We start from the raw sequence: 135,453 nt of genomic DNA, 5'->3' as shown, positions 1-135,453 counted from the left end.
GCTCTATTTTCAACTTTTTGAGGAGCCTCCATGCTTTTTTCCAGAGTGGTTGTACCAGCTTGCATTCCCACCAACAGTGTAGGAGGGTTCCCCTTTCTCCGCATCCTCACCAGCATCTGTCATTTCTTGACTTGTTAATTTTAGCCATTCTGACTGGCGTGAGGTGGTATCTCATTGTGGTTTTGATTTTTATTTCCCTGATGCCGAGGGATGTGGAGCATTTTTTCATGTGTCTGTTGGCCATCTGGATGTCTTCTTTGCAGAAATGTCTGTTCATGTCCTCTGCCCATTTCTTGATTAGATTATTTGTTCTTCGGGGGTTGAGTTTGCTAAGCTCTTTATAGATTTTGGATACTAGCCCTTTATCTGATATGTCCTTTGCAAATATCTTCTCCCATTCTGTCAGTTGTCTTTTGGTTTTGTTAACTGTTTCCTTTGCTGTGCAAAAGCTTTTGATCTTGATGAAGTCCCAATAGTTCATTTTTGCCCTTGCTTCCCTAGCCTTTGGCATTGTTCCTAGGAAGAAGTTGATGCAGCTGAGGTCGAATAGGTTGCTGCCTGTGTTCTCCTCAAGGATTTTGATGGACTCCTTCTCACATTGAGGTCCTTCATCCATTTTGAGTCTATTTTCGTGTATGGTGTAAGGAAATGGTCCAGTTTCATTCTTCTGCATGTGGCTGTCCAATTTTCCCAGCACCATTTGTTGAAGAAACTGTCTTTTTTCCATTGGACATTCCTTCCTGCTTTGTCGAAGATTAGTTGACCATAGAGTTGAGGGTCTATTTCTGGGCTCTCTATTCTGCTCCATTGATCTATGTGTCTGGTTTGGTATGGTATCTGCCAGTACCATACTGTCTTGATGATGACAGCTTTGTAATAGAGCTTGAAGTCTGGAATTGTGATGACACCCACTTTGATTTCTTTTTCAATATTCCTCTGGCTATTCAAGGTCTTTTCTGGTTCCATACAAATTTTAGGATTATTTGTTCCATTTCTTTGAAAAAAAATGGATGGGCTTTTGATAGGGATTGCATTAAATGTGTACATTGCTTTAGGTAGCATAGACATTTTCACAATATTTATTCTTCCAACCCATGAGCATGGGACATTTTTCCATTTCTTTATGTCTCCCTCAATTTCTTTCATGAGTACATTATAGTTTTCTGAGTATAGATTCTTTGCCTCTTCGGTTAGGTTTATTCCTAGGTACCTTATGGTTTTGGGTTCAATTGTAAATGGAATTGGCTCCTTAATTTCTCTTTCTTCTGTCTTCTTGTTGGTGTAAAGAAATGCAACAGATTTCTGTGCATTGATTTTATATCCTGACACTTTACTGAATTCTCGTACAAGTTCTAGCAGATTTGGAGTGGAGTCTTTTGGGTTTTCCACATATAGTATCATTTCATCTGTGAAGAGTGATAGTTTGACTTCTTCTTTGCCAATTTGGATGCCTTTAATTTCTTTTTGTTGTCTGATTGTTGAGGCTAGGACTTCTAGTACTATGTTGAATAGCAGTGGTGATAATGGACATCCCTGCCGTGTTCCTGACCTTAGCAGAAAAGCTTTCAGTTTTTCTCCATTGAGAATGACATTTGCGGTGGGTTTTTCATACATGGCTTTGATAATATTGTGGTATGTGCCCTCTATCCCTACACTTTGAAAAGTTTTGATCAGGAAGGGATGTTGTACTTTTTCAAATGCTTTTTCAGCATCTACTGAGAGTATTATATGGTTCTTGTTCTTTCTCTTAATAATGTATTGTGTCACACTGATTGATTTGCAGATGTTGAAGCAACCTTGCAGCCCTGGAATAAATCCCACTTGGTCATGGTGAATAATCCTTTTAATGTACTGTAGGATCCTATTGGCTAGTATTTTGGTGAGAATTTTCGCATCTGTGTTCATCAAGGATATTGGTCTGTAATTCTCTTGTTTGATGGGATCCTTGTCTGGTTTGGGGATCAAGGTGATGCTGGCCTCATAAAATGAGTTTGGAAGTTTTCCTTCCATTCCTATTTTTTGGAACAGTTTCAGGAGAATAGGAATTAATTCTTCCTTAAATGTTTGGTAGAATTCCCCTGGGAAGCCATCTGGCCCTGGGCTTTTGTTTGTTTGGAGATTTTTGATGACTGTTTCAATCTCCTTACTGGTTATGGGTCTGTTCAGGTTTTTTATTTCTCCCTGGTTCAGTTGTGGTAGTTTAAATGTCTCTAGGAATGCATCCATTTCAACCAGATTGTAAAATTTGCTGGCGTAGAGTTGCTCATAGTATGTTCTTATAATTGTTTGTATTTCTTCAGTGTTGGTTGTGATGTCTCCTCTCTCATTCATGAGTTTATTAATTTGGATCCTTTCTCTTTTCTTTTTGATAAGTATGGCCAGGGGTTTATCAATCTTATTAATTCTTTCAAAGAACCATCTCCTAGTTTCATTAATTTGTTCTATTGTTTTTTTGGTTTGTATTTCATTGATTTTCTGCTCTGATCTTTATGATTTCTCTTCTCCTGCTGGGTTTAGGCTTTCTTTGCTGTTCTTTCTCCAGCTCCTTTAGGGGTAGGGTTAGGTTGTATATTTGAGACCTTTCTTGTTTCTTGAGAAAGGCTTGTATCGCTATATATTTTCCTTTCAGGACTGCTTTTGCTGTGTCCCGCAGATTTTGAACCATTGTGTTTTCATTATCATTTGTTTCCATGAATTTTTTCAATTCTTCTTTAATTTCCCAGTTGACCCATTCATTCTTAGGAGGGATGCTGTTCAGTCTCCATGTATTTGGGTTCTTTCCAAATTTCCTCTTGGGATTGAGTTCTAGCTTCAGAGCATTGTGCTCTGAAAATATGCAGGGAATGATCCCAATCTTTTAATACCAGTTGAGACCTGATTTATGACCCAGGATGTGGTCTATTCTGGAGAATGTTCCATGTGCACTAGAGAGGAATGTGTATTCTGTTGCTTTGGGATGGACTGTTCTGAATATATCTGTGATGTCCATCTGGTCCAGTGTGTCATTTAAGGCCTTTATTTCCTTGTTGCTCTTTTGCTTGGATGATTGTCCATTTCAGTGAGGGGAGTGTTAAAGTCTCCTACTATTATTGTATTATTGTCAATGTGTTTCTACGATTTTGTTATTAATTGGTTTATAGTTGGCTGCTCCCATGTTAGGGGCATAGATATTTAAAATTGTTAGATCTCCTTGTTGGAAAGACACTTTCACTATGATATAGTGTCCTTCCTCATCTCTTTTTATAGTCTTTAGCTTAAAATCTAGTTGATCTGATATAAGAATTGCCACCCCAGCTTTCTTTTGTTGTCGATTAGCATGGTAAATTGTTTTCCACCCCCTCACTTTAAATCTGGAGGTGTCTTTGGGTCTAAAATGAGTTTTTGTAGACAGCACATTGATTTTTTTTATATCCATTCTGATACCCTGTGTCTTTTGATTGGGGCATTTAGCCCATTAACATTCAGGGTAACTATTGAGAGATATGAATTTATTGCCATTGTATTGCCTGTAAGGTGACTATTACTGTATATTGTCTCTGTTCCTTTCTGATCTACTACTTTTAGGCTCTCCCTTTGCTTAGAGGACCCCTTTCAATATTTCCTGTAGAGTTGGTTTGGTGTTGTTAGGGTCCGTGATCAAAGGAGTGAGACTGATACAAAGCGAAGGTCAAGCAAAGCTTTATTTCGCGCCAAGCATCGAGAATCAAACTGACAGGAGGGGCCGTCTCTTATGAAGAGACGAAGACGACAACGCCAACAAGGCTGCTCCCAAGTAGGCTGCTCCAGAAAAGGCCGCTCTGGACGAGGCCACTCTCTGACCAGGCCACTCACCAGACGAGGCCATTCCCGGGAAGGAGCCTGCTCCAGCGAGGCTGCTCCCTGGGCAGGGCCACTCCCTGGAAGGAGACTGCTCTGGTAAGGCCGCTCCCCAGACGGGGCCACTGCTCTGGTGATGCCGCTCCCCGGACGGGGCTGCTGCTCTGGCGAGGCCTCCCCAACAAGGCCCCTGGTGTTGGGGCGGTGGAGCCGCTGGCGTCGGGGCCCCAGCTCGGGCCAGTGGGGCAGCTGGCGTAGGGCCAGCGGCTCTGGGCAGCGGGGCCGCTGGCGTCAGGGCAACAACTCTGGGTGGTTGGGCCGCTGGCAGCAGGGCCGCGGCTCGGTAGTGGGGCTCGGTAGTGGCGAGGCCGCTCGCGGCAGTGAGGCTGCTGGCGGTGAGGCCGTTCATCACGGCGTCGCTACCGACGACTATGACGAACAGGACGACGACCATGACCCTCCCGCCAACCATGACGACACTCCAAGGATTACCCTATGATGGCTATCCTAACGACTCTCCCTGACTAACTCCTCCTACTACTCCCTCTACTCCCCTCGCAAACTAACCTTTATAGAGGCACTTTTAGCTGGGCTATACACAGGTAGCCAATGAGATTGCAATACACAGAGAAAACTGCACAGTCATGCTAGATCTGCCACACACACACACACAAAATGCTAGGTTACACACTGGCGGCCAATTGAATTTAAATATACCCTAGTAGATATGTGTGTGCCCCACTGATTGGATGTCTTCACCTAGCCTGACCCTCCCTTGTATCTAGGCTTTGCAAGTAAGTTCCTCTAAGGAACTAAGCAGGGTCAATCTAAGTTTACTGCAACAAAATGGCTCCCTCTGATTAAGTAGGCCCTTACATTCCCCCCCTTTCTTTGGAGAATAGTCAAATCCTTGACTTTTCAGCCAGTTCTATGTTATATTGAGCGTGTAAGACTAACATTTTATTGCTCTAATTTTCTCTTATACGAATGACATTAGTGCATAGTCAGCTGATGAGTTAGCCATTTACCACTTTGTATAACCTTTTTCATTTTTCCTAATTCCGCTCGTCTAATTTCCCACTTATACTCTACATAAACAGGTAACAGTAGGAGCAACAAAAAACTCACAGTTTTTTTAGTCTTAGCTTTAGTCCATGGTCAGCGGGGTCTGTCGGCAGCAGCTTCCATCTCTGGGAGGTGCCCTTACTCTCGGCTCATTTGACGTGACCCAAGTGAACCCAGGCCCTAATGCCTTCAACTTTTACTGCCATGGGGGTGATCAGGATAACAGTAAATGGTCCCTTTCAACGAGGCTCCAAGTTCCCCACTTGATAGTGACATATCCAAACCAAGTCCCCGGGTTGGTAAGGATGTGGTTCCACCTCCACAAACTGCGATATCCACAGCCTACAGTATCCCACCGTCCCAAGAAACTCCTTCACTTTTCGGGACGTGGTGGGGTGGGGGTATCGGGTGATCACCTGTTTCCTGGACTCAGACAGTGACTCAGACAGTGAACGCACTCCCTCATGGAGATCAAAGCCTAGATAAGTGGCATGGCTCTGACAGAGCTGTGCTTTCTTTGCTGACACCCGATGCTCTTTTTCCTGCAGAGTCTGTAAGAGAGGTCTCGTCCCCCCGCAACATGACTCATAGTCCTCAGCGGCTACTAGCAAGTCATCAACATACTATAACAGAGTGACTCCCAGGTTGGAGGTTCTGTACTCAAGCAAATCCTCGTGTAGGGCCCCATCGAAAATGCTGGATGAATTATTGAAACTTGGGGAAGTCTTGTCCAGGTGAGCTGGCCTTGAAACCCTTTCTGTGGGTCTGACCACTCAAAAGCAAAAAGGGGCTCAGATTCCTTTGCTAAAGATATGCAGAAAAATGCATCCTTGAGATCTAAGATGGTAAACACAGTTCTTTTGGGGCCCAGGAGGGAGAGTATGGTATAGGGGTTAGGCACCGTCGGGTGGATATCTTCAACCCGTTTATTAACTTCCTGCAAGTCCTGAACGGGTCAGCACTCCCTAGTCTCGGCCTTTTTGATGGGTGGCAAAGCTGTGTTCCATGGAGATTTGCAAGGAACTAGAATCCCGTCTCCTCGAAGGCAGTTAACGTGTTTTCTGATCCCTTCCTCTGCTTCCCAATACTGCTGAATGTGAACAGCCGTAGCTGTTGCCTTTAATTGTACCACCACTGGAGGTTGTTCCTTGACCAAGCCAGGGGGCTTCCCTTCTGCCCAGACCTGGGGAAACTCATCCTGTAGGATTTGGAGAAGGCTCCCCGCCTCTGTCTCCTCTGGTTTTGAGACTGGCTCATAAAGGAGATATTCATCTACTGCTGCCATAAGCACTTGTAAGGTGGGTTGTCTCAAGGTTACAGCCATGTCTCCTTCCGAGAACTGAATGCCAGCTCTTAACTTGTGGAGGAGATCTCTTCCCATCAAGTTATATGGGGCACTAGGGAGGACCAAAAATCGATGTTTAACTACTCCCAAGGCCAAATTTAAAGTCCTTTCTGTTGTCCATTTATGTCTCTGTGCCATTTGCTCCTTGTACCCAAACTTCCTCTCCAGACAGTTTTCCCATCGGTTTAAGTAATGATGAAAATTGGGCTCCCGTGTCCACCAAAAAATCAACTGATTTCCCCTCGACTTTAGTTTTTACTCTGGTGGCCAGCATTGCCATCTTCCTCTTGCGGCACTCCCTGGCCCAGTGTCCTTTTTCCTTACAGTAAGCACACTGATATGAATCTAAGTCTTCCCACCTGCCTTCTCTGTACTTAGGCTTTTCCTTCCATTTATCATCCCTTACCTCCCTCATGTAATGCCAAAACCTTAACCAGCTTTTGTCTGTTTTGTTTTTTTTTTCATCCTCCTGTTCATCCCTATTGTTAAACATCCTTTCTGCTATTCCCACTAACTCAGTCAGATTCTTCCTTTCAAATCCTTCAATTTCCTGAAGTTTCCTCCTTATATCTGGGGCTGTATCAAGTGATGACCCTTATCAAAACTTTGAAACTTTAGGAAATGTATAGAACCTCTGGAGTAGTTACAGCATTTATCCAAATGTAACCCAAGGTTTATCATTGATTTAGCAGCACTTTCTGAGTAACTTAGCATATCAAGGAAAAGCCTTATGAGTCAAAGAGATCTCATTTACAATTCTGGGCGGGCAAAGAGAAAACCATTTACATTTTTTTAGAAACATCTCAATCTCTAGTGAAGCCTAAATATTAACCAATTGTGAACTGTTGCAACAGCAGTTAAGCACAAAACATGTTTACCAACAGATTTCAAAAGCACAAACCCAGTTCCAGCAACCAGCGCCCTAGCACTTCATCCCATTTGTCATCCAAGCAAAACTTCAAAGCTTCAGGTTACCAAAGACTCTGAAAACTACTTTAACAATTACCCATTAAAATCCTGAGACAGACAATTAACCATCAGCCCAGCCATCCCTCCGCCAACAGACCTCATGTTCCACTTGGGCCCATTCCACTTCAGATGCCATGCTTTCCCCGCCAGCAAGGGGGAGGGGCTAGGCAGTCCACATCAGGCCAGAGAAGGCAAGAAATTCCCCAAAACAAAGGGAGTTTCGGCAGCTGCTTTGGAATATTCCTTAAAGTCTCTGTCTCAAGTTGGGTTCATCTTACAGCACCAGTTCTGCTTACCAAAAGTGGCCCACTAGGCACTCATATTCCACGCCCGGCTCCAGTGAGCATCAGCATTGGGCACCTTAACCTGGCATTAGAGTAAACCCAGTTGGCTCCAGTTATAGCCCTTAACACACGAAATGAGTGAGGGAGAAGCCCCACGTCTATTATGAGGAACGGAGAGACGAAAGTCAGAGTCCCCTTACTCTCTGCTTGCCCCATTCCTTCAATCATAACAAACAACACAACAGACAACAAAAAGACAACACAAAGACAACCACAGACCCAGCTGTCCTGCCACCGGTGGGGATTTTCTCGGTCCCTGGTGGCCGCCCAGGGGGACTCAAACCCCCTGGCCACCACCCAGGGGGACTCGAACCCCCCAGTGACTAGCCCCTGACCACCTAGGGGGACTCGAACCCCCCGACTGCCGCCCAGGGGTCTCAAACCCCCCAGGAGGCCCCTGACCACCCAGGGGGACTCAAACACCCTGGCGATCCCCTGACCGCCTAGGGGGACTCGAACCCCCAGAGACAGCCCAGGGGGAATGAACCCCCGACCATCTAGGGGGACTCGAACCCCCTGACCGCCCAGGGGGACTCGAACCCCCTGTCGATCTACCAGCAGAGGGATGGGGCATCCCCACATCCACTCCAGCCCTGGGATGCATGGCTGCGTCCAGCTTCTCCCCGGTGGGCCATACCCTGGAGCTCCAACCAGACAGACAGACAAGATCCCAGTACCTCCGGAGGCTTTTCCCAAAAATTCCTATGCTGGCTCAGTTCTCGTCATTTGATCCGGGTGCCCCCTCCAATGTTAGGGTCCATGATCAAAGGAGCGAGACTGATACAAAGTGAAGGTCAAGCAAAGCTTTATTTCGCGCCAAGCATCGAGAATCAAACTGACTGCTAGGGGCCATCTCTTACGAAGAGACAATGACGACGACCCCAACAAGGCCCTTCCCAAGAAGGCCGCTCTGGACAAGGCCGCTCTGGATGAGGCCGCTCTCCGACGAGGCCACTCCCCAGACAAGGCCATTCCCCAGAAGGAGACTGCTCTGGCAAGCCCTCCCCAACGAGGCTGCTGGTGTCGGGACGGTGGAGCCGCTGGCGTCGGGGCAGTGACTACGGGTGGTGGGGCCACTGGTGGCAGGGCCGCGGCTCGGTAGTGCCGAGGCCGCTTGTGGCGGTGAGGCTGCTGGCAGTGAGGCCGTTCATTGCGGCGCTGCTGCCGACGACTATGACGAACAGGACGATGACCACAATGCTCCCGCCAACCATGACGACGCTCCGAGGACTACCCTACAACGGCTATCCTAACGGCCCTCCCTGACTAACTCCTCCTACTACTCCTACTACTCCCTCTACTCCCCTCACAAGCTAACCTTTATAGAGGCACTTTTAGCTGGGCTATACACAGGTAGCCAATGAGATTGCAATACACAGAGAAAACTGCACAGTCATGCTAGATAGATCTGCCACACACACACACACACACACACAAAACTGCTAGGTTACACACGGGCAGCCAATTGAATTTCAATTTACCCTAGTAGATATGTGCGTGCCCCACTGATTAGATGTCTTCACCTGGCCTGACCCACCCTTGTATCTAGGCTTTGCAAGTAAGTTCCTCTGGGAGGGGCAGGGTCAATCTAAGTTTACTGCATAGGGTCAATCTAGGTTTACTGCAACAAAATGGCTCCCTCTGATTAAGTAGGCCCTTACAGTGTTTACAAATTCTTTTAGTTTTTGTTTGTCCTGGAAGCTTTTTATCTCTCCTTCTATTTTCAATGATAGCCTAGCTGGATACAGTATTCTTGGCTGCATGTTTTTCTCGTTTAGTGCTCTGAATATATCATGCCAATTCTTTCTGGCCTGCCAGGTCTCTGTGGATAAGTCCACGGCCAATCTAGTATTTTTACCATTGTATGTTACAGACTTCTTTTCCTGGGCTACTTTCAGGATTTTCTCTTTGTCGCTAAGACTTGTACATTGTACTATTAGATGACGAGGTATGGACCTATTTTTATTGATTTTGAGAGGTGTTCTCTGCACCTCCTGGATTTTGATGCTTGTTCCCTTTTCCATCTTAGGGAAATTCTCTACAATAATTCTCTCCAATCTACCTTCTGCTACCCTCTCTCTTTCTTCTTCTTCTGGAATCCCAATTATTCCAATGTTGTTTCATTTTATGGTATCACTTATCTCTCAAATTCTCCCCTCATGGTCCAGTAGTTGTTTGTCTCCCTTTTGCTCAGCTTCTTTAATCTCTGTCATTTGGTTTTCTATATCACTAATTCTCTCTTCTGCCTCATTTATCCTAGCAGTAAGAGCCTCTATTTTTGATTGCACCTCATCAATAGCTTTTTTGATTTCAACATGGTTAGATTTTAGTTCTTTTATTTCTCCAGAAAGGACTTTTATTTCTCCAGACAGCATTTCTCTAATATCTTCCCTGCCTTTTTTGAGCCCGGCTAACACCTTGAGAATTGTTATTTTGAACTCTAGATCTGGCATATTAGCACTGTCTGTATTGATTAGATCTCCAGCCTTCGGTACTGCATCTTGTTCTTTTTTTTGTTGTGACTTTTTATGCCTTGTCATTTTATCCAGGTAATAATATATGAAGGAGAGAATAAAATACTAAAAGGGTGGCAAAGACCCCAGGAAAATCTGCTTTAGCCAAATCAGAAGAGACCCCAAATCATGGGGGGGAAGAAAGGGGGTAAAAAGAAGTTCAGAAAAAAAAATTTTTAAAGAAAAAAAATTAAAAATAAAGAAAAAATATAAAAAAGAAAATATTTATATTAGACTGTTGAATAGAACAGTATCACCCACATGATTTTGAGAGTATTTTGGTCTCTTAGAAGAAAATACCTCCCAAAATTTTAAAAATGAAAAACATATATAAGGGTAAACACAATGCAGGGATGGAATATAACTATAAAGATGAAAAGTTGTTTTTTTTTTTAATTTCTAAAAAAGGAGTTGATAAGATAAGTTGCTTGGGAGAATAAAGAAAAAGAAAGTGGGGAGAATTTGCTCAGGCTGGAGCCAAGAAGAAAGCCCTGTGCTAGATTTAGGATGCATTTTGATCTATTAGAAGAAGTTGTACCCCAAATTTTTTTAGAAGAAAAAACCCTATGTGGATACAAAAAATAAAGTTAGATACAATGAAGGATAAAATATGACTATAATAATGAAGTTTCAAAAAAGATTTTTTTTATGAAAGGTATTGTTAAGATAAACTAGTTTAAAAACATTAAAAGAGGAAAGGGTAAAAGTTTAAAAAAATTGGCAGAAGGAAAAAAATAAAATTAAAAAAAATTAATTAACTTTGCAAGACTAAAGAATCATGGGGAGAAAGCCATGAATTCCATGCTTTGCTTTCTCCTCCTCTGGAATTCTGCTGTTCTCCTTGGTAAGTGAACTTGGTCTTGGCTGGATTTCTTGCTGATCTTCTGGGGAAGAGGCCCGTTGCTGTGATTCTAAAACGTCTTTGCCCAAGGCGGAATTGCACAGCCCTTGCCAGGGGCCAAGCTAATTAATCCACTTGGGTTCGCTTTCGGGAGCTTTGGTTCTCTGAACTCTTTCCGTAGAGTTCCGGAGGATGGGAATGAAAATGGCGGCCTCCCAATCTCCAGCGCAGAGGAGCTGAGAGCTCTGGGCCCCACTCCTCGTGCGCCCTCAGAGAAAAGCGCCCAATCACTTCCATCTCCCTGGCCTCTGGCTGTGCTGCGAGCTCACCCAGCCTGTGACCAAATGTCTCTGTCTCTCACACACAGCCCTGCCTGGAGTCTCCCCGCAGATCCCTGAGTTCTTCCAGGGGGTCACCCCGGATCTTGTAGGGTCTCCACTCACAGAGCAGTGGCCAGTGCCATGGATCACAGTTCAAGGTAACCCCAAGCTGAGAGCTCTCTCCTCGGCTCCATCTCTGTAGCTGGCTTCCCCGCTCTAATACCTGTGAGCTCTGCAACACGCAGACACCACCGATCCTTCTGTGACCCCCCCGGACCTGAGGCCACGCTGTCCCCATGTGGGCTTCACCACGGATTAGCCTCTGGAGCGATGTCCCTCCATGGAGCAGAATTTTAAAAGTTCTGGTTTTGTGCTCCATTGCTCTGCTGCTTGCCGGGAGCTGGCCCCTCCCCCCGCGGTCTATCTTCCCATCACTTTGGATTCACTTCTCCGCCGGTCCTACCATTCAGAAAATGGTCAATTTTCTGTTTCTAGAATTGCTGCTCTTCTTCTCTTTGATCTCCTGTTGGATTTGTAGTTGTTCGGAATGGTTAGATAAGCTATCTAGCTGATCTTCTGCTACCTGATGTCATCTCAGCCTGCTACTTCTCCACCATCTTTCCTCACACATCACTTCTACCATTTCTTTTGTTCTTTATCAATATTATATTTCCCTTCTGAAGTATGTGTCTATTCTCTGCAGCATTTTTACAAACACTATAAAATTATCTGAAAAGCTGAGCTAAATGCACTATAGATAAATCAAAATGGAATTCCAAAAAGTGTTCAAGTAATCCACAGAAATATAGGCAAAAGAAAACAATGTTTCCAAATACTGGAAACAACTAAAATGTCCATTACAGGTCAGTGGTTATACTAACTGTGGCTCATTCATGCCATGGAATACTACTCAGCAGTAAAAAGGAACAAACTATTAATCTACACAACAATTTGAATGGATCTCAAGAATATTATGCCTGGTAAAAATAAAGCCAATTTCAAAAGGTCATATGGTATGATCCCTTTAATCTAACAGTCTTGAAAGAATTACAGAAATGGGGAAAAATTCATGGTTTCCAGGGATTAGTGATGGTAGGGCAAGGTTGTGGGGGGGGGATATTGGCATGACTATAAAGGGACAGCTTTAGAGAGATCTTTGGGGTGATAAAATCCTGCATGTGTTTCTTTACAAGTAAAATATTTGCATTTCTGTGGCTTAAAAAAATGTTTTAATAACAACTATGGCGTTAATTAAGTGGCTGCCTTCTGCTCAGGTCATGATCCCAGGGTCCTAGGATGGAGCCCCGTGCTGGGCACCCTGCTCAGTGTGGAGTCAGCTTCCCCCTCTCCTTCTGCCCCTCCTCCACCCCACTCATGCTCACTCTCTCTTTCTCTCTCTCAAATAAATAAAGTCTTTAAAAAAATAACTACTATGGCTTGTTCCTCTAATTTCTCTGTTTTCATCTTTTTTTTTAATAATACTGTTTATTATTTTCCCCAGGTAAAATTTTGAAATCCTTTTGTTGATAGAAACCATTGCAAGATTTAAAGAAAGTGACTATTTCACATTTGCATTTTAAGAGTTCGTCTTCTAGGTAGAGGCAAGAAGGAAGTTTTTGCTGATCTCCAAATACACTTTTTGTGCAGAGCTCGGCTCCATTCTTTATGCTTCATCAAATGGTTTAGTACACTTATGTCTCTTCACTCTTATACAATTCTACACTTTAAAAAATTATTTTCCTTTTACCTATGACTCAGAACTCTTTGAAAACCAAACCTGTATCTTGTCTGCAGCGTGTTCACTCAATATGCTGTGACTCTCACAGGTGCTCAGTGAAACAAAGGAGTGACTGAATGGGTCACTGCCCAAATGAGCATATTCCCATAGGTAGATAGGTAAAGGAGAAATGGAGGAACACAAAGTTGTTGGAATACACCTGTAAGGAAAATGAGGTAGAAAAATTTCTAGAGGAAATGTGGAGGGGGTGCTGGAGTAATTGGGTCATGGGCATTAAGGAGGGCACTTGAATTAATGAGCACTGGGTGTTATATGCAACTGATGAACCAGTAAATTCTACCTCTGAAAACTAAAAAAAAAAAAGGAGAAAACAAGACTAATTTTAAAAAAAGAAAGAAAGAAAGAAAATGAGCCAGAAAGACCATTTTACTCAAACCTGAGCTGAATTGCTTAATGCTTCACAATACATTATGGAAAACTTTTTCATTCTTTTCCAAAGTCAAATAAATGAGAAAGAAAAGGAATTTTGGTTATTTATTAGCACTTTAAGCAACACTTGTTTAAAAGTACCTTTTATAGGGGTGCCTGGGTGGCTCAGTGGGTTAAAGCCTCTGTCTTCAGCTCCGGTCATGATCGCAGGGTCCTGGGATTGAGTCCTGCGTCAGGCTCTCTGCTCAGCTGGGAGCCTGTTTCCTTCTCTCTCTCTGCCTGCCTCTCTGCCTACTTGTGATCTCTCTCTCTGTCAAATAAATAAATAAAATCTTTTTTAAAAAGTACCTTTTATACATTCACTGAACTCTAAGAGGAAAATTATTGCCTGTGTCTTGCAAAACTGGCTGTCAGCAATCATCAAAAGGGTAAATACATATTATCTCTGTTGTGGGTTGAATTGTGCCCCCCAAAAGATATATTGAAGTCCCAATCCCTGGCACCTGCGAATGTGACTTTATCTGGAAATAGGGACTTTCGAGATGTACTTGAGATGTAAGTTAAGATGAGATCATCCTGGAATAGGATGGACCCTTTATCCAATATTACTGTTTTTCCATAAAAAAAGGTGAAGATATACAGAGACAAGCATGCACACAGGGAAGACAGTGTCAGACACACAGAGAAAACGTCCTGTGATAATGGAAGCAGAGACAGAAACACCAAGGGCTGCTGGCAACAAATGAAGCAAAGAGAGAGGCAAGCAAGAGGTTGCCCTGTAAAGCACTTGGAGGCTGTGTGGCCCTGTTCACACCTTGATTTGTGACTTCTAGCCTTCAAGACTAGGAGAGAATAAATTTACATTGTTTTAAGCCCCCCAGTTATAGGAAACTACTGTATTATCAATTAAAATAATGTATTTTCACTACTGGCCTAGTTTACTTGGTTCCTTCTTATCTGTCTTTGAAATCAGAGCAAATGGAGTGCTTGGGTGGTTCAGTCAGTTAAACATCTGACTTTGGTTCAGGTCATGACGTCAGGGTCCTGGGATGGAGTGGAGCCATGTATCAGGCTCCACCATCAGTGTTGAGTCTCCTTGAGTCTCTCTCTCCCTCTGTCCCTCCCCTGACTCATGCTCTCTCTCCCTCCCTCAAATAAATGTACAGTAAAAATCATTAAAAGAAAATAAAATAAATCAGAACAAGTGAGAATGTGCCAAATGATTGAGTGGTGGAAGGAAAAAACAAGAAATTTTCTTTTTGTTTTATATATGCCTGCACAGTTTAATAATAAAACATCTTGTTCCATAACTTAAAACAAACAAAAACTAAAATGAGATATGGGGTCTAGTTTCGTACATCTAGCCTTCTAACATGTTTATAGCTTATCTCAAAAGAGATGAGGGGTGTCTGGGTGGCTCAGTGGGTTAAGCCTCTACCTTCCACTCAGGTCATGATCTCAGGGTCCCAGGATTCAGCCCCGCATGATCAAGCCCTGCATTGGGCTCTCTGCTCAGCAGGGAACCTGCTTTCCCCTCTCTCTCTCTCTGCCTGCCTCTCTGCCTGCTTGTTATCTCTGTCAGATAAATAAATAAAATCTTTAAAAAAAAAAAAAAAGATGAATCTCTTCTTGCTGTTAAAGTTCTCCAGGAGGATTTTCTTGTTTATTTCTCCCATGAGTAATAAAGAAAATAAAATGATTCATAACACAAATAAATAAAACCATGAGCCATTAAGGTTGCTGGACTTCAAGGCACATTTGGGTGAAATTGCTGATTTGTAGATTTTAATCTGTGCTCGTATTTGATTAGTACTTAAAACGAAGTACAAGTTAGAGACCCTTCTTCTTAGAGATTTTAAAAATATAAAGGAGTCACTGTTATTTAAATGGCAATAGTGCACAAAATATCTTTATGCTTTTCACTTGATATTCTCAAGCACTCTTCTTATAAAATTTAGAAATCAGAATTAATGCGATAGTATTAAACTAAAGAATACTCAAGCCACTAACTGCAAAAGGTCTGCAAGGACTCAAATTATAGTCAAACAAAGTTTGGCCTGAGAAAATCTGTGCCAAGATCCAAAGTGCACTTAATCTGATAAAATGAAACTTGTCATGTCCAGTAAATGATCTTTGATTATCCAAACTCTGTTAATATATAAGCTACATAAAGACTTTCATCCTCAATATACTTGGATATCACTTGGCCCAAAGATTCTCTCCCAAAGACTCTAAGCAGCTGAATATAAAATTAAATTGCTTCTTGATACCAGGCATAAAAAAAGAAAAGATTGAAAATAAAAGAGCACTGCATGTGGTACATAAACAATGAATCTTGGAACACTGAAAAAAATTATATAAATAAATTAATTAAAGTAGAGAAGAAAAGAAAAAAGAATGCCCTTGCCAATTCGTGTAAAATAAAACAACACCTTTTCTACAAATTTTTTTATAATTTATACTAAGACTCATAGATGAATATTATTAATTATGGGATCTTCTTATTTTAACTAATTATTCATCAAAGTATAATTTTCAAAGAGAAAATATGTATTCACATACATAAAAATTATATTCTCAAGAAACATAAACACATGTCAAAGATTTTATCTAACCTATTGATTGAGTAACAGGTAGGGTGTTATAACCACTTCGAAGAACATCCAGAAAGCTAGGATATTTACAGACAATTTAACAAAACTGTTAAGATAAGAAGGATGGGTTGTGTATAAAACTAAATAATGTAAAATATGCCATAAAATCCTTGGGGTTATCTTTTCCACTGGACAGAAATTATCTGCATGTTTATCTGATAAAAATCCACAAGTAATGTCACTGAGTCTGGAGCCTTTCCGTTGTAGTAAATTATGATGAACTAAGTATATTCCCTTGATAATCTTTAAGTGGCCCTTACCCCCAAGTTGTATTGAAAGAGTGTGCTACTCCATATTTTTGCCTTATTGCTGAGTTTCTTGTCATTTTTTTGATGGTCTCCCCTCTCCAAATATTGTTCTTAATTTTAAAAAAGAGAAGTGACAGTCTCATGAGGTCTGCATGAATTGTTTTCACAAGTGGTAGGAGGGTTAATTAACCATGTAGGCCTCCTTGATTTTGCCTGCAAATCTTGAGCCTTCAGTATTAAACAACATAATTAACTTCTGTCCAGCAGCTTTCACAAGCCTGAATCTTGGTTCAGGCTTGTAAGACCTTCTATGACACCATTTCACCTATAGTACCACAAATATAGATGAATGCCTCTTATCTAAAAGTCTCCCAAATTCCAGGGTCCTTGGCTTGCACGAAAGTGATCTTATTTAAGCTTGTGAGACTGAGGCCCTAAAAGTCAGGCACCAGGTCAATTTCATGAGAGAACTCTGTAGGCATTGACTCCACTGATATTTCTCAATAGTGACCTTAACAAGTTCAATGATAAATGAGAATTATCTTCAAATAATTGTAGGCCTTGATTACACAGCCAACCTGCCCAATTATATCCATGTTAAAAGCAAACAGATTCTTATTAAACCATGCAATATTTGCCTTGCAAAGTGTAAAAATTCAGTGTCAGTATGTATTTGAACTCCAAGGGAATCAGTGGGAATCAGATAATTTTTAAATGTTTTGTTTTCATACACAGAAACAAAATCTACTAAATTCAGGGTTAGATACAATGTAAAAAGAAAGAAAAATACTTTTCCTATTTTTGCTAAAAACACAATATTTAAAATACTACCTATCCATATTCCAAAGAGATAACCACATTTTAATCTCCCTCCTTGGTTTATTCAGGCCTGGTGATTCTTGTTCTGTTTGATCTTAGGGCAAGCATTCGTTCTCTACTTGCTTCTAAACTAAAAAGAGTCCTGGATATCTTGACTGATCCATTAGCACAGCCTGAAAATTGCTTAAGGAAGAACAGCTCAGAAATCTGAATTCAAGAGTCTGTTCTTTGAAGTATTGATGTTCATAGTATCTAATACAGGACTTTCCAGAAGCAGTGAGCAAAAATCAAGCAGTAAACACCTGGGACACCTGGGTGGCTCAGTCAGTTGGGCATCCCAGTCTTGATTTCAGCTCAGGTCATGATCTCAGGGTTGTGAGATGCAGCCACACCTGTGGCTTGCATTGAGCATGGAGCCTACTAGAGGGTCTCTCTCCCTTTCCCTCTGCACCCCTCAATTCTAAAAGAAAAAGAAAAAAAGTAGACACTTCCATGATAGTGAAATTAATTAATTTATAACAAAAACCAATAACATCACAGTGAAGGAGGACAAATTTCTCTACAGGCTTACTGCACATACCTATTTTACAATGGTTTGATCAATGTTTTCATAGAAGTGGCAATAGGGCTGCCTGGGTGGTCCAGTCAGTTAAGCATTCAATTCCTGGTTTCAGCTCAGGTTGTGATCTCAGGATCGTGATACTGATCCCTGCATCAGGCTCTGCACTCAGCTGAGAGTCTGCTTGAGATTCCTTCTGCCTCTCCTGTTCTGTCTCCCTTCTTCTCTCTCTCAAATGAATAAATAAATCTTTTTTTTTAAGTGAGAATATGCTATGAACAGTGAAGACACTGACAAATTTCCACTGTCTTCACATAAAAGGTATAATTTCTGAAATATTTATATTGATATTTTGCCTGTGCAGATTTAACCTAGGGAAGACTGACTATATCTCCCAATTTGATCATTCTAACCAACTAGGTCTTACAACACTGATAAGCTAATTAATAAATACAATGGAAAATATCCTGACTTTATACTTTTTTTTAATTTAAAATTCCACCCAAGGAAAGCAAAAGAAAGTAGTTCAATTGTACCTGGTAACTAGGTTAAAAAGGGAAAATGATACTTTGTTACCTATTACTTAACCAAACTGAAAATATTTTAAAGCTAACATAAGAGAAGAAAGATAACATGATTGTAAAGACAACACAAAGCCAAGAAAAATATTCTGGTGCAACAGTGAATAGTTGCTATTGGGAAACATTACAGAAGAAAATAAGTAAAAATCTCAACCACTGTTGAGAGCAAAACCTACTAAATTGAGCATTAGATACAGCACAAGAAGAGATAAAAAGAAACAACCTGAGGGTTTTGAAGGGGCGGGGGGTGGGAGGTTGGGGGAACCAGGTGGTGGGTATTAGGGACGGCACGGATTGCATGGAGCACTGGGTGTGGTGAAAAAACAATGAATACTGTTACGCTGAAAAGAAATAAAAAAATTTTTAAAAAAAGGACTCATATTCTTTTTTTTAAAAGATTTTTATTTATTTATTTGACAGAGAGTGACAAAGCGAGAGAGGGAACACAAGCAGGGGGAGTGAAAGAGGGAGGAGGAGGCTTCCCGCTGAGCAGAGAGCCCTATGCCAGGCTCAACACCAGGACTCTGGGATCATGAACTGAGCTGAAGGCAGACGCTTGAGGACTGAGCCACACAGGTGCCCCTCTTATATTCTTTAAAAACACAATATTTATAATCATACCTACTATATTCCAAGTAAATAACCACAATTTAATTTATAAGACAGATCTATCATTAAGAGAGAAAGTCTAGGGGCGCCTGGGTGGCTCAGTGGGTTAAAGCCTCTGCCTTCGGCTCAGGTCATGATCCCAGGGTCCTGGGATCGAGCCCCGCATTGGGCTCTCTGCTCAGTGGGGAGCCTGCTTCCTCCCCTCTCTCTCTCTGCCTGCCTCTCTGCCTACTTGTGATCTATGTCTGTCAAATAAAGAAATAAAATCTTTATTTAAAAAAAAAGAGAGAGAAAGTCTAATTTTAGTTTTGCATTAAAATAAATTTTGCAGTAAAAGTTTTATAAGTTTTTTAAAATTAATAAACCCATCAAAACTGAACCAAAAGTAACATCAACTAAAATGGTACAGTAAGGAACTTCAAAATACCAAATATTCATGGATTGAAAGACATATACTAATATAAAATATATTACACAGAGTAATGAAATATATATAAATTTTACTATACTAATATACTGATATCATTAAGATGGCAATATCTCCCAAAGTGATTAGTGCAATAGATTCAGTGTAATCTCAACCAAAAATTACAAGTACTTTTCTTTCAAAAATGAACAAGTTAATCCTGAAATTCATCTGGAGATGCAAGGAACCCAAATTAGCCAAACCCATATTGAAAAAGAATAAAGAAGACTCACATTTCCCTATTTTAAAACTATTTTCAGAATTTGACCTAGGATCCAGAACACATAAAATCCTCTTACAACTCAACCATAAGAAAACAATCAAATTAAAATGTGGTAAAGGAATCGAATAGAAACGTGTCTAAAGAGGATATGCAAATAATCAATAAACTTATGAAAATATGCTCAACATCATTCATTTTTAGGGAAATGCAAATCAAAACCACAATGAGACACCTCTTCACACCCAGTAGGATGGGGATAATAAAACAACAGCAACAAAACAGAATGACAGGGGTTGGCGAGGATATGGGGAAAGGAGGACTCATTTATGGAATGCAGCAATGTGAAAAGCTGCAGCTGTTTGGAAAACAGTCGGGCAGTTCCCCCAAAATGCTGAACAGAGAGTTCCAGTGTGACCCAGCAACTCAACTCACACACCAAAGAGAATTGAAAACATATATTCACACAGAAACTTTTACACAACTGCTCATGGCAGCATTATTCATAGTAGCCAAACAGTGGCAATAACCCAAATATCTTATCAACTGAACAGTAAATAAAATATGGTACATCCTTATAGTGGAATATCTTTCATCCATATAAAAAGTAAAGTACTGAGGGGCCCAGGTGACTCAGTCAGTTAAGCATCTGCCTTTGGCTCAAGTAATGATCCTGGGGGCCTGAGACCGAGCCCCCCTGTCAGGCTCCCTGCTCCTCAGGGAGGCTGCTTCTCCTTCTCCCTATGCCTGCCCTCCCCCTCCCCACTTGTCCTCACTCTCTCCTGTACTCTTTGTCTCTCTCTATCAAACAAAGAAATAAAATCTTTACAAAAAAAAAAAAAAAAGTAAAGCACTGATACAGAACAGTAGGGATGAACCTTGAAAATACAGTGCTAAATGAAAGAAGCCAGATGCAAATGGCCACGTAAGGAATTTTTCCATTTATTTACATGAATTGTCTAACCAGACAAATCCATAGAGACAGAAAATAGATTAAAAGTTGTCAGAAACTGAGGGAAAAAATTGGGAGCAGGTACATTTCTTTTGGGAATAAAGAAATATTATAACAATTACTCAATGGTAATGATTGCCTAACACCATGAATATACTGAAGTCTCTTAACTGGACACTTGAAAATGAACTCTAGCGTTATGTGAGTTACATCTAAATAAAAAATTACCAAAAAAATGTGCCATCTATGGGAAAAGTTGTAATGCTTCTTTTCAGATTCAGTGTTACAAATGAAGGGGGGGGGGTGCGGGGATCCTTTCCTGCAGACTTTGTTCTACATTCATTCAGGTTTTCTCTTTTACTGTTTACTTTTACTGTTCTATTCACATTATGAAATAATATTTTATTTTTATTTTAATAAAGACATTTTAAAACAAAAGTACTTCTCTTTTTTCCCTTGGAAAAACAAACATTCAGCCCATTACTTTGCACAATTGTGTTTTTCTATTTCCACTATAGTCTCACCTTATTCATAATTACAACATGTAGCCCTATATACAGAAAAACAACTGGAAGAGAGATCATTGAGCAGTGTTAGCTCTCAAGAATACACATACTATAATTTTCTGCACCCACCCATATCCCTTTTACAACTTTTCAAAGACTGGAGTTGTAAAAACAAGGAACAGAAAACATACGACAAGGAAAATGTGGTTAATATGGAAAAAAAATTACAAATAATTCAAGAAATTAAAAATTGATTCATTGAAATTAATTAATTAATTAATTAATATTATTAATTAATTTAATAAATTAAATAATAAATTGATTCAAAGAAATCAGGGGCACCTGGTTGGCTCAGTCAGTTAAGCACCTGACTCATTTTTTCAGCTCAGGTCTTAATCTCAGGGTTCTGAGTTCAGGCCCCATGTTCGTCTTTGGGCTGAGCTTGGAGCCTACTGAAAGAAAAAAGAAAAAAAAAAAAGAAAGAAAGAAAGAAAGAAATCAACTAATGCTTCAAGCAGTAGGTCTGACGGAGATAAAATGAAAATTTAAAAATTTGTAGTAAGATCTGAGGAAATTACTCATAATGCAAAAGAGAATTAAAAAGTTATACAAAATATCAAAAACAAGTTTAAAAAAAGCACAGAATAGAGTCAACAATTATTTCTGACAAAATGGAAAATGAAATTTAAAAAAAAAACAGAAAATCAGCAAAGACTATTTCTTCCTTCTTTCAGATAACCCTTGAGAAACAATATAAGCAAGAGAGAAACAGAAGTTTTAGGAACCAACAAAATATTAGGAAAATAAACTGGAGGAAATGAAAGCAATCTGGAGTTGATGAAGAAGTGGCAGGGGAGTTGGCAGTCAAAGAGAAAGGAGTTTGGGAAATGACTGACTTGGTAAATTGAAAGAAAATTATTTAAGTTCTGCTGCCGGTTTTCTTTGAAGCTGGTTTGGGACAATCTATTCCTTCACCACAGAAATCAGCAGCAAAAGCCTAGAGTAAAATTCTATTAACCAAAAAGCTCCGCAAGTATGAAGAGTAGACCAAATCCAATGTGGAATAACCAGCTGCCTGAGGCTTTCATTTTTCCATTCTCTCCTCTTTTCATTCCTCCAAGCTCTGGATTCGATTTCTTTTCACTGCTGTCACCTAAAGATATAAAAATGTAGCAAGTAAGAGTGATCACCAGTGGCCCTTGATGACTGGAGATTTCCTCCCTAGACTCTTTACGTCTCCATAATTTAAAGTCACTAGCAAGATCACAGGCAAGGATCTGATCTTTGGCTCTTCCCCTACATATATTAGTGGACAAAGTATCCCATCAATAATGGGCTCATAGGCCAAAATAACTAAACAAATGTCAGCTGTTCAAGTCCTATAAAAGAAACACAGTAAACTATGTTTGTTCAATGTATATGTTCAACATATATTACCTAAAGAAGAATTATCAGAATAAACATAATATAAAACAATCCCAATATTTTAAAATAGATAATAAAAGGTATACAAAATATAAATTAAAAACTAGAAACCATAACACAAAAAGTGGGAATATTAGATATGAATACATTATCTGATACTTATGAGATAAATAGTCTGATGTATAAACTGAAGAACAAAATAATGAGCTTGAAGATGAAGTTGAGGAACTTTGCAAAAAGTAGCAGAAAAGTTGAAATAAATACATAGAGAGTGTCAATGGAAAGCTAAGTAATATGAAAGACTGAAGTAAAAGATGAACATCTCCATCTTAGATTTCCCAGGTGAGATGAAAGTAAAAGTGAAAAGGAAAAAAAATATGAAGAAATAATGGAAATAAATTTCCCAGAATCAAAAAAATATAAATAACTACATAAGAGAAATTTAAAAAACACAAACGTGGTCACATACTAAACTTTTTTAAATGTGTAAGATAAAGAAAAATTCTAAATGATTCTAGAAACAAAGATTAAGTACAAGCTCTCAACAACAACATTGGATACAAGAATACAATGGAAAAATAGTTTGAGGCACTAAGGAAACCTTTCACATCAAGAATTTTTATATCCAAAAAAATTAATAAATAAATAATCAGAACATGAAAAATAAAGAATTTTATATCCAAGATAATCATGACTCAAATGTGAGAACATAAAAAATATTTGTATGTATATAAAACCTCAGAAGTTTTGCTAGGTAAGAGCCCTATACTGAAAACCATTCAAGAGAAAGTTTGCAAACAAAAAAGAGACATAAACTAGGGTATGCTATAAAGATGTGAAAGCAAGAATGCTTTAAAGTATTAGTGCTAATTATGGATTTCTTTGAATACAATGTCCAAAATCAAAGAAACTGAGAAAGTATAAGTTTCTATCAGGCAAGGTACACTCAGGGGATCAAAACTACCTTATAGGGGTGCCTGGGTGGCTCAGTGGGTTAAAGCCTCTGCCTTCGGCTCAGGTCATGGTCTCAGGGTCCTGGGATTGAGCCCTGCATCGGTATCTCTGCTCAGTGGGGAGCCTGCTTCCTCCCTTCTCTCTCTGCCTCTGCCTACTTGTGATCTCTGTCAAATAAATAAATAAAATATTGAGAAAAGAAAAACTATCTTATAATTTGAAGAGGGAAAGTTTAATATAAAGTATTATAAACAAAAACAGGAGATTGGGATAATGAAATACTGCTTATTTATTTAAATTAGACATTTTTTAAAATTTTATTTATTTATTTGAGATAGACCACGCACAAGCAGGGGGAGAAGCAGTGGGAGTGGCAGAGGGAAAAGCAGTCTCCCCACTGAGCAAGGAGCCTGATGCAGGCTCCACCCCAGGACCCCGGGATCATGACCTGAGCCAAAGGCAGACTCTTAACCAACTGAGCCATCCAGGCTCCCAAGTGCGATTAGTTAATACAGAATAAAAAGAACTCTAAAAACATGTAAGAGTAACAGAACTATGAAGCAGACACTACCCACGGGCTGAAATACCACACCAAGGAAAAGACAGATCAGAAGTACATCCAAAGAAAGAACAAAGAATGCTGAGTACTGAACTTTGTTGGAGAGGGAGCAGCCCTGGCTCACTGGATGATAGAGAAGTTCACTAAGGCTTTGAAGCCAGGTGATAAGGAAAGGTGCTGGGCTGGTGGCACTCTTGCTGGAAAGCACCTCAGAAGGTGTTGGGGAAAATCATCCACAGGAAGTCACCAATTGCTGCTAGCTGTGGGGCACCACCGAAGCCTAGCGGTGCAGAAGCCACACACACACACTGCTGAAGATGGGTACTGAACAGATCATGCAAACTGCAGGAATCAGGACCCAGAGGAGGCCAGGACTGCGGAAACCACATCTCCTGAAGAAGACTACATAGAGGAGCACCTTAGAACCAAGAAGAGAAATTTGTTCCTTCTCCGCTGTTCCTCTAGAACTCTTTATTAGAAAAGCTTAACATCCTGGCAAAGGATAAAAATTCATAGACACCAGCTCCAGCAGGCAAAGTTGGCAATGAAGGATAGCTTTGGAAGGTATTGAATTGGTATTGAATTGGTAACTGGCACAAAGCTCTATAACTCATCACTTAAAAAAAAAAAAAAATTGGAGGGGAAAAAGGATAGATGTAGGAGAGTCTAAACATATATAAGAAATTTCTAAAATATCTGCCTTATTACATTGAAGATGTAGAAAGTCTAAGCTACCACAGGACTAAATAAACATGAGTATATCTTAGGTTAAAGCAACAATCATAAGACAAAACAGAATGTATATATTTTAAATCAGATGAATAAAAATTTCAGAAATTACAATAGCCATAAATGCATTAAACTTAAAAATTAAATGAGAGGAACTATTAAATTACTGATTTAAGAAAAGAGAAAAATCTAGCAATGTGTTGTCTACACTTAAAGAAACAGTTCGAAAAAAGAACATTTGAAATGAGATATAGCTTGAGATGAGATAAAGCAATAAATATGAACCAAAGAAAAGGTCCCCCAGGTAGCAATCTTATATCTACCAAAATTAAATTTAAGGAAAAATAAATCAGAAGGGACTGTGAGGGACATTATATATTTTAAAAGAAATATAAAGCAGAAAGATACATCCATTGTCAATATAGAGTCATTTAAAGTATACAAACAGAAGTGGAAATAAATTGCAATGCAAAATAAATATTAACTGACAGGGGCTGAAGAGGGAAAAAAAACCAAGAATATCAAACACTTGTACAGTGGAATGAATAAGCTCAAATTACATGTATGCAGGGGAGAAGGATACTAGTGCAAGAATGAACAAAAAGACCACTGGTAGGAAATTAAGAGTTCAGATATGGATCGATGTATATATGAGACTTTAACAGACCACCTAAGCAGCACCACAAATCAAGGGGGTTTAAAAAGATTGTTAGTAGAAGGGGCTAGAAAAATTAAAGTTAAAAAAAAAAAAAACACAAACCTTGGATCTATAAAGAAAACTGCATGCAAAGTTAGAATACAGATAGTTTGCTGATACACTTATAAAAGGTCAAACTATAAAATTAACAGAAGAGTCAAATTTGGCCTGGGAAAAAATATCTTAAAGCAAACTGCAAAAGCATAAATCACAAGGAAAGGAAGTTGAAGTTCATCAGTGCAACATTAAGAAATAAAGGATAGTATGGACAGTTATAGATGAGAAAATGTCTATAATGTCTAAAACTGATGAGGAATTGTACCTAGGTTTATGCAAAAAAAGATTCAGGAAATCAACAAGACTAAGATAGCAACTATAATCTTAAAAAACGAGAAAAGGACGGGGTGCCTGGGTGGCTCAGTGGGTTAAGCCTCTGCCTTCAGCTCAGGTCATGATCTCAGGGTCCTGGAATCGAGTCCCGCATCGGGCTGTCTGCTCAGCAGGGAGCCTGCTTCCTCCTCTTTCTCTGCCTGCCTCTCTGCCTACTTGTGATCTCTCTCTGTCAAATAAATAAAATCTTTAAAAAAAAAATAAAATGGTTTCAGTGTGGGGCGTCTGGGTGGCTCAGTGGGTTAAGCCTCTGCCTTCGGCTCCGGTCATGATCTCAGGGTCCTGGATCAAGCCACGGATTGGGCTCTCTGCTTGGCAGGGGGCCTGCTTCCTCCTCTCTCTCTGCCTGCCTCTCTGCTTACTTGTGATCTCTCTCCTTGTCAAATAAATAAATAAAATCTTTTTAAAAAAATGAGAAAAGGAAATGAATGAGCAATTTACAAACTAAAGGCATACTAAAAACAAAACAAAACAAAACAAAAACCCTGAAGTCATTCATAGTGAGATAGATACAATTTGAAACAATGATACAATATCACTTCACACCTTTTTCTTTGGCAAAATGTAAAGACCAGCTGCCATTAGAAATGTGAGGATATGAAAATCCTCCTGCACTATTTGGTGGAATCATAGTGTGTTAAGCCATCCTGGGAGAGTAACATGCCTCAGATCCAGCAAGCCCACCTCTGTGTATATGCCCTCCAAAGAGTTTTGTCGAAGTGTCCAATGAAACATGTTAAAAGATATTTATCAAGGCATTATTTGTGGTATCAGGAAGGTGGAGGTAATCTTGATTCTATCATTGGGGGAGAGAGATGCATAAAATTTAGTTGATGATGACCTAGCAGTGTGATACTGTAACAAAATACAACTGGTTCAATATATACAAAATAACATGGAGGAATCTCTTATAAGGAGCTGTCCACCAGGAGCTTTGCAGTCAAAGTAAAAGAAAGTTCATTCTAATTAAAATATGAATTTTATCCTCTGGAAATGCCTCAGAGCCTGTCAGAGGGTTAGACTTGATGGTAATGAGGCAATCACTGACAGCAATGACCTTTTTCCGGGAAGCTCTGCCCAACTCTGAGCTCCATTTGGAGGCCTTGGGAATGGAGCTTGTTTGCAAAAAACAGCCACATAAAGCCTGGTAAATTTAAGACGTCTCAGGGACCCAGCTGAAGGCGGGGAGTTGGGCACAATACAGTGGCTGAGATTTGTCCCTCATTATGGAGAAAGGCAGACTTCCTCATTCATGTTTCATGCTACTTCTCCTTGCCCTGCTTTCTACCAGGGCTTCAGACCCTGCAGAACCTAAGTCTCACTTGAAGTCCCCTCCTCCCTTGTCTGCACCTTATCTTCGACTCCTCTTTATATCTTTGCCTTGACTTACCCATTAAATGCTACCCTTCCATTTCTTAAAATACCTTGCAATCATAAGAGATGAATTGTAAGTGTTTTTTCTTTCACCTTTTTCTACACTTTCTTTTCCATTGGGTCATCATAATCATAAATAGAGCAAGTGGTCCCTAGGAGGCATGATTTGACTAGAAGACACTGAAACCTCAGATCCCACCTTCACAGAATCGTCCTTTAGGATGGAAAGCATTGACTATAAAAATAGTTACAGTACATAGTGGGATACAGTTTAATTCACATTGTAGATCACACATGTAGAAGTAGAGCTCCTTTGTTTTTTGATAACTTATTGAGTCTTTAGCAAGAGACCCCAGTAACCGGCCAGTCTGGTTGGGAGGCAGGGAGTAATTAAAAACTATTCAGTTGTAAAGTTGGTGAAATCCAATAATAGTAAGACTTCTCTTCTACCTCTCCCCAGTTCCTCCCCAAGACAGGATCTAGAAGGTCATGATCTCCATTCCCTCCTGGTGGAGAAAAAGACTCAGAATCTTTGGTCTGAGAGTTCTTGGTCTTCCTTGGCCACTGTTAATCTGGCTTCTCACCCACCAGCCTTCATCATTTGAATCTTCAGCCATCTGGTTTGTCTCACCTCGGCCCCTTGACCAATAGTCCCAGAAGACCTCTCTGGCTGACTCCGATTCACCTCAGCTCTTTTTTCTCCTATAGAGCCCCCAGCTTGCATCCTGCCTTCAATCCTGCGACTATTCCAATACAATCTATATTACAGAGTCACCTTTTGCCTTTGTAGTTCAGACCCCTACCCACTGTGCACTCCTGCCTTGAATGGAGCTACATTCCATATTGATACAGGCAGCCTCCAGAGTCCTAAACGTGCAGAGGGATCAAAGGATCCTTTCCTCTTTGTGTTAGCTTAATCCACTTAAATACAATTGGCCCTCTTCAGGCCAGAGAGCAGGAAGCAGAAGTCAGAACTCTGACCAACTCACTTTCCTTTCCTCTTCAAATTTCTTCCGTGCACAATTTCCCAGTAATCAGTAGGGGTACATTTTTCTGCCATCATTCCTCTACCTCATGTACAGCTGCGGATGGTAGCACCTCCCACTGCATTCCACCCAGAGAGCATCTGGAAATATGTGGGGGCTGTCAGATTTCCTAGTCAAGGCTGAATGGATGAAGCAAGTGGCATTTATTGGGGCTGGAAATGTTAAGCAGTCTGCTTTCAGTCCAACACAACATAAGACCATTCTGCCCACTGAAAACTTATTACTTTACATCACATCCAACATTTGATAAAGACCGACAAACTTCACAGCCTAGTTGTCATGAACAGAAGAGGTATTTTCTCACTATGCAGAAAACATCCCATATACCTCCAGCATTATTAGCCCTCAATGCAATTAATGAGAATTATTGCCCTGAAGACCCAGTAACTGTACTCCTTTGCCTTCAGAGAGATGGAGGTGGCAGGGGAACACGAAAAAGAGAAAATTAAAGGTCACCTGTTTAATATTTGCAAAATTTAGTCACTCCTACAAAGGCAAATATTTAAAATGCAAACATCCATGGTTAAGTAATATTTTAATAATTTAATTGCTCACTTACAGATGAAACCTTGGGCAAATTACTCAACTTGATGGGTTCTAATCTCAATATCTATTAAATGATACTAACCAAGCCTTTATGAAATAGTTGTTTGAAATATCTACTATATGTGGAATTAATTTTTAAATTATGACATCAGTTAGGCTTATAACTAATAAGAATAAAAATAGTATATCAAATAAAATTATAATACACTGATGCCTTCTTTCCTATGAAGATCAAAGAAATAGAGGGGAAAAAAGTATAGATGGGGAGGTTTTATCACTTACCTTATTTTTGAAAGAGTAGATGATTCAGATTAAAAAAAATCCAGATGCCAAAAGGGATTAAATGAGAGGTACTATCTGAATGATTATAGGTATGTTGTTTTTTTAAAGATTTTTATTTATGTATTTGACAGACAGAGATCACATGTAGACAGAGAGGCAGTGTTGGGGGGGGGTGGGAAGCAGGCTCCCTGCTGAGCAGAGACCCCGATGTGGGGCTCGATCCCAGGACCCTGGGATCATGACTGGAGCTGAAGGCAGAGACTTTAACCCACTGAGCCACCCACACACCTCCATAGGTAGGTTATTTTACTGCTCTGAGCTTCTCTGCTTTAGAACAAAACCTTAGCATTTATGCAATTTAAAAATCTGAGATTTTAATTTCTGAAGAGTGGATCTAAAGATACATGGCATATAGTTTTGCTAAGGAATAACTTAAAATACATACAACATGATGACTGGGCTAGAGCAGACCACTTGGAGAAAGAGAGAACCAAACTTGACTTCCAGATTCCACAAGTAAACTGTCTCTGTTACTCTCTTCTCCTGGTCTCATACCTATTAACTTTGAAAAGTAATAAAATAGTTTCCATGTGTCAGATTGCCTGGTTTTGTTTGTTTTTTAAGTGTAAGAGTCCATGTTGGAAGTAGAAGGGAAAGGATAGTAAAACAATATAAGAAAATAATAGCTCTATTTTGCTTCATTGTAATTTAACTCTATACGTAAATGACTCAAACATGCAGCTATTGAATCATTAAAGTTTTGAGGAGCCACATTTTATGTACGATTTACTGATTTAGTGAGTAGGCAGGGATTTTATCTTACTGTTGTATATTCAAATTTGGGGACTGGCAAGGACCTCATGTTTTAGCTGTCATGAGGAACCATAGAGAAACAGGAACTATATTATGTTTTCAGTTTTGCTGTTATAAAGAAAATTATTTTACAATATAGATATGAGTTATTTTATGTAATGGATATATGTTTACTGAAATTTTTCAGTTGAATTTATATAAATTCAGTCGTGGTGTTCATGTATCAGTGATGTTTATTTAGGCAAATGTTAATGTAAATCCTTTTCTTAACATATAATGTATTATTTGTTTCAGAGGTACAGGTCTGTGATTCATCAGTCTTACACAATACACTAGATTTAGGGAATATTTTGGTCTGTTAATAGAAACTGTATCCCAAAATTTTAAAGAAAGAAAAACTCATATATATATATATATATATATATATATATATATATATGAGTTTTTCTTTCTTTAAAATTTCTTTAAAAACTCATATATATATATATATGAGTTTTTCTTTCTTTCTTTAAAAGAAAGGTTAAACACAATGAAGGAATAGAATATGACTATAAAATATATATAAAATATATATATACATATATATGAGTTTTTCTTTCTTTCTTTAAAAGAAAGGATAAACACAATGAAGGAATAGAATATGACTATAAAATGAAAATATGACTATAAAATGAAAATTAAAAATTTAAAAAGTTATTGATAAGATGTTTGTTAAAATAGGAAAGAGGAAAAATTTTTTAAAAATTAGGAAAAGTAAAAATAAAGAAAATTTTAAAAATTTAACTTAGGAAGACTAAAGAATCATGGGGAAAAAAGCCATGAATTCTATGTGCTGTATCCCCTAGCTCTGGAGTTCCTCAGTTCTCATTGATCGGTAAACTTGGTCTCAGCTGGATGTTCTTGTTAATCTTCTGGGGGAGGGACCTGTTGCTGTGACTCTCAAATGTCTTTGCCTGAGGCAGAATTGCAATGCCCTTGCCAGGGGCCAGGCTAAGTAATCTGCTTGGGTTCGCTCTCGGGAGCTTTTGTTCCCTGAACGCTTTCCGTACTGCTTTGGAGGACAGGAATGAAGATGGCGGCCTTCCAGTCTCCGGCCTGGAGGAACTGAGCGCTTGGGGCCGCACTCCTCAGTATGCCCTCAGAGAAAAGCAGTCAACCCCTCCCAGTTCCCAGGTCTCTAGCAGCACCCCGAGCGCACAAGGCCTGTGACCAAGCATTTCTGTCTCTGGCACGTGGCTCCATTTGGAGTCTCCAAACCCAGCCGATTCCTGTAGTGTGCTCCCGTGCCACTCCTTCCAGAGGAGGAAAGAGGGGTCTCCCCAGATCTGCCTCCTGTGGGGCCCCTGCTTGAAGAAGTATATACATTTCTCCACTGTGCCTCGGATCATAGTTTAAGGTAACCCTAAGCTGAAAGCTCCCTCCTTGGCTCCGTCTCTGTAACCGGCTTCCCCACTCTGATGCCTGGGAGCTCTATCTGGTCTTTCTGTGACCTCGCGGGTCCTGAGACCACACTGTCCCAGCCAGGGTTCCACTCCACCCCTCCTCCATGCCACTTAGCTACTGGAGCAATGTCCCTCCCTGGACCAGACTTCTAAAAGTTCTGACCCTGTGCTCCACTACTCTTTCACTTGCCGGACCCAGCTGATGGAGGCTCCCTCCTCCTCCTGTGGTCTCTCTTCCCGCATATCACCTCAGACTCACTTCTCTGCATTTCCTACCTTCCAGAGTAGTCACTTTTCTGTTCATAGAATTGTTACTATTCTTTTCTTTGATCTCCTGTTAAGTCTGTAGGTGTTCAGAATGCTTTGATAACTATCTAGCTGAATTCCTAGACCAGACGAAATTTAGGTCTCCTGTTCCTCCACCATATTGCTCCTCCCTAATGTAAATCTTTTTATACAGTGAATAATATGTGTACTTTTATGGCTATATATTCAGGAATTCAGATATTAATGCTCTATAGCACAAAGAATGCTTATAAAACTGTAACATCCTTGAACCAACTTCCAGCAGACTGTGTGGATAAAGCACTACTCAGGAATAAAAAATATAATTCTTCCACCAGGCAGTGATAGAATGTCCATCTTAATACTTTTAGTCAATTGACATTTGCTATAGAACCAAATGTAGCAAGACATATATATTGTTATGAAAAACACATTTATGGTTGAAAATGCTTGCTATCAGACATTTTTCTCTGATATCAGCCCTCTTCTCTACCCAGGCAGTATGTGGTCCTGGGCCCCTCCCTGATCCACACTGGGACCCCTGAGAAGGGCTGCCTCCTTCTGAGCTGCCTAAACCAGACAGTGTCTGTAAGTGCTTCCTTGGAGTCCATCGGGGGCAACCAGAGCCTCTTCGCTGACCTGGTGGTGGAGAAGGACTTATATCATTGCATGTCCTTCCTGTCCTTGTTTGATACATCATATTGAGTCATGGTGATGGGGAAATGGTGCTGAATCCCAAAGAATGACTTTAATGTTAGTGAGGACTTCAGAAAGTACTAAACAGAGTGGGTTTTCAGCTACTAAGGAACAAAGTATGGATCTCCCACCAACTTAGGAAAGAAATATTTTTTATGTGTTAAAATCCAATTTAAGTTCTAAAAAAAGAATCCTATTAGCCATAGAAAACATATGACTTGGTCAGCAAGATTTTTTAGCTTTGATATATAACCATCTCTTTAAGGCCAGAGTAGGACAGTGCCTAGAAAGAGATTATACAAAAATCTCAAGGTAGGACAACATGTAGCAGAATTTCCCCCTGTGGTGAGATGTTAGACATCTCTGTCCTCTGAATGTATAAATGGTGCAAGATGCTTGAGGCAAACATCCAGTACCTCTTTGAAGTTGCCCAGCTTGGGATACTCAGCTATCATATTCTCCCACATTTTTACAGAGAGACTTCTTTCCATTCCTTCACAATGTATATACTCTGTTAATAGGAGAATGACTTAAGAATGAGAGTTCCTGGTAAGCTATATGGAGATTTGGGTCCCAATGATGTTTGCTCTCACTGATACATTTCCCCTATACCTTATATTATTATCTTCAAGCATTTCTAGAGAAATATTTATACTTAGCACTTTGTGAGGCTAAAAGAGAGACAGAAAACAGTCATGGATGAAGGATTGGGAGGGAGAAGATTGTGTGGCTCCTCAGCAGTGTTCTTTGTTCCATAGCTCCCAAGGATCTCATCCTCTTCAGAAGGGGCATTCCTCACTGTCCAGATAAAGGGACCAACACAAGACTTTAGGAAGAGGAACACAGTGCTGGTAAAGAAAGCTCAAAGTCTGGTCTTTGTCCAGACAGACAAACCCATATATAAACCAGCACAGACAGCCAAGTCAGGAAATTCCTCTATTTCTCTCAGTCAGGGGGCAGTGCTGAGAAGGAGAGGACTCCCCTCAGCAGGTTTTGCAGAGTAAATTGCTTTATCATGTCTGAGTCTTACCAGGGAATTTCTTTTTTCAGTAAAATTCCCTATTGTCTCTGTGAATGAGAATTTTCACCCCCTGAATGAACTGGTAAGTATCTCGAGAGTTATGGTTTTGGTGGGGGGTTGGGTGGGAGTAGTCACCCAAGTGGGAGCAGGAAGGCCCAGGAAAAGCAGGAAGACAAAAACTTTCCTTTTGGAACCTGGGCTCCAGCAGCACCACAGATCTAGAGCCTTATGGAAGGCCTAACTGAAGGGTGAGAGAAGAGGAAGATATGTCTCTTATACAGTAATTAATCATTTGACAATAGCTAGATTTATTGCTGTGAACACAATACATTAAACATAATGAAGAGACAAAATTAAAATGTTAGACGCTATCCATAGCCATACTCTCAAAGAGTTTATGGTTAATTAAAGTATGAAGAGTTTCATTGATTCTGAATATATCTCTCCATCTATCTGTAGTAGACAATATTGTATTATGGTAGTAAATACATATATGTATATTTTATATATTTTTTCTATAATATATACTAATATATAATGTACCATAGATATATCATAGAATATATATTATATACAAAGATTTCATTTTTGCTAATTGGGTGTCCCTTCTTCTAACTAGCTTTCAACAAGGCAAAGGAATAATGCTACTTTGAAAACACTGAAAAAATAAAATAAGTACAATTTTTAAACTAGAAAAAATACTCTTAATTAACTGTTAACCAAATCATTCTGAGAACTCTATTCCTATATGGTCATAATTATAATAACATATCACTCTATTAATATCCATTTCCTAATTTATGCAACTAAACAGTATAGTCATATTCTTTACCTCGGTACCCAATTACTAGTAAATAATATTAATAAATTAGTAAATATTAATAAAACTTATCAATATTTTTCAAGGAAATGGCAACACAATGATTGTTGTGGAAATACTTATGCTTTTCTTAGAACTATTTACTGGTTTCCCTAAGTAATTCTAGTTCTCTAATGTTTCAGGTTAAATTTTATTATATCTTATTACAGATATTATTTTTCCTAAGTAACCTATTGAATCATGAGTCTGAAATCACAGCCTTTGATGAAATTCTAATCACATTGCTTCTTTCCTTTTTTCATGTCGATTCCCCTGGTATACCTTGAAGTAAGCAACAGAAAGAGTCTCATACAAAGAAATCAACACATTTAAAGTTAGAAGTTCTGATATTCCATACAGATGAATTACTATTAAAAATAAAGTCCTTTCAGATCTAAAATTTCCTACTCCCAAATGTCAGGTTTATTCTATTTTATCTTTCTTCTGTGTTTATCTCTTCTGAGGACAAGGCCAGTTACCAACCCCAAAGTCATTTATTGGGTTCAAGGACTATAATGGCTACATAATTACTCCCCTTGCCCCTTGTTTATCTCTAGGACCCAAAAAGAAATCGAACTGGACAATGGCAGAGTCTCAGGTTGGGGATTGGCCTCCAACAACTGGCCCTTCCTCTCTCATTTGAGCCCATTCAGGGTTCTTACAAGCTGGTGGTACAGAAGGAATCAGGTGAAAGGATAGAGCACCGCTTTACTGTACAAGAGTTTGGTATGCATGCTGAAAACTGAAAAGGACATAGCTTTTTGGTTGATACCGTGCACTCACTTGGACTTTCTGAATATCCCACAAATATGTTGAACTTGAGTTAGAATCAACTTGAGCAGGTGTAAAGCCATCATAATTCTGTGCACCAGAAACTCACAAGAGCTTGATTTTCAGTAGCAAGTTATACTTGCTACTTATACTTGCCGAGTATCAAAATTCTTATTTCGGTGGAGCCAACATCCCTTGATAGTGTCATTGAGATCTACTGTGATCATAAAGTCATTTAAGTTTTGCATGAATTGTTAAAACTTATCATCTTAAAGCTGGCACTTGAAAAATGGATCTAGCATTTCAGGGTATTATTTTGGGAAAAGTTAGAGACATGAAATATTTGAGTTTCCATTAAATGTTCACCAGTTTCCCTATTTCCATTATCTCTATCAACAGTGCTTCCCAAGTTTGAGGTCAAAGTTCAGGTGCCAAAGATAATCAGTGTCCTGGATGAAAAAGTGAACATATCAGTATGTGGGATGTGAGTTAAATTGCTTTTGTCTGAAATTTCACATTTCACCTCAATTTTGAGTCATTATATATATAATTAGAAGTTAACGTTCCACAGAATTAAAAAATTAAAAGATTATTTCAATGACTTATTTCAACTGCTCATTACTAAATTTTTCAAATATACAAAGGAATAGAGGACCCCCCCCAATCATGATTTTAACAATTGGCATCATTCTATATTTGCTACACTATTTTCTTTGCGTTAATATTTCGGGATAAATTATAAAGATCATGACATTGTGTCCCAGATGCAGTACTATGTACCTCTAAAAATTACTGACATTTTCCCTGACATAGTCCTGTTGCCATTATGACACTTTACAACATTAAAAGTAATTTTCCAATACTAAATCTTATTTTACAATCAAGTTCCCTCAGTCTTTCTAAAAATGCTGTTTACCCATTGCTTTCAGTTATTATGACTCAAGTGCACCCTTTTGTTCCAACTCTTTACAATGTAAATTTTTAACTGAATGCAAAAGTTAACAAAATACTGAAATGGAAATCCACATACCCAACAACAATGATAAAAATTATGAAATGTTGTCAGTTTTGTACCATTTATTCTCCCCCCTTAAAATTTTTTTCTCCAGGGGGAGGAGTCAAGATGGCGGAGAAGTAGCAGGCTGAGACGACATCAGGTAGCAGGAGATCAGCTAGATAGCTTATCAAACCATTGCAAACACCTACAAATCCAACGGGAAATTGAAGAGAAGAAGAGCAACAATTCTAGAAACAGAAAATCGATCACTTTCTGAAAGGTAGGACCTGCGGAGAAGTGAATCGAAAGCAATGGGAAGATAGACCGCTGGGGGAGGGGCCGGCTCCTGGCAAGCAGAGGGACAATGGAGCACAAAATTGGGACTTTTAAAAGTCTGCTCCCCTGAGGGACATTGCTCCAGAGGTTAAACCGGGGTGAAGCCCACGCGGGGCCAGCATAACCTTAGGTCCCACGGGGTCACAGAAGGACCGGGAGTGTCTGAGTGTCACAGAGCTTGCAGGTATTAGAGCAGGGAAGCTGGCTACAGCGACAAAGCCAAGGAGTGAGCTCACAACTCGGGGTTACCTTGAACCGGGCACAGGCTGGGTGAGCTTTGAGCACGTCTGGAGGCCAGGGAGACGGAGTGACTGAGCGCTTTTCTCCAAGGAGGCCAGGGAGATGGAGTGACTAAGTACTTTTCTCCAAGCACGCGGCTGGAGGCCGGGGAGGTGGAAGCGACTGAATGCTTTTCTCCAAGTGCAACCAGAGGCCAGGGAGACGGAAGCGAATGGGCGCTTTTCTCTGAGGGTGCACCCGAAAGCTCCCGAAAGCAAACTTGAGCGGATTACTTAGCCTGGACCCTGATAAGGGCGGGGCAATTCCACCTCAGGCAAAGACACTTGAGAATCACTACAACAGGCCCCTCCCCCAGAAGATCAACAAGAAACCCAGCCAAGACCAACTTCACTTACCAAGGAGAACAGTGGAATTCCAGAGGAGGAGAAAGCAAAGCAAGGGATTCATGGTTTTCTCCCCATGATTTATTAGTCTTGCAGTTAATATTTTTTTTCTTTTTTCTTCAGCTAATTTTTTTTAACTTTTACCCTTTCCTCTTGTAACTCTTTTTATCTAGTTTATCTTAACAATACCTTAAAAAAAATAAGAATAATAATCTTTTTTTGAACCTTCATTATTATACTCATATTTTATCCTCCATTGTATCTAACTATATTTTTAGTATACACATAGGGTTTTTTCTTCTAAAAAATTTGGGGTACAACTTCTCCTAATAGATGAAAATATACCCTAAATCTAGCTCTGGGCTTGTTCTAGTCTCCAGCCCAAGCAAACTCTCTCCACTTTCTTTTTCTTTATTCTCCCAACCAACTTGCTTTATCAACTTTTTTAAGAAATTTAAAAAAAATTTCTTATCTTTATAGACTTACTCCATCTCTTCATTGTGCCTACCCTTATATATGTTTTTCATCCTTTAAAATTTTGGGAGGTAGTTCCTACTAAGAGACCAAAATACTCCCAAAATTAAGTGAGTTTCCTTGTTCTAGTCGCCAGTCTAATATATATACATCTAATATATATACATATATTTTCTTTTTTAATATTTTTTCTTTAATCATTTTCTTTTCTTTTCTTTTCTTTTCTTCCTTGTTTATCCCCTTTCTCCCTCCCATGATTTGGGATCTCTTCCGATTTGGTTAAAGCACATTTCCCTGGATCTTTGCCACCTTTTTAACACTTTATTTGCTCCTTTATGTAGTCTTATCTGGACAAATTACAAGGCGGAAAAACTCACCACAAAAAAAAAGAACAAGAGGCAGTACCAAAGGCTAGGGACCTAATCAATATGAACATTGGTAATATGACAGATCTAGAGTTCAGAATGATGATTCTCAAGGTTCTAGCTGGGCTCAAAAAAGGCATAGAAGATATTAGAGAAACCCTCTCCAGAGAGATAAAAGCCCTTTCAGGAGAAATAAAAGAACTAAAATCTAACCAAGTTGAAATCAAAAAAGTTATTAATGAGGTGCAATCAAAAATAGAGGCTCTTACTGCTAGGATAAATGAGGCAGAAGGAAAAATTAGTGACATAGAAGACCAAGTGACAGAGAATAAAGAAGCTGAGCAAAAGAGAGACAAACAAATACTGGACCACGAGGAGAGAATTCGAGAGATAAGCGACACCATAAGATGACACAACATTAGAATAATTGGGATTCCAGAAGAAGAAGAAAAAGAGAGGGGAGCAGAAGGTATATTGGAGAGAATTATTGTAGAGAATTTCCCTAATATGGCAAAGGGAACAAACATCAAAATCCAGGAGATGCAAAGAACGCCCCTCAAAATCAGTAAAAATAGGTCCACACTCTATCACCTGATAGTAAAATGTACAAGTCTTAGCAACAAAGAGAAAATCCTGAAAGCAGCCCGGGAAAAGAAGTCTGTAACATACAAGGGTAAAAACATTAGATTGGCAGCGAACTTATCCACAGACACCTGGCAGGCCAGAAAGAACTGGCATGATATATTCAGAGCACTAAACGAGAAAAACATGCAGCCAAGAATACTATATACAGCTAGGCTATCATTAAAAATAGAAGGAGAGATAAAAAGCTTCCAGGACAAACAAAAACTGAAAGAATTTGCAAACACCAAACCAGCTATACAGAAATACTGAAAGGGTCCTCTAAGCAAAGAGAGAGCCTCAAAGTAGTAGATCAGAAAGAAACAGAGACAATATACAGTAACAGTCACCTTACAGGCAATACAATGGCACTGATTCATATCTCTCAATAGTTACCCTGAATGTTAATAGGCTAAATGTCCCAATCAAAAGACACAGGGTATCAGAATGGATTAAAAAAAAAATCAATATGCTGCCTACAAGAAACTCATTTTAGACCGAAAGACACCTAAAGATTTAAAGTGAGGGGGTGGAAAACAATGTATCATGCTAATGGACATCAGAAGAAAGCTGGGGTGTCAATCCTTACATCAGATCAACTAGATTTTAAGCCAAAGACTATAATAAGAGATGAGGAAGGACACTATATCATACTCAAAGGGTCTGTCCAACAAGAAGACCTAACAATTTTAAATATCTATGCCCCTAACATGGGAGCAGCCAACTATATAAACCAATTAATAACAAAATCAAAGAAACACATAGAAAATAACACAGTAATAGTAGGGGACTTTCACACTCCCCTCACTGAAATGGACAGATCATCCAAGCAAAAGATCAACAAGGAAATAAAGGCCTTAAATGACACACTGGACCAGATGGACATCACAGATATATTCAGAACAGTCCATCCCAAAGCAACAGAATACACATTCCTCTCTAGTGCACATGGAACATTCTCCAGAATAGACCACATCCTAGGTTATAAATCAGGTCTCAACCAGTATCAAAAGATTGGGATCATTCCCTGCATATTTTCAGATCACAATGCTCTGAAGCTAGAACTCAATCACAAGAGGAAATTTGGAAAGAACCCAAATACATGGAGACTGAACAGCATCCCTCCTAAGAATGAATGGGTCAACTGGGAAATTAAAGAAGAATTGAAAAAATTCATGGAAACAAATGATAATGAAAACACAATGGTTCAAAATCTGTGGGACACAGCAAAGGCAGTCCTGAGAGGAGAATATATAGCGATACAAGCCTTTCTCAAGAAACAAGAAAGGTCTCAAATATACAGCCTAACCCTACACCTGAAGGAGCTGGTGAAAGAACAAGAAAGCAAGCCTACACCTAGAAGGAGAAGAGAAATCATAAAGATCAGAGCAGAAATCAATGAAATAGAAACTAAAAAAACAATAGAACAAATCAACAAAACAAGGAGCTGATTCTTTGAAAGAATTAATAAGATTGACAAACCCCTGGCCAGACTTATCAAAAAGAAAAGAGAAAGGACCCAAATTAATAAAATCATGAATGAAAGGGGAGAGATCACAACCAATACCAAAGAAATACAAACAATTATAAGAACATACTATGAGGAACTCTACGCCAACAAATTCGACAATCTGGAAGAAATGGATACATTCCTACAGACATATAAACTACCACAACTGAACCAGGGAGAAATAGGAAACCTGAACAGACCCATAACCAGTAAGGAGATTGAAACAGTCATCAAAAATCTCCAAACAAACAAAAGTCCAGGGTCAGACAGCTTCCCATGGGAATTCTATCAAACATTTAAAGAATTAATTCCTATTCTCCTGAAACTGTTCCAAAAAATAGGAATGGAAGGAAAACTTCCAAACTCATTTTATGAGGCCAGCATCACCTTGATCCCAAAACCAGACAAGGATCCTATCAAACAAGAGAATTACAGACCAATATCCTTGATGAACACAGATGCGAAAATTCTCACCAAAATACTGGCCAATAGGATCCAACAGTACATTAAAAGGATTATTCACCACGACCAAGTGGGATTTATTCCAGGGCTGCAAGGTTGGTTCAACATCCGCAAATCAATCAATGTGATACAATACATTAATAAAAGAAAGAACAAGAACCATATCATACTCTCAATAGATGCTGAAAAAGCATTTGACAAAGTGCAGCATCCCTTCCTGATTAAAACTCTTGAAAGTGTAGGGATAAAGGGCACATACCTCAATATTATCAAAGCCATCTATGAAAAACCCACCGCAAATATCATTCTCAATGGAGAAAAACTGAAAGCTTTTCTGCTAAGGTCAGGAACATGGCAGGGATGTCCGTTATCACCACTGCTGTTCAACATAGTACTAGAAGTCCTAACCTAAGCAATCAGACAACAAAAAGAAATTAAAGGCATCCAAATTGGCAAAGAAGAAGTCAAACTATCACTCTTTGCAGATGATATGATACTATATGTGGAAAACCCAAAAGACTCCATTCCAAACTGCTAGAACTTGTACAGGAATTCAGTAAAGTATCAGGATATAAAGTCAATGCACAGAAATCAGTTGCACTTCTTTACACCAACAACAAGACAGAAGAAAGAGAAATTAAGGAGTCAATCCCTTTTACAACTGCACCAAAAACAGTAAGATACCTAGGAATAAACCTAACCAAAGAGGCAAAGAATCTATACTCAGAAAACTATAAAGTACTCATGAAAGAAATTGAGGAAGACACAAAGAAATGGAAAAATGTTCCATGCTCATGGATTGGAAGAACAAGTATTGTGAAAATGTCTATGCTACCTAAAGCAATGTGCACATTTAATGCAATTCCTATCAAAAGCCCATCCATTTTTTTTTCAAAGAAATATAACAAATAACACATAAAATTTATATGGAACCAGAAAAGACCACGAATAGCCAAAGGAATATTGAAAAAGAAAGCCAAAGTTGGTGGCATCACAATTCCAGACTTCAAGCTCTATTACAAAGCAGTCATCATCAAGACAGTATGGTACTGGCACAAAAACAGACACAAAATCATGGAACAGAATAGAGAGCCCAGAAATAGACCCTCAACTCTATGGTCAACTATTCTTCAACAAAGCAGGAAGGAATGTCCAATGGAAAAAAGACAGTCTCTTCAACAAATGGTGCTGGGAAAATTGGACAGCCCCATGCAGAAAAATGAAAGTGGACTATTTCCTTACACCACACATGAAAATAGATTCAAAATGCATGAAGGACCTCAATGTGAGAAAGGAGTCCATCAAAATCCTTGAGGAGAACACAGGAAGCAACCTCTTTGACCTCAGCCGCAGCAACTTCTTCCTAGGAACATCGCCAAAGGCAACAGAAGCAAGGGCAATAATGAACTATTGGGATTTCATCAAGATCAAAAGCTTTTGCACAGCAAAGGAAACAGTTAACAATACCAAAAGACAACTGACAGAATGGGAGAAGATATTTGCAAATGACATATCAGATAAAGGGCTAGTATCCAAAAATCTATAAAGAGCATAGCAAACTCAACCCCCGAAGAACAAATAGTCCAATCAAGAAATGGGCAGAGGACATGAACAGACATTTCTGCAAAGAAGACATCCAGATGGCCAACAGACACATGAAAAAATGCTCCACATCACTCGGCATCAGGGAAATACAAATCAAAACCACAATGAGATACCACCTCGCACCAGTCAGAATGGCTAAAATTAACAAGTCAAGAAATGACAGATGCTGGTGAGGATGCAGAGAGAGGGGAACCCTCCTGCACTGCTGGTGGAAATGCAAGCTGGTGCAACCGCTCTGGAAAACAGTGTGGAGGTTCCTCAAAAAACTGAAAATAGAGCTACCCTATGACCCAGCGATTGCACTACTGGGTATATATCCTAAAGATACAAATGTGGTGCTCCGAAGGGGCACGTGCACCCGAATGTTTATAGCAACAATGTCCACAATAGCCAAACTGTGGAAAGAACCTAGATGTCCATCAACAGATGAATGGATAAAGAAGAAGTGGTATATATATATATATATATATATATATATATATATATATTATACAGCCATCAAAAGAAATGAAATCTTGCCATTTGCAACGATGTGGATGGAACTAGAGGGTATTATGCTTAGCGAAATAAGTCAATTGGAGAAAGACAACTATCATATGATCTCCCTGATATGAGGAAGTGGAGATGCAATGTGGGGGTTTGGGGGGTAGGAAAAGAAAAAATGAAAGAAGATGGGATCAGGAGGGAGACAAACCATAAAAGACTCAATCTCAAAAAACAGACTGAGGGTTGCTGGGGGGAGGGGGGACGGGAGAGGGTAGTGGGGATATGGACATTGAGGAGGGTATGTGCTATGATGAGTGCTGTGAAATGTGTAAACCTGGTGATTCACAGACCTGTACCCCTGGGGATAAAAATACATTATATGTTTATTAAAAAATTTAAAAATTAAATGAAAAAAATAATTTAAAAAATTTTTTTTCTGCAAAGTTTTTTAAGAAGCCATGGGAATCTGTAAATATATTAAAGCTTTAAAAGTGCTTAACCTCAGGGTGCCTGGGTGGCTCAGACCATTAAGTGTCTGTTTTTAGCTCAGGTTATAATTCCAGGGACCTGGGACTGAGTCCTGTATCAGGCTCCCTGCTCATAGGGAGCCTGCTTCTCCCTCTCCCTCTGTCTGCTGCTCTGCCTACTTGTATTTTCTCTCTCTCTCTCTCTGTCAAACAAATAAATAAGTAAAAACAAAAATCTTTAACCTCCTTTTCTTCCCATGATGTTAATTTATTGAAAAGCATAGGTCATTTGGGTTGCAAAAGCCCCACTTGCTGGATTTGCCTGATTGCTTCCTAATGGTACATTGAATTGATTACTTTTAAATTTCTCCTCTGGCCAATTTCAAGAGAATACCTGGAGTATTTTGCATAGATAGGTCATAGATCCTCTTGGTGCAGTGTAAGAACAGATTTTTAAAACCTGAAATAATCTGTTTTTAATTTTTTGAGAAACCTCCACACTGTTTTTCATTGTTACTGCACCATTTTACATTTCTATCAACAATGTGCATAATGACCAGTATGATAAAGTTTCTCCCTATATTTTCGATAGAAATTTTATAATTTCACGTCTTACATTGAAGTCTTTAATCTGTTTTGAGTCGATATTTCTGTATGGCATAATTAACATAAGGGTTTAATTTCATTCACTTGCTTGTGGATATCCAGTTTTCCTGACAATTTTGTTGAAGATGCTATCCTCCCTACGTATTTTTGGCACCCTTTTCAAAGACCAACAGAATATATATAAATGAATTTTTTCTGGGCTTTGATCCACTGAAAAGGGAAAAAGCTTTTCCTTTTTTCTCAAGACTGTTTTGAGTATTTAGGGTCCTTTGTTGTTCTATATGAATTTTAAGATTTTTTTTCCTATTCCTGTAAAGAATGCCATTATGATTTTGATAGGGACTGCATTGAATCTGCAAATTGCCTTGGGTAGTATGGGTATCTTAATATTGTCTTCCAATCCGTGAACATAGGATGCCTTCCATTTATTTGTGACTACTTTCTTTCATTGATGTTTTGTAGTTTTTCAGCATACAAGTCTTTCACCTTCTGGGTTAAGTGTATTACTAAGACTTTTATTCTTTTTGTTGCTATTGTAAATAGGATTGTTTTCTTCATTTCTTTTTCATATAGTCCATTGTTAGTGTACAGAAACACATCTAGGTTTGTATGTTGATTTTGTATCCTGCAACTTTATGGGATTGGTTTTTTACTTCTAACTTACCAGGGGCCAGGTTAAGTAATCCGCTTGGGTTCGCTTTTGGGTGCTTTTGTTCCCTGAATGCTTTCCGTAGTGTTCTGGAGGACTGGAATGGAAATGGTGGCCTCCCAATCTCTGGCCCGGAGGAGCCGAGAGCCCGGGGCCCTACTCTTCAGTGTACCCTCGGAGAAAAGCACTCAATAACTCCAGTCTCCCTGGCCTCTGGCTGCACTCCAAACTCACCCAGCCTGTGGCCAAGCATCTCCGTCTCTGGCACACAGCCCTACATGGAGTCTCCAAACCCCGCAGATCCCTGCGCTCTGCCAGGGTGGTCTCCCTGGATCTTGTGGGGTCCTGCTCACAGAGCAGTGGCCTGAGCCGTGGATCACAATTTTAGGTACCCCAGGTTGAGTGCTCACTCCTCAGCTCCATCTCTGTAGCTGGCTTCCCCACTATGATACCTGTGAGCTCTGCGACACTCAGACACCCCCGATCCTTCTGTGACTTGCGGGACCTGAGACCACGCTGTCCCCGCCTGGGCTTCACCCCGGCTTAGCCTCTGGAGCGATGTCCCTCAGTGAAGCAGACTTTTAAATGTTCTGATTTTGTGCTCCATTGTTCTTCCACTTGCCAGGAGGTGGCCCCCCAGAGGTGGTCTATCTTCCCCTTGCTTTGGATCCACTTCTTCACCGGTCCCACCTTTCAGAAAGTGGTCGATTTTCTGTTTCTAGAATTGTTACTCTACTTCTCTTAGATCTCCTGTTAGATTTGTATGGGTTTGGAATGGTTTGATAGCTATCCAGCTGATCTCTTGCTACCTGATGTCATCTCAGCCTGCTACTTCTCCACCATCTTGACTCCTCCCCCATAACATATTTTTTTTAAATAATCAATGAAAGGTCTTGGAATTCAGCATACTGATTTTTAAAACAAGACTGTGTAGATGGACTGATTAGGAGAATGGAGAACACTGAAGAGAGAGTCACTAAATGGAAGATGAAATTGATGAATTGTCATAGAACCCAGCCCTGAGGAATCTCTTGATACTCCTTAAAGACAATTTTGTTCTTCACCTTTTCTACCTATTGCTTTAATGTTTTTTAACACGGAAACCATATGTATATACCCTGTGTAATTAAAAATAAAGATAAGTTACATTTAAAAGTAAAAAATAGTGTATGCTCATTATGGAATATTTTGGAAATTCAGAAAAGTTAAGAGATGCAAAATAGTATCCCAAGAAATTAAAACCAACAATCATTCTCTTTCTTTTTTATTAATCTCTTTCTTTGTTTACATTGTCTTAGTGATTTAGATATAGGACTTCTGCATGTTCTTTATTTCCAACTTTTTCATTAAAATCTATCTTTGCCTAAAGGATTTGATGCAATTAGAATCACATTGTTGGGGCACCTGGCTGGCTCAGTGGGTTAAAGCCTCTGCTTTCGGCTCAGGTCATGATCCCAGGGTCCTAGGATCAAGCCCTGCATCAGGTTCTCTGCTCAGCGGGTTGCCTGCTTCCCCCCACCTCTCTCTCTGCCTGCCTCTCTGCCTAATTGTGATCTCTGTCAAGTAAATAAATAAAATCTTTTTTAAAAATCACATTGTTATAGATTTCCTCCAGAAACAAAAATTTAAAGTAATTGGCTATTTAAATGTAGGTACTAATGGTTTTAGCCACTAAAGAAAGTTTTTGAGACAGGCTCACAGATTAATAATGACATTAATCTCTGTAATTTTATTGTTTTTATTTTATTAGGTATGCATATGGCAAACCTATAGAAGGAAACATTCAGCCTACTGTGTGCAAGGAATCTACTTCTAACTGAAAGTAGCTCAGAGAATTTAAAATAAGAAATTAACCAAAATTGCATTATGTCAACATCTCAGAGATAACCATGATTAAATTTGGCTTATTTTCTCAGGTCTCATGATTGAGATTGTCCTCTACTGGGTTTTTAGTCTGCCTTTTTTGAAACCAAACATTACGTATAGTGACTTTGCCATATCATTAGAATAATTTAAAAACATGAAATTAGAAGCTTCATGATAGACCATTATATAGATACACCATAACTTTGTACCCTTGCTGAACTTTCATTAATGTTAAATGAACTCAGAATAATGTTGTATAAACATTCTCATACATTAATATGTATCCCGAGGTTATTACTGACTTCGGATAGATATTTGTAGGTGAAATTTTTAGAGTTCTGATATAATGTCACCAGGTTGATGTTCATAGTAAAGTTATGTATAAAAGTACTCCCATTACACATACAGCATCTGTGTGACTAATACCACTATCACTAGCATTGAGTAATGGAAGTATTAAAACAAAAATCTTCACAAATAGAAGAGCAACAAAGATGACGCTTCATGTCCCTTCCGGTTTCCAATACAATGAGTCCAGAAGAGAAATATTTTGTATATGATTATTTTCAGTGTTTATTTTCACCCTTGTAACTGCCCTTGAAACTTCCTGGTCTATTTTAATTTTACTTATAACTAATATTATCAACCTAGAATTTATTTCAGTATATTGTATGATCTGTATATGATTAATTTCTAGGTAGGTTACCACTTACAGAAATATCTTGTTAGTTAATGTTATCTGTGCCGACTGAATTCTGACACCAACTTTATTATATTGCTTGCTGTCTTCTCTACTTATTCTGTAGATTGATCTGCCTTTCTATTTTATACTATACTCTTTTAATCACTGTAATAATATAGCATGCATTTTCCATGCTACTTTCTATGTTATTTCTAGGATGAGGATGAGGTTTAATGGGAGCTTTGCAGAGCGTTCTATGCTTCCTTTGATTCTAAATACCTCCACAGGTGCATAGTAGTTTTACAAATTGTGTCCCTCCTCCTATAATTTCCCGGGACTTTCCTTTCTTTAATGCATAAAAATAAATTTTAAAATATTTTAATAAATAAGTTATAGTTTCTGATGTTATAAACAGTACCTTTGGAAGATATAAAATCCCCACCCCAAAAGAAATGTGGAAAGAAAAAAAAGAAAAAAACCAATCTGAGTTTTCACTATTTTTCTTTTATTAAAAAGAAATGTGTTCCCTCCTCTGAACTCCATGGGCCTGACATGTCGACCCTATGATTTGTTCAAGGGGAAGAAGATAGTGAAATCTTTCTCACTGCATATGTTATTAATGCAACTGCTAGAAACTTGTCACCCAATCTCACTACATATCCCACTGGCAATATCCAAAATTTGCTTCTTACGAACTAAAGCACTTTACACCAACAAACAGTAACAGGAATTAGAATTACATGTTTGTGGCTACAACAAAAGAATGCTGGATCAATATCCTTAATAGTGAAATCACGTCTTGTACCTGCAACTTCACAGAAATTTAAACATACACATAGCACTTTGAAAATTTGAAAATTTCAGCACAGACAAGATCCATTGCTGAATTTTCTGTAGCGATGAACACTTCAACTAGTCTAAACATCAAGGGAGGAACACTCCTCATATGTGTTTGCATGTTCATGTTTGTGGGCATGGTGGAGGGGGTCATGGAGAGGACTTGACCACTGGTTGACCTCCAGGCTCAACTTCCCCAGTTGGAGGCTCCTCATCATTTCCTGTCCTTGGAATATACATAGGATGCAGCTTTGAGATGGTCATGTGGTGTTGAGAGCTTCTGGCTTGTATCAATGACTGAATCCAAGTAAGACCGCCACATAAACTTTTAAGATATGGCAGGTGGGTGCAGGGATTCACTCATCCTAAGACTGCCCAAGACAAGCCTCGTGTGTAAGTTCCCTTGTTTACTAAACCTACCACCTACCATCTGGAGTAGCTTGCCTCTTTCCTTTGTCCCTCCCTGCCCTCCACATATGGGAGGGTGCTGGTTTCTGATTTTACCTGGGAAGTGCCTGAGGGGATTGTGAGCCAACAACTGGTGAGCCAGCCAGAAAACTGAAGAAATGGCCTTGGGAAAGAGACATCTGTGGGGGAAATCCCATACTGGCCATCGACTTCCATGTGAGGAGTAGCTTGTATGTTCGATGCTTGTGGACTGCAATGTGAGTACAAGGACCCCTTGAAAATACCGTTTGCTGGCATGGTACACTGATATCCATGCTGAGTCCAGTTGGGGGACAAGATGTTATGATGATGGGCAATCCATTGCTGATATGGGGGAGACTAATAAATCCTGGGAACAGATACAATCCGTGGGAAAGACCCAAGACAGAGAAGGAGCTTGGAAAGCCAAGAGGCTATCTCAAATGACTGTAAAGGGCCAGGCTAAATGCAACCCAGAAGCAAATATAGCTTGACCTCTTTGCTGTGGGGACCCCATCTGAATACATGGACAACCTAACACCATGTCGAATGCCCTATGGAAAGCCCTAAAGTCTGAACAACAGTTCAGACCTGCCACACTTGCCCCTGTCATCCCGGATGCACCACCTGGTCCAGCAGGGGCCTCTGGGACACCGTGCTATTCAGGATGGGTGCCTCCTATGCCATGGGTATAAACCACAGGCCAAAACTGCCTCAAGGCAAGGGCCATTGAGAGTGACCAGAAGTCTCACGTTGAGCACACTATGCACTCGTCCTCCAGAAATACACAAAGGGTAGCTCTGGTGGACAGTAGAGCTGATCCTTTAATGCATAGCAACCCTCAGAAGCTTTCTGGCCCCCTTAAGGCCCTTGACAGATATGAAGGGCACACAATTATAGTCAGGAAGGGCCTCTGGACCCTGCAAATTGGGTATTCCCCACCCCTGCCCCCATCCTTGGGGCTGTGTCCAACATTGCCGACATCTTAGATATCTTGGCCAAGGTACTAGGAGTATATCACACTCTGCTGGACTTAGTAAATGCCTTTTTCAGGATACCCCTGGCCGCTGAGTCTCAAGATTAATTTGCCTTCCTGTAGGAGAGGCAAACGATGATCCTTTCATGTGCTTCCCCAAGTTTACCTGCACAACCCCACCTCGTGTCATGGGATGGAAAAAACAGGAGTGACTACTCTTAGGTTCTGGTCTCAGCTCTAGAAGAGGCCAGAAACCTGATATACCCCCATAAAATAATCATTCCTAGCAGTGTATACAGCACCCCTCTCCCACCCCCCACCAAGTAGAGCTGCTCACTGAAGGACAGCACGTTATGGTAACTTTCCTGCCTAGCAAGGGATGGGTTAACAATATGTTTCATCGATTCACCTGTCATGGCTCAAAACCCCACTTTGACCAAGTGACATGTCTCTTTGCAGCGGAGGAGTACTATCTCTAGACAGGTGGGTGCTACTAGTGTGTAGATCCCAGAGATTCCCCCACCCCTAGTCCTATAAAGAGGGAGCTGGATCAATTTCCTCTGATGCCTGGTATATAGCGGGATCTAGTCAAGGAAATCTGCCCACATACACTGTGGACACTGTTCAGCACAACACTGACACCATCTGCTTGGAAACAGAAACAAACCACAGCAGCCAGTAGGCGAACTCAGCATCATCTGGCTGGTGATCACTCATAAACCCTGGCCATTAGCCTCTTGTACTGACTATTGGGCTGTTCTAAAGAGATTAACCCAATGTCTTGGACAATGGGATGCCAAGAAGTGGATGATCACGAATGGGCCCTTATGGGGTCAGGGTGTGTTTGTGTTCACCTGCAAAAGCCTGAAACCATCCTCATTGTCTTCCACATCCTGCCTCATAAGTCACTGACACCCCCTGGCATTGCTCAGGGGTGAGCCTTAGCAACTGACCCTTCAGTAGGTCATGGAAGTCATCCCTGCAGTGCTGCCCAAGTGATGTGGCATATTGCCAAGGATGCCAGGTTGTCCTTGAAGTACAGTAACTTGGTTCGTGAAATAACAACATGTCCTGTGTGTTCTAAACAATGCCCAAGGCAACTGCCAAAGGAGTCAGGGACATTCACCAGAGTTCCCAACCAGTAAGAGATGGGAAAAATGATTATATTGGTGTCCACCTTCCAAGTGAGGGTTCTAAATGTCTTGGATTGTGTGGGCACTGCATCACAACTAATTTCAGTTTATTATATTTTTTAAAGATTTTATTTATTTATTTGACAGATCACAAGTAGGCAGAGAGGCAGGCAGAGAGAGAGGAGGAAGCAGGCTCCCTGCCAAGCAGAGAGCCCAATGCAGAGCTTGATCCCAGGACCCCGAGATCATGACCAGAGCTGAAGGCAGAGGCTTTAACCCACTGAGCCACCCAGGCGCCCTCAGTTTATTATTAAATTATTCCAATATCGGAACCATGAAAGCTATAAAGGTTATGATCAATTTCTTTGCATAAAAATGCATTTTTATTGTTAATTTGTTTTTGTAAATAATGAGTACATTTTTTCAATGTCAGATTTTGTACCTTTTTTAAAAAGTTATGAAAGGTGCAGGACTTCTAACATGGCAGTCCCTGATGCTTCAGGCTTTGTACCTAATAAATCATCTGTTAAGGGGTACCTGGGTGGCTCAGTGGGTTAAAGCCTCTGCCTTCGGCTCAGGTCATGATGTCAGGGTCCTGGGATCCAGCCCTGCATCGGGCTCTCTGCTCAGCGGGGAGCCTGCTTCCCTTCCTCTCTCTCTCTGCCTGCCTCTCTGTCTGCTTGTGATCTCTGTCAAATAAATAAAATCTTAAAAAATAAATAAATAAATAAATAATCTGTTAAGAAGGGAAAGTATTAAATCTTTCTTAATTAAAATAACTTCAAAGATAGATATAATGCCTTAGATCCTGGGCTGTACATTGGCTCCAAGTTGATTTTAAAAGGACACGTTTTCTATTCTTAAGGAATAAAACTTGAGTCTCATATGTCTCTAGTAGTACAACATTGAACTTCTCAAATTTATATTCTTATATTGTTGAAACAGTCATGAAAAAATAAAACAGGTACATGAGTTGGTGTTCAGTATTATTCCAGCCTTTTTTATTATCCTATCTACTAAATATTAGAAACTAATATTTACCCATCTCTCAAAATGAGATCTCTCAAAAATGTTGAATGAGTGAGTCTCAAAGATTAATATTTGTTATTGAGGTAATATAGAAACACTTCAAGTATTTACAATGATGCAGAAAAACCACCAACTTGAAACTGAACTTGTTCCCTGAATTTTCAGCACATTTATTCTCCTCATTTTAGCTTGAGAAAGATGGCAAAGTAGAAATCAAAACCGGCCATGCCTTTTTCTATCTGGAAAATGTAAGTTTACTGTCATAATCTGGTTCATGTGTTGGTGTATATATCTTGAGGCATATTGTGAGTTATTTATTTTTAAATTTTCCTAAGGGGAAAAAAATTTTTCCTAAGGATGTAAGTGTCAAAATAATATTGGTTATTTCTTAAGATTTTATTTATTTATTTGACCGAGAAAGACACAGCAAGAAAGGGAACACATGCAAGGGGAGTGGGAGAGGGAGAGAAAGAAGCAGGCTTCCAGCTGAACAGGGAGTCCAATGTGGGGCTAGATCCCAGCACCCTGAGATCATGACCTGAGCCAAAGGCAGACGCTTAACAACTGAGCCACCCAGGTGTCCTTCAAAATAACATTGTTAAAATAATTTTGAATATTTGAAATGAAGGGAAACTGAAGAAATAGATTTCAATATGCAAAAGAGTATTAATTTATTCCTTGATTACTCAAAAGGAAATTCAATTCTCATTCATTGAACAAGATGCCCACAGAGCCAACACTCAGGCTACATCCATTGAACCCTGTGATTACTTTGCAACTGTAAGACTTTTATTTAGTTTTGGTGCTGTTTACATTCTAGATTACAGTAAATATAAACCAGTTCTCATTTTCTCTATTGGTGTTACAGTTCCTATTTACAATCACCTTCCCTTGTTATCTTATAATTCTTCATGCCACTTAATGCAAGATATTTCAGAGTTTAAACAGCAAGTAAGTTTTAGATTTGTCTATCTGGACACAATTGGCATGATTCTTCTTAACCAGACTTTTCACTAAAATATTTATTTAAATTCAAGGAGAATAAATGTAAAATAGGCTATCTATCCGAGTAAATTGTAGATTCAGGCAAAACTAACTAACTAACTAACAACAAAAGTTGATTTACAGTTTTTTTTTTATGAATTAGTGTCAATTAGAAGACACAGAAATTATATTTATTTGTATAGAGAAAGACACATAGACTGTTAGAGATGATAGAGATATCTTAGTAAAAAATAATTTGACAAAACATATTTTGAAAACTTAACGACCATGGATAAGCCTGGCTAACTGGGCCAGGCTGGCTCAATTGTTCTGAGGTCAATCTGGCTAATTTACCTAGGGTGACACCATTCAAACGTCCAGCTGGTGGCAGGCTCTTGGCTGGAGAAGAGCTGACTGTTGGCTGAAGTAACTTACTCAGGCCTCTGATCCTTCAACAAATTAGTCTGGTTGTCTGTACAAGAGGCTATTATCCACTTATCCAGATACTTCCCAGGACAGTGAGATTTTTCAAGTAAAATAAAATATTTGTATAACCAGAGCTACTTTGCTAAGTAATTTGGTGTTTCCATTTTCTTCTTTAACCACATTTTTAATCATGTTGTTTGTTTAAGCCAAAGCTCAACAATGATGATTTCTTACTTAAATCACAAAACACATAAATGACAGAGCAAGGGCTCCAGATCGGGTATTCTGACGTGAAATGGAAATTTCACTGTACTACAACACCTTGCTTTCCTTAGATAAAAAAATTATGTATACTAAATCTCAAAGTTCATATTTAATATTTTTAATTCCTTAAAATGGACAGTGCATCCTTTTATTGGTAGTTTTCCTTGATGAGCACATTTAAAATTTAGGAGCATTCCTTGGAGTATTTTTGGTGTTCTTCCCTGTATATTTTTATATAAAATGTTAGTGATTTTTATTGCATTTTAAATATTTTATAACACCGTTTTGATCATTACTTTCCTGAGGGTTATCCACAAATGCATTTCTTAATTTCTATAACAAATGCCTGCTTATTTGTCTGGGTTTTGGTGGTTTACTTGTTTGGTTTTGGATGAGAGAAGGAAATCCTTTTGAGTAAGGAACAGGTAGGGCTAGGTAGGAAGAGATAGGTAGAGGGCTAAGGACTGGGCTCACTCAGGGGGGCTAGGTGACCAGGCTTGCAGAAATCCCAGCTGGGGAGAAATGTTATAGGTGAGATATTTACCAGAGAGAAAAGAGTACAACAAATCCACCTTGTTTATTCTAAATATAAATGAGATATTTTCATAAAAGTCACAAATCCACCTTGTTTGTCTTAAATACTATGGATGAGATATTTACCCAGTTCCCTATAAAAGACCAACCAAAAAAAGCCCTCCGTGACAACCCATTCAGGACCCCTTCTCACTCTAGAGACCTTTTTTATTTTCCTTCCTGTTCTCACCTTCACTTAATAAACTTTCACTTCACTTACCACCTTTGTGTCCACAAGATTCATTCTTTGACTCCATGAGACAAGAACCTTGCAATCCTGCAACACTTTGATCCTTTTTTCTATTATATTATGATCAGAGACTGTGGACAGTAAAATCAATACTTAATAAAATCTGTTAAAATTTTATTTGTGACAATATAAATGGCCATTTTTTACTAGTATAGACCCTTTAAAGCATACTAGAGTCGTTAAACTTGCTTTAAATAAAGTGTGTTGCTCATATTATCGACTTCTCTGTGCTTACTCAATGCTGTTACTATTTTTAGCAACTTCCTGTGTTTCTAATGCTCATCTAATGTTTGTACATTTATGTTCTCTGATTTAGTATCTTCTTGATAAATTATCTTTTATTGCTGTCTATTATGTAATGCTGGTCATTAACCAATTTACTATTTTCAACATTAAATAACATCTTGCATGCTGATGATATACCAGCTCTTAATTTGGGTACATTTTCCATTTTCCCATTTCTTTACTTCAGACTTTCTATAATATTCTTGTTTTAAATGTTTTTGTAAATTGTTTTAAGTTGAAAATTCTTTTTTTTAGCCCAATCTGGTAGTCTGTGTTTTAATGAGAAAATTCAGTCCATTCATGTTGTGTGGTAATTGTATTTGATATTATTTCTGATTTACTTCCTGTGAATTATTTAATTCCTTCATTGTAGAAGCATTATGGTACAGTAGTAAAAGCATAGACTCAGAAAGCGCACTACCTTGGCTAAAATGTCAACCGTACCACTTGCAATCTGGGAACATTTTGTAACATCTTTTGCTTCAGTTTTCTCAACTGTGAAATATGGAGTACCACAGGTGGGTACTTCAAATTGAGGGAGAAAGGTGGGGACAATCTCTGGTAAGGCAAGTCGGGCTCAGCCTCTTGCAAGAACATATGCGAAAGAAGATTCCAAAGTGAAGTAAACATGGCTAAAAGAGTCCCTCGGTATAGGGTCAGGAGGATATTGAGGAAGCAGGACTTATGCATGTCTCCTGTTTCAATTTTTGGAACACCATGAACTTCTGGCTTCTGTCAATTGCAACTTGTCAATTGCACCTGCATCATCTTATGGAATACATCTTACTACTTTGCAGTAAAATAGAGTTAATGTAGCATCTGTTAACTGAATAGCAATCGTGTATTGGATAGTCTTTTGAACTCTATCAGCACCCATTACTTCTAAACAGATTATGTAACCTTATGGTTTTGCCTTTACAAGCCTATACTACTCACTTCTGATTTTGGTCCACTCTGTCTCCAGGATTGCAATCCATTGACTCCAAATAAATGCTTTTGGTGACTTTACCATTTCTTCTTCTTGGTCAACACCTCCTGCCAGATCTGAGTTCTCCAGGTACCGGCCCCTGCCCCTTGAACTTCCAAGGAAGCCTTGGGTGCCCAGATTTGAATCTGAGCACTCTTTTTTTTTTTTTTTTGAAGGCTTTATTTATTCATCTTGACAGAGAGAAAGAGAGAGGCAGAGGGAGAGAGGGAATACAAGGAGGGTGAGTGGGAGGGGGAGAAGCAGGCTTCCTGCTGAGCAGAGAGCCTGACTGACGCAGGCCTCGATCCCAGGACCCTGCAAACATGACCTGAGCCTAAGGCAGACACTTAATGACTGAACCACCCAGGCACCCCCATCTCAGCACTCTTGATGCATAATATAATATAATATAATATAATATAATTTTGAGGGGCTCTCTACAGGTAATCCTACAGTAGATAGAAAGGGTTTGAACATGATTTCTCCAGAGACGTTTTAGCTTGGATTCAGTAGCAGACCTTGAAAACACAATCTGCAGTCTTTTGACTGTCATGTCTACCACTTTCAATGCTTTGACTGAGCTTTTGAATATCCACATGCCCAAATAGGTAGCCTTATAGGAATAGTGCTAGAAAACTGCTGAGCCCTAAACCTGCTTACTGCTTAGCAAGGGGGCACCTGGGTCCAACTTGGAAAAAAAAAATGTTCTTATGTCAGTAATTTGAGAAAAATAACACAAGAACTAAAAATAATGAAAGACAGTAGCAAGGAGCCAAGAGAAGTTGACCAAACCCCTGTAACTTGGGACAGTTTTGATCTATTAAAAATGAGCAATTGGGGAAATTGGCAGAGAAGTGTTTTAACAAATAGCAACCATTGGGCTTTGGGTCATCAGATTAATTGTCTTATTAAATTTCTATTGTTCTGTGTTAGTAAGCAAATGTCTTCTTCCCAAATGTAGGTCCTGTTAGGTCGGCGGCTCGGGGAATGCAGGAGGAACAATAAAAATGGCCACCGGGCCATCATCTTCAGGCCGCCCTCTTCCTTAACCCATGACTCTCCTGCCGGAAGGACGTATGCTGAGGACACAAGGACACATCACCATAAGTAACCCGATACCTATGCAGGAAATAGGAACATCAGGACTCCCCCAACCCTCTAATCACCAAATACCTTACCTTAAATGGCTGTGAACCTATGCCCTGTCTTAACCCAGATAAAAGACCCACTCGACCCCTCCCATGCGCGACTTCCCCGACTCAGGACTCTCCTCTCTTGAGTCACTGAACCTCACCCGAGGGCACCTTTAATAAATCTTGCCTTGCACCTATCTCGCCTGGTGTCATGTTTATCTCACCTGTAAAACCTTACAGGTTCAAAATAAAATTCTTTTCCTTTCAAAGGATTTTCCTGAAACTCAACTGACCATGGAAACTGAACCAGCCCTCTTAAAAGGATATAACAGATTCGTGGTTCTTAACCCTCTTGAAGGCCAGCAATATTCCATATTCCATGTCCCTCCTCTGTGCAACAAGACACATGAGATGGTCCCCCAGCTTCATGCAAAAACACACTTGAAGACAACCCTTCTCAGCTCTACACTATACAAGACAATCTATAAAGAACTGTGACTTTGACAAAAATTAACAACACCCGAATGACAGAATTGACCAGCATTGTTTTCTTGAAGCATCTTGATCAAAGGGAGAAATGTGAAAAAAGGGGAAGCCTGTGAAAGAATTTCAATCTAAAATGGAAAATCTCAGGCAAAAGTCAATAAGGGAAAAGGGAGGAAAAACATAAGAACTGAGAAAGACTGATTTCCCATAAATGCCTTATTTACAGAAAACTGATAATGTTGGAATTGTCTTAAATGATCGGGAATTGGTCAGGGGTTCCCTCACATGAACCTTGGAGAATTTTTGCCTGTGGATTCCAGAGATGTGAACAATGACCACATCAGATCAACCTCACAAAAAGCTGACTTGAGGGACACCTGGGTGGCTCAGTTGGTTAAGTGTCTGCCCTCCACTCAGGTCATAAAGCCAGGGCCCAGGGATTGTGAGTACCGCATCAGGCTCACTGTTCAGCAGGGAGCCTGCTTCTCCCTATGCCTCTGCATGCCACTCCCCCTACTTGCTCTCTCTATCTCTCTCTGACAAATAAGTAAACTAAAAAAAAAAAAAAAAAAGCTGACAAGCTTTATATGTACGATTGGACTGGTTTAGTCTGCTCAGGGAATTTTCAAAGCTGTTTTCTGTGTTTCATTTTCACGGTCTCTAAGTGAACTCTCCCCTCTTCACAGTCCCTGCCTGTAAAAACAGCCCACCCCAAACCCTCAACACACCCACCCGCAGCTCCTTACAATTTCTATGCCCCTAATGGCAACTCCTTTTCTATTCCCAAATGAATTCATCTTTTTTTGGACAATTTTGAGCTTGCCCCAGTTTAACTCTTTATTCAGTTGACAACTTCTTTCTTCTTTTTACTACTTCATCTTATTTTTCATATCTGACATTTTTCTTTAACATACATTTATTTTTATATTTTTCAGTTTCCATTTTTAGCTTATTTTATTTTTTTCAACATTGATTGATTTGAGAGAGAAAGAGAGAGAGAGAGAGAACTCTCTGCAGAGGGAGAGGGAGAAAAAAATCCCAAGCAGAACTCCCCATTGGGCTCAATTTCAGGACCCTGAGATCACCACCTGAGCCAAATCCAGAAGTCAGATCCTCAGCCAACTGCCACTCAAGCACCCCAACTTGTTCACTATTTTCATAGCTTATGACAGTATTTTAGCCATGTCTTTTATTTACTTCACCTTTTCATAGAATTATCTATGTTTTATATTAGAAAGCATTTTTCTAAAGATACAATTGTTTCCGTTTCTGGACTTTTCTCACAGCCTTAAGGAAGTTCTAATTTCCTAAATAACCACTCTGTTATATCACTTGTAGCTTCCCCTTCACAATCCCAATGCTAAAAATTTGAAATGAGTAATTCTAAAGGTTTATAACCCCAAGTCTCCACCACCATCCCATAATACTTACATAGCAGTGATCACTCCATAAATAGTCCAATTCTTCCAAGAAAACAAATGAAATATAAAATACATAATATTTAACATACAGTCAGTGATTACTACATCCTGAAGAGGTATTACTGCCTAATCGGAGAGAGAGATTGCAATTTACAGAGAAATCTTAAATATGTAATTACCTGTAATTCTCTGTAATTACCAATTACAGAAAAATCTTAAATATAAACTCCACAACTATTTGTGAATAGTAACCAGCTTGCTTCCAGTAGTTTCTCAAGGACTGTTCTCTCTGCTTCTTGTAATAAATTCATCAGTTGATTTGCCAACAGCTAATTAAGAGAAATTTCTATTAGTTCTGTTACTCCACATTTTTGGCAAATAGAAGTCCTTCTTTCTGCTTTTGATTTGATGAGAAATAATCATAATAACAATAATGGTAACATTGGATTGATTACTTGGGCAAGATGTGAAAGGAAATGCATAAAAAACTTCTGGAATTTATTTCAAACTTAAAACTTATGTAACATTGTGTTGTCTCAAAATCTTGAGTCCAGTTTTATTCTACACCTGGCAATACTTATAACGCTACCCCCATTGTACATATGCTAGCATGGCAAGGACACTCATTCTCACCCACTCACAGTTGCTCAATGTTCTGTAAACACATCGTTATTTGTAAATAACATTGGTTTAGAAATATGTCCAAAGGCAACGATGTCTTCCGTAGAGCTTTTTAAATAGTTTTATTTTGAGAATTTTTTTTAATTTTTATATAATTAACACATCAGATTATCAATGACACAAAGCCAACTCTTTTCATGATTACTTACTCTCCTCTAGTCCTTGTTTATGTAAATATTTAATGCTATTATTAGAACCATCACTTAGCTTTGGTTCTCTTTTTCATGTGTCAATAAATAACAGTAATGATTTACATATGTTAATTAATGTAATCCAGTCATACAGGAATTATTATTATTATGAAGCCAATTTTATAGCTGGGGAAGCAGAAGCACTGAGAAGTTGTGTAATTGGCCCAAGATGGCAGAATATGTAAGAGGGAGTCTATTCCGTTAACTCCTGTGTTGTCCAAACTTAAGTCTGGTTGAAATATTCCCAGGGGCACCTGGGTGTCAGTCGTTTGTGTCTGACTCTTGATTTCCACTCAGCTCTTGATCTCAGGGTCATGAAATTGAGCCCTGCATCCAGCTCTGTGCTCAGCGTGAAGTCTGCTTGTCCCTCTGCCTTTGCTCCTCTCCCTCTATCTCTCTCTAATAAATAAATAAATACTTTTTAAAAGATTTTATTTATTTATTTGAGACAGCGTGAGAAAAAGAGAGAGAGTGCGTGCATGCTCAGGAGAAGGGGCAGAGGGAGGAGGAGAAGCAGGCTCCCTGCTGAGCAGAGAGGCCTCTGCAGGGCTTCATCCCAGGACCCCAGGATTATGACCTGAACCAAACACAGACGCTTAACTGACTGAGACCCAGGCACCCCAAATAAAATCTTTAAAAAAAAATATTTTCACACTGTATTTCAGATTTCTTCTTTTCCAGATACTTTCATTGCTTATATGAATGTTATTTTAGCCAGGAAATGATATCAAATTATTTTATTTATTACTTCATTCCACCAATATTTATTGAGTGTCTATTTAACTGATGACTGGAATTTCATTACGATATTTTCATTCTTCTGAGTTTAGTGGTTACCTACTATTAAAAATGGGAATGCTGTGACTTTGATCTCTGACTTTGACATTTGGCTAAAGTCTACCTTTCAGGTTCAGCTTTGGCTTCAACCTATTTCAACATCCTTTCTGGATCCCTGGAATTGTGTATAATCAATAATCCTATGATCTTCGTAGGTAATAATTATATAAAATCACTATCATAATGTTACTAATATAATTAAGATATAATTTGCAGATCTATTTTAATATATGAATATACACTTACAGTATATGTATTTTGGATCTATCTTGGAGTAGGAAACTTCTTGCCAGCCTCTTTCAAAAAGACAATTCAAAAAATTGATATTTTCGGGACACCTGGGTGGTTCAGTCAGTTAAGCATCTGCCTTTGGCTTAGGTCATGATCCCAAGATCCTGGAATAGAGTCCCGCATTGGGCTTCTTGCTCAGTAGGGAGCCTGCTTCTCTTTCTGCCCACAGTTCCCTCTGCCTGTGCTATCTCTCTCTCTGAAATAAATAAACAAAATCTTTTTAAAAATGTGATATTTGCAAAAACTCCCTTAAGACATCGAAGCCCATTACTGGCCTATTCAACCATCTGTCCTAAACATATTCCTGGAATAAAAAACATATAACATTATAAATGGGTAATTTGGGTTCATTTCGAAATTTCCTGTACTCATACATATTGTAGCAGTGGGTGGCAGAAATAATGACAACTTTTATTTAAAGCACCTCCTCTTTTCTCCGGTCATTGTCAATGTCTATTTCCTCTGAGAGTTCCATAAGAATAAAGCAGAGAGCGTGGGAAAAAATACTGAAGCAGGCCATCTGTACCCCAATGTTCATAGCAGCAATGGCAACAATCACCAAACTGTGGAAAAAGCCAAGATGCCCTTCAACAGAAGAAAGGATAAAGAAGATATGGTCCATATATACAATGGAATATTACACAGCCATCAGAAAGGGTCAGCATGGACTGGACTGGAGGAGATTATGCTGAGTGAAAGAAGTCAAGCAGAGAAAGTCAATTATCCTATAGTTTCACTTACTTGTGGAGCATAAGGAATGACATGGAGGACATTAGGAGAAGGAAAAGAAAATGAATTGGGGTAAAACTGAGGGGGAGATGAAGCATTAGAGACTGTGGACTCTGAGAAACAAACTGAGGGTTTTGGAGGGGCAGGGTATAGAGGATGGGAGAGCCTGGTGGTGGGTATTAAGGAGGGCAGTATTGCATGGAGCACTGGCTGTGGTGCATAACCAGTGAATCTTAGAACACTGAAAAAATAAAGTAAAATTTAAAACAAAAAAAGAAATTCTGAAGTGGAAATGTCCTCCTGCCTCTGGATAACAAGTAGTCAGCAAGACTCTACCTTACCCTAGAATTTAGAAGTCAAACAATTATCATAAGAATGTATATTTATGAGTTTATTCAAATAAAAAAGTGAAGCATTACTTGTCCTATCAGAAATGTTTTATCTGGCCAATTATTTTGACAATGAGAACTGGCTTTGCAAAATTAGGTTATTGGTGAACATTTTCTAGAAATTTAAACAGCTAAATGTGTGAGTCATGATTCAGCAAATAAGTAAAGAATTTTATGAGGTTTTTATTTACAAAACCATAATTGAGTTAAAATATTTTAATATTCCAAATTTTTAAAAGTGTATTAGTTGTCTTTAGGTAAGAAAGTAACAATCTGTAACCACTTACAAGTACTGGTAAAGTCTATTTCGTGCTTATCCTACAAACTGAGAATGAGATTGAATTTAATGACTGAGTTCCAAACTCTTGTGCAATTGACCTAGTTACCAGAGCTTTGCTTTCAACAAAATTAAGAAGGCTATTTTTTTCGGCTGAGAATTATAATTATATAACTACAATTATATTTAATGATAATTATAATGTGACCTTTGGCTTATAACTGAGATGCCTAAATACTTAAATGATATTGTTCTAATTGAACCTCTCATTTCACTCTTCTCTATGTGAACAAGATTTCTTGGTGCTCACACCTACATGATAGGAAACAGAACAGGAATATTCTAGAAGAGAAATAGAATAGAAGAGAGAAAATAGGAGGGAAGTAGATAGTGGAAACTTGCCTTAATAGAGCAATAAGTCATATTTATTCAAGCATACAAAATCTGACTGCAGAAACCAGATGGATGAAATGTACAATTTGTTTCACTAAGAAATGATTTTCAAACAAAATTATCTCTTGTGTTTCACATTTAATAAGATTGTAGTAGATATATATGGTCTTGATTGGTAATATACTGACAACACTTGTAATGAGAATTCAATCCAGAAAAATTGCATTACTACTCAGAACCTCATAGGTACAAAAACTTTTTTTAACGATGTTGATTATCTTTAGTTACGGAAATGAATGATAAGGTGTTCATTAAAATATATTGAAGAATACGGGCACCTGGGTGGCTCAGTTGGTTGAGCGTCTGCCTTCAGCTTATGTCATGGTCCCGATGTCCTGGGATCGAGCCCCGCATCCAGCTCCTTGCTCCGCAGAGAGCCCGCTCCTCCTCATCCTTCTGCCTGCAGCTCCCCCTGCTTGTGTGCTTTCTCTCTCTCTCTTTCTCTCTGTCAAACAAATAAATAAAAACCTTTTTAAAAACTTTAAAATAAATAAATAAGTAAATAAGTAATATTGAAGAATAAAACACCAGGATAAAATTATGTGGGAAATTACAATGGAAATATAAGATCAAGAAGAGTCAAGAATGATGTAAAATTTCCAACTAGCAACAAAAGAATCAGACAAATGGATGATGGTAGGCAATAAATTACTAACAGAATGTACATTTTATTGGATGTGTTTGAAAGTGATATTATAGTTTTATTTTTTAAATAACAATATTTAGGGACGCCTGGGTGGCTCAGTTGGTTGAGCAGCTGCCTTCGGCTCGGGTCATGATCCCAGAGTCCTGGGATCGAGTCCCACATTGGGCTCCTTGCTCAGCGGGGAGCCTGCTTCTCCCTCTGCCTCTGCCTCTGCCTGTGCTCACTCTCTCTGACAAATAAATAAATAAAATCTTTAAAAAAAAAAAATTAAAAAAAAAATAAATAAATAAATAACAATATTTATAATACACTTTTCTATCATCTTACACATGACGAAACAATTTAAGTTAAGGAAGTGTGACAAGTTACACGTTTAATAAAATTCTTTTAGGGAATATAAGAAAAAAGATTGAAGACCCAAGAATGTAAAAGTTTTAGTTGAGAATGCTGACAAAAGTATTATTTATACCACATAATATATATATTAAATATACCTAATAAAATTTACAATTAAAAATCAAGATGGAAAAGTTTTGATGACACCCAATTTATTCTTGCATGCCTGAAGTTCAAGCTACAGTGATGATTTTTGCTTCATCCAAATATGGATTTTTATTTTTAGTCATTAGACATTTGACCAAAATACAGGTTTCTTTGCACATCCAATAAGTTTATTTTTGCCTGGGAAAAGTATTATAGGACCTCTTATAAGTCATTCATTACTTATCATGAGTTAATTTATCCAACATTAACCAGGTGGAAAGTGTGTTATTTATGGAAGTACGGGAGTGTAGAGGGAGAGCACAGGAGAGCTTAAAGATTCTAGTGAGGGAAGGACCCAAAATAAAATAGAAGAGTTTTATATTCATTCAGCAAACATTTGCCAACCACTAAGGGCCAGGACAATGCTTTCTTATAGCTTATTCTCTTTGACTTGGCTTTATGTCACCCATAGTTTATTATCTTCCCGGGAATTGAAATATCTTACATACCTATAGTTTTATAGTTCACAAGGGTGGCCACGTCCACTAGCATCACTTCTCACTCTCTCAGATCATTTACAAAATATAGACAAAGCAGCGCCAGGGTGGCTCATTCGCTTAAGCGTGCAACTCTTCATTTCATTCAGGTCGTGATCTCGAGGTAGTGACATTGAGCCCCACCTCTAGCTCCCCACTGGGCATGGAGCTTGCTTAAAATTCTCTCTCTCCCTCTGCTCCTCCCTTCACTAGTGCTCTCTCTCACTCTCAAATAAATAAATAGATCTAAAAAAAAAAAGTATGTCAAAAACAAAATATACTTCATCTATAGGCATGCCTGTTTCTCACCACATCCTATTTTAAACTGGTTCTCACTCAAAATATGCCCACTTCATTTTCTGGGGTCCCAGTTAAATTAATGTAACAGTGTGGATCTTTCTTATTTTCAGGGTTCCATGAAAATAGATTCTAACACCCCAATCTCCCTTGGAAAGCAAATAGGGTGATGAATCACAATTGATAACATTTTTTAAAAGATTTTAGTTAGTTAGTTATTTCACAGAGAGAGAGAGAGAGAGCAACAGGCAGAGGGAGAAGGAGAAACAGATTCCCCACTGAGCAAGGACCACCCCCTACGTGGGGCTTGATCCCAGGATCCCAAGATCGTGACCTGAACTGAAGGCAGACACTTAACTGTCTGAGCCACCCAGGCGACCTGATAAAACATTTTTATATTGCTCAAAATAGAATTAAATAAGAACGTTCATCAAATAAAGGTCACTTCTTTAGGGAATAAAATGAATGAATTGGCTTTAATTCGAGATGTTCAATGGACTTAGAAATAATAAGTATGCATTCCATCGGTTGTATCCAAATGAACTATCATTTTCTTTACAAACAAACATAAAGAGAGCTATAAATTGCACACGTTAAGCTGCTAACCAAGGGAGAAATTGTCTTCAGATTTATTTTGTTTAAAATCCTGCGATGAATTTCACTTCTTTGTTTCATTAAAGAACCAGAGAGGATGAAGCCAAGGGGAATATGTGATGTTCCCTAGACTATTAAAAACTGATATGATATATGTATTTACATTAATATCTCTTTAAAAAAAAATGGAAGTCGGGAACCTGGGTGGCTCAGTGGGTTAAAGCCTCTGCTTTCGGCTCAGATCGTGATCCCAGGGTCCTGGGATCTAGTCCCACGTCGGGCTCTCCACTCAGCAGGGAGCCTGCTTCCTCCTCTCTCTCTCTCTCTGCTTGCCTCTCTGCCTACTTGTGATCTCTGTCTGTCAAATAAATAAATAAAATCTTTTTTAAAAAGTGACTAAAAAAAATGAAAGTCAAGAATATTGATTGATTTCATCAAGTCATATAATTTATTTTGTTTCTTCTTAAAAATATTTAAGGTGCTGATTAATAATCAGAGCCAGTGTAGCCTAAAAGTCCTATTTTTCAAAGACTTAGAAAATCTGAGAAAGTGGATTAAAGAACACTGATGGTTGTAGAAATAATCTGGAATTGATTTCTTTATACTGGAAGTAGTTAATATGTTACAAAAATAAATGGTTAGCAGTTTACTTTCACTGCCCATCAGGCAAAATAAAAACCGGAGATTACAAGAACAGAGTTCAAGGAATCGGGGACTCAGCTTCTTATTATTTCCTCTTTCTCTCCCCACCATGAGGGGAAATCAACTGCCCAATCCAGTCTTGATTCTATTTCTCCTGCTCCTTCCCAGAGACGCTTCCACTGCTTCAAAACCGTAAGCAACATTTCCAGAAAATTCTACCGCCCTTCTCTTTCTCATTGTGTTATCTGCTTCTTGATATGTCTCACTTACTTATTTTCTGATTTCCTGTGAAGTTATCGGCCGTTGAAGGGGTTTGGAAAGGTCAGTAACTTGGTATGGCTCATGTGGAAAGGGGCATACTCCAGTTCTAGAAAACACAGAGACATAGGGCGGTAACATTTATGAAACATTCACCAAATAAGAATATAGAATTATACAACATTCATTTAATAATCATATGAAATTCCCACCAAAAAGGGGCAAAAAAGCATATTTTTATAATTGTCTCGTGAAAAGGGCTGCTGTGTCTCGTCCACTGTGAAATGGCTCAGTGGCCATATTTTCCCCCAGTCATGGATCACCAGGACGGATGCATGACTTTCACACAAGCCAAGCTTTGTGTGTCAGATCACTCAATTCATCAGCAAACCTGTAGAGGCTGGCATTAGATCTTGGGAATATACAGATTAACAAAATGTGGGCTCTGCCTTCAATACCTCACAGTATAGAAAATAGGAGGAGATAGTGCACAGAGAGAGGCATACAATGCAAAACCAGAAGCAAGCATTGCAGGATTTTGTGAGAATGCCCACAGAGAAAACCTCCCTCCTCCTGGAACCTTTAATTGATATAAGAGAAGGGGTATCACCCAAGTGTGCAGAGAGAAAGCTGTTCTTGAGATAAGTCCTATGAAGTAAATAGGATGTACCTAGATAGATGAGGACACTTCAGAAGGAGAGACAGGCCTGGGCAAACCAGAGCACTGCAAATACAGCACATTTGAGTGGTTGCAAAGGATAGGCAAAGAACAGCAGGAAAGTGGAATTTTCTTCTGGGTGGACATGGTAATATATTTGGTGATTAGCCTTGCCTAGCTTGGCTTATCTTCCAACATCAGAGAGTGTAAGAGAGAAAAGAGCTGGAAAAATACCACAAAGCAATTCAATTCCTCCGTACCTATTAATTGTTATCACTTCAGTGTCCTGGAATAAGGACATTCATATCACCCACATGAAACCCAAGACCACCGGGAGGCAGATTCTTAATGTTTTCATGATAATCAATGGGTTAATCACATTTTGTTGTTGCTAAAAAAAAAAAAAAAAAAAAAAAGTTTTTTCCGCTTTATAGATATATATAATTGACAAATAAAATTACAAAATATTTCAACTGTACCACAAAATGATTTCATATACACATATATGGAAGGAATCCTCCCATTGGGTGAATTAACACATCCATCTCGTGCATATTTACTCTACTTTTATTTCTCTAAGAACGTTTAAATGCTACTTCCAGCAAATTTCATTTATACAATGCAGAGTTGTCAATTATAGTCACCATGTCTTACATTATATCCCCAGACTTCATTCATCTTATCATAACTGAAAGTTTGTACCCTTTTACCAACCTTTCCATATTTCCTTCAACACCCCTCCATCCCAGGTCCTGGCAGCCACCGTTCTGTTCTCTGTTTCTACGAATTTGTCTTTTTTTTTTTTAAAGATTCCACATATAAGTGACAGCATGCAATATTATCTTTCTCTGGCATATTTCATTAATAATGATATCAAAGCCCATCTCCATGTTGTTGCAAATGACAAGATTTCCTTTTGTTAAAGTTGAATGGTATCCCATTTCTAAATTTGAATATGACTTCTTTTTTTAAAACGATCTTATTTGAGAGAGAGAGAGAGAGAGCATGAGCAAAGGGGCAGGGCAGAGAGAAAGGGAGAAGCAGACTGGGCTGAACAGGGAGCCCAATGTGGAGCTTTATCTCAGGACCACAAGATCTGACCTGAGCCGAAGGCAGACACTTCACTGACTGAGCCACCCAGGCGCCCCTGAAAATAATTTCTATCCAAAATACAAAATGACTCCTAGATTGCTTATCCATAGCTTATGAATAGTTTTACAAATATTGTGAGGGTGAATATCTCCACAGCACAACAGAAGCATATTAATGTTTAACTGGATGGAGGTTTTCTGAGGTTTCTAAGGTCTTTAGGATTGGCCTTTGAAGAATACATTCCTCTACCTTCTTGCTGAAATCTGGCTCTGTTCTAGGATTGGTGATTACAGAAAAGATGATCTAGAATACAGCCACAATAATGGTGTCTTTTTAACTTCTCCATGATTGATCCAGACGCCTCTTCTCCACAGGCAGTATCTGGTGCTGGTCCCATCACAGCTGTATGCTGGGGTTCCCGAGAAAGCTTGTGTCATGCTTAATAACCTGAATGAGACGGTGACACTCAACATAATTCTGGAGTATAGAATGCAGACCAGAACCCTCCTTGCAGATGTGGTGACAGAGAAGAACTCCTTCTACTGCAGCCCGTTCACTGTCAGTATGACTCCTAAGGGATACAGAAGCTCGTTAGAGGAAGAGCATATTAGCTGATGCCTTGAGTCCTGACCCCTGACAATAAAAAAGCATAATGAAAACACTGAGAAGTACAAAGTGACTTTCAAATTAGATTCTACTGAATATACTTTCATAATACTTACAAACAATTCCAGTGTGATATGCAAAACATAATAGTAGTGATAGGAAAGATTTCATTTGCTCTTAAACTTGTGAGGGAAATAAACTTCATGCCATTACCCATAAAAACACTAAAAGTCATAAATTTAAGTGACTTACTTAAGATCTCACAAGTGGTCATTGGTTAATGTCTTGTCCTTGTAACCTTTTATTACATAAGGAATTAAATAGTTAAATGATACTGGTTTATTACCAATGACATAACACATAATGTTGATGTTGACCATTGGAAAATAACATTTGATAATCATTTTAATGCCATCATATTGCTGTGGACATGAGAGCATGTTATTTCCTTCACCCCCATGACTATTTGAAGAACTAGTTCCTTTCATTGCAGTGACATTTTCCCTGTAAATCAACCAAGTGTTACTGTCATGTTACATTAAACCTAAGAATCTATAAACCCAGGGACATGATTTTCGATTTATTCCTCACTTGTTCTCTGGAACTGACCAGAGGAATAAGAAAGTCATAAAGGCTGAGACTTTCAGAAGTGGGTCTGCACAGATTTTTCAGCTCTTTTCTACCTTACAGCCTCCAGATGTACTGATTTCCTCAGGGTTGATTACTGTGGAGGTGAAGGGGCCAACCCAGCAGTTCATAAAAAGGAAGACAGTGTACATCACGAAACTAAACAGCCTCGTCTTTGTCCAAACAGACAAACCCATCTACAAACCAGGACAAACAGGTATCAGGAACCAAATCAGCAAGGGCCACTTTACGGGGCAGGTGTGTGGTTCCCTATTACCTTGTTTTGCAGTCATGAAAATCCAGGCATGTGGTTATCTGTGTTATTTACCCCCGATTCCCACTCGATGGTCTCATGAGGAAAATCTCTATGTTTCAGTGAGATTCCGCATTGTCTCTGTGGATGTCAATTTTCGCCCTTTGAATGACACGGTAAGTCTCATTATAGTGGATGAGGCTGGGGGAAATGGGAATAAATGTCAAGCCCATTTTTTTGGAGAACCTGAGACCAATAGGATCTCCTAAGAGTACCACTGCTGGATAATAGTTCACCAACTGTATTATGGAAATAAAATATTCAGTTGAAATTATCCTTTTAAAGATCCCAGTACTTTTTATTGAACAAAAGAAAGTAAGTGCACTTGATTTCTCCCTTAGAGAAATGGAGACTTTCTCAGAGATAAATTTCATCTGCAAAATAAATTTAGTTGGACCTTTTTACCTTAGCATAATGTTCCTCAATTGTACAATATTTCACGAAGGTAACGTCATGACTTCTCAAGAGCTGTATGTCCCAAACTAAACATGTAAACCGAACTGGGGCACATTTCCTTGTTTGGACAAGAAATATACAGACTCACTTCCTCTCATCTGGATAACGTATCAAAGCTGATGAAATGGCTTTCTTGTTCTGACTTCTATCCCACACTCATACTATGTTTTTTTTTGTTCCAGTTCCCAGTGGTTTATATTGAGGTAGGTAATATCTTATGTATCTCAGTTGGGATGAAAACTTACTACAGGTTATGTCCCATTGCCCCTTGCCACCCCTCTCTTCCCTCCCCACTAGCACTTCAGCAAAACTAAACAATTTTCCCTGTCTATCTTCAATCCTTTGGAGAGTGGAAAAGATGAAAATGAAGGGAAAAAAATCCCCTGAGACAATACAAGTTCATGACCCTTCCAATATTTCTGACCAAATTGGATAGGCATAATTTCAAAAAGAGGTATTGTGATCTGGAATATCTCAGAGCTGGTAAACTTGCTGCCCTTTGCTCAGTGTGGAATTCCTAGAAAACTTGGCTCAGTACCTTTGATGTCAACTTAACAACAATCTCTTACCCAACTCCCCATGTGCCCTCCCTAAAAAGCTTTTCCTCTACTCAGATTATGTATTTCAGTTGTTTCTATGAACTCATAGTATTTTTATCTATAGAATCCCAAGAGGAACCGAATTTTCCAATGGCAAAGTCTCAGACTGCAAGGAGGCCTCAGCCAGCTGTCCTTCCCACTCTCAGTGGAGCCCACTCTGGGTGCTTATAAGGTCAAGCTTCAGAGGGAGTCAGGGGCAAAAATAGAGCACCCCTTTGAAGTCAATGAATATGGTAAGAATTCTGCCTTTCTCCAAGACAGTTACGACATTACTTAAGAGTTTAAGAGTTTTGACACATAGGTATAGGCAAAAATATAACAGATAATAGTTGGAAATTAGCAAATTTTTTTTAATTTATCCAAATATTCACTAAGAATCTTTCATGTCCTATCTTATTTAATCCTTGTATCAACCATCTGAGGCAGATACTCTATGGTCTCTATTTTACAAGTGAGTACATCAATACTAGAACAGTTAGTAATTTACCAAAATCACAGAGCCAGTAAGAGGTAAGAGAGATTTTAATAGGTCCATTACCTTATTCAAACCAAAATTGTTAACCAACGCAACAAATATCTGCACGCATCTGTTGATCTGTATCTTATACCTCCTGGCTGTCTATGATCTACACCTAGACTACTCTAATCAAAATGGTCAGACATTGAAGCCATCTTATTAGTTATCAGCCATGTGGATTTTCTCATGAAAATGAAGTATTTCAGGCCATGGATGAAGAGACTGCTCACAAAAACATCATTCCCCGAATTCACCTGAACTGCTATGAGGATTATAGAACAGGGATATATTACAGGAACAGCGAGCCTTACACAACTGTGAGAGAGGATGGGAAAGTAAGGGTCCAGGAGGGGGAGCTAGGTCATAGGAAATTACCAACCAGTTCTCCTGAACCATGGGTGGGGAGGAATAAAGTAGCACCTTCCGGGGTACCTTCCGATCCCAACATGGACCACCAAGGGAAACCGACAGAAGAATCTATGGAAGACTGGATGTATCTGTTCTTCGTATCTACCACTTCTCTATTTCTGTAATCAAGCGTCTGGGGGTGGGTCTGGGGCCTCTTTTAGTCAGCAGGACAAGCAGTTGGGAAGAACTGGACACAGAGGGAAAGAATAAGGACAAATGGGAATTTCCTCACTTCTCTGTACCTGCCACCACATCGAACTAATCATGATGATCTTTAGAGACGAACGATGCTGCTTTCAACCAAGTTCAAAGGGGATTCTAGGAAATGTAGTACCAGCGTAACAAAATAAACATGGTACAAATACGCATGATCATAATCACGTTTCTGTGGTCAGTAGAGACCCTGCAGCTTCTTAATATAGTTGAAATCAGTTCATGTGATTCGATGTTATAAGGTTCTGTAATAAAATCATTCCAAATACTCACAAGATATCCTGCCCACCCACCTTCACCTCTTTCTTCCTTCTGTTGACGACAGTTTTGCCCAAGTTCGAGGTCCAAGTGAAAATGCCCAAGACTATCGGTTTTCTAGATGAAGAATTTACGGTATCTGCCTGTGGCCTGTGAGTTACATTTTTTCATCCATTTTTATCTCCTACTCTATGTTCATTGCAATTAATTGTTATCAGACTTCAAAGTATTTTAATTAGAGAATGACTTTCTCTCCAACACACTAGCTCCAGCTAGAGAGCAGGGGTGGCAGCATAGGACATTCCTACTACTACAAACAAAAGCATTTACTGAACACCTAAAGTGTGCCAGAAAATGTTTTAAGTGCCTTGTGCGATGGGGATAGTTATCCTTAGTTTGCAAATGAGGAAACTATAACACATGGGGGATAGAAAACTTGTTCAAGTAAATGGGAGACTAGAATTTAACTCCAGCAGTCTGGCTCCAGACCCTCAACTCTTCACCACTACCCTACAATTGCCTCTGCAATTAAAAAAAGGAAAATCTAGTTTCAGGAAACATTGTACATGCCAAACATTGTGCCAAACTGAACACAGGACATCCAGCTCAAGCTCATGCTCATGTTCATAACTTCTGTGTTATTCTGTATCCTATGATCCCCATTTTTTTATTGCTCCCAATTTCATAAACTATGGAAAATTAGGGGGAAAAAATGAAGCAGATCTTCTTAAATAGATATATAGATACATAATGTAGAATTTAAAAGACGTGTCATACTTATTTCCCTGATTGCTTTTTAGTTCAGTAGAATATTCTCCATATGCACTGAGGACACCTTACCTCTTGCTTTTGAAAACAGTGTGAGGATCATATTTTCATCTTTCTTACCACTTTTGAGGCTTTAGATTTTTCCCTCAGAAGGGAGAGCCCTTTGAGTGACACTTAAAGATAATATTCAACAAAGTGAGATACAGTAAGTGACTTAATTGCTCTATCAGTCCTCCTAGAAATTAGGGGGGAGAAACCTTAAAAAGGGGACGATCAGGGTCATTGAAGCCAAAACTCATCTACCTCACAGTTTGGACCAAATAATAGATCTCAAACTTTGGTGAACATCAGAATCTATGGAGGTGACTGGTTAAAATGTAGATTCCTTGACCCCACATCTAAAGATTCCATCATAAATCTGAGGAAGGATTCAGGACTCCGAATCTCCATACATACATCAAGTAATCTCAATGTAGGTGGTCCATTAAGCATACTCTGAGAAACAACGGACAAAGTTTGGATTCCCATCATGTCTTACTTCACTCAGCCTGCTATGACAAAATACCACAGAATGGGTAGTTTATAAACAACAGAAATTTATTACTCTTAGTTCTAGAGGCTGAGACATCCAAGTTCAAGGTGCCAGCAGGGTCACGTTCTGGTGAAGGTTCTCTCTGGTTCATAGCTGGTGCCCTCTTGGCATGTCCTCTTAGGACAGAAGGGGCCATAAGAGGACATAAAAGGAGCCTCTTTTATAAAGGCACCAACCACATTCATGAAGGCTCCACCCTCACTATCTGTGCACCTGTCAAAGACCTCATCCCCTAACACTATCATCCTTGGGGTTTAGGATATCCACATACACATTTGGGAGGGATGCAAACACTCAGACCATACCATAGCATATCCTTCCATTAGATTTGGCAGAATCAGACTAAGTCATTATGATAGGCTTCATTTATAACAGATAAGTTAAATGATATGTAAGTAGTGTTTTTGAATATTTAAGTTCCCATTTAAGTTCTCATTTATCCTCTGAAAGTACATGTGAATTAGGGAAGATTTAGAAATACCCTGTCTATATCTCCTTAAATTTTTCCCTAAAACAACTTAGGTGTTGTCAAAGTTGGAATTATAACCTAAATCATCTGATGGCGGGGAAAGAAGAAAATAAGATAGTCTTTAGTAAAAGCTCAACTGAGAGGGAGGAAAGGTCTGAGAAATACTACTTTGTTAATTTTCCCTTTAGAGGTGTTTCAAAGAAGATTCAGTTAGTATTTTCTCTTAGAGTTGTTGATGTAGGTCCACTTAGATAATTAAGACCTAGTTTCAGAATAAGTGCTTTCTCACGTACAAATGGTATGTAAGGAAATATAATTGTCATATGAACAAGATGGATATATGAATGGATAAAATCATGTGAAAAAATTAGGAGTTGTTTATATCAAATATCCTTTTGTATAACCGCTTTACTGTTATAGATACACATATGGAAAGCCCGTCTCTGGTCTGGTGACAATTAATGTATGTAGAAAATACTCAGGATACCATTCGACTTGCCATGGAAGACATTCACAAAGTATCTGTGAAGAATTCAGTCAACAGGTATGTGATAAATGAAACAAGATGGGATTGGGAGGGAGACAAACCATAAAAAACTCTTAATCTCACAAAACAAACTGAGGGTTGCCGGGAGGAGAGGGGTAGGGAGAGGGTGGTGGGGTTATGGACATTGGGGAAGGTATGTGCTAGGAAGTGTGTAAACCTGGTGATTCACAGACCTGTACCCCTGGGGCTAATAATACATTATATGTTAATAAAAAAATAAAAAGTTATATTAAAAAAAAAAAGAATTCAGTCAACAGGTATGTGGAAACCATTCTCCCCAGACACTAACACCAGATCTTGTTTTCTCATGAATTATAATGCAATAAAGAATATCATACCAAAGAATATAATATTGCATGGTGAAAACAGTATAACAGAAAGTAGTGTGGAGTAAGGGAAACATTGTAAGATCACCTGGTAATGTTTGGAGCCCACTGGAGAGCTGGGTTCATGAATTTATAGTGGTATTTATTTGGCCAGTTTTGTAACTTCCTTCTGAGAGCAATCAGCATGCCAGGTATAAAGGCATAAAATAATATGAAAGTATCCAAAGTTGGCCTTTATCAAACAGATAATAGAAAAAGAATATGACAGATGTTAAGAATTTGGTTAGTGAGAGGGGGTGGCTGACTGGCTCAGATAGTAGAGCCTATGACTCTTGAATACAGGTTCATGAGCTCCAGACCTCTACTGGGTGAAGAGCTTACTTTAAAAAAAAATTTTTTTTTGGTTAGTGGATGAATCAAATGACTTGCTATGGAATCTAAACTTCATATGGAAGAATAAAAAGATAACATAAAAACCCAGGAAGTGACAGTGAGTGGGCACTGTAAGGGTATGGAAAAGAAAGTGACCAAAGCTTCAGAGAGGGTCGCCTGGGTGGCTCAGTCAGTTAAGCACCCAACTCCTGCTTTCAGCTTGGGTCATGATCTTGGGGTGGTGGAATCGAGCCCCACTTTGGGCTCCGTGCTGGGTGTGGAGCCTGCATAAGATTCTCTCTCCCTCTCCTCTGCCTCTTTCCCAACCCTCCTCACCTCTCCTCCCAGACTCCTGCCTGCCTGCCCTCTTTCTCTTAAAACAAACAAACAAACAAAAAACCTGCAGAGAGCAAATGAATAAAAGGCAAGGGTGACGAATATGATGATGAATGTCAAAATAAACATCAATAAGAAAGATAAACATGAGAGAAATTACATTGCCAAAACTCTAATATATCAAGGACACAGGAATTAATTTTTATTTTCAAATGAATAAATTAAAATATGATTAAGTAAATTATAAGTAAATATAAGTATATTAAATATGCTTAAGCTTATTACACAATACATATTTTCATGTAAATAAGTAAAAAAAAAAAAAGAAAACAAATCTTTCCTAAGATGTGGTTCCCAAAGTTTAGTTTGGAAATCTTATGACTATAATGATTCATCTATTCAAAGAATATATATGTTTTTATTAATGTCCTAGGCATAGAGAAATACAGTTAAGAAAATGTAATCCTTCACTGATGTGTAGATGAAGGTGATCACAGAGGAGGTGTTGTGTCTGACCTGTGTTTAGAAGAGCAGTAACTGTTGGCCATGATAAGAATGGAAGAAAAAGAATGTTCTCTGAGGAACTATGTATGCAGAGAGAGTACGCGATGGCACATTTGGAAACTAGTTAGTTTAATTTGGCAGAAACAGGATAGACTTTCAGAAGAGAAGGAGGAAGGGGGAGGTTGGCAATGAGTAACTCAACAGTTAATGAAGACATCTGATGTCATTTTTGGCCTGGGAAGGAATTTGATGCCACTTTTGGTTTGGGAAAAGATCAGCACCTACAAGATGGTCAGAACTTTGTAAAATTTCCTTTGGCCAACGAAAAACATTCACAGGTTGATAAATGACTTTTTTGACATCAAACCAGAAAGCCCAGGAACTCTCTTTCTTTCTCTTCAGGCAGACAGTGAAGGCTGTTTCACACAACTTGTGAAGACGAAAGTATTCCAGCTGAGACAGAAGGGGTATGACATGAGCATACAAGTGGAAGCCAAAGTCAAAGAAGACGGAACAGGTTCATGTTATTTCGAAATATTTATTAATTCACTAATTCACCAATATGTTAAGCATTTATCAAACACCCATTCCATGTGAAACATTTTGTAGTTTCTGGGGACTATAAAATAACACAGTTCTTCCTATCAAGGATCTAGAAATCTAAAAAGAAATTACATAGATGTATGCATATGTGTATATGTATATATGCTTGTATGTATATATTTATAACCATAACAAAATTTCCATGAGCAATGGAAAAACTAAAGTCCAAATGAGCACAAAGAGAGAGAATGAATTCTATAGAGACAAAGAAAGTTTATAAAGTACCACAGGAGCTGATTTATGTAGAATGGCTAAAATTTTGAAAGCTCACGATGGACTGAGAACACATGATTCACGTAAAGCAAATGTGTTTGGTCTCAGAGGAATCTGAAAATGTAAGTTGGAGCTAAGGTGTGTAAAAAAGTAAATCATGTGCTACAAAAAATAGACTTTATTATGAAAAACCTTGGATATCGGCAGATAGATTCAAGGAGATGTTCTAAATAAACTGATTTTTGAAACTATAATTCCAGCAGACATAAAGAGGACAGGTTAGATGAAGCGATTTTAAGAGGTTACAATGTGATACATCAGATTACTGTTCAAAATTGTTCCAAAGATTACGAATCTGGGACCTGGGAAATGGAAACGCCATTAACCAATATTAGAAGTAGAGGAGAAGGAAGTATTATGATGAGAATGTGTCAAAGATAATCAATTGCAATCTGGAATATCCAGATAGAAGTTGACTCATTCTGCTTTAAAAATAATATTAAGGAAAACCAGAGCAAAATCAAGACCAGAAATGTAAATCTGGAACAATTCCCATCGTATCTATATCCTCCTAAAAGTAAGTGCATTTATTCTGAACGTGAAATCACTTAACATTGCCAAATAGGGACTAGAGACAGACAAGGAGAGACCCAAGGGCAGAAACAACTACATAGTTGTTTAGGACATAGCGTCAAATAAACCAGCTATAATAAAATTAGAAGTCATAGAGATGAACAGTAAAGCTTTAGATGATGAAGCCAAAACACAGATTACACTTCACTGAATGGAAAGACACCAGGTGTTGTCTATACGGGAAGAGTCAGTCATACAGTGAAAAGAAGGGTCTTGCTGGGGAAGTCGTTTGTGATAGACATTTAAGTATATTTCGAAGCCAATGTGAAAACTCATGTTGTATGCAAAAAGTCATAGGGAGAGGGGAGTTTCTGAGAAAGACAGAAACGAAAATGGAGCAAGCTCATGGAAGAAATGGGAAGAACCTAAGAACATAGACAGAACCAGTAAGATACTTGTGAAACCAGAGGAATTGGGGAATTAGGTATAATAACTTTTGTATGAAAGTGAGGCTAATGTCAAGTTGATTGTATTTGCTAGGTATGAAAAATTCTGGAAAGGATAAGAAATAGAATAGGGATAGTACTTTGCCAGGATGAAGTGAGGCTGGGGTGGGTGTGGGATGCGAGTTGAATCTAAACGACAATTCAACTTCACTTATTTCTTTTTCAGAGTTGGAGTTCACTGGGCATGGATCGTGTGAAATCACAAATACTTTAAGCAAATTGAAATTTACAAAAGTGGATATACATTATAGGCATGGGCTCCCTTTTTTTGGGCAGGTAAAATAATTTCTCAATAGAATTACAATTTCTGTAATTTGGGGAACTTTAAGAAAACAAATTTTATTCCACAAAAGTACAATTGATCATAAAAATATTTATTTAGAATGAGGAAAGAAATTATAGCCAATGACAAACTTAAAGGGCAAATACCATCACATCCAGAAAGACAAAGCAGGCTTTTATGAGTTTACTTCCTGACACAGCTCTGTAATACATTTTTCCTGTGTAGTTTGGCTGCGTATTTTTTGATTGCCTCTTTATAAACAATGATTTTGTAACATATTTTTTTACAGATACTTTCTCATCTAGATGATTTTTTATATTGATAATTTTTAAAAGTTTTTCTTAGCTTCAAAGCTCAATATTGGTAAATATTGATAAGTTTCCAGACTGATATCCAACTTAGTAAACTCTCAGTTTTCTGTTGTATAAGAGATCTAGGTTTCTAGCCATTTTAAATTTCCTTTTTTTAGTAACTAAGCTTTGAATTTAGAGTTGATAGGCGATTGGCAGTTGATAAGCAATTGGCAGATGTTAGGCAAAATCTCTTTGTCAACTGGGACATGCCTAAGTATTTCACAGTTGATGACATTATGAATTTTCTATTTACTTCATTTATTGCAGCATTTTGCATCCAATAGGCAAGAGATTAATAAATGTATACATATGTTGGGGCAGGGCCATTTTTGGATCAAAAGAAGAACGTGAGAAAACTGAGGACTTAAAGATGAATATGACTTGGCCAGAAATTTAAGAAAGAGGCGAGAATAGCCTGGGCCGTAGGTGTTAAACAGCCTTTAAAGAGCAGAGAACTAAGAGTGTGACTGACTGAGGTAGAAGACAGAGCTAACTGGATTGGCTGGATAGCTATAGGTAAGCCAGAGCAGATCTTGAGGGCCTTTTAGATTAAGTTCAGAATTTTGGACTGAGAAGTTACTGAAGAATTTAAGGAGAATAACATGATCAGTTTAACTCAGGCTGTAGAGAGAATGGTTTGAAGTAAGCCTGAAGCAGCAAGAGGGTGAACTGTGTAAGATTAAATAAAAAGCTATTGGGAATCAGGTAGGGAAAAAACACTGTGTTTTGTCAGCTGAGAAAAGAGGTGGAGCTAAGATGAAAACAAAGCCTTTATTTGGGGCCTCAGACTTGCAATGCAGAAAACATGGATTTGGGCAGCAGTTCAAACAGTGGCCCGCTGTCCCCAAGAACAAATAACAAGGGTTCTTGAAGACAAAAGAGAATTCTTGGACACGTTATTCATAAGGAACTTTGATTGGTGCTGTTGGCAGAAAACTAATCTCAAAGGACTATAATTGGTTGCTAAGGCTACCACCAAGTAAAAGCTTCTGCGGCAGGTTGCAGGTGTTTCTGTGAGTTGGGCCCAGTTCAAAAGTTCATGGGTCCTCCGGTGAGGATGTCAGAAAGCCCATCTCCTTAATGGCCTCCCAGCTCCTTTGTAAACCTCTTGATAAGTGATCTCATTTTATTTCACCTGAAACAGGTTTAACTGGTATAGAAATCAATGAAATGTGTTTAACAGAGTAAGAGACAGCAATTGGCCTTGGGTTATCATTCATCAGTGAAAGAGAGAAAATGATTTTTTAAAAGGCCCTTGATATTTCTGCATAATCTATGGGATGGATAAAATCACCATATACTGAGACAGAACACTGGGGATGAAGAAAATAGGGAAGGTTGATATCCTCAGTCCATTTTTGGGATATACTCAATTGTTTTGTGCTCACAGAATACTTATATAGGAATGTCAAAAAGAAAAGTAGTTTAGAGCCCAGAAAGCAAATCTTATTTACAGATTGATTCTAAGATCTTCAGGAAATGATAGCAGCCACGAGGTCAAGAGGTGAACACAAATGAAAGGGTAAGACGCCATTGCTATGTAACATCAGCTATCATTTCCACACTTCTAGGTTCTTCTTGTTGATGAGAAGGATCAACCAATCCCCAATAAAACTGTAAGCGTCAGTGTGGATATAACCGGGTACCATTCCAGCCTTACCACAAATGAGCACGGTCTGGTGAACATTTCCATTGATACCACCAACTTCCCATCTTCTCTTTTTACAGTTAGGGTAAGTGGGAAGGGGCATCCAGGACTACAGAGAGATTGCTGAGGTCACATAATTTAAGGATACATGGGGAGCATGTAAATTCTAGGGAGAAAAGAAATGGCAATAAAGAGTAAAATAGAAATTAAGCAATTCGGAGACCTAAATTATAAGAAAACATTATTTGCCCAAAAAGTTTGGCTTTAGATAGACTCCATTTGTGGCATGGTCTAGTTTCAGAAAACACATATTAGATCATCTTGATATTCCCTTGTAAAATTTAATATTTTTACAATTTTATTACAGATTAGATTTTGTTTGGTTTCTTTGGCGTACCACCATTTTTTGTTTTCTGTAAAAAATTTAAGTATCTTTATGTAGTTTATAGGCATAAGGGTATTAAGGAAAATAATTGATCTTGACTGTGAGTGAATATGATCTACCAAAATGGTATAAAACAACCTTAAATAAACTTAAGGAAAAGTCACTCACAGATTATGCTTTATTTGGGAAAGCAGATTATGATGGAACCAAATAAGCATGGTTCACGTAAAATCTTCAGTAAACGACATTTCAGAGTGACGAATGTATTCATAATGTACATTAACCAATAGCCTTTTTAAGACCTTTATTCTTTCTACCAGGTCACTTACAAACAAAGTAACCGCTGTTTTGATAACTGGTGGCTTGAAGAAGTTCATACAGAAGCACAGCACACTGTAAAGCATATTTTCTCCCCGAGCAAGAGTTTTGTTCACCTTGAACTTTTCGCTGGTACCATGAACTGTGGACAAATCCAGAATATGCGGGCACACTACATCCTGAACGGACAGATTCTGAAGGATGAAAAAGAATTAACCTTCTATTATTTGGTAAGAATGGAAACCACTGTAGCTCTTCCTAAATGTGTAAACCCCAAAATGATTGAATTCCTATCTAAGTAATGCTTTTGTAAGATATCAGAATAAACCCTTTCTTTCTTGAAGAAAAGTTGCTTCCTAATAAAATTATTAATGCTTTCATTTCTTATTTATGCTCTGTTCTCTACAGAAACATTTAGTTTTTATGAGTTCCCATGGAAAATTATTGAATGAGAGGAAAAATCAGGAACTTAATCAACAGGAAATAAAGATTATAAACTTTGGGACATCTGATTGGATTAGTTGGTGGTTAAGCGTCTAAACTGCAACTGGTCTCAGCTCAGGTCTTGATCTCACGGTTACCAAGTTCAAGCCTCATGCTGGGCTTGCATTGCACAAGGAGCCTACTTTTTTTTTTTTTTTTCAGTGTTTCAAGAGTCATTGTTTATGCACCACACCCAGATTTTTAGGAGCCTACTTCAAAAAAAAAAAATTACTTCTGGAAAATACTCAATTTTGACAATAACTGGGGAATTGGAAATAAAAAACAATAAAGCAATAGCATTTCACACATATAAAGCTTCTAAATAGTCTACAAAGTTCATGACTAGTGCAATTGCAGGGGGAAAGGACATTGACAGGCATATTATAAGTTCGTATAGTGCTTTTGAGAGCAATAAACTTATTTGTGTCCCAAGACTAAAAATAAGATCTAAAATTGGTAGTTATTCAAGTGAGTCATTTTAAGAAGCAAAATATACGTGTAGGAAATTCTATTTAGGAACATTAACTATAAATAATATTTTTTAAAAATTCTATGAAAAAGTATTAAAAAATTGACTATAAGAATCTTAGTTTTATTTCTTCCTAGTTCTGTGATCCTGGGCAATTTATATAATCTTGTTTGTACAGACAAATGTCAATCATCTTCCCTGAATACTAGGGATGGGATTTAAATCTATTTCATGGGAATATTGTGCACATTAAATGAAATCTGAAAACCAAATTATTTTGTTCAATGCCTGGCACATAGAGAGTATCATACATTTAGTTTTTTAACGATATAGAATACCAACATATATTTTATGCATATTGCTTTGTGTATGTCTAAATTATTTGTTGAAAGAACATGTAAACTTGAAGTATTAATATTCAAGATAAATAGCAAACATTAAGTAAAATACTAAAACATTGCAAAACTTATATACCTGTTACTTATGGTGTATAACTACACATATAGGAAAATACTGAAAGAGAACTTGAGTATTGGAAACTTCAGGGTTGGCGTAGTGAGATAATTTCCTTATCTCTTTTATTTTTTTTTTAAGATTTTATTTATTTACTTGACAGACAGAGATCACAAGTAGGCAGAGAGACAGGCAGAGAGAGAGGAGGAAGCAGGCTTCCCGCTGAGCAGAGAGCCCGATGCGGGGCTTGACCCCAGGACCCCGAGATCATGACCCAAGCCAAAGGCAGAGGCTTTAACCCACTGAGCCACCCAGGCGCCCCAATTTTCTTATCTCTTTTAAATATGCTTACGTAAGCTTAACATGTGCGTGCCCTTTAAAATGATAAAGGATATATTTCTCTCCTCAGATCAAAGCAAGAGGAATCATCTCTCAATCGGGAACCCATGTGTTGTCCATTGAACAAGGAGGCAGTAAGTACTTCCAGGGTTTCCGGGATTTTTTCTCTGATATACTCAATCCTGAACATTGTTGCAAGATGGAGTTATTTTTACATCTTATATTTTACATGTACATTTTCTGGAGATGGTCACCAACCTTCTTCCATCAACCAAAGATGAGGAAGCTAATATAAAAAGATAGCATACTAGGTTCATTTTGGTCCATTTAGTATTCTTTCTTCATTTTATAGCATTTCTATATTTTAAATTTTATTCCTGAAGTAAAATATATTCATTTTATAAAACACATACAATAATTTGAAAGCACAGAAAATCACCAAAGAAAAATCTTACTGTGTAGGTCTTTGCATTTGTTTCCTATTGTTGCTGTATTAGATTGCCACCCACTTTCTGGCTTAAAACCTCGCAAATTTATCAGCTTATGTCTTTGGTCAGACGTCTCCCTAGGCTAATATCAGGGTGTCGGTAGGACTGCATGCTTTCTGGAGCTCTAAGGAATTAAATTTCTGTTTCCTTGCCTAAGGGCCTCCTGCTTTCCTCGGTTTCTGTCTTCAATGCCAGAAGTACATTATCTTCAAACTCTCTCTTGCATTGCTGCCCCCTCTTTAAAGATTTTTTTTTTATTTATTTGACAGAGAGATCACAAGTAGGCAGAGAGGGGGGCAGAGGGGGGGCGGAAGCAGGCTCCCCACTGAGCAGAAAGCCCAGATGCGGGGCTCAATCCCAGGACCCTGAGATCATGACCTGAGCTGAAGGCAGAGGCTTAACCCACTGAGCCACCCAGGCTCCCCTGCTGCCCCCTCTTTAAAGATCTCTGTGATTACATTGGGCTCACTTGGATAACCCAGGATAATCTTCGCGTCTCAAGGTCCTTAACAATACGTATTCACATTTGCCAAGTCCCTTTTACTAATAACATAACACATAGATGTTTTTGAGATTAGGCTGTCTTTTGGAGACATTACTCTATGTATCCAAACTGCCCTCTGGCCCCAAAGAGTCACATCCATCCCATATACGAAATCCATTCACCCCATTCCAACAACCCTAAAAGACTCAATCTTTTACAGCATTCACTCAAGTCCAAAAGTCTCCTGTAAGTTTCATCGACTCAAAAGGCCCAAATATCATCATCTCAATTATCTAAATTAGGTACTGGTGGGGCCTTGGGTATAATCCTTCCCAGGATGACAAAGAAATTTTGAAAGGGGCTGGGAAAATAACATTAGGTTTCAAGATACTGCTTTTTCTGCATCTTACCAGTATCTGCACGGCATTTTCATTTATGCTTGGTTCAAAACCTTTTCAGGGTGGCTCAGTGGGTTAAGCCTCTGCTTTCAGCTCAGGTCATGATCTCAGGGTCCTAGGATCGAGGCCCATCCTGGGATCTCTGCTCAGCAGGGAACCTGCTTCCCCCTGTCTTTCTGCCTGCCTCTCTGCTTACTTGTGATTTCTCTCTCTCTGTGTGTCAAATAAATAAATAAAATCTTTAAAAAAAAATTTTTTTTCAAATTTCCTTTTGAATGTCTACTGTGGCCTATGGGGGATTCATAAAATAAATAAGTTATTTAGGTTCTAAATATTGAGATTTTTCCAGAATTTTTCTTATTGATTTCTCATTTAATGCCATTATGATCATTTCTTTTAAATTTACTGAGACTTGGGGAGCCTGGGTTGCTCAGTCAGTTAAGTGTCTGACTCTTGATTTCAGCTCAGGTCATGATCTCGTGGTCATCAGATCCAGCCCCAAGTCAGCTCCACACTCAGTGCGAACGAAGTCTGCTTAAGATTTTCTCCCCCAATTCCCCTGTTCAGGCATGCTCTAAACAAATAAATAAATAAATAAATAAATAAATACCATCTTTTAAAAATTAAAAAAGATAAATTTACCGAGACACATTTTATGGCCCCAAAGATGATCTACCTTGGTAAATGTTAGCATTTCTATTCTTTTGCTCGTAAGTGAAGTGTGTTCTAAATGTCATTTAAGTCAAGTTGGTTCACAGCATTTCTATATCTTAGATCATACTTTCCTTCTGGATTTTCTTGAATCATCTACATCTCTTGGATGAAAGAATAATTAACTTTTCAAAAAAGGGTCTGTTACAAAAAGATGAGTACATTTGGTCTATTTATTGGTTACATGTCCCCAGTCTAAATCTCATAAGTAGCTTCCCTTTTTTCTATTCATTTGAATATGACAAGCTATCATTTTGCTAAGACAAAATAAAAATAAAATAAAAATTTTTTATTGACAGAGCATATTTAGAGAGATCAAAAACCTCATTTACCCAAAATGGGTCAGAATATCCAGGAAAAATGAAGAATACATGTTACAAAGATTAAAAAGTGTTTGTCTTTCGTCTTTGAAACCCCATTTTTTCTGTTAGTCCTTGGCCCAAACTGGGTACACACTACAACCTGAGGGTTTTGAAGGGGCGGGGAGGGAGGGTGGGAGGTTGAGGGAGCCAGGTGGTGAGTATTATGGAGGGCACGTATTGCATGGAGTACTGGGTGTGGTGCATAAACAATGAATTCTGTTACCCTGAAAAGAAATTTAAAAAAATAATAATAAATACTTTTAAACGAATTCATAAATGAAGGATAGAATATCTCTTTGTTTATAATTTGTGATAGCTAAACTTCATTTGAGGTTTATATATTTGAACTATCCTTCATGAAAACTGAATTTGAAGATAATATATTTTCCTGTTTTCATATAGCTCAATATTAAGACTTCTGGATAAAAAACATTAATAAAATATGCCCTCAAGATGTTACGTTACTGGGCGCCTGGGTGGCTCAGTGGGTTAAAGCCACTGCCTTCGGGTCAGGTCATGATCCCAGCGTCCTGGGATCGAGCCCCGCGTCGGGCTCTCTGCTCAGCAGGGAGCCTGCTTCCTCCCTTCTCTCTTTGCCTGCCTCTCTGCCTACTTGTGATCTGCCTGTCAAATAAATAAATAAAATCTAAAAAAAAAAAAAAAAAAAAGATGTTACGTTACTTACGTGCTCTTTGTATGGTTTTAGTACTATCATTTCAAATTATTTTATTGAAGTATAATTAACACAATGTTATATTAGTTTCAGGTGTACAATATATGACTTGACAATTCTATACATTACTCAGTGCTCACCATGAAAAATATAGGCACCACCTATCACCATACAACGTTATTACAGTATTATTGACTGTATTCCCTACCCAGTACTACTCAGCCACAAAGGAAAAAAGCATGAGATCATGCCATTTGGGACAACATGCGTGGACCTAGAGGGTATTACGCTAAATGACCTAAGTCAGAAGTTTCAAATTTATTTTGACCCTGTGATTCCTGCATATTTTCACCACAAGCTGTCCTCAAATTTTCTATACATAGAGGACTGCTACAATTTTTAAAGCGTTTTTATGTTACATAGAATTTAGGACATTTATGAGAAAATTAAGTGGGTATGTCCTATAAGCACTATGTATGTACACAGAAAGAAACCACCGAGATAAATACAGGGACCTCTCTGATAAAAATCAGAAACCCAGCTGGTTTTGTATGGTACTATTTGTACTTGTATCTCTGCAGTATTGAGAACGGCCTGAAGGTAGACCTTGGGCTGATAATTCTTTGAATTATCCTCATGCCTATGACAGGAATTGTGTTGATCTGGAGCATAAATAGAGATAATTAAATGCCTAGACGTTCTTCTCTCTTGACTTTTTTCTTTAGAGATCTTTTTTTTTTTTTTAATTTTAAAACAAAATTGTGCATTGAATGTTTTTCTCTACTTAAGCAAAGGAAATGAACAATTTTTCCTACATCCTTAAGGAAAACTGTTACTGGTTCAACATGTTGGCGTACATGCACAATGGTACACATGCACGTCTTCTCTTACTTTAGTGTGCTCCAAATGTGAGTAAGTTAAATAATTGGAAAGCCTCTTCTTTCTAAAGTTGAGAACTCTTCCCTTTTCCTAATCAATTATCTTGGACTTTCTGTATTCTCCAGGGAAAGGGGTATTTTCCTTCTCCTTTCAAGTGGACTCAGACATCGCTCCCGCAGCCCAGTTGCTGGTTTATGCCATTTTACCCAATGGAGAAATTATTGCCGATGTTGAGAAACTCACGATTGAAAACTGTTTTGCCAATAAGGTGGGTCTTTTATGCAAGCAGTTCTTTTATGCATCTCCCCTTTTGAAGCATGGAAAAGAAGGAAATTGTGTCTGTTTTTAAAACTGCTGCATAGGGTTCCTAAAACATCCTCTGATGGCCTCCAAAGGCAGACAGTGATGCCATACCCTGCCTGAGAGGGCTAGTGAAGACATCCAAAGCAGGTGGTCATAAACACAATGTTGTAAAAATTTCTTGTTTTATCTTGAAATTCATGTGGAATCCAAAATACATTCTGTTATAAAGCTTGATTTTGCAGTGTTTTGTTCCCTAAATTTTCAATTAAAAATGATGCTTCCCAAGGATGTGTCATTTTACCCCACCATACCCCCCCAACACATGTCCATGTACTATCACAGAAACCAGTAATTCACTGTGAGTTAAATTCTGATAATACGGAACAGAGATGTATGTATGTGCCCCATGTTGAGAAAAATAGCCTGGGCTCTCTAATAAAGACCACAGCAGAAATATCAAACATATTTTCAAATGGGATCTCGTATTTCCAAAGAATACACAGTTGTAATAAGAAGCCTACTGAAATATAAATAAGATTTATCCCAAGAGAATTTCATACTGTAACTATAACATTAACAATCAGATGACATTCACTGACTTTGCGTGTATTTTAAAAAATATACCTAGATGGGTGCCTGAGTGGCTCAGTGGGTTAAGCCTGTGCCATCAGCTCAGGTCATGATCTCAGGGTCCTGGGATCGAGCCCTGCATGGGGCTCTCTGCTCAGCAGGGATCCTGATTCCCGTCTTTCTCTGCCTGCCTCTCTCCCTAGTTGTGATTTCTCTCTCTGTCAAATAAACAAATAAATCTTTTTTTTTTAAGGCTAAAATATATATATATACCTAGAAAGACCCTTTAACATGGGTTTTTTGGAGATTGAAACTATGCATTTATAGCAAGTGAACATTTCTGCAAGGAAAACTATATTAGAGTATCCTTTTTAAATACTTATGATCCAAATAAATAATGATCCAAAAAATATGCAATGGATATTGATTGAATTTTCATTCCATCTTAGTAAAGAATACTATTAAATCTGGACAGGTGTCCAAGAGCATAGTTTCTGTTCTGTTTGAATGTGCTGTGTGTTACTTGTGAACCTGGGAGACATTTCTGTCTTGAACTGCTATGCCCTTCCTGCTAATTACGGGTAGTTGGTTTGTTAAACCATTTTCCATTCTAAATTCATATCCCTCTTTCTTACTTTAAAAATAACAGATTTATATGGACATTGGGGAAGGTATGGGCTATGGTGAGTGCTGTGAAGTGTGTAAACCTGGCGATTCACAGACCTGTACCCCTGCAGCTAATAATACATTATATGTTAATAAAACATAAAAAATTATAAAATTTTAAAAAATAACAGATTTAGTATACATGTTAAATACAAGATAAGGGTTTGAATTGCCTGTCCTTCTCGACCAGATATGATTATTTATTAAGGATAACATTGATTAATATGAGTAAGCAAAGACTCTCAAAGTATGTCTTAAAATTCTCTTTTGTTCTCATATCATTAAAACATTTCACACATTCTAGCGTAACCACTTCTTGATTAGCAGTATTTTCAGTTGATCATAATCCCCAATAACTCATGTGTTCATTTGAAATAGGCACTCACAAACATATGTTAGCAAACTTAAATTTTCTAAAAATAAAATCAAACATGCTTAAAGCAGAATTTTTCATAAGCAGTGTTAATTTATTGAACTCTAGAGATGAATATTTCTTCATTGTTTTGAAGATTTATTTATGTATGTATTTTGAAGGAGAAAGAGAGCGGCATGAATGAAGGGAGAGTAGAGGGAGAGAATCTTCAAAGACTCCCTGCTGAGCACAGGGGTCGCTCTCATGACCTGTGAGATCATGATCTGAGCTGAAATCAAGTATCAGACGCTTAAACGACTGAGCCACCCAGGAGCCCCTAGAGATGAATATTCTTTCATTTTGAGGGTAAATCAATTAATATTTTTCACATAGGTCTCATGATACATGAATCCAACTGTTACATTAATTCACAGATCACACAGCAGGATTATCATAATTAAATTCACCATTCCAAGTCAAATATTATTTAACTAAACATACTGACATTTCATTCCAATCCAAATCAACTTGCAGTTCAAGAACCTAGGAAGTTACCTAACACTACTACAGTATCTAAATCCTAAGTGACTTTATTTTATATAGGTCAGCTACAGCAAGGTATGTAACTTCATTAGCACACATGTTCTTATTCCCATTCAGGTTTCTGTTTCAATGTGACCAAAACCAAGTTACATTTTCACGAGTTATAGAAGGAGCAGGAAACCTGAGTCAACTGGAACCACATTTCCAGTTTATTCCAGAGAGAGTTAACCAGTAGTCCCAAGGTGTAAGCACCTCTTAAGCCTGGCCTAAAATGGATGAAGAGAAGCTGAGTGTAGAAAGAACTAGTCCTAGCCTGGGATAGAAGAGAGTGTTTGAGGCTGCAATACTTTGAAAATTTGCTGCCATAATCATATCCTCTTTCCAGGTGAATTTGAGCTTCTCTTCAGCGAAGAGCCTGCCAGCCTCACACAACAACCTGGAGGTCACAGCCAGTCCTCACTCCCTCTGTGCCCTCCGTGCGGTAGACAAGAGCGTTCTGCTGATGAAGCCCGAAGCTGAGCTCTCCCCTCAGTCAGTGAGTCCCCTTTCAGTCTCGCATGTCAGAAAATGCACACATGAGAAGACCAGTTTGAGAAAATGGAGGTTGTGACTGAGAGGACATGCTCTTCTGAGTGTCAGGCACAGTGTACTAATTTATGTGTGAGGTGAAATTAACTTCATTTCCACAGAAGACATTGCACAGACTGCTTCACGTGTCTCACCTTGCTTCGTGCTCTGTTATAATACATTCTCAGTGAGGGAGCAACGTGGCTCCCCACCGCGATCCCTGCCTAGCCCAATACCTCATGTATGAAAGATGCTCAACACATTGTCCATGAATGAATACATGAAGAATAATTCTTGAAGGCAGGTATTATTACCTTAATTTTAAGAATGAAGAAAACATAACACAGATAGATCAAGCCCCTACAGAAAGAGCAGGCCAAAAATATAACCAAAGGGTGCAATTGGATTGCAATCAAATTTCTCATTTGATGCCACCTTTAATGCACCACATTTCAAGATAGTCTGTGAAATGCCTGAGTTTTAAGATTTCCTTAAAATCTAGGCCCTTACTCACTGGTTTGAAGTATGGACAAGAAAGTTCTCATTCAAACTTGTCTATTAGAGATGCCTCTTGTACCAAAGTGCTTTCCAAAAGGCCCTGTAGTTTACTTCCATCATCCCTTTATTCATTTAACAAATATTCACTGCATCTTGACTAGAGTCTGGAGCCTGCTCCGTGAACAGGAGTTCTACTGGTGAATAATCAGATGTGGTTCTTTGATCATCTTGGACTTACAGTCTTGTGAGGTATTAGAATAAACAAGCAACAGAAACATAAACATGGAATAGTTCCAAATTTTGCTAAATACAATGAAAAGAACAAAAAATGCTAACATAAAGAAAAAAGGAGTTGGACATTTTTGAAATAGTGATTAGCAGTGTCTTCTTAGATGGTTGGGGAATGAAGGGGTAGGGGCGGGCATGTCAAAGAATGAGAGCAGCGTCCCGGAAGGTCTTGGGGTCAGGCTAAGACTGGAGTATTCTAAAAGGAAAAGGTAATGACCTAATTTGTAGTGCAGAGGGAAAAGGATGGTAGAGGCCATAAGCAAAATGGAAAGTAAGGAAACTTGTGACTAGCTCTGTTAGCCTGGAACGGAATTTGGGGTTGACAGTAGATGCTATGGTAAATCTCAAGAGTTTGTTTGTTTTTAAGATTTTATTTATTTATTTAACAGAGAGAGAGAGAAAGAGAGAGCGCTCACAAGCAAGGTAGAAGAGGCAGAGGGAGAAGCACACTCCCCACTGAGCAGGGAGTCCAATGTGGGACTCGATCCCAGGACCCCGGGATCATGACCTGAGCCCAGGGAAGTTGCTTAACCAACTGAGCCACCCAGGAGCCCCAAAGCTAAAGCATTTTAAACAGCAGAGTGACGATTCAGATTCATCTGTTAAGGAGGTGCTATTTGCTGCTGAGAGGATGAGAGCAAGAATGATAGATGAAAATGGTTAGTAGATTTTTGTAGTAGTGTAGATAAGAGACTAAGGCAGCCAGATAAGGAGGTCCGCAAGGAGGCCAGTGTTTGCTTAATGGCCCCGGGTGCTATGTGACAGAGCAGGTGGCCCCACACTAGGCTCTGAGCAAAAACTGAACTGCAGTTGATTTCCAGGATGCCTGTGCACCTATTTTTCCTCAAGCTAAAGCTGGTCCTAAAACAGTAGACTAAAACAAACAAACAAAACACTTGGTAAGAGTTAAAAACAACTTAATCCTTTTATAAAGTGGAAAAAGGAACAAGAGGCACCTGGGTGGCTCAGTGGGTTAAGCCTCTGCCTTTAGCTCAGGTCACGATCTCAGGGTCCTGGGATCGAGCCCCACATTGGGCTCTCTGCTCAGCAGGGAGCCTGCTTCCCCACCACCACCCCCCACCAGCCTCTCTGCCTGCTTGTGACCTCTGTCTGTCAAATAAATAAATAAAATCTTAAAAAAAAAAAACAACGAATAAATCAAGAATTTTACAGTGATTATTTCTGAGTGATGGGATTATGAGTGGCTTTTGTTCTCTCATCACACTTCTCTGTACTGTTCACATTTTCTGCTTTCTTTCTTTCTTAAGATTTATTTACTTATCTAAGAGAGAAAGAGTACACATGCAAGTAGGGGAGGAGAGCAGAGGGAAAGGGAGAATCTCAAGCAGGCTCATGACCCTGAGATGATCATGACCTGAGCCACCCAGGAGCCCTTGGTTTCCTTTATAAAAGAGTACATCTGGGCTGGGACACAGGAAACTTGAGTTTTATTCTTACTCAACCAAAATGGGCTCTGAGACTTGAATCGATTAATTTGATTTCTGTATGTATTAATTTCTCTTGTACAACAGGTGGATTAGGATCCATAACTTTTATGGTCTTCCCACGATTGTGTTCTTTTAATAATGTTGGCATGGGAGTATTAAAGAAACACCATGATCTTTTAAATCCCATATTGAACATTATCACACTCAAAATAAAATTAAGAAACAAAACAAGAGTTTTCCCCTTTCTTCTCTTGATTTTTCAGGTCTATAAGTTGCTGCCAGTAAAGAGTGCCTTTAGCCCTGATTATGGATATCCGCGGAATGAAGATGGTGAGCAGTGTATCGATGCAGGGGACATCATTCACAATGGGATCATGTACACACCAACGCGGATCATGGATGGCGATGACATTTACAGTGTTTTTGAGGTAATTCATCTTCCCGAATATATAACCAAAACTGAGTTTTAAGTCTTTGTTAAAATGGAGAACAAGCGGACTTCTCAGCTCTAGAATCTGATCCTGTACCCCATAAAGCAAAGCGAAGATGAACAGAGAAATACTGAACCCTCGGAGGCATGGAGGACTTTGTAGACATGTAGATGTTCAATCACCAGTTTATCTGGCCCTTTAAAGAGCAAGAGGTGAAACTTTAGGGCCCACAGCCTTAACCAAGTTAATCCCAAAGCTATTTATTACTGTCATATCCCCCTCTCAGCCTCTGTCAGAGATTCTAGTAAGTGAGAATAACCTAACATTTTCTGTCGTACCTCTGACACCCTTGGAAAGGGGAGTGAGTACCTTATGGACAGCCATTTTAGCAGCCTTTGGCACAATAAATACGTATTGAATGAATAAATGACTGAAAACGAAAAGTCTAATACTTCCATCGTCTTCAGTGCAGCAGAATTTCAGGAAAACTTGAAAGCAGCCTTTCAGGAAGAAAAGATTTACAAAACTTGGCTAATTGTGCTCTCTTTACAGGTCTGTTAGATAAAATGCTTGTTTTTGAGATTAACTGTAGCAAGACAGTGTTATGCAAGGAGAGTTTATCCAGTTTGTGAGATTAAATCTTATCACCACCGAGAGGACTAGCAACTCTCTTTAAACTTTGAAAAAAACTGGTCATTCTTCTGCCGCCAGGCAGACAGCAATTTGAATCTCCCTGTTCTGGAGCCTCCAGAATCATCACTCTGTTGGTGGCAGGGATAGAAAGAGGAAATTTTAGGTCTACTAGCCGATTGTTTCATCTTTAAACACGTATTTCTGACATCTTTCTCTCTGTTCCATGTGGCTGCCACCACGGACAGCTGTGCCTCAGTGTCCCACAATTTGCCGGTACTCTGAGCTAAGACAGCAAGTAGTATTTGCCTGTGACTAGTATTGAAGGGAAAGGTGGTTGGGACCAGGTGGACTGTAGGAGTCAGGCTATCCTGTAGGCATCTGCCTAGGTTATATTTGTTTGGGGAGAGAAAAGAATGGGAAGATAAACATCCTGTTGGGTCCCCAATGTTGGGTCCCCCAATAATGGGTCTATGGTCAAAGGAGCGAGACTGATACAAAGTGAAAATCAAGCAAAGCTTTATTTTGCACCGAGCATCTAGAATCAGACCGACCGTCAAACAGACAGGTCGGGGCCGCCCCTTACAGAAAGGATGACCCGTCCCTCCCTCACAGACTAACTCTTATAGAGCAAAGGCCATGTGGTTGAGCCTGGCCACACACAGGTGGCCAATGAGATTGCAACACACAGAGAAAGCTGCACAGTCGTGCTAGGTCATACACGGATTGCCAATTGAACTACAGTTCACCCCATAGTAGACATTTGCACTAGCCTATCACCTTGGTGAGAATTGGCCCCCAAAAGGCGGGGCCCACAATCCTTGGTAGCTAGGGAGATAGTATGAGTGCTTTACTGATTCGATGTCTCCACCTGACCCAACTCTTCCCTGCATTCGGGCTGTTCTCTCCACCTGACCTGACCCACCCATGTATTTGGGCTTTGTTATCTGGGACTGGTTTCCAGGATTTGCTTTTAAGTAAGTTCCCCTGGGGGGTGGGGGCAGGGTCAATTTAAGTTTTACTGCATAAACAATAAAATGGTTGTTCAACCGTGGTGGGGCCACTCTGGCTAAATAGGCCCTTACAATCCAAGCGTAAAATATTTAGCTTCTTGGATGCAAAAGATAGTTAAAGGGGCATCAGCTTACAGCACACAAAATTCAGAAATAGAATTCAGGAGACATGAGTTCTGATCCCAACTTCTCTTTACTAACTGGATGAACTCGACTTTCCGTGACTCTGTTTTCTTATTTGTAAAATAGCTCTGTTCCCTATTGTGTAGAATTTTCATGAGGATGAGCTCTGTGCATAAATAATAATGAAAGTGTGATAGTGTAGGGAAGGAAAAATTCTTCCTCTACCCTCCTTCAGGGTCTTCCTGCTGAACTAAGAATTACATTTACATGCGACAGATTAACTGGAGATTAAAAAAAAAAAAAGAAAACAACCAGTTTCATTATGTGCTCATGAAGAATGAAACCGAGGCCTAGAGAAATGAAGAAGCCCCGGTTCATATACTTTTTAGACAAAGACACAATCCATTTGTGAGAAATTGACAGGATAAGGAAAACAGAGGTTTGAGAGCTTTAGGATTCTAAATGGAATCTGGCTTGAGGTCACAGATAGGAAAACAAAAACAACAGCACTTTCTTGGCTTTAAAGTTTCTATCTCTGGTGATAAGGATTTTTTTTTCATTCTTAGTACAGGGAGTGTACCTCTCACGTGGGAGACGTGTTTCCTGCTGTGAGAGGTACAGAGAAGGGACTGAGTGTCCTTGTACCAGCTGTCCCCCAAATAATTTCAACTCAAAATAATCAAACACCATGTGGGATATCTTGGGGCACACTGCCCTTGGCCCCTACAGTCCAAATGTAGGACAATATTCCACTCTCAAGATTGGTTTCCCAGTGTGCTTTCATAATTCATTTTCATCCAGTCCGCAGGATTAAATATTTTTACCAACTCAAAAATCCGCAAGCCGCATTTCTGTCAGCCGCATTTGCCATATCCAGGAATGCCTATGACCTATCCAGAAGGTAAAGATGAGATTTACTTGCCTGCTAGGATAATGGGGGGGAGGGGGGATGATGTTTTTCCGAATATAAATGTTGTGACTCTGAAGCAACTTCTTGGTAAGTTTTCTCCAAATAACTCCCCCCCCCAAAAAATATGATTTTTAAAGCAATGATTGTTCTTTTTCTCTCTCTGAAATCAAAATTGACTGTCTTTTTGTCCCAGCCTTCAATAATCTTGCTATTTCAAATCCTTCTTAGCCAGGGTGGTTTCAACACCTACATTGGTCAGAGTAAGAGAGACTGTACCACAGTACAACAAACCCCCACATCTCAGTGACTAAGCCTATGACAGTTTTATTTTCTGCTCACACAAAACTGCTTTTTGAGTCCAGTGGCTCTCCGGAGCATCTCGTTACCAATCAGTGAGTCTGGGATACCCATTCGGGTTTCACCTATGACTCCATCGCCAATGTGACATTTAAGGTCATTACCACAGGAAAGGAGTTGGTTTCCACATGACCTTTTTTGGCCAGCTGTGGAAGTGGCATATATCACGTCTTCCCTTATGGCAAGGGAGGCTGAACAATGTGAAGGATCCTAAGGACATTTATTGTCCGTGTCATATTCTTTTATAAAAATCAAAGAGGTTTTGTTGTATTGGACAAAATGGAATAATCCAACTTCCAGCAGATATATCACTAGTTTCCTTGTGGGTTTCAAGTATATCTGGAAATGAGGGAAAGTTGAAAAGATTCTGAGTATTCTTTTCGATTGTTGTCAGGCCTAGAGAAATTTCTCACTGCATGTTTGGATATCTACTAATCCTACTTCTTAATGAGAAATGGGCTGGTATACAGTGTTTCTTACAAATAAACATACTTTAGTACAGTAGAAATACTTTAATAGAGTAGGAGTTATTTACCTAAGAAGACAAAGAATAAAGTTCTAGTTGACAACAGGGGAGTAACTAAGAATACTCCCTCAACAGAAAGAAAATTCTGTGTAAAAAAAAAAAAAGAAAGAAAGAAAGAAAGAAAGAAAGAAAGAAAGAAAGAAAGAAAGAAAATTCTGTGTACAGAAAAAAAGAGCACTGTGCTGAAAGCAATGGGACATGTTCTTGTCACATTCCTGCGTGGTAGGGCATATGGAGCTTTGAAAATTCACAGACTCATTTAAACTTCCAAAGACTCAATTTCTTCCCATCCAAAACCAGAGTGACAACATCAAAGTTACTGAGCATATGTTTGGGCATAAAAGAAGAAAATAGAATTATGATTCCATGAATAGTATGTTTTTAAAAAAAAATAATTTGAAAGCACTATTAACATTATTTCCATATCCGTCTTAATACCAAGTGTGTATTTTCTTTCCAGTCCTAAGAGAAAAACATATTCATAGAATGATGCAGAAAACCTGAAAACAGAGTTCCATCATTACACTGCTTTTTTTGAAAAGGTCTGTTTATTTGCAAGAGAGAGAGAGAGAGAGAGAGAGAAAGGTCTCACTGGAGCAGGGGGAGGGATAGTAGGGGAGGGAGAAGCAGACTCTCCACTGAGCATGAAGCCCAACACAGCTGGATCTCACAACCCTGAGATCACAAACTGAGCATAATGATAACCAAGAGTTGGACACTTAACCAATTCGCCACCACCAGAGGCCCCATCATTGCATTATTTTTTTTAAATTTTTTTATTTATTTTTTATTTATTTTCAGCATAACAGTATTCATTGTTTTTTCACCACACCCAGTGCTCCATGCAATCTGTGCCCTCCCTAATACCCACCACCTGGTTCCCCCAAACTCCCACCCCCCGCCCCTTCAAAACCCCCAGATTGTTTTTCAGAGTCTGTAGTCTCTCATGGTTCACCTCCCCCTCCAATTTCCCTCAACTCCCTTCTCCTCTCCATCTACCCTTGTCCTCTATATTATTTGTTATGCTCCACAAATAAGTGAAACCATATGATACTTGACTCTCTCTGCTTGACTTATTTCACTCAGCATAATCTCTTCGAGTCCTCTCCATGTTTCTACAAAAGTTGGGTATTCGTCCTTTCTGATGGAGGCATAATACTCCATAGTGTATATGGACCACATCTTCCTTATCCATTCATCCGTTGAAGGGCATCTTGGTTCTTTCCACAGTTTGGCGACCATGGCCATTGCTGCTATAAACATTGGGGTAGAGATGGCCCTTCTTTTCACTACATCTGTATCTTTGGGGTAAATACCCAGTAGTGCAATTGCAGGGTCATATTTTTATAGCTCTATTTTTAATTTCTTAAGGAATCTCCACACTGTTCTCCAAAGTGGCTGCACCAGTTTGCATTCCCACCAACAGCGTAAGAGGGTTCCCCTTTCTCCACATCCTCTCCAACACACGTTGTTTCCTGTCTGGCTAATTTTGGCCATTCTAACTGGAGTAAGGTGATATCTCAATGTGGTTTTGATTTGAATCTCCCTGATGGCTAGTGATGATGAACATTTTTTCATGTGTCTGGTAGCCATTTGTATGTCTTCATTGGAGAAGTGTCTGTTCATATCTTCTGCCCATTTTTTAATATGATTGTCTGTTTTGTGTGTGTTGAGTTTGAGGAGTTCTTTATAGATCCTGGATATCAACCTTTTGTCTGTACTGTCATTTGCAAATATCTTCTCCCATTCCGTGGGTTGCCTCTTTGTTTTGTTGACTGTTTCTTTTGCTGTGCAGAAGCTTTTGATCTTGATGAAGTCCCAAAAGTTCATTTTCACTTTTGTTTCCTTCACCTTTGGAGACATATCTTGAAAGAAGTTGCTGTGGCTGATATCAAAGAGGTTACTGCCTATGTTCTCCTCGAGGATTCTGATGGATTCCTGTCTCACACTGAGGTCTTTTATCCATTTTGAGTTTATTTTTGTGTACGGTGTAAGAGAATGGTCGAGTTTCATTCTTCTACATATGGCTGTCCAGTTTTCCCAACACCATTTATTGAAGAGACTGTCTTTTTTCCACTGGATATTTTTTCCTGTTTTGTCGAAGATTATTTGACCATAAAGTTGAGGGTCCATATCTGGGCTCTCTACTCTGTTCCACTGGTCCATGTGTCTGTTTTTATGCCAGTACCATGCTGTCTTGGTGATCGCAGCTTTGTAGTAAAGCTTGAAATCAGGTAACATGATGCCACCAGTTTTATTTTTGTTTTTCAACACTTCCTTAGCAATTCAGGGTCTCTTCTGATTCCATACAAATTTTAGGATTATTTGCTCCAGCTCTTTGAAAAATACTGGTGGAATTTTGATCAGAATGGCATTAAAAGTATAGATTGCTCTGGGCAGTATAGACATTTTAACAGTGTTTATTCTTCCGATCCAAGAGCATGGAATGGTCTTCCATCTTTTTGTGTCTTCTTCAATTTCTTTTAGGAGTGTTCTGTAGTTCCTCGAGTACAGATCTTTAACCTCTTTGGTTAGGTTTATTCCGAGGTATCTTATGGTTCTTGGTGCTATAGTAAATGGAATCGATTCTCTAATTTGCCTTTCTGTACTTTCATTATTAGTGTATAAGAAAGCCACTGATTTCTGGACATTGACTTTGTATCCTGCCACATTACTGAATTGCTGTATGAGTTCTAGTAGTTTGGGGGTGGAGTCTTTCGGGTTTTCCATATAAAGAATCATGTCATCTGTGAAGAGAGAGAGTTTGACTTCTTCCTTGCCAATTTGGATACCTTTTATTTCTCTTTGTTGTCTGATTGCTGTTGCTAGGACTTCTAATACAATGTTGAACAAGAGTGGTGAGAGCGGGCATCCTTGTCGTGTTCCTGATCTCAACAGGAAGGCTGCAGGCTTTTTCCCATTGAGGATGATATTTGCTGTGGGTCTTTCATAGATAGATTTGATGAGGGTCAGGAATGTTCCCTCTATCCCTATACTTTGAAGCGTTTTAATCAGGAACGGATACTGGATTTTGTCAAAAGCTTTTTCTTCATCAATTGAGAGGATCATGTGGTTCTTCTCTCTTCTCTTATTGATTTGTTCTATCACATTGATTGATTTGCAAATGTTGAACCATCCTTGTAACCCAGGGATGAATCCCACCTGGTCATGGTGGATAATCTTTTTAATGTGCTATTGGATCCTGTTTGCTAGGATCTTGTTGAGAATCTTGGCATCCATATTCATCAGTGATATTGGTCTGAAATTCTCCTTTTTGGTAGGGTCTTTGCCTGGTTTGGGGATCAGGGTAATGCTGGCTTCATAAAAAGAGTCTGGAAGTTTTCCTTCTGTTTCAATTTTTTGAAACAGCTTCAGGAGAATAGGTGTTATTTCTTCTTTGAAAGTTTGATAGAATTCCCCAGGGAATCTGTCGGGTCCTGGGCTCTTGTTTTTTGGGAGGTTTTTGATCACTGCTTCAATCTCGTTACTAGATATCAGTCTATTCAGGTTGTCAATTTCTTCCTGGTTCAATTTTGGGAGTTTATAGTTTTCCAGGAATGCATCCATTTCATCTAGGTTGTTTAGCTTATTGGCATATAACTGTTGATAATAACTTCTGATGATTGTTTCTCCTTCCTTGGTGTTAGTTGTGATCTCTCCCTTTTCATTCATAATTTTATTAATTTGGGCTTTCTCTCTTTTCTTTTGGATTAGTGTGGCCAATGGTTTATTGATCTTATTGATTCTTTCAAAAAACCAGCTTCTAGTTTCATTGATACGTTCTACTGTATCTCTGGTTTCTACCTCATTGATCTCTGCTCTAATCTTGATTATTTCCCTTCTTACGTGTGGGGTGGTTTGATTTGTTGTTGATTCTCCAGTTCTTTAAGGTGTAGAGACAGCTGGTGTATTCTGGATTTTTCAATTTTTTTGAGGGAGGCTTGGATGGCTATGTATTTCCCCCTTAGGACCGCCTTTGCTGTATCCCATAGGTTTTGGAGTGAAGTGTCTTCATTCTCATTGGTTTCCATAAATTGTTTAAGTTCTTCTTTGATCTCCTGGTTGATCCAAGCATTCTTAAGCAAGGTGGTCTTTAGCTTCCAGGTGTTTGAGTTCCTTCTGAACTTTTCCTTGTGATTGAGCTCCAGTTTCAAAGCATTGTGATCTGAGAATATGCAGGGAATAATCTCAGTCTTTTGGTATCGGTTGAGCCCTGATTTGTGACCCAGTATGTGGTCTATTCTGGAGAAGGTTCCATGTGCACTTGAGAAGAATGAGTATTCTGTTGTTTTAGGGTGGAATGTTCTGTATATATCTATGAGGTCCATCTGGTCCAATGTGTCATTCAATGCTCTTATTTCTTTATGGATTTTCTGCTTTGATGATCTGTCTATTTCTGAGAGAGGCGTATTAAGATCTCCTACTATTAATGTATTCATATCAATATGACTCTTTATCTTGATTAATAGTTTTCTTATGTAATTGGCTGCTCCCATATTGGGGGCGTAGATATTTACAATTGTTAGATCATCTTGGTGGATAGTCCCTTTAAGAATTATATAATGTCCTTCTGTATCTCTGACTACCGTCTTTAGTTTAAAATCTAATTTATCTGATATGAGAATCGCTACCCTGGCCTTCTTTTGAGGCCCATTGGCATGAAAGATGTTTCTCCATCCCTTCACTTTCAGTCTGGGTGTATCTCTAGGTTCAAAATGGGTCTCTTGTAGACAACATATGGATGGGTCCTGTCGTTTTATCCAATCTGCAACCCTGTGTCGTTTTATGGGCGCATTTAGGCCATTCACATTGAGAGTGATTATTGAGAGATACGTTTTTATTGACATTGTGTTATCTTTGACGTCTTTCTTTCTGTCGATTGTCTCTATATTTCTGTTCAATGCTATTCTTAGGGTTTTTCCTCTTTTATAGAACCCCCCTTAATATTTCCTGCAGTGTCGGCTTGGTGGTTGCATAGTCTTTTAAGCCTTGCCGGTCTTGGAAACTCTTTATCTCTCCATCCATTTTGAATGTCAGTCTTGCTGGATAAAGTATTCTTGGCTGCATGTTCTTCTCATTTAGTGCCCTGAATATATCTTGCCAGCCCTTTCTGGCTTGCCAGGTCTCTGTGGACAGGTCTGACGTTATTCTGATGGGCTTTCCTCTGTATGTAAGGAGCTTATTTGTCCTAGCGGCTTTCAAGAGATTGTATCTACAATTATGATTCCTCAATTTTACTATGAGGTGCCCAGATGTTTTTTTGGAATTTATAATCTTGGGGGGAGACCTTTCTGCTTCTAGTACATGAACACTTGTTCCATTCGTAAGATTGGGAAAATTTTCATGAAGAACTTGTTCCACTATATCTTCTAGACTTCTTTCTTTCTCCTCCCCTTCAGGGATTCCAATAATTCTGACGTTGGAACATTTCATGGCATCATTTATTTCCCTGATTCTGTTTTCGTGGCTTCTAAGCTGTTTGTTCCAGGCTTCCTCCTGATCCTTTCTCTCTATCTGTTTGTCCTCCAGATCACTAATTCTATCTTCTGTCTCAGTGACCCTAGCTTTTAGAGAATTTAGATTAGATTGGAACTCATTGAGAGCATTGTGAACCTCATCTCTGGTGGCCTTCAGCTCTGCCCTAACATTATGAACATTATCCCTGGTGGCTTTCAATTCTGCCTTAATCAATTCCGTTTGGTCATCCATGGCTTTCTCCAGCCTAGCTATTGCCTGGATAATTGTTAGCCTGAATTCTCTTTCCGACATATTGTCTATGTTGATAGCTGTTAGCTCTGTTGCGGAAGGCCCATCCTCTGTATTTTTCTTCTGTTGGGGATTCCTCCTCCTAGTCATTTTGGTGAGAGATGACTGGACAGATGTAGCTGGATGTATCGACCATGGTGCAGTCAAGGTGCACCCTGGAACACTTCTGAGCACTCAGGATTCCCCACCCAAACGAGAGAAAAAAGAAAAGAAAAAGAAAAAAGAGAGAGAGACAGGAAAAAAAGGGAAGATAAAAGAGAAGGTTCAGCCCAAATGGGACCCAGGGTAAGATTTATGAAGTATACAAACAAAAACAGACAAACAAAAAGACTGATAAAAGTATATGACGAGAGAAAATATATATATATATATATATATATATATATAGGCAAAAAAAAGTAAGAACCTCATCAAAAAGAACCCCAAGTATAATATTTATATACTATCAGGACAAACATAAATACACATAGACACTGGCAGAAGAAAAAGATGGGAGCATGGTTATAGATTCTCAGTGTGGGCGAGGAAGTTTATTTTGATTCTTCCTGTATGTTATCTTGATATCTTTGTTAAAGGACTCAACTTTCCTAAGATAAAAGGGGGATTAAAAATTGGTTTACCGGGGCACCTGGGTGGCTCAGTGGGTTAAGCCTCTGCCTTCGGCTCAGGTCATGATCCCAGGGTCCTGGGATCGAGCCCCACATCGGGCTCTCTGCTCAGCAGGGAGCCTGCTTCTCCCTTCCTATCTGCCTGCCTCTCTGCCTACTTGTGATTTCTCTCTCTGTCAAATAAAAAATTAAATAATTTAAAAAAAAAAAAAATTGGTTTACCTATAGGGGTAGCATTGATTGGAGAAAGGGGGTTACCTTGAAGTTTAACTCTATATGAATATTAAAAAATAAAAATAAAAAAGAAATAAACTGGACTAAACTAAACTAAAATTTTTTTTAAAAAAATTAAAAAATAAAAAAGCAAAAGAAAAACACATGTGTATGTATCAAAAAATTCAGGTTAGAAGTTTATTATGGAATTTGATGTACTGGACATCTCACTGTGATGGTAAATAGGTAAAAAAAATTATCTATATAAAAAAAGAAAAAAAATGAACCAGAATAGTGGGAATGAGTTAAAAGTAAAAGTTGTATCTATGAAGTAGTGGTGGTTGTTCTCTTGTAGTCTTTTTTTTTTTTTCTTTCCTGATTTGTTTTCTGGGGGAGGGGGCTGCCACGTGGGTTTTCAGTCAGTGATGTTCCCTGAGTTAAGTCCTCCAGCCCCCCTCAAGGGGGTGGGCTCTGAGGAAAACAGTCTTTTCAGGCTTTTGTTCTCTGGAGGTTTTTATGTTTGTTCACTTCTTTTCTCTCGCCTTGACAGCTTTTGATGGTTTTTGGAGGTTTAGAGGAAAACAAACTGCACCCCGACCTCCCTCTCAGAGAGAAGCCTCAGTCTGCTCCCCTACAGGTGCTGCAGCCGCTGGGCCACTGGCAGAGCAGGTTCTGAGTCGTGGTCCCTGGAGAGGCAAGATCTCCTGCTTGTATGCAAAACCACAACAGCGGCGGCTGTCTGGGCAGCTCCAGACCGCCAGAGAGGTTCCAAGCAGCAATCTCACACTGAGATTTTCCTGCTGGCCGGGGCTGGGACTGCCTGGTCTTTCCAGGTCTAAGGGTGCAGGGTTTGCGTGCACCTCTCCCAGGGGAGGTTGTGGGGTGCGGGACGGCGGGGGTCCCAGAGCACCAGCCTGGGCGTTTGTGCACCTCTCTCAGGGGAGGGTGAGGTGCGAGCGCACCTGTATCTCAGGCAAGGTGCACTTTCTGCCGTCTGGTGTGGCTCCCAGCCCCTCACGGGAGCCAGACTCCACTCGTTCTCGGGTGCGGGGCGGCTCAGGGACCAAGAGCTGGTTTCTCCGCCGCACTCTCTGGCTCAGCGCCAGGGGAGGCTGTCCTGGGTCTGGGGACTTAAGCCCCTGTCCCTAGCCGCCCCAATTCCCACAATTTCCCCCCCCCCCCCGTGATCCTTTGCTCTTTTGAGTGCTTTTAACCAGACTCCAAGTTAATGCTGGTCCCCAGACGCAGGGCACTCTCGTATTGGGGTATTATTTTCCAATCGGTCGCCTCTGGTGGCTCCCTCCCCCTTTTGTTTATCTTCCGATATCAGTCCGACGTTCCCACTCCACTTTACCTGCCCACTGGCGTCTTCTGCCCCCCGTAGAGATCCAGACGTGTATAATTCTGATCTCAGGCTGATTTCATGGGTGATCGGAGTTCTTTGGTAGGTAATCAGCTCACTTTAGGGTACAGGTTGAAAAGGCGCCTCCTCCTACTTCCCTGCCATCTTGTCTCCCCCCATCATTGCATTCTTATCAAACATATTCTCTAAGGCTCTATGCAAATTCTGAATTTGTATTTATCACCTATCCACCCTTTCTTTTTCATTTCCACCTTAGTCTTGTGCCTCCTTATTTCATAAGGAAATGATTTAAAAACCATCTTAAATTACCTTCTTGCCTCCAGCCCTTCTCCATTTCAGTCTGTCCAGGATACTGTGAAAAGCATGATCACCCGTAACATTACTTTTATCATGTCACTTATTTCTCATAGACGGTTACTATTTTCAGAATTTGTAGAACTACTGCCTTAAGGTTTTAAAAAAGCATATCCCATGATATTATTTTATATAGATAGATAGATAGATCGATAGATCACATTTCTATTTATATATTTATGCCTGTGATCTCTATCTTCTGATCTCTAGAGTATCACCTTTTTTTTTTAAATCAAGCTAACTGCTACCTTAATAGATCTAACTTTTTTGTCCTAATCTTCATGGTGTTTCATTATATTCATCTACTATTTACTCAACACAGCCCTAAAATAGACTTCTTACTCCATTTTCCCTGCAGAGCATCCCCTCTGACCTCTGCATGTGTGTTCATAGAGCCATTTCCATCAAATACCTCCTCCATTCTCCTCTGTTTCTCACCCTTCAGTGATCGTCTAAAGTCTACTTCAGTGAAGTCTTCTCTGGCCAATCTGAAGTTCATTTTCTGTCCTTTATTGAGTCTCTGCTGCCTGTAATACATACTTTACTGTATCCTAGAGTTTCTGTCCGTATCTCAACCACTGTAAAATAAAAAAGCATTTCTGAAATCCTCTTGCTGTAGCTACTATTCATTCTTCTTGTTTGATTCTCACTGCAAATGGAGAACACGTGATCATACTTTCAGCATCAAAGCAGAATTTGGTGTATTAAATTACTCTTTATTCTTCCCTTTGCCCGTTGAATAATCAGTTTCTAGAGAGCTACATTTGCTTTCATGTCCAGAAAAAAATTCATTTACCTCCAGACTCTTTGAAGAAGCAATAGGATTCACTTTCCTAGAAGACAAATAGATAAATGAACAAAGTCACAAGCTGGTAGATGAAGCCTTTCCGATAATAAACATTCCCTGAGCAAATGACTTCATTTTACTTGAGAAACTAGTCAATTCTAAGAAATTCATGATAAAAATGAGGTTTACATAAGGGCCCTCATATTGTCCTGCCACAGTCCTTCCTCTAGCAAGTGGTACTGGAGGACGAGCTTTCCCAGTGCTCCCGAGAGAGAACTCCCCAGTTGTGGAAGTGAAAGAAACAGTCCGGAAGTATTTCCCTGAGACCTGGATCTGGGACTTGCTGCCACTCAGGTAAGTAGTGTGTTGCCCCGAATTTCGTTGAGGAAAAGATGTGACTCACCCTCTGTGATTCCGTTGTTCCTGAGCCTTGCAGTTCTGTTCCACTTCTTCCTGGTAAACTTTTAGGTTCACAGTTCATTGATCTCTTAGCTCAACAATGCAATTTTTTTTTTTCTAATTTGGTCCTGAGATATGTAAAATCATGATAAGTAGGAAACTACTCTTGTAGGAAAGAAAACCTTTCAGAGACTTTGCTAGGACTGCCAAACCTAGTTACCGAGTTTAGCATTAACCATGCCGGGTTACTAGGTTAGCACGCTATCAGCTAGGGTCCATGCTGAGAAAAAAAAAAAAAGATTGCCTCGCAAGGCTTCCTCTTATTCCCTTCTCAGTTCATCCGGTAGAAGTGAGTTGGCAGTGAAGGTCCCTGACACCATCACAGAGTGGAAGGCCAGCGCACTCTGCTTGTCTGGAGCTACAGGGCTGGGCCTCTCCCCCGTCATCTCTCTTCAAGTGTTCCAGCCCTTCTTCCTGGAACTCACGCTCCCCTACTCTGTGGTGCGAGGAGAAGCCTTTACGCTGAAAGCCACCGTGTTCAACTATTTGACCCATTGCATTCGGGTAAGGGCACTTCTCTGGAGGTGAGCAAAAGTGGAAGGGAGACACCCAGTCACCATTTAATATGCAGGTCTCCTAGGTAATGTCCCAGCAAATCATAGAGGAAGAATGATGTAACCTAATTTGGGAATGGGATAGTTGCTAAGAGCGAAGCTCCCTGACTGGCCCAAGGTGGTAAGGTTATATTCATTTGGGACTTTACATTTTCTGTGTATTCCTAAATTCAGACCTCATTTCCACCTGATTTTTTTTTTCCGCTCTGACTAAAGCAAACACCTCTTCGTCGTGCTGGCCCAATCCTAAACCCTGGGAATTATCTCAGTTCTTGATAGTTTTTCAGCTCCCTATTGGCGACACCTAAACTACAACGTGCTGGACAGGATTGACTTTGTTTGAACAATTTCTCAAAGCCTCTCAAATAGTTCCCATTGTCCCTTGAAGCTCCTTGCCCCTGTTATTGCCCCTCTACCTGTGTTCTTTCTCAAACTTGTGCATGGTTATGGGGATAGGTCAGTGTGCAGCTGGAAGCCTTCCCTGACCAGTCAGCTGACTTAGTGAAAAAGAATGAAGACACTCCCTGTATCTGTGGAAATAAGCAGGAAACCATGTCGTGGGCTGTGACGCCAAAGTCACTGGGTAAGTGGTAAATCTGTTGACAAATCCTACTTCTCATGTTGTAATGATTTGCTTTCCACACTCTGATCCAGATACATGTCTTTTTCTCCTCCTTCAACAATGATTTTTTTCTGTCAGCCTTGAAAGATATATATATATATATACACACACAAGATATATATATACACACACATATATATATATGTTGCAATATATGCAGTGTAGGAGAAACTTGAAAAGACAAACCATGCAATATAGAATCGCTGTTTAACTCCGTAAGAATCTTATTCCCCAGGAAAGGTGAATTTCACAGCTACTGTGGAAGCCCTGCAGTCTCAGGAGTTGTGCGGCAAGGAGGTGCCAAAAGTTCCAGAACTTGGACAGAAGGATACCGTAATCAAGCCCTTATTAGTTGAGGTATGCCGGTAAACTTTCTCTGTGTCTCAGAGGCCTTATTATATTACACAGCATGATCTAATATGTCTGTGACGGTGACATTTCACTCCCCAAAATATAGATGTATCTACAACTCAGTTTCTTACTAATGTTTTCTCCTCTACTTTAAAGTGATTGATTTTTTCCTATACACTCAGTATGACCTTCTTTTTCACTTTTTTTTCCCAATATAAAGCCCGAAGGAATAGAACAGGAAGAAACTTTCAACACACTCCTCTGTGCAGGTAAATGTCAAAAAGAGACAAAATTCATATGTTAAGCCACTTGCCAACGTGGATAGTTTTAGAATGCTCTTCGGGGTGTGTTTTCCTCTGGGGGGTGGGGAATTAGTGCACTCTCCTGGGTGAAAATCTAAGCATATTTGATTCAGAAGTCTTTTCCTGGTGAAGGCTTAAAGAAGTTAAAAGACTTACCTAGAAGCTCCTGACTGATAAAGAGAACTAAAGTCGAAGACCATAGAATAGGATTCTTTCCCATACCCCTGTGTTTTTCAATCTCCTTTTTAAACAACTTCCAAAGTATTAAAATATCTACATGTAAAATATATAATAAAGAGTAATATTTATTTTTCAAGTAATACTTTAAAGGTACTCAAGGTTATTTTACTTGTGTCCGTTATTTGAAGAAGAACTTCAGGTCACTAACATATATAGAAAACCAATATTCTACTAATACCATTAATATAATCATATAAAAATTACCTTTAAAATATTCAACTCTGCACCATCTAGAATCATCTTGAGGACAATGCTCAGTGTGCAGATCTCTCCTCTCCAGAAGCATCCCTTGATAATCTCATTTAGTCACAGAACTTAAATAACAACTTTGTAATGAAGACCACAAAATAAGCAACTTGGGTCCACACTGCTTTTCTCACTCAGTCTTGTGTATTCGGTGCCCACTTATCATTTCCACTTACAGGCCTGTAGACATCTCAAAACTAGCATGTTCAAAAATGTTCTTCTGCTGGTCTCCACAAACCCACACCTCCTACAATTTTCTCCATTTCAGAGGATGGAAATTCCATTATTCTACCTGCTTGAAATAAAAACTTTGGAGTCATCCTTTAGTATGTTTCTCTTACACTCCACACCCAATCTACTTTCAAATCTAGTTGGCTCCACCTTCTCATTATATCCAGAATCTTCCCACTTCTCACCATGTCTACTTCCACTCTAGCCTTTTCTCTCTTGGATCATCTCAATAACCTCCTACCTGGTCACCTGGTCATCTTTCCTTCCATCCCTACAGCAAAAGGGATCATTTAAAGCATCTTTCAGATCATGTGCCTCTTCTGCCCAACCCTTCCAAGAGTTTCCCATGTCCCTGAAAGGTAAAGGTTATGTCTCCAATGTCCCCTCCAAACCCTTGCTACCACCATGACTTCATATCCTATTACTCGCTCCCTCACTAACCCTCCTCCGGCCACACGGGACTCCTAGTCTGGTCTTGCAACACAGCTAGCATGCTCTCATCTCTGGATTCTTTTCCCTTTTTGTTCCTTCTTTCTGGAAGTCTCTTTCCCCAGATATCTATAAATCTTACACCTTGACATACTTAAAGTCTCCAGTCACCTATGATTTTGTTTTATCAAAGAGGGGAACCCGCTTCCCTCACCCTACACTTTCTGATTTGCTCTGTCTTACTAGCTCACCCATATAAACACTCCGCTTTAATTTTCCCTATAGAACTTACTAACATCTATCATACTAAATATTTATTAGGTATCTTACTATTCCCATTAATATGAAAACTCTGGGACATCAGGGAAATTTTGAGAAAATCATTTTATCACTGCACTTAAAACAGAACCTGTCACATACCATGCAATTCACACATATTTATGACATGAATGTTATTTTTTAAAAACTCTAATAATAAATATTAACATAAACAATGAAGGGAAAGAAATAAGTAGGGAATGAGGGGAAGGAAATAACATAAGGTATAGTGCATGTAAGAAAATCTGTAAAAATTTATCACAAACATAACATGAATTTCACTGCGAGGTGAATCACGACTTTAGGAGAAACTCAGATTGCATCGAAGAAATTATAGAATGATCAAAAGACACGACAGGTTGAAATTTGATCTACAGATGAAAATTTTCAAAGAAAAAATAGAATATTTCTCTCATTTTTTCCCTTCCCTTATATATATTTGCCTTCTTTCCTTAGAAACTGATGTATCTGAAAAGTTGTCACTGAAAGTTCCTTCAGATGTGGTTGAAGGATCTGCCAGGGCGACATTTTCGGTTTTGGGTGAGTCTCCCAGCCCAAGGCAAGCCACTGTGCATCTCATTACTCTAGTGCATGCAGCCTCACCACCCAAGGTTAATGAAGACTTTGGCTGTAAGCGCTGGATTGAGAGAAAGAGCACTAAGCTAAGAATTGCATTGTATACTAGTCAGGAAGGGGGTTAAAGAGATGTTGTGATACTTTTTATACCTTGACATACTCAAAACAGTAAAAAGTGTCATCTCTCTGTGCCTTTATCTTCAGAGACTGACTAGGTGGTGAGGCTTCCTAATAGATTTGAAAACAGTTGGTTTTTACCAGGCATGTGGTTCATCGGAAAAGAGATATGCCCAGCCATTGTTTTTTCCATCCTGGAATCATCGACTTTTTTTCCCACTTTTGTCTGTTCTTTCTGTTTCTTGTTTTCCTTCACCTCTTATGCTTTCTTGTCCTACTCTCCATAGGTGATTTGACCTCTTGTTTAGCTAGTAATCTATCTTCTTATCCCAGTAGAAACCAGCCCTGAGTTCCTCTGGGTTTTCTTAAAGGTTTATTTCTTTATCTAAGAAAAGGAGAGAGCCCCCATGCAAGCGAGTGGAGGAACAGAGGCAGAGGAAGAGACCCTTAAGAAGACTGCCCCCTGAGCACAGAGCCCAAGGCGGGGCTCAATCCCACCACCCATGAGATAGATCATGACCTAAGCAGAAAGTAAGAGTTGGACACTTAACTGACTGAGCCACCCAGGCACCCCTCCTCTGATTTTTTTTCATGTCTTTCATTCCCCAGGTGACATATTAGGCTCTGCAATGCAAAATCTTCAGAATCTTCTCCGGATGCCGTATGGGTGTGGAGAGCAAAATATGGTCCTTTTTGTCCCTAACATCTATGTTCTGAACTATCTGAATGAGACCCGACAGCTGACAGAGACTATCAAGTCCAAAGCCATCGGTTACCTCATCAGTGGTGAGCAATAATCCTAAAAGGAGAAATCTTAGTTGATTCCCTAAATATCTCTCTCAGTGAACTCAAATCAGCATCCCTTTGGTTAAGATTTAATAATCACTGTTGCTGTGACAACCAATAAAGTGTCCCACTCTAATACCAGGAAATTCAATGGCATATCAAGCCTTGGAGACATCTTAACAAAATAGTAGTTTTCCTATGATTCCCAACCACGTTCTGAAGAAAAAAACTGATTAGTTCTCCAACATCTCTGCTATTGCATAAATCTATGAAAACTTCCTCTTCAGGGTACCAAAGGCAGTTGAATTATAAGCACAGTGATGGTTCATACAGCACCTTTGGGGATCATGGTGGCAGAAGTCAAGGAAACACTTGGTAAGATCATTATTTTCATATGCTTGCTATAGATCCATTCTATTCTCAAATTCTAGAAGTAACAATTTCTCTGATACCTGGACTTCTTTCATGGAAATGGGTTATCCTTTAAAAACCCATATGTCTGTCATCACTACTATGTGATTGCATCATTTCATGTATGAACGCATGCCAGTTGTGATAGCACAGTAAAGAGCAGTAAAATAAAGATTCCCCCCACATGGAAATAGAAGGTGGAAGGTGTTATAAAGTGAAATCGTAGTAGAAGTTCTATACTGTGCATTAAGGGAAAGGAAGTGGGAAAGGACAGAAAGAGACTGTGATGTTATTAAATTCATTCAGGAAATGGCAATGTGGGTGATGGAAAAATTTGGAGGCTCCAGCAAACATTTTGTGAAAGGAAAAAAAAAAGTGAAAAGCATCAATTCAGAGGAAACCAATAAAGTTGAGATTTAAAAAAAGAATCCAGATACTTGCTGAACAAACAAGAATATTTAGTGTACAAGTGTCACTTCCCCAACCAATTCTCCCCAACAATTTCCTCCCATGGATGGCAAAGACCAAAGTCTGAATGCATTTGCCCAAAGTGGGCTTTAAATGTGAAATGGTCCTCATGTCTGTCTCTCCTGTACTGGACAGGCTCACTGCATTTGTGCTCAAGTCCTTTGCTCAAGCCCAGTCACACATTTTTGTGGAGAAGTCACACATCACAAGTGCCCTCGCTTGGATCTCACAGAGACAAAAAGAAAATGGTTGTTTCCAACGCTCCGGATCGCTTCTAAACAACGCCATTAAGGTGGATGCTGTTCACTTTGTTCTGGTCCCTGAAAACAGTGGCATGTAGGGGCAAAGACACTCCTGTTGATTCTTCATGTCCTGGTGAAATATCTTTAAGGAACGATGGTACTCTCTAAAGCTTCTGAAATCTGACAATTAAATAGTCGTTTTTTACTGAATTATAAAATAGGGTGACAAAAAACCCCAATGTATTCCTAAAAGTGAGAGGAAATAATTTGAGGCAGATTCGAGAATTTGAGAGTGGAGGGGAAGGGGGGAAAAATCAACAATATTGCACAAGAAAAGATGCTTTCTAGTGAAGTGTGTGGAGTAGGGGGGTGGGGGAGTAGAATGATCCAGCTCTGGCTAATGAATATTGGAGTGTTTGAGTGTCTCTGCTTCTGCTCTCTACAGGGTGGAGTAGATGATGAACTGACGCTCTCTGCCTACATCACCATTGCTCTGCTGGAGATGCCACTGCCTGTCACTGTATGTACCAGCACAATCCCTTCCTCCCTCACAGATACAAGGAATACCAATCATGAAGCTGTGACTCTGTGAGGAAAATAAGTTGTGGTTGTCCTGTTATTTAATTTTGGTATATTTCACTAGACCATAAAAGACTAAATCCCTTTGCAAGCTGCCAAGGAAATTATCCTCTGGTCAGAACCTTGATGTAACATGACACATTGTGCTTTTTAATCTGCTGTTAGCCTGTGGACAATTCATTAGCCTGCTTGTGCTATCTGAAGATTTTTTATCTGCCTTATAGCACCCTGTTGTCCGCAATGCTCTATTCTGCCTGGAAAATGCCTGGAGATCCATCTCAGAGGCCCAAGGAAATCCTGTCTACACCAAGGCATTACTGGCCTATGCCTTTGCCCTAGCAGGAAACCAGGCCAAGCGAAGTGAGCTTCTTGACTCGCTGGACAAAGATGCTGTGAAAGAAGGTAAGGGCTGCTACTGCAAAATTTACCTCTGGAATCACCAGTGATTGATGGACGCCTGGGTCGCTCAGTTGTTAAGTGTCTGCCTTCAGCTCAGGTCATGATCCCCAGGTCCTGGGATCAAGTCCCACATCAGGCTCCCCGTTCAGTGGGGAGTCTGCTTCTCCCTCTACCAATTCCCCCTGCTCATGATCTCTCACTCTCTCTCTCAAATAACAAAATAAAATCTCTAACAATTAATTAAATAGGTTCATTCTTGAAGTCTAAGATCATATCCTTTTCCATTTCAAAGAGGACTCAATCCACTGGCAGCGTCCTGGAAAAGTTGAAGAAGTTATGACATTCTATTATCAGCCCCGGGCTCCTTCTGTTGAAGTGGAGATGACTTCGTACTTGCTTCTTGCCTATCTGACTGCTTGGCCTGCCCCATCTTCAGAAGACCTGTCTGTGGCTTCACGTATTGTGAAATGGATCACGAAGCAACAAAACCCCAACGGGGGCTTCTCCTCTACTCAGGTCTGTGGAGAGCCTCCAGGAAGAAAAATAAATGTGTTCATACATAGGTAGACACAAGCATATTCTAGGAGTTGAATAATCAGATAGAATTTCTAATTCATGCTTTCTCCATTCCTCCATCACCAGAAAGGTTCCAGCCTCATTATTTTGTATATTCATTATTGTTCTGTCCTCTGTACACTTTCTCATATGTTCTCTCCTTAGTCAACCCATAAATGTAAAATGGATCAATCTTCCTAAAGCAATATTTCATAAAATTACTGCCCTGGTAAAGCAAATCATTTGTTTTTTGTTTTTTTTTTTTTCATCCAAAGACTAAAACAATCTACTAATGTTATTCAAAGTATTTACTCTTCCCCACTAAACACAAATACTCCCTTCTAATTAGGCTAATCGCTTCACTTTTTCTGGAATTGGCTCTCTCTTTTTATGTCTCCACATGTTTCCCACCCTGGTAGCCCCTAATGCCTCTCTTTCTGTCTAATAAATCTTTCTCATGATTCATACATGATTTTATTTCTTCTTCACTGTACCTTCCTCAAGTAAATCTTCTTACTTCCTTTCTCATTAGGAAGTGTTCTCTTACTAATCTAGCTCTGCTTTCTTCCCCTTTCCCTGAATGTTTACAACAAATATTATTATATAAATTTCTATTATTATTATACAGTATTGTATAAATGTCTAAATTATTGAAATAGCCTCTGCTCTATGTCAATGTTTGGGTCTAATTTCCATACAAATAGTGTAAACTACTTGAATGGGGAAATTTTTCATGTCCCCCTAAAGTACAAAGAATAGTTCGTGGTTAATAACGGGTCTGTGTTTGTCATGAAATCACTCTAAGAGAGAGCAGTATTGATGTGATCTACATCCAGTATGATTTTGTTACCTTCACTCCTCTGACTTCTGCCCCATCTTTTTTCAGGATACGGTGGTAGCTCTCCAAGCCCTGTCCAAATATGGAGCGGCAACTTTCAGTAAAAGGGAAAAAGCATCTGTAGTCATGGTCAAGTCTTCAGAGACATTCTCTGAAGAATTCCGAGTCCACGATGCCAATCGCCTGCTGCTGCAGGAGGTCAGGCTGCCAGAGATTCCAGGGGAGTACAGCACAGCCGTGTCAGGATCAGGATGTGTGTACCTCCAGGTGAGACTTCCGGGGTTTAGGGGATGCTACAAAGGAGGGGGGGAAAGCTTCAAGAATTGGATATGAATCTCCAAATGGAAAAAGATGTGTGAGCTAAGGAGAACAGACTATTTGAGGGCAATGAGAAAGGATTTTTTTCCATTCATTTTAGACATCCTTGAGATATAACATCCTGCCCAAGAAAGAAGGGAAAGTCCCCTTCACTCTGAAGGTTGATACTCTCCCCAAGAATTGTGATGGAGTACATGCTCACAGGAAATTCCAGATTCACATCAACATTAGGTAAATCCTTTTGTTAGTAAGACCTTTTGTAGAACATGGAGAAAGTGGTTTTCTTTTGCAGGGGAGCTCCATTGTCCAAAGTCACAAAATACGAATGCGGCATTCTTGCAATATTTACTAACAAGAAAATTTTCTTCACCCAAACTGAAAAAACCTTAACACTGAGCATATGATGTTGCCATACCTGCAGAGTGTGACTTCGTAATGCTGGGTTCTCCAAACAAGCAGAGCAAACACAAATAGAATAGATGGGGAAGCTGAGTGGTAGTTAAAGATAGGGAACACCACAAATGAAAGAGAAGGGGGAGTTTATGTCTTGAATGAACACTAAAGCATTTTGTTTGAATGCCTTGTCCCTGTGCCTTGTCTTCATAGTTACACTGGGGAACGACCAAGCTCCAACATGGTCATTGTTGACGTGAAGATGATATCAGGCTTCATACCTGTGAAATCATCAGTGAAAAAGGTAAACCCTTACTCAGATAGCAAAATCATGATAAATGCTGACATATATGCTTGTCAGTTTATTAGGTTTTCAAGAGGTTTACTCCCTCACACTTCTCTAGAGTGTTTCCATCATTTCAGTAGTGGGTGTCACCGTTATGTGGTCTGCAGTGTAAGACATAAGTCATAGACATGGTTAATAATGCTCCAGCAGCCCTTGAGACATTAGGTATATGGAGAGGTATTGAATTATCCTATATTTTAAAAAGGAGAAAATGTACATAGACATATGTATGATATAAAAATATAGCTCACATATACACATATATATGATATATGTGATAGTCTTCCTTTCTTCTTTTTTCATATAAAGGATGATTCTCATATATCATGAAAATGTGGGGGTGCCTGGGTGGCTCAGTGGGTTAAGGCCTCTGCCTTCAGCTCAGGTCATGATCCCAGGGTCATGGGATCAAGCACCGCATTGGGCTCTCTGCTCAGCGGAGAGCCTGCTTCTCTCTCTCTCTCTGCCTGCCTCTCTGCCTACTTGTGATCTCTGTCTGTCAAATAAATGAATAAAATCCTTAAACAAACAAGATTAAAGAAAATGTGTATATTAGAGATAGATTAGGTAGATGATAGACAGATGGACGGATAGATACAGAGATATGTAGGTATAAATAGATGATAGAGATGATAGATAATAGAGAAAGCATTTAATAAATATTACTATAATTCTCAAAGAAATCACAATTAGCCATTTGGATGTTTCTGAACAGCCAGTTAGATCATAAGTATCAGAAAAGTGCTCTTAGCCTGGAATTTCCTCATCCCATATGTCTGGCTTATACTCTTGGTCAACAGCTCCAACAAAAGCCTCAGATTCAAAGGACTGAAGTGAGCACCAACCATGTCCTGATTTACTTTGAAGAGGTAAGATTCTGTGACTCTGCTAGATCTGGGAAAACTACTAGAGGTTCCAACACACCAATCTAGATTCTGGAGAAAGATTTGCACACACATACAAGTGAGGGAGAAGAAAATAGCAACAGAGGGAAATGAAACCTGGATTGATCAACAAGACTCATTTTACATTTGTCTATCCATAGAATCATCTCTTTTGTCCTTCTTATATCTGCCATTGAGTGTATTATGCAAGTCTCAAAATGTCCCATTCTTTCCATAGGTTTTGATACAGTTGAATAGCATAACCATAAGGTTTGATAATACCATAGGAAGAGAGAATGGTTACTAGAAACTAAGTTAATCTTTGATTCCAATTCAGTTTTCCTGTCTCTCCAGCTAACCAATCAAACCCTGAGTTTCTCCTTCTCAGTGGAACAAGACGTCCAAGTTGACAATTTAAAACCAGCCACTGTAAAAGCCTATGATTATTATGAGACAGGTGAGTGAGATTCAGACATGCTGAGCTTTGAAAGGGAAAAACTGACTAGCCTGGTAAAGGGTCACCCTAACTCAAACAAAATTCCACAATCTTTCACCAGAAGAAAGAGTGAGTTTGTGGTCATTGGATAATCGTGTGCCCCCTAAATGAGTCTTGAACCATTGTTATAAAGCAATAAAGGGATCAGTTCTTTCTAAATTCTCTTATAAAGTTGTTTGTTCTGGAGTGACATATTCCAGAAATCTAAATAGAGTAGCAATAACTAAAAAAAAAAATAGTACTGATTTATGATACAAAATCTAAAATTTGATCTTTTTAAAAAATATTTTGTTTACTTATTTGAGAGAGAGAGAGAGCATGCACAAGAGAGAGCATGATCTGGGAGGAGGGACAGAGGGAAAGGGTGAAGCAGACCTCCCCTGAGCAAGGAGTTGGATGGGAGGAAACTAGGAAAGAAAGTATAAAGATCCCAGGACCTGAGCAGAAGGAAGATGCTTAACTGACTGAGCCACCCAGGTACCCCAAATTTGATCCATTGTTGACTCATGCTTTGAGTAGTCTCACAAAATTTGGGAAACTCTGTAATTTATCAGGAAATTCTTCCATTTGCTCATGACTTTGAACTAGAAATTTGCCAGCATCATAAGATGCTGGTAATGTAAAACTTCACTCCTTCCTGAGTGAGAAAGAGTTCAGAGAGGAAGTTAAACTCCAATGAAGAGAACACAGCTGTGAAGAGGGCCATAGTGTTATCCCATAGATAGACAACCATCCATCTTTGAAACCTGCCCTTGACCTCTGTATCCAAGCCCAGTTTTCTATCACTGCCCCTCCACTAGTCCTGGATGGGTTAGTACAGAAGTCATTCATTTCCATTGGCTCCATAACTGTCTTTATACTTTCTTTCCTAGGTTACACAGTTTTTTACAGTTAACTTTCTCTCTATACTTTCTTTCCTAGTTTATGTGGTTTATTTACAGTTAACTTCCCATATGCCTATTACTGAATGTCTTCACTCTTTCTGTCTTATATATTCTGTTTCAGAGGAATTCACTATTGAAGAATACAGGGATCCCTGCAGTGCTGGTAAAGTATAAACAGCGAAGTCTAATGCCAACATAAAGAAAATAAGTAAACATCAGTTGTCTGTATAAGATTGCATCTTGAGTATATCGTTATCATATTATAAAGCCCATGATGTAAGATTTAGGAATTTAAACTATTTCAAATATATTCTAGAATTTCTCAGTTAAAAAAAAAGCATGTAAATTATAATTACTGGGTCTGGGGTGACTTGTTTGCACATGAATCTAGGAATTTGCAACATACAAAAACTAAATCATCTAATATTTAGTTTATATTCTATACCCAGTGGTGATATGTTTATCACCTATGACCTTTTCAGGATACTTCTAAACTTACACTAGTTAAGGTCAGGAAAACTTTCCCTGTAGTTTTCTATATAGCACAGCATGAGAGATGTGATCTACACGATTTTCCTTTAGGCCAGTCAACAATGTTCATTTTGACAATAGGACACTCATGGTGACACCTTCAGTTCTCCATTCTAAAACAGGAAACAAAAAACAAAAACAGCCCTATCATTAAAAATAATTAAAATTTATTAAGGTCAAATATTTATAATTGAAGTATGAAAAATTATTCCTTTAGTAGATGATAGGATTTCCCTAACTTTCCTGTCTGTTATTCTACTGTTTAGAATCTGAACACAGAAGTGCTTGAAAATGGAAACTTGTGGACCTCATCAGATGATCTTCTCCAGCAATGAAAGACAAAGCCTTATCAGAAGAGAGAAAATAGCAGGAGAAATAGGGGACAGGAATTAGAAATATATGAAATTTGTATGTTGAATAAATTTATGACATATACACTTCTACCACTTCTTTTTTTTATTACTATTTTATTTTTTTATAAACACATAATGTATTATTAGCCCCAGGGGTACAGGTCTGTGAATCACCAGGTTTACACACTTCACAGCACTCACCATAGCACATACCCTCCCCAATGTCCATAACCCCACCACCCTCTCCCTACCCCCCTCCCCCCAGCAACCCTCAGTTTGTTTTGTGAGATTAAGAGTCTCTGATGGTTTGTCTCCCTCCTGATCCCATCTTGTTTCATTTATTCTTTTCCTGCCCCCGAAACCCCCCACATTGCATCACCACTTCCTCATATCAGGGAGATCATATGATAGTTGTCTTTCTCCGATTGACTTATTTCGCTAAGCATAATACCCTCTAGTTCCATCCACGTCGTCACAAATGGCAAGATTTCATTTCTTTTGATGGATGTATAGTATTTCATTGTATATATATATATACCACTTCTTCTGTATCCATTCATCTATTGATGGACATCTAGGTTCTTTCCTAGATTGTGGACATTGCTATTGTGGCTATTGTGGACATTGCTGCTATAAACATTCGGGTGCACGTGCCCCTTCTGATCAATACGTTTGTATCTTTAGTGTAAATACCCAGTAATACAATTGTTGGGTCATAGGGTAGCTCTATTTTCAACTTTTTGAGGAGCCTCCATGCTTTTTTCCAGAGTGGTTGTACCAGCTTGCATTCCCACCAACAGTGTAGGAGGGTTCCCCTTTCTCCACATCCTCACCAGCATCTGTCATTTCTTGACTTGTTAATTTTAGCCATTCTGACTGTGTGAGGTGGTATCTCATTGTGGTTTTCATTTGTATTTCCCTGATGTCAAAAGATGTGGAGCGCTATTTCATGTGTCTGTTGGCCATCTGGATGTCTTCTTTGCAGAAATGTCTGTTCATGTCCTCTGCCCATTTCTTGATTTGATTATTTGTTCTTCGGGGGTTGAGTTTGCTAAGCTCTTTATAGATTTTCGATACTAGCCCTTTATCTGATATGTCCTTTGCAAATATCTTCTCCCATTCTGTCAGTTGTCTTTTGGTTTTGTTAACTGTTTCCTTTGCTGTGCAAAAGCTTTTGATCTTGATGAAATCCCAATAGTTCATTTTTGCCCTTGCTTCCCTAGCCTTTGGCATTGTTCCTAGGAAGAGGTTGCTGCAGCTGAGGTTGAAGAGGTTGCTGCCTGTGTTCTCCTCAAGGATTTTGATGGACTCCTTCTCACATTGAGGTCCTTCATCCATTTTGAGTCTATTTTCGTGTATGGTGTAAGGAAATGGTCCAGTTTCATTCTTCTGCATGTGGCTGTCCAATTTTCCCAGCACCATTTGTTGAAGAGACTGTCTTTTTTCCATTGGACATTCCTTCCTGCTTTGTCGAAGATTAGTTGACCATAGAGTTGAGGGTCTATTACTGGGCTCTCTATTTTGTTCCATTGATCTATGTGTCTGGTTTTGGTATGGTATCTGCCAGTACCATACTGTCTTGATGATGACAGCTTTGTAATAGAGCTTGAAGTCTGGAATTGTGATGACACCCACTTTGATTTCTTTTTCAATATTCCTCTGGCTATTCAAGGTCTTTTCTGGTTCCATACAAATTTTAGGATTATTTGTTCCATTTCTTTGAAAAAAAATGGATGGGCTTTTGATAAGGATTGCATTAAATGTGTACATTGCTTTAGGTAGCATAGACATTTTCACAATATTTATTCTTCCAACCCATGAGCATGGGACATTTTTCCATTTCTTTATGTCTCCCTCAATTTCTTTCATGAGTACATTATAGTTTTCTGAGTATAGATTCTTTGCCTCTTCGGTTAGGTTTATTCCTAGGTACCTTATGGTTTTGGGTTCAATTGTAAATGGAATTGGCTCCTTAATTTCTCTTTCTTCTGTCTTCTTGTTGGTGTAAAGAAATGCAACAGATTTCTGTGCATTGATTTTATATCCTGACACTTTACTGAATTCTCGTACAAGTTCTAGCAGATTTGGAGTGGAATCTTTTGGGTTTTCCACATATAGTATCATTTCATCTGTGAAGAGTGATAGTTTGACTTCTTCTTTGCCAATTTGAATGCCTTTAATTTCTTTTTGTTGTCTGATTGCTGAGGCTAGGACTTCTAGTACTATGTTGAACAGCAGTGGTGATAATGGACATCCCTGCCGTGTTCCTGACCTTAGCAGAAAAGCTTTCAGTTTTTCTCCATTGAGAATGACATTTGCGGTGGGTTTTTCAGACATGGCTTTGATAATATTGAGCTATGTGCCCTCTATCCCTACACTTTGAAAAGTTTTGATCAGGAAGGGATGTTGTACTTTGTCAAATGCTTTTTTAGCATCTACTGAGAGTATGATATGGTTCTTGTTCTTTCTCTTAATAATGTATTGTGTCACACTGATTGATTTGCAGATGTTGAAGCAACCTTGCAGCCCTGGAATAAATCCCACTTGGTCATGGTGAATAATCCTTTTAATGTACTGTTGGATCCTATTGGCTAGTATTTTGGTGAGAATTTTCGCATCTGTGTTCATTAAGGATATTGGTCTGTAATTCTCTTGTTTGATGGGATCCTTGTCTGGTTTGGGGATCAAGGAGATGCTGGCCTCATAAAATGAGTTTGGAAGTTTTCCTTCCATTCCTATTTTTTGGAACAGTTTCAGGAGAATAGGAATTAATTCCTCCTTAAATGTTTGGTAGAATTCCCCTGGGAAGCCATCTGGCCCTGGGCTTTTGTTTGTTTGGAGATTTTTGATGACTGTTTCAATCTCCTTACTGGTTATGGGTCTGTTCAGGTTTTTTATTTCTCCCTGGTTCAGTTGTGGTAGTTTAAATGTCTCTAGGAATGCATCCATTTCAACCAGATTGTAAAATTTGCTGGCGTAGAGTTGCTCATAGTATGTTCTTATAATTGTTTGTATTTCTTCAGTGTTGGTTGTGATGTCTCCTCTCTCATTCATGAGTTTATTAATTTGGATCCTTTCTCTTTTCTTTTTGATAAGTATGGCCAGGGGTTTATCAATCTTATTAATTCTTTCAAAGAACCATCTCCTAGTTTCATTAATTTGTTCTATTGTTTTTTTGGTTTGTATTTCATTGATTTTCTGCTCTGATCTTTATGATTTCTCTTCTCCTGCTGGGTTTAGGCTTTCTTTGCTGTTCTTACTCCAGCTCCTTTAGGGGTAGGGTTAGGTTGTATATTTGAGACCTTTCTTGTTTCTTGAGAAATGCTTGTATCGCTATATATTTTCCTTTCAGGACTGCTTTTGCTGTGTCCCACAGATTTTGAACCATTGTGTTTTCATTATCATTTGTTTCCATGAATTTTTTCAATTCTTCTTTAATTTCCCAGTTGACCCATTCATTCTTAGGAGGGATGCTGTTCAGTCTCCATGTATTTGGGTTCTTTCCAAATTTCCTCTTGGGATTGAGTTCTAGCTTCAGAGCATTGTGCTCTGAAAATATGCAGGGAATGATCCCAATCTTTTAATACCAGTTGAGACCTGATTTATGACCCAGGATGTGGTCTATTCTGGAGAATGTTCCATGTGCACTAGAGAAGAATGTGTATTCTGTTGCTTTGGGATGGACTGTTCTGAATATATCTGTGATGTCCATCTGGTCCAGTGTGTCATTTAAGGCCTTTATTTCCTTGTTGATCTTTTGCTTGAATGATTGTCCATTTCAGTGAGGGGAGTGTTAAAGTCTCCTACTATTATTGTATTATTGTCGATGTGTTTCTTTGATTTTGTTATTAATTGGTTTATAGTTGGCTGCTCCCATGTTAGGGGCATAGATAGATAGATAGATAGATCTCCTTGTTGGACAGACACTTTCACTATGATATAGTGTCCTTCCTCATCTCTTATTATAGTCTTTAGCTTAAAATCTAGTTGATCTGATGTAAGGATTGCCACCCCAGCTTTCTTTTGTAGTCGATTAGCATGGTAAATTGTTTTCCACCCCCTCACTTTAAATCTGTAGGTGTCTTTGGGTCTAAAATGAGTTTTTGTAGACAGCACATTGATTTTTTTTATATCCCTTCTGATACCCTGTGTCTTTTGATTGGGGCATTTAGCCCATTAACATTCAGGGTAACTATTGAGAGATATGAATTTATTGCCATTGTATTGCCTGTAAGGTGACTATTACTGTATATTGTCTCTGTTCCTTTCTGATCTACTACTTTTAGGCCCTCCCTTTGCTTAGAGGACCCCTTTCAATATTTCCTGTAGAGTTGGTTTGGTGTTGTTAGGGTCCGTGACCAAAGGAGTGAGAATGATACAAAGCGAAGGTCAAGCAAAGCTTTATTTCACGACAAGCATCGAGAATCAAACTGACTGGAGGGACCGTCTTTTATGAAGAGACGATGACGACAACGCCGACAAGGCAGCTCCCAAGAAGGCTGCTCCGGAAAAGGCCGCTCTGGAAAAGGCCACACTCTGACGAGGCCACTCACCAGACGAGGCCATTCCCCGGAAGGACCCTGCTCCAGCGAGGCCGCTCTGGACGAGGCCGCTCTGGACGAGGCCACTCCCCGGGCAGGGCCACTCCCTGGAAGGAGGCTGCTCTGGTAAGGCCACTCCCTGGATGGGGCCGCTGCTCTGGCGAGGCCTCCCCAATGAGGCCACTGGCGTTGGGGCGGTGGAGCCACTGGCGTCAGGTCCCCAGCTCAGGCCGGTGGGGCCGCTGGCATCGGGCCAGAGGCTCTGGGCAGCAGGGCCGCTGGCGTCAGGGCAGCAACTCCGGGTGGTTGGGCTGCTGGCAGCAGGGCTGCAGCTCGGTAGTGGCGAGGCCACTTGCGGCAGTAAGGCTGCTGGTGGTGAGGCCATTCATCGCGGCATCGCTACCAACGACTATGACGAACAGGACGACAACCATGATGCTCCCGCCGACCATGACGACACTCCGAGGACTACCCTATGACGGCTATCCTAACGGCTCTCCCTGACTAACTCCTCCTACTACTCCCTCTACTCCCCTCGCAAACTAACCTTTATAGAGGCACTTTTAGCCGGGCTATACACAGGTAGCCAATGAGATTGCAATACACAGAGAAAACTGCACAGTCATGCTAGATCTGCCCCACACACACAAAAAAAATGCTAGGTTACACACGGGCGGCCAATTGAATTTCAATATGCCCTAGTAGATATGTGTGTGCCCCACTGATTGGATGTCTTCACCTGGCCTGACCCGCCCTTGTATCTAGGCTTTGCAAGTAAGTTCCTCTAAGGAACTAAGCAGGGTCAATCTAAGTTTACTGCAACAAAATGGCTCCCTCTGATTAAGTAGGCCCTTACATTCCCCCCCCTTTCTTTGGAGAATAGTCAAATCCTTGACTTTTCAGCCAGTTCTATGTTATATTGAGCATGTAAGACTAACATTTTATTGCTCTAATTTTCTCTTATACGAATGACATTAGTGCACAGTCGGCTGATGAGTTAGCCATTTACCGCTTTGTGTAACCTTTTTCATTTTTCCTAATTCCGCTCCTCTAATTTCCCACTTATACATTACATAAACAGGTAACAATAGGAGCAACAAAAAACTCACAGTTTTTTTAGTCTTAGCTTTAGTCCATGGTCAGCGGGGTCTGTCGGCTGCAGCTTCCATCTCTGGGAGGCGTCCTTACTCTCAGCTCGTTTGACGTGTCCTGCGTGAACCCAGGCCCTAATGCCTTCAACTTTTACTGCCGTGGGGGTGGTCAGGATAACAGTAAATGGTCCCTTTCAACGAGGCTCCAAGTTCCCCACTTGATAGTGACGTATCCAAACCAAGTCCCCGGGTTGGTAAGGATGTGGTTCCACCTCCGTCTCCATCCCAGTGTGGGCAGTCCGGATCCCTGCATGGGCTTTTTTTAAGACAGACTGTAATGCCTGCAGTGACTGGAGTACAGACTTATCAGTCATTTCTGCTAGGGCAACCTCTTGTAGCCGAGGACAGAGCGGAGGTGGGGGGGTCTCCCAAATATTATTTCAAATGGAGTCACCTTGTTTAAATAGGGTATACATCATGCCCTGAGGAGGGTGAAAGGAAGGAGATCCACCCATCCACCGCCAGTCTCCAGAATTAGTTTGGTCAAGGTCTCTTTAAGAGTCCGGTTCATTCTCTCTACTTGCCCAGAACTCTGGGGCCGGTAGGCACAATGTAATTTCCAATTAGTGCCCACAGCCTTGGCCAATGCTTGTGAGACTGAACTCACAAATGCAGGGCCATTGTCTGACCCGATCGCGAGAGACAGCCCAAACCTAGGAATTATTTCTTCTAGTAGCTTTTTGGCTACCACCCCTGCTGTCTCATGATTGGCGGAAAAAGCCTCTACCCAGCCTGAAAAGGTATCTACAAAAACTAACATATACTTGTGCCCATATTTTCCGGGTTTCATTTCTGTAAAATCTATTTCCCAATAAATTCCTGGTTCCTTACCTCTTTCTCTTTTCCCTCTTCCCATTTTAGTTCTTCACACATTAACTGCCTGGTATTGAGTGCATCTATCAACTGCATCCTGAACCATATGCCCTAATTTAGAAACCTGGAATTGCTTGCCTATAAGGTCCTTGAGTTTGCAAATCCCCAAATGAGTACCCTGATGTATCTGGTCTACTAACTTCTTACCTAGTCTTCGAGGAAGAATTATTTTTCCTGCTTTAGTCTTAGCCCAGACCCCTTCATAGTCCAATTTAACCCATTTCTGTAAATACTTTAAATCTTCTTCTGAATAGTTCGGTTTTTCTGGTAGGGCTGGAGCCGAGAGTGTAACCAGTTCTTGCACTGTTTTTCGGGCTGATTGCTTTGCAGCTTGATCTGCTAAGTGGTTTCCTTTTGAAATCAGATCAGTCCCCTTTTGGTGTCCCAGGCAATGCATAACAGCCACTTCTTTTGGGTCACAAATAGCCTGGAGGAGAGCCAATATTTCTCCTCTGTTTTTAATTCCTTTTCCTTCTGCTGTTAATAGACCTCTTTCTTTATAAATAGCCCCATGTATATGGAGAGTAGCAAAGGCATACCTGCTGCTCGTATAGATGTTTGCGGTTTTACCTTTGGCCATCTGCAGTGCCTTAGTGAGTGCAATCAGTTCCGCTTTTTGTGCCAAAGTTCCATGTGGCAGGGCTGCTGTCCAAAGTTCCTGCTCAGGAGAAACCACTGCAGCCCCCTCATTCCTCTTCCATCTGTGAACAGAGTCATCTCGGCATCCGGGAGGGGAATGTCTCTGAGATCCGACCTTATTCCTGTGACTTGGGTTAGGACCTCCCCACGGTCATGTGGATGGTCAGCCAGCTCCTCTGACAGCAGTGTGGCTGGATTTAGCACTGCTGGAGGCCGGAAAGTCACTCTTGGTTCGTTGAGGAGAAGGACCTGATACCCCGTCACTCGGGCGTTCATCACCCATCGGTCTGGTAGAGTCCGGAGAAGGCCCTCAATAGCGTGTGTGGTGGTTACGATGAGATTTTTGACCCAAAGTCAACTTACTTGCATCCTTGACCAGGTGGGCCATTGCAGCAATTATGCGGAGGCAAGGGGGGGAAGCCAGCTGCTACTGGATCTAGTTTCTTGCTAAGATAGGCTGCTGGCCTTCGCCAAGGTCCTAGAGTCTGAGTTAAAACTCCTTTGGCCACCCCTGCTTTTTCATCCACATACAAGTGGAAGGACTTGGTAACATCTGGGATGGCCAATGCTGGGGCACTCAGTAGGGTGTTTGTAATTTCCAAAATGCTCCTTCTGCCTCAGCTGTCCACTCTATCATAGAGAGCCCTCCTTTTGCCAGTTCGTAGAGAGGTCGGGCAATCTCCACAAACTGCGATATCCACAGCCTACAGTATCCCACCGTCCCAAGAAACTCCCTCACTTGTCGGGACATGGTGGGGCGGGGGTATCGGGTGATCACCTGTTTCCTGGACTCAGACAGTGAACGCACTCCCTCATGGAGATCAAAGCCTAGATAAGTGGCATGGCTCTGACAGAGCTGTGCTTTCTTTGCTGACACCCAATGCTCTTTTTCCTGCAGAGTCTGTAAGAGAGGTCTCATCCCCCCACAACATGACTCATAGTCCTCAGTGGCTACTAGTGAGTCATCAACATACTGTAACAGAGTGACTCCCGGGTTGGAGGTTCTGTACTCAAGCAAATCCTCGTGTAGGGCCCCATCGAAAATGGTGGATGAATTATTGAAACTTGGGGAAGTCTTGTCCAGGTGAGCTGGCCTTGAAACCCTTTCTGTGGGTCTGACCACTCAAAAGCAAAAAGGGGCTCAGATTCCTTTGCTAAAGATATGCAGAAAAATGCATCCTTGAGATCTAAGATGGTAAACACAGTTCTTTTGGGGCCCAGGAGGGAGAGTATGGTATAGGGGTTAGGCACCGTCGGGTGGGTATCTTCAACCCGTTTATTAACTTCCCGCAAGTCCTGAACGGGTCAGCACTCCCTAGTCTCGGCCTTTTTGATGGGTGGCAAAGCTGTGTTCCATGGAGATTTGCAAGGAACTAGAATCCCGTCTCCTCGAAGGCAGTTAACGTGTTTTCTGATCCCTTCCTTTGCTTCCCAGGGAAGGGGATACTGCCGAACGCGAACATCCGTAGTGGTTGCCTTTAATTGTACCACCACTGGAGGTTGTTCCTTGACCAAGCCAGGGGGCTTCCCTTCTGCCCAGACCTGGGGAAACTCATCCTGTAGGATTTGGAGAAGGCTCCCCCCCTTTGTCTCCTCTGGTTTTGAGACTGGCTCATAAAGGAGATATTCATCTACTGCTGCCTTAAGCACTTGTAAGGTGGGTTGTCTCAAGGTTACAGCCATGTCTCCTTCCGAGAACTGAATGCCAGCTCTTAACTTGTGGAGGAGATCTCTTCCCATCAAGTTATATGGGGCACTAGGGAGGACCAAAAATCGATGTTTAACTACTCCCAAGGCCAAATTTAAAGTCCTTTCTGTTGTCCATTTATGTCTCTGTGCCATTTGCTCCTTGTACCCAAACTTCCTCTCCAGACAGTTTTCCCATCGGTTTAAGTAATGATGAAAATTGGGCTCCCGTGTCCACCAAAAAATCAACTGATTTCCCCTCGACTTTAGTTTTTACTCTGGTGGCCAGCATTGCCACCTTCCTCTTGGGGCACTCCCTGGCCCAGTGTCCTTTTTCCTTACAGTAAGCACACTGATATGAATCTAAGTCTTCCCACCTGCCTTCTCTGTACTTAGGCTTTTCCTTCCATTTATCATCCCTTACCTCCCTCATGTATTGCCAAAACCTTAACCAGCTTTTGTCTGTTTTTTTTTTTTTCATCCTCCTGTACATCCCTATTGTTAAACATCCTTTCTGCTATTCCCACTAACTCAGTCAGATTCTTCCTTTCAAATCCTTCAATTTCCTGAAGTTTCCTCCTTATATCTGGGGCTGTATCAAGTGATGACCCTTATCAAAACTTTGAAACTTTAGGAAATGTATAGAACCTCTGGAGTAGTTACAGCATTTATCCAAATGTAACCCAAGGTTTATCATTGATTTAGCAGCACTTTCTGAGTAACTTAGCATATCAAGGAAAAGCCTTATGAGTCAAAGAGATCTCATTTACAATTCTGGGCGGGCAAAGAGAAAACCATTTACATTTTTTTAGAAACATCTCAATCTCTAGTGAAGCCTAAATATTAACCAATTGTGAACTGTTGCAACAGCAGTTAAGCACAAAACATGTTTACCAACAGATTTCAAAAGCACAAACCCAGTTCCAGCAACCAGCGCCCTAGCACTTCATCCCATTTGTCATCCAAGCAAAACTTCAAAGCTTCAGGTTACCAAAGACTCTGAAAACTACTTTAACAATTACCCATTAAAATCCTGAGATAGACAACCATCAGCCCAACCATCCCTCCACCAACAGACTTCATGTTCCACTTGGGCCCATTCCACTTCAGATGCCATGCTTTCCCCGCCAGCAAGGGGGAGGGGCTAGGCAGTCCACATCGGGCCAGAGAAGGCAAGGAATTCCCTGAAACAGAGGGAGTTTCAGCAGCTGCTTTGGAATATTCCTTAAAGTCTCTGTCTCGAGTTCGGTTCATCTTACAGCGCCAGTTCTGCTTACCAAAAGTGGCCCACTAGGAACTCATATTCCACGCCCGGCTCCAGTGAGCATCAGCATTGGGCACCTTAACCTGGCATTAGAGTAAACCCAGTTGGCTCCAGTTATAGCCCTTAACACACGAAATGAGTGAGGGAGAAGCCCCACGTCTATTATGAGGAACGGAGAAACGAAAGTCAGAGTCCCCTTACTCTCTGCTTGCCCCATTCCTTCAATCATAACAAACAACACAACAGACAACAAAAAGACAACACAAAGACAACCGCAGACCCAGCTGTCCTGCCGCCGGTGGGGATTTTCTCGGTCCCTGGTGGCCGCCCAGGGGGACTCAAACCCCCTGGCCACCACCCAGGGGGACTCGAATCTCCCGGCGACAAGCCCCTGACCACCTAGGGGGACTCAAACCCCCCGACCGCCGCCCAGGGGGTCTCAAACCCCCCAGCAGGCCCCTGACCACCCAGGGGGACTCAAACACCCTGGCAATCCCCTGACCGCCTAGGGGGACTCGAACCCCCAGAGACAGCCCAGGGGGACTTGAACCCCCAACCATCTAGGGGGACTCGAACCCCCTGTTGATCTACAAGCAGAGGGATGGGGCATCCCCGCATCCACTCCAGCCCTGGGGTGCATGGCTGCGTCCAGCTTCTCCCCGGTGGGCCATACCCTGGAGCTCCAACCAGACAGCCAGACAAGATCCCAATACCTCCGGAGGCTTTTCCCAAAAATTCCTATGCTGGCTCAGTTCTTGTCATTTGATCCGGGTGCCCCCTCCAATGTTAGGGTCCGTGATCAAAGGAGCGAGACTGATACAAAGCGAAGGTCAAGCAAAGCTTTATTTCGCGCCAAGCATCGAGAATCAAACTGACTGGTAGGGGCCATCTCTTACGAAGAGACAATGACGACGACCCGGACAAGACCGCTCCCAAGAAGGCCGCTCCGGACAAGGCCGCTCTGGACGAGGCCGCTCTCCGACGAGGCTACTCCCCAGATGAGGCCATTCCCTGGAAGGAGGCTGCTCTGGCAAGGCCTCCCCAACGAGCCGCTGGTGTCGGGACGGCGGAGCCGCTGGCGTCGGGGTAGTGACTACGGGTGGTGGGGCCGCTGGCAGTGGGCCACGGCTTGGTAGTGGGAGGCCGCTTGTGGCGGTGAGGCTGCTGGCAGTGAGGCCGTTCATTGCGGCGCTGCTGCCGACGACTATGACGAACAGGACGATGACCATGATGCTCCCGCCAACCATGACGACGCTCCGAGGACTACCCTACAACGGCTATCCTAACGGCCCTCCCTGACTCACTCCTCCTACTACTCCTACTACTCCCTCTACTCCCCTCGCAAACTAACCTTTATAGAGGCACTTTTAGCTGGGCTATACACAGGTAGCCAATGAGATTGCAATACACAGAGAAAACCGCACAGTCATGTTAGATAGATCTGCCACACACACACACACACACACACACACAAAACTGCTAGGTTACAGAAGGGCGGCCAATTGAATTTCAATTTACCCTAGTAGACATGTGCATGCCCCACTGATTAGATGTCTTCACCTGGCCTGACCCGCCCTTGTATCTAGGCTTTGCACGTAAGTTCCTCTGGGAGGGGCAGGGTCAATCTAAGTTTACTGCATAGGGTCAATCTAAGTTTACTGCAACAAAATGGCTCCCTCTGATTAAGTAGGCCCTTACAGTGTTTACAAATTCTTTTAGTTTTTGTTTGTCCTGGAAGCTTTTTATCTCTCCTTCTATTTTCAATGATAGCCTAGCTGGATATAGTATTCTTGGCTGCATGTTTTTCTCGTTTAGTGCTCTGAATATATCATGCCAATTCTTTCTTGCCTGCCAGGTCTCTGTGGATAAGTCCACGGCCAATCTAGTATTTTTACTATTGTATGTTACAGACTTCTTTTCCTGGGCTACGTTCAGGATTTTCTCTTTGTCGCTAAGACTTGTACATTTTACTATTAGATGACGAGGTATGGACCTATTTTTATTAATTTTGAGAGGTGTTCTCTGCACCTCCTGGATTTTGATGCTTGTTCCCTTTTCCATCTTAGGGAAATTCTCTACAATAATTCTCTCCAATCTACCTTCTGCTCCCCTCTCTCTTTCTTCTTCTTCTGGAATACCAATTATTCTAATGTTGTTTCATCTGATGGTATCGCTTATCTCTCAAATTCTCCCCTCATGGTCCAGTAGTTGTTTGTCTCCCTTTTGCTCAGCTTCTTTATTCTCTGTCATTTGGTTTTCTATATCACTATTTCTCTCTTCTGCCTCATTTATCCTAACAGTAAGAGCCTCTATTTTTGATTGCACCTCATTAATAGCTTTTTTGATTTCAACATGGTTAGATTTTAGTTCTTTTATTTCTCCAGAAAGGACTTTTATTTCTCCAGACAGCATTTCTCTAATATCTTCCCTGCCTTTTTTGAGCCCGGCTAACACCTTGAGAATTGTTATTTTGAACTCTAGATCTGGCATATTAGCAATGTCTGTATTGATTAGATCTCCAGCCTTTGGTACTGCATCTTGTTCTTTTTTTTGTTGTGACTTTTTATGCCTTGTCATTTTATCCAGGTAATAATATATGAAGGAGAGAATAAAATACTAAAAGGGTGGCAAAGACCCCAGGAAAATCTGCTTTAGCCAAATCAGAAGAGACCCCAAATCATGGGGGGGAAGAAAGGAGGTAAAAAGAAGTTCAGAAAAAAAAAATTTTTTAAGAAAAAAAATTAAAAATAAAGAAAAAATATAAAAAAGAAAATATTTATATTAGACTGTTGAATAGAACAGCAACACCCACATAATTTTGAGAGTATTTTGGTCTCTTAGAAGAAACTACCTCCCAAAATTTTAAAAATGAAAAACATATATAAGGATAAACACAATGCAGGGATGGAATATGACTATAAAGATGAAAAGTTGTTTTTTTTTTTTAATTTTTAAAATAGGAGTTGATAAGATAAGTTGCTTGGGAGAATAAAGAATAAGAAAGTCGGGAATATTTGCTCAGGCTGGAGCCAAGAAGAAAGCCCTGTGCTAGATTTAGGATGCATTTTGATCTATTAGAAGTTGTACCCCAAATTTCTTTAGAAGAAAAAACCCTATGTGGATACAAAAAATAAAGTTAGATACAATGAAGGATAAAATATGACTATAATAATGAAGTTTCAAAAAAGATTTTTTTTATGAAAGGTATTGTTAAGATAAACTAGTTTAAAAACATTAAAAGAGGAAAGGGTAAAAGTTTAAAAAAATTGGCAGAAGGAAAAAAATAAAATTAAAAAAAATTAATTAACTTTGCAAGACTAAAGAATCATGGGGAGAAAGCCATGAATTCCATGCTTTGCTTTCTCCTCCTCTGGAATTCTGCTGTTCTCCTTGGTAAGTGAACTTGGTCTTGGCTGGATTTCTTGCTGATCTTCTGGGGAAGAGGCCCGTTGCTGTGATTCTAAAATGTCTTTGCCCAAGGTGGAATTGAACCGCCCTTGCCAGGGGCCAAGCTAATTAATCCACGTGGGTTCGTTTTCGGGAGCTTTGGTTCTCTGAACGCTTTCCATAGAATTCCGGAGGATGGGAATGAAAATGGTGGCCTCCGAATCTCCAGCCCAGAGGAGCTGAGAGCTCTGGGCCCCACTCCTCGTGCGCCCTTGGAGAAAAGCGCTCAATCACTTTCATCTCCCTGGCCTCTGGCTGTGCTGCGAGCTCACCCAGCCTGTGACCAAATGTCTCTGTCTCTCACACACAGCCCCGCCTGGAGTCTCCCCGCAGATCCCTGAGCTCTTCCAGGGGGTCACCCTGGATCTTGTAGGATCTCCACTCACAGAGCAGTGGCCAGTGCCATGGATCACAGTTCAAGGTAACCCCAAGCTGAGAGCTCTCTCCTCGGCTCCATCTCTGTAGCTGGCTTCCCCGCTCTAATACCTGTGAGCTCTGCAACACGCAGACACCACCGATCCTTCTGTGACCCCCCTGGACCTGAGGCCACGCTGTCCCTGTGTGGGCTTCACCACGGATTAGCCTCTGGAGTGATGTCCCTCCATGAAGCAGACTTTTAAACGTTCTGATTTTGTGCTCCGTTGCTCTGCCGCTTGCCAGGAGCCGGCCCCTCCCCCCACGGTCTCTCTTCCCGTCACTTTGGATTCACTTCTCCGCCGGTCCTACCTTTCAGAAAATGGTCAATTTTCTGTTTCTAGAATTGCTGCTCTTCTTCTCTTCGATCTCCTGTTGGATTTGTAGGTGTTCAGAATGGTTAAATAAGCTATCTAGCTAATCTTCTGCTACCTGATGTCATCTCAGCCTGCTACTTCTCCACCATCTTCCCTCACACATCACTTCTACCATTTCTTTTGTTCTTTATCAATATTATATTTCCCTTCTGAAGTATGTGTCTATTCTCTGCAGCATTTTTACAAACACTATAAAAGTTATCTGAAAAGCTGAGCTAAATGGACTACAGATAAATCAAAATAGAATTCCAAAAAGTGTTCAAGTAATCCACAGAAAGATAGGCAAAAGAAAACAATGTTTCCAGGGAACCTGGGTGGCTCAGTGGGTTAGGGCCTCAGCTTTCGGCTCAGGTCATGATCTCAGGGTCCTGGGATCAAGTCCCGCATCAGGCTTTCTGCTCAGCAGGGAGTCTGCTTCCCCCTCTCTCTGCCTGCCTCTCTGCCTACTTGTGATCTCTGTCTGTCAAATAAATAAATAAAATCTTTAAAATAAATAAAAGAAAACCTTTAAAAAAAAAAAAGAAAAGAAAACAATGTTTCCAAATACTGGAAACAACTAAAATGTCCATTACAGGTCAGTGGTTATACTAACTGTGGCTCATTCATGCCATGGAATACTACTCAGCAGTAAAAAGGAACAAAGTATTAATCTACACAACAATTTGAATGGATCTCAAGAATATTATCCTTGGCAAAAATAAAGCCAATTTCAAAAGGTCATATGGTATGATCCCTTTATTCTAACAGTCTTGAAAGAATTACAGAAATGGCGAAAAATTCATGGTTTCCAGGGATTAGTGATGGTAGGGCAAGGTTGGGGGGGGGGATATTGGCATGACTATAAAGGGACAGCTTTAGAGAGATCTTTGGGGTGATAAAATCCTGCATGTGTTTCTTTACAAGTAAAATATTTGCATTTCTGTGTCTTAAAAAAATGTTTTAATAACTATGGCGTTAATTAAGTGGCTGCCTTCTGCTCAGGTCATGATCCCTGGGTCCTAGGATGGAGCCTTGTGCAGCGCACCCTGCTCAGTGGGAAGTCAGCTTCCCGCTCTCCTTCTGCCCCTCCCCCACCCCACTCATACTCACTCTCTCTTTCTCTCTCTCAAATAAATAAATAAAGTCTTTAAAAAAATAACTACTATGGCTGGTTCCTCTAATTTCTCTGTTTTCATCTTTTTTTTAAAATAATACTGTTTATTATTTTCCCCAGGTAAAATTTTGAAATCCTTTTGTTGATAGAAACCATTGCAAGATTTAAAGCAAGTGACTATTTCACATTTGCATTTTAAGAGTTCGTCTTCTAGGCAGAGGCAAGAAGGAAGTTTTTGCTGATCTCCAAATACACTTTTTGTGCAGCGCTTGGCTCCATTCTTTATGCTTCATCAAATGGTTTAGTACACTTATGTCTCTTCACTCTTATACAATTCTACACTTTAAAAAATTATTTTCCTTTTACCTATGACTCAGAACTCTTTGAAAACCAAACCTGTATCTTGTCTGCAGCGTGTTCACTCAATGTGCTGTGACTCTCACAGGTGCTCAGTGAAAAAAAAGGAGTGACTGAATGGGTCACTGCCCAAATGAGCATATTCCCATAAGTAGATAGGTAAAGGAGAAATGGAGGAACACAAAGTTGTTGGAATACACCTGTAAGGAAAATGAGGTAGAAGAATTTCTAGAGGAAAGGTGGAGGGGGTGCTGGAGTAATTGGGTCATGGGCATTAAGGAGGGCACTTGAATTAATGAGCACTGGGTGTTATATGCAACTGATGAACCAGTAAATTCTACCTCTGAAAACTAAAAAAAAAAAAAAAAAGGAGAAAACAAGACTAATTTTAAAAAAAGAAAGAAAGAAAGAAAATGAGCCAGAAAGACCATTTTACTCAAACCTGAGCTGAATTGCTTAATGCTTCACAATACATTATGGAAAACTTTTTCATTCTTTTCCAAAGTCAAGTAAATGAGAAAGAAAAAGAATTTTGGTTATTTATTAACACTTTAAGCAACACTTGTTTAAAAGTACCTTTTATAGGGGTGCCTGGGTGGCTCAGTGGGTTAAAGCCTCTGTCTTCAGCTCCGGTCATGATCGCAGGGTCCTGGGATTGAGTCCTGCGTCAGGCTCTCTGCTCAGCTGGGAGCCTGTTTCCTTCTCTCTCTCTCTGCCTGCCTCTCTGCCTACTTGTGATCTCTCTCTCTGTCAAATAAATAAATAAAATCTTTTTTAAAAAAGTACCTTTTATACATTCACTGAACTCTAAGAGGAAAATTATTGCCTCTGTCTTGCAAAACTGGCTGTCAGCAATCATCAAAAGGGTAAATACATATTATCTCTGTTGTGGGTTGAATTGTGCCCCCCAAAAGATATATTGAAGTCCCAATCCCTGGCACCTGCAAATGTGACCTTATCTGGAAATAGGGTCTTTGGAGATGTACTTGAGATGTAAGTTAAGATGAGATCATCCTGGAATAGGATGAACCCTTTATCCAATATTACTGTTTTTCCATAAGAAAAGGTGAAGATATACAAAGACAAGCATGCACACAGGGAAGACAGTGTCAGACACACAGAGAAAATAAAGCAGAGAAAATGGAAGCAGAGACAGAAACACCAAGGGCTTCTGGCAACAAATGAAGCAAAGAGAAAGGCAAGCAAGAGGTTGCCCTGTAAAGCACTTGGAGGCTGTGTGGCCCTGTTCACACCTTGATTTGTGACTTCTAGCCTTCAAGACTAGGAGAGAATAAATTTACACTGTTTTAAGCCACCCAGTTATAGGAAACTACTGTATTGTCCAATTAAAATAATATATTTTCACTACTGGCCCAGTTTACTTGGTTCCTTCTTATCTGTCTTTTAAATCAGAGCAAATGGAGTGCTTGGGTGGTTCAGTCAGTTAAGCATCTGACTTTGGTTCAGGTCATGACGTCAGGGTCTGGGATGGAGACATGTATCAGGCTCCACCATCAGTGTTGAGTCTCCTTGAGTCTCTCTCTTCCTCTGCCCCTCCCCTGACTCATGCTCTCTCTCCAGCCCTCAAATAAATGAACAGTAAAAATCGTTAAAAGAAAATAAAATAAATCAGAACAAGTGAGAATGTGCCAAATGATTGAGTGGTGGAAGGAAAAAACAAGAAATTTTCTTTTTGTTTTATATATTCCTGCACAGTTTAATAATAAAACATCTTGTTCCATAACTTAAAACAAACAAAAACTAAAATGAGATATGGGCTCTAGTTTTGCACATCTAGCCTTCTAACATGTTTATAGCTTATCTCAAAAAAGATGAGGGGTGTCTGGGTGGCTCAGTGGGTTAAGCCTCTACCTTCCACTCAGGTCATGATCTCAGGGTCCCAGGATTCAGCCCCGCATGATCAAGCCCTGCATTGGGCTCTCTGCTCAGCAGGGAACCTGCTTTCCCCTCTCTCTCTCTGCCTGCCTCTCTGCCTTCTTGTTATCTCTGTCAAATAAATAAATAAAATCTTAAAAAAAAAAAAAGATGAATCTCTTCTTGCTGTTAAAGTTCTCAAGGAGGATTTTCTTGTTTATTTCTCCCATGAGTAATAAAAAAAATAAAATGATTCATAACACAAATAAATAAACCCATGAGCCATTAAGGTTACTGGACTTCAAGGCACATTTGGGTGAAATTGCTGATTTGTAGATTTTAATCTGTGCTCATATTTGATTAGTCCTTAAAACAAAGTACAAGTTACAGACCCTTCTTCTTAGAGATTTTAAAAATATAAAGGAGTCACTGTTATTTAAATGGCAATAGTGCACAAAATATGTTTATGCTTTTCACTTGATATTCTCAAGCACTCTTCTTATAAAATTTAGGAATCAGAATTAATGAGATAATATTAAACTAAAGAATACTCAAGCCACTAACTGCAAAAGGTCTGCAAGGATTCAAATTATTGTCAAACAAAGTTTGGCCTGAGAAAATCTGTGCCAAGATCCAAAGTGTACTTAATCTGATAAAATGAAACTTGTCATGTCCAGTAAATGATCTTTGATTATCCAAACTCTGTTAATATATAAGCCACATAAAGACTTTCATCCTCAATATACTTGGATATCACTTGGCCCAAAAATTCTCTCCCAAAGACTCTAAGCAGCTGAATATAAAATTAAATTGCTTCTTGATACCAGGCATAAAAAAAGAAAAGATCGAAAATAAAAGAGCACTGCATGTGGTACATAAACAATGAATCTTGGAACACTGAAAAAAATTATATAAATAAATTAATTAAAGTAGGGAAGAAAAGAAAAAAGAATGCCCTTGCCAATTCGTGTAAAATAAAACAACACCTTTTATACAAATTTTTTTATAATTTATACTGACTCATAGATAAATATTATTAATTATGGGACCTTCTTATTGTAACTAATTATTCATCAAAGTATAA

At 39.6% G+C, this 135,453-nt stretch overlaps 1 protein-coding gene across 3 annotated transcripts; it reads left to right on the top strand.

Annotated features, from left to right (window-relative positions):
• The first annotated feature begins 64,920 nt into the window (after positions 1–64,920).
• Positions 64,921–116,740, top strand: LOC308348453 (pregnancy zone protein-like). 3 transcript variants are annotated; one of them, XM_080812510.1, is made up of 37 exons: positions 64,921–65,060; positions 67,251–67,434; positions 68,173–68,326; positions 68,486–68,538; positions 69,061–69,081; positions 69,542–69,710; positions 70,941–71,025; positions 73,123–73,246; positions 75,190–75,304; positions 76,849–76,958; positions 78,890–79,051; positions 79,672–79,899; positions 81,484–81,547; positions 85,534–85,676; positions 88,228–88,377; positions 90,907–91,071; positions 93,642–93,741; positions 101,771–101,857; positions 103,943–104,078; positions 104,459–104,687; positions 105,194–105,320; positions 105,595–105,716; positions 105,931–105,979; positions 107,933–108,016; positions 108,779–108,955; positions 109,243–109,330; positions 109,970–110,126; positions 110,522–110,596; positions 110,880–111,057; positions 111,347–111,570; positions 112,496–112,714; positions 112,866–112,996; positions 113,372–113,462; positions 114,305–114,373; positions 114,743–114,845; positions 115,890–115,931; positions 116,566–116,740. In XM_080812510.1, the coding sequence occupies exons 1-37, from the start codon at positions 64,978–64,980 to the stop codon at positions 116,586–116,588; spliced, it is 4,521 nt and encodes a 1,506-aa protein (XP_080668636.1). In that variant the 5' UTR covers positions 64,921–64,977; the 3' UTR covers positions 116,589–116,740. The 3 variants fall into 3 exon arrangements, with proteins under 3 accessions (XP_080668636.1, XP_080668635.1, XP_080668637.1); XM_080812509.1 differs by having other exon boundaries at positions 101,771–101,914; XM_080812511.1 differs by lacking the exon at positions 101,771–101,857.
• Positions 116,741–135,453: the final 18,713 nt, after the last annotated feature.

The sequence above is a fragment of the Martes martes genome (genome assembly GCF_963455335.1).
Source record: "Martes martes genome assembly, chromosome: 8".
In the NCBI taxonomy this organism is placed as follows: domain Eukaryota; kingdom Metazoa; phylum Chordata; class Mammalia; order Carnivora; family Mustelidae; genus Martes; species Martes martes.
This window is presented reverse-complemented; position numbering and strand designations above follow the sequence as displayed.

Excerpts from the sequence above, each read along its gene's own strand:
- LOC308348453 (XM_080812509.1), top strand. The coding sequence starts at position 64,978 with ATGAGGGGAAATCAACTGCCCAATCCAGTCTTGATTCTATTTCTCCTG. Across the intron at positions 85,677-88,227 it reads AAAACTGTTTTGCCAATAAG|GTGAATTTGAGCTTCTCTTC; the intron begins GTGGGTCTTTTA and ends TCCTCTTTCCAG. Across the intron at positions 104,688-105,193 it reads ATTTGACCCATTGCATTCGG|GTCAGTGTGCAGCTGGAAGC; the intron begins GTAAGGGCACTT and ends TTATGGGGATAG.